The 144,179-nt window shown below is 44.1% G+C and overlaps 2 protein-coding genes and 1 long non-coding RNA gene across 16 annotated transcripts in view; 2 read left to right on the top strand and 1 right to left on the bottom strand.

Annotated features, from left to right (window-relative positions):
• The first annotated feature begins 11,438 nt into the window (after window positions 1–11,438).
• On the top strand, window positions 11,439–96,599 carry LIN54 (lin-54 DREAM MuvB core complex component). Of its 2 annotated transcripts, XM_040324816.1 has the most exons (14): window positions 11,439–11,523; window positions 18,428–19,031; window positions 22,444–22,558; window positions 31,160–31,293; window positions 39,671–39,823; window positions 44,317–44,530; window positions 55,729–55,802; window positions 58,988–59,185; window positions 66,461–66,552; window positions 70,014–70,085; window positions 86,646–86,748; window positions 87,309–87,446; window positions 88,234–88,436; window positions 95,293–96,599. In XM_040324816.1, exons 2-14 carry the CDS (start codon window positions 18,438–18,440, stop codon window positions 95,492–95,494), a joined length of 2,292 nt encoding a protein of 763 aa, XP_040180750.1. In that variant the 5' UTR covers window positions 11,439–11,523; window positions 18,428–18,437; the 3' UTR covers window positions 95,495–96,599. The 2 variants fall into 2 exon arrangements, with proteins under 2 accessions (XP_040180750.1, XP_040180759.1); XM_040324825.1 differs by lacking the exon at window positions 39,671–39,823.
• Window positions 96,600–122,198: 25,599 nt separating this feature from the next.
• LOC120914289 lies at window positions 122,199–137,590 on the bottom strand. 3 transcript variants are annotated; one of them, XR_005743655.1, is made up of 10 exons: window positions 137,485–137,590; window positions 134,023–134,140; window positions 132,376–132,428; window positions 131,647–131,699; window positions 130,385–130,625; window positions 129,331–129,363; window positions 127,476–127,605; window positions 125,998–126,050; window positions 125,229–125,459; window positions 122,199–122,310 (listed from the first exon to the last, which is right to left on the bottom strand). It is a non-coding gene; the product is annotated as an uncharacterized LOC120914289 (long non-coding RNA). The 3 variants fall into 3 exon arrangements; XR_005743656.1 differs by lacking the exon at window positions 137,485–137,590 and adding an exon at window positions 136,710–136,750; XR_005743657.1 differs by lacking the exon at window positions 132,376–132,428.
• A 109-nt stretch (window positions 137,591–137,699) lies between these two features.
• SEC31A (SEC31 homolog A, COPII coat complex component) overlaps window positions 137,700–144,179 on the top strand; it is a 99,844-nt gene continuing 93,364 nt past the window's right edge. For 9 of the 11 annotated variants that reach the window (XM_040324839.1, XM_040324859.1, XM_040324878.1 and 6 more), the window contains exon 1: window positions 137,881–138,098. The gene's annotated coding sequence lies outside the window, so the exon portion shown is untranslated. Of the gene's footprint in view, window positions 137,722–137,880; window positions 138,099–144,179 lie in introns of those variants that run through there. The other 2 variants (XM_040324850.1, XM_040324892.1) reach the window with 2 other exon arrangements.

Below are 144,179 nucleotides of genomic sequence, written 5' to 3' on the forward strand. Positions count from 1 at the left end.
TCACAGACGAACTTCAAACCCTTAAACCAATTGTTCAGCTAGGTCCTTACAGGTCTCGGAAGCATCTTGTGCCTCCAGCTCCTGCAGCAGGAACTTCGCCCTTTCATTAAGAGTCTGTGACACTAGAGACCCAGCCAAGACCGGTCTCAGCGGGGTCCCTAACGGCAGGAGCCCCTTCCACGGACAACGTGGCGGCTTTGCTCCATCTGGACACTGGAGGGTCCACAGGAGAGACCCACCTTCTTACAAAGTCCACCTCAAACGGATAACGGGTCGCAAAGCATTCAGGGACTGCAAAAAAACATTCTGCGGTGTAACAATAAATTGTCCAAATAAGGAACACATTTGTAGTGCGCTGCGGTTTGCGGAACCCAAAAGGGACTGGTACATCTGGTACCTCCGCCAAAAACCTCAAACCGTTTAGTTTCATAGTTGGTATGCAAGGCAGGCAAACTACCACTGAGCTATAAGCTCTATGTGTCACCGCAGAAAATAAGAGCTCCAATAAATTCCGTGTCAGCAGATGACCCTGAAGCAAAGTCATCCTCACCGTCCGCGTGGGTTAAGCCCGCATCCTCTGACACCACAGAACCAGAGCCAGACGCAATAGCCGAGCATGGCCCAGTGTCGGAGGCATCCCCAGAAGCAGGCTCAGGGAGGGGGCACTTTTTTACCCCCCATCCGGGCACTAGCTGCTTCAAACCTGGTGAGAAAAGACTCCCTCAACAGATGTGGCAGGGGGAGGGGCATCAAGGGTTAACTCAGGCATTAGTGGGGAGGATAGTACCTTGTACAGGCTCCATAGTGTCCCACCGCCGTGTCACCCAAACTGCTAAGCAGAAAACCACCCACGGTCACCTCCCGGCCATTTTACCGAGCATGAGGGCCCCCTGGGAACTCACCACCCCGCCTGGTGCAACACGCACTGAGAGGAGCTTGATGGTGTGCTGAGAAGCCGGCCGCGCTGCTGACTGTCCCCACAGAGAGATTCGCGTTCTCTCCGAGCGCTAAAACAGCCACACGAGGCCAAACGAAATTCCAAGATGGCCGCCGTAATGCAAAAAAACGCCAAGGGCCACAAGAAAATGGGCGCCGAGCTATATAAGGCACGACTACGGCAAAATGGCGGCCGTTGCGCATTATTATTATTTTTTTTTTTTTAAAGTACAGACACAGCCAGCAGCTCACAGGAGCACAGTAACACAAGCACACAAAGACCCAGCAGTGAACACATACAGACCTCTGCAGTGAACACACACAGCCCCAGCTAACACACAGGCCCCTGTGTAATAAAGAAACCCCAGAAAAGCCCCCCTCGCAGCCGCTACCCAAAAGGGAAGGAGGGAGAGGAATAAGGGAGAGAGGAAAGCAGGGCAAACCCTCAGTCGACCTCCCCTGGGAAAATTCCAGCCAGACCACTTACCTGAGCAAGGGGCCACTACTTACCCGTCCTGCGACCACCGGCTGGAGGTATCCCAGACAGAACCAACGTCCGCTAAACGGCATGGCTGTTGGCCAGACACACTGTGACAAAGCCATAAAAGACCGGTGCAACGGGGCCTGTCATGGACGTCCCAAAGCTGAGCTGAGAGCCGGCATACACTCAATGGCCGAACATGGGGGGACTACAAGAGTCAAGACCCAGCCTGTCACCCAGTCGGCTGTTGATAGAAGAATTACAGGATTCAAAAAAGCAGGAACAAAATAACAAAAAGTGAAAAAAATTGCAAGAAAAAAACCTCCAGAGTACAGGACTCCAGAAGTGCCTGACCTCTCCTGTCGTTAGGCAGGAAAAAAATGAGGCTGCTAGAGCAGGGTGTGGGTTATAAAGGGGGGGCCACGCCCCCTGGGAGGAGCTGCACTGAGGAATGTGTTGTTAACACTTAAAGTGCTTTTTTCTGCCTAAACTCTCCTAAAGGAAGCGGATATAACCCTACTGTCAAAGAATGCTGTGTCCGTCCATGAACGTAAGAGAAATACATTATATATATATATATATATATATATATATATATATATATATATATATATATATATAACATGTGATTGCACAAAAACAAATCTAAACACATATTTGTCACATGTGCCATTTTAAGACATGGTATATACCAATTACGCTAAAAAATTCATTATAGGCTGTCAGTTTGATATACTTCTTAATATGAACCCTCTTATATTCCTTATGTATTATTTTCAAGGGAAAACCCACAGAGTGCATATTACTAATCGATGCAAAACATAAGAAATTTTTACAAATTACAACATATGACTCTGATCCTAACACATATTAATGTAATCAATCTTCCCCATATTCAAAGTGGGATATTAACCCCATATGTCCTAAACCAAAAATTTGATGGGACACCTCCTCAGAAAAAAGGGGAGGGGGGGGGGGAGATGCTCTAATTAAAAAATTATAAAAATGGAAAAATTATTATGGAATAAATATATATATGGAGAAAATTTACGCTTCTAACTGTTGTCAATATAACAATTAATGTCCCACTCGATGTTTAAGCCCCACAGGCTACAACACTTCATATCATAAATCCATCGGGTCTCTCTGCGGGAAATATGACGTGTGAGGTCACTCCCCCTCCAGTGTGGGATATACTTTTCAATACCTATCACCTTAAGAACGGATGTGTCACGATTATGGTATTTACGAAAGTGTAATGAGACACTGGGCCAGATCCACAAAAACCTGGCGTAACTTAAAAAATCCCATTTAAGTTACACTGCCTTAAAGTTTCTACCTAAGTGCCCGATCCACAAAGCACTTATCTAGAAATTTCAGGCTGTGTAACTAAAATTCCGCCGGCGCAAGGCGTTCCTATTCAAATGGGGCGAGTCCCATTTAAATGAGGCGCGCTCCCGCGCCGGCCATACTGCGCATGCGCGAAGTTACGTTACGCCGAGTTTTGAGGATCGCGACGGCTTAAAAAAGTTGCGTCAGGAAAAAAAAAAAAAAATGACAGCGTCGCTCGGCATGCATTCCTGAGGGAGAACTCCATGCCAATTTTCAAAGAAAAAACCGGCATGGGTTCACCCCCCAGGAGCATACCAGGCCCTTAGGTCTGGTATGGGTTGTAAGGATACCCCCCTACGCCGAAAAATCGACGTAGGGGGTCCCCCTACAATCCATACCAGACCCGTATCCAAAGCACGCTACCCGGCCGGTCAGGAAAGGAGTGGGGACGAGCGAGCGTCCCCCCCCCCTCCTGAGCCGTGCCAGGCCGCATGCCCTCAACATGGGGGGGTTGGGTGCTCTGGGGCAGGGGGGCGCACTGCGGGCCCCCCCACCCCAGAGCACCCTGTCCCCATGTTGATGAGGACAGGACCTCTTCCCGACAACCCTTGCCGTTGGTTGTCGGGGTCTGCGGGCGGGGGCTTATCGGAATCTGGGAGTCCCCTCAAATAAGGGGGCCCCCAGATACCGGCCCCCCACCCTAAGTGAATGGATATGGGGTACATCGTACCCCTATCCATTCACCTGTAGGCAAAAAGTTAAAGTTAGTAAACACACAACACAAGGGTTTTTAAAATAATTTATTATTCTGCTCCGGATGCCCCCCGTCTTCTTTATTAGCTCTATTAGCAGGGGGGGCTTCTTCTTCCACTCTCCGGGGGTCTTCTCCGCTCTCCGGGGGGGGGGGTTTCTTCTTCCGCTCTCCGGGGGGGGGCTTCTCCGGACTTCCATCTTCTCCCCTCTTCCGCTGTTGACTCGGCGAACCCCGGTTCTTCTGCAGATGTCCGGTGCCTTCTTCTTCAGCGCTGGCTGCCTGCTATCTTTGTGTGTTAGCTCAATTTCTAACAGGCAGCCGGCGCGGTCTTCTGTGACGTCAGGGTCTTCTCTTCTGTTCTTCTCCCCTCTTCCGATGTTGACTCGTCGCATCTTGTCGCTGTAATGATGGAAGCGCGCCTTGCATCCCATTTATATAGGCATCACCGTCCCATCATGCTCCCGCAGATACCCACGTGGTGGGTGCACGTGGGTAGGCACCCACCACGTGGGTACCTGCCGGAGCATGATGGGACGGTGATGCCTATATAAATGGGATGCAAGGCGCGCTTCCATCATTACAGCGACAACAGGCGACGAGGCAACATCGGAAGAAGGGAAGAGAAGAACCTGATGTCACAGAAGACCGCGCCGGCTGCCTGTTAGAAATTGAGCTAACACACAAAGATAGCAGGCAGCCAGCGCTGAAGAAGAAGGCACCGGACATCTGCAGAAGAACCGGGGTTCGCCGAGTCAACAGCGGAAGAGGGGAGAAGATGGAAGAAGACCCCCGGAGTCCGGAGAAGCCCCCCCCCCGGAGAGCGGAAGAAGAAACCCCCCCCGGAGAGCGGAGAAGACCCCCGGAGAGTGGAAGAAGAAGCCCCCCCTGCTAATAGAGCTAATAAAGAAGACAGGGGGGGCATCCGGAGCAGAATAATAAATTATTTTAAAAACCCTTGTGTTGTGTGTTTACTAACTTTAACTTTTTGCCTACAGGTGAATGGATAGGGATACGATGTACCCCATATCCATTCACTTAGGGTGGGGGGCCGGTATCTGGGGGCCCCCTTATTTGAGGGGACTCCCAGATTCCGATAAGCCCCCGCCCGCAGACCCCGACAACCAATGGCAAGGGTTGTCGGGAAGAGGTCCTGTCCTCATCAACATGGGGACAGGGTGCTCTGAGGTGGGGGGGCCCGCAGTGCGCCCCCCTGCCCCAGAGCACCCAACCCCCCCATGTTGAGGGCATGCGGCCTGGCACGGCTCAGGAGGGGGGGGCGCTCGCTCGTCCCCACTCCCTTCCTGACCGGCCGGGTAGCGTGCTTTGGATACGGGTCTGGTATGGATTGTAGGGGGACCCCCTACGTCGATTTTTCGGCGTAGGGGGGTCTCCTTACAACCCATACCAGACCTAAGGGCCTGGTATGCTCCTGGGGGGGAACCCATGCCGGTTTTGTTTTTACAAATTGCCGTGGAGTTCTCCCTCGGGAATGCATACCAAATGCCGTCGCTGGAATGGGCTTTTACATGGTGTGACTAGTTTACACTTTGTAACATCAGCCCTAGTTTTACACTTGCAAACTAAAACTTACGGCGAAAAAACGAAGCTGGAAAGCTTTGTGGATCGCCTTAAGTGCTAATTTGCATACTAGAAACGGCATTTCGACTCGAAATGCCCCCAGCGGCGGATGCGGTACTCCATCCTAAGATTCGGCAGTGTAATTCTATTACACATGCCGGATCTTCTGCCTAACTTTGGAAAAAGCCTTTTGAGGATCGTTTCCAAAGTTAGACACAGACTGAACAGCAGTTAAGTCTGCGTATCTCTTTTGAGGATCTGGCCCACTGTGTTTAGTAAAACCACTACGTATCCTAGACAGGTGTTCTCCTAGTCTGATGTTTAGGGCACTGTTTTTTCAGAACCATGGCTTGTGATTCGAAATATTCAAGATGTGAACAGTTGCGCCTCATTCTCAAGAATTGTCCTTTCGGTATTGCTTTCAGCCAATTCGGATGATGTCCGCTGTCTATAGGGATATACCTGTAGCGCCTGTGTACTTTCGTACAGGTGCTATGCTTAAATTTAGTGGGAGGATGAGAGAGTTATGTTACTCTCATTCTTTGATTTGACAAATTTGGCTGTCGCCAAATCTGGATTTGTCTAGTGCAGGGATAAGCAATTAGCGGACCTCCAGATGTTGCCAAACTACAAGTCCCATGAGGCATAGCGAGACTCTGACAGCATCAAGCATGACACCCAGAGGCAGAGGCATGATGGGACTTGTAGTTTGGCAACAGCTGGAGGTCCGCTAATTGCTTATCCCTGGTCTAGTGGGTCAGTCTGTGCCCCAGAGATGCAGTCTCATCTCTGGGCGGCAGGTGGCGCCAGAGGGGTCCAGGCGGAGCCGCTTTTTCCCAGCAGCCAATTGGAGGAGTTTTCCCTCGCGGGGCATGCTGGGGAGGAGTATTTCTGTGGCGGAGGGTGTTGTTCGGGGTTCTTCGCGGGTTCCTGGTTCCAGGTGCGGCACCGAACCCGGAGGCAGGTGATCCAACAGGGCTTGAATGAACCATCGGGGATCTGGGTCACCGGACATTGACAGGTCACATTCAACCTGTCAGTCGGTAACCCCAAAGGAACATACTGGGAGGATTCGCTCTAATGTTCACAATTTCAGCACTAGGCCTGTGGCAGGGGTCTCACCTAACATCCTAATTTAATTAGAGCCAAGTCGGTGGCAGAGGCTTGTTCCTCCCAGAAGCTTTAAGTGGCACTCTGGCTGCCAGGCCTGTGAAAGGGGTCTGTCCAGGGGCACTTCACCCACTCCGAAGGGAGTGGAGACGTACACAAATACCATTGCTAAAGGGCAGGATTGCCTTTACTATCCATGACCTGATACTGTGAAGTTGCTCTTCCTTCACCAACCTATCCTGTCTACCTCAAGTTTACATGTTGGTCGTGTTCGACCGGGAAAATAAAGTATTTGAAAACGCCAACCAACGGTCCTGGACATTCTGTTATTGCTCTCAGCACTACCATCACCCCTAGACACAGTGAAGAGGTAACTTAAACACGCCAATCCCAAATCTAATCAGCTGCTCCTCCGGGGGTAGCGCTACACGTGGGTGCTCTTTCGGGATTCGGCTGTTACCTCTGGCAACGGAAATTGTGAGTAAACGATTTATTGAGAGCAAAGAGTGTCGTGTATTGAAGGGAGTTAAAGGGTCACTAAAGGATTTTTTTTTTTAGCTAAATAGCTTCCTTTACCTTACTGCAGTCCTGGTTTCATGTCCTCATTGTTCGCTTTTTGCTTTGATGTTGCTGTAATTCCTCTCTGTTCTGGACACTTCCTGGTTGTCTGTTTCCTGATCTCCACAGTACTGGGAGATTTCTCACTGTGGTGACTAATCAAGGAGGTATGATTACTGTTTGTAAAACGAAACTGGATTGGTGCTGAGGGGTTTTAGACAAAGTATCACTGCCCTCTATTGGCTCTGTACATCAGAGAACCAGGAAACAACGGCAAAAACTAAACTAAACTGTAGGTACATTATATGATTGTTTTTTATCTATTTTTAATCATTTTTAAAAGGAATCAGTTAACTATTATGTCTCTATACCCTGTAAACAGTAATTTCAGCAAAAATATTTTTTTTCCTTTAGTGACCCTTTAACCTCAAGCAGCTAAAGCCTGGGCGTACGTGCAGCGGAGCACGCGCCTGAAACGTGTCTAGGCAAGTTCTCAAGTGGGAGGAGTCACCCACCCCTGCGTGAGACGTATAGCAGAGTCTTTGCGCCAATTCAGCAGATCAACGCCCACCAGCGAGAAAGAGAGAGACCACGTGCGTGATGTCTGCTGCTTCGCTACCGCGTGCTCTTTCCCAGTGAATGAGACCCCCTGCAACTTCACCGGGAGTCTCCAGCATGCTCGCCTCGCCTGGAGTACCAGTGACGGACACGACATTCGGATGTCCACTGAGGGACAGTTTGTCCTACTGTCAAGTGGAGGATCGGAGACTTTGGCCTTGTCCTGCCCTCGTTGCGAGGAGCTATCAGTACGGATCCTGCCGTTCGCTCGGTGCCATAAATGCCGGGCCTACTTGTTGTTGTGAAATCACCCGCCAGAGCTCCTCGGGAGTACCGGGTGAACTACCTGACCGGAGTCGTCACCGCGGAGGAGGAGGCCATATGGCCAGAGCTCTCACCGTTGGTGGAAATCGTGGAGCCGGAGGTCCAAAATCCAGAGGTCATCTCGGTATCGTCAACCCTCACTCTTCGAACTGCTACCTCGCAATCCCGCTCACCGGAGGTAAGCCCTATCGACGAACCAGACGAAGATGACCCTCCGACCAGTACACAAACTGAGGCCACTACCTCTACCGCGGTCTCTGTGTGGCGTGCCTCCATAGGAGGGCCCTGTTCAAACCTCCCGCAGCCGCGGTCGAGGCCTACCTGCCCAGCGCTCCCTACCGGACTGGCCAAGAGATCCTACAGCCAAGCCCTGCGGCTATCTACCTGCGGAGGAGCTAAACTCCTCTGACTTTGACTCTCTATCCGATGACGGCGACCTCCAGGATCATCTATGTGAGCCGAGATTTCCAGAGCAACAAGGGTTCGGAGGATTCCGTGGCCCCTACACTACCCGGAGGAAGAAACGCTCCGGCCGGATCTCATCGCGTGGGTCCCAAGTTTCGTCCATGGACGTCCCGCAGGTGACCTGGGGAGTCGTTGAGTCTGTCCCTGTTCTTTCTCTCACCACCCCCATGCCCACCCTGAAAAGGGCACTGGACGCTATAGTTCTGCCGGGGCACGGTGACCCACGCACATTGCCTAATTTGGCCAGGCTGCAGTGCCTGGTAATTCAGAAGGTTGCTGCCGGCCATGGGTACGAGTACCCCTACGTGCCACCTTCCCTCTTGCACCAAGTAGACCAAGAACGGGAGACATGGTGCCATGAAGCCATTTGGTCACACCTGAAGGTACCCCGCATCATCAAGGGTGCGGACCTGAATTTGTCCTATCTGAACCCCCGGTTTGAATGCTGTCACCAAGAGTGGAGCTGGGGCCTGCACATTTATAGTGACCGGGTTGTACTGAAGTCCCCTGGGAGAGAAGACCAGGTATTTTCGGTCACCTCTACGACGGTAGATGGTGACATTGTCATTTTGCCAGACCAGCGCTTTTACAAATAAGCTGCATGTCTATTTTATCTGGCTTACTCTCATTTAAGAAGTACTGGACAAGGGTTCTCGCCCCCACTCAAGTTTGTGTTCTTGTTTTTCCCCTTTTCCCCCTGCCTCTTCAGATCCACATTACGGCTCATGTGAAGAACTTCGGGGGGTGGGTTCAGCCAGTTAGAGGGGGTCCCTGCCAACTGAATCGGCGGCTGAAGACGGCGATATCTGAATGATGCCTGTAGCTGCAGGCATCATTCAGATATCACCGCACAAAGTGGAGGACGTCATATGACGTCCTCCCTTTGACAAATAGTTAAATTATAAGTATTGGAATTTCCTTTGAAATGTAGCTGTTAATGAACGTCAAATTTATCTGAAATAACGAATTCCGCAGCTAAACGAATGGAACATAACAAATTAATAATGATAAATTTTTTTTTTTACGTTCCATTCTTTTAGACCCCTTTCACATGGAGGCAGTTACATTTGGGGCTTTTACACTCGGGTGGTGCCTTTGCGGGACGTTCGGAAAAGTCCTGCAAGCAGCATTTTTGGGGCAGTTTGGAAGCGCTCTATGCAACTCTCCCAAAACAGCCCTGTCCATTACAATGAATGGGCAGCACTTCCGAAGTGCCACTACACGGGGGCTTTTAACCCATTTACCGCAAACGGCAGGCGCTTTCAGTGTATAAAGTGGCCTTAGATGCGGCATTCATTATGTCAGATAATTCAGAACTTCGTATTCGTTACGTTCACTAACAGCCAAACTTGAAAGGAAATGCCAATACCCATAATTTAAAAGTTATTATTTCGGATTTTCAGATTGTTCTTTTGAATGTTCATTCTTATTTTTGGAAGAACGTGTTAAATGGGTTTTTGTTAATTCAAATATTTCCGAATTACATCGAAAAGCGAATTTGGAACAAAACAAATTGCACATGTCTAGCAGCAACCTGTAGCAATCTCAGTCTCCAACAACTCCTATAGCATGTGCAGACAGCTCTCCTTAGCATTGAGCATCTGCTCCTTTGTGCAAGGAGGAACAGGATGAGCACTGCCAGAGCCCTACAAAATGACCTCCAGCAGGCCACTGGTGTGAATGTCTTTGACCAAACAATCAGAAACAGTCTTCATGGGGGTGGCCTGAGGTCCTCTAGTGTTCTCACTGCCGGACACTGTGGAGCTCGATTGGCATTTTCTATTGAACACCAGAATTGGCAGGTCCGCCACTGGTGCCCCATGCTTTTCACAGATGAGAGCAGGTTCACCCTGAGCATATGTGACAGACGTGAAAGGGTCTGGAGAAGCCGCAGAGAATTTTATGCTGCGTGTAACCTCTTTCAGCATGACCGGTTTGGTGATGGGTCTTTGATGGTCTTGGGAGGCATATCCATGGAGGGACGCACAGACCTCTACATGCTACACAATTATCTCTCTTATATCACTGATACTGCACTGAGCATTCATTTATTTATTTTTATTTCTATTTTATATTTTGATTTGTATCGTGTTTCACTTTTTTTGTGTTTTAAATTTTGTGTGTCACTGCGATGTGAGATACGTTGCGCAGAATCACTTTCACTATTTTGATTCCTGTTTTTGTGTATGGTAAACACTGCTAGGTTTTGCTGCACTGTATACATTTTGTTTGAGATATTGATTATTAAGGATTCATATTAGCGCGGAAGCACTCGCCACTATATGCTACACAATGGCACCCTGACTGCCATTAGGTATCGGGATAAAATCCTTGAACCCATTGTCAGACCCTACGCTGGTGCAGTGGGTCCTGGGTTCCTCCTGGTGCACGACAATGCCCGGCCTCATGTGGCGAGAGCATGCAGCCAGTTCCTGGAGGATGAAGAAATTGATACCATTGAATGGCCCCCATGCTCACCTGACCTAAATCCAAAAGAACACCTCTGGGACATTGTGTTTCGGTCCATCCGGTGCCGCCAGGTTGCACCTCAGTCTGTTCAGGGGCTCAGTGATGCTCTGGTCCAGATCTGGGAGGAAATACCCCAGGACACTATCCGTCGTTTCATTAGGAGCATGCCCTGATGTTTTCAGGCATGCATACAAGCACTTGGGGGCCATACAAACTACTGAGGACCAATTTGAGTTGTTGCAATGAAATTTCAGCAAAATGGACTGGCTTGCTGCATAGTTTTTTCACTTTGATTTTCGGGGTGTCTTTGAATTCAGCCCTCTGTAGGTGGATAATTTTCATTTCCATCAAATGATGTGCCATGAGATTTTTGCCGTTGAGATCTGATATGTTTTTAAAGTGTTCCTTACATTTTTTTGAGCAGTGTACTAAAACTGGAGCACCCAGAATTTGGTGCAACTCTACATGGTAACCAATCAGCTTCTAACTTCAGCTTGTTCAATTAGGCCTTTCTAATAAAACCTGGAAGCTGATTGGTTCCTGTGCAGCGCTGCTCCAGATTTTGCAGTCTCCAGTTTTAGTAAATCTTAAACCTATAAGTATAACAAGACAATACGAAGCGAAGTTCTTCTAGCAAACTAGAACACATGGCCGGAGAGCTGTCGCTTCCCGCAGAGATCACTGCCGTCCTATACACAGCTCCATAGTACTGATAATAAACTCGCACACCACACATACATATGTCGTTCGGTTCCCCGGACTGCTAGTAGTATTCCCCTCAGTAACCCAAAGCCCGCCTGACGTAACAGCCGCCCTCCCAATTACGGAAACAGCGAAAGTCTCGCGAGAAGAGACTTCTCCTCCAGGAAGTAGAAGGGGAAGGAGGCGGAGCTTGTCGTCCCGTGATCTGAGCAGAGCCCGGGAAGTCTTCAGTCAGCTCGCAGCTGCTCCACAGCAGGTTTGTCCTGCGGGGGGCAATTAGTGAGCGGAGGAGTCGGAATAAAGGGGTAGTAGTGGCAGGGAACATGTTTATGAGGAGAGGGCACAGGCTGGGGGGTAGGTTGGTGATAAGTGGGCAGAGTGTGGCGGGCATGAATGGTATGAGCTTATAGAGTGTAAGTGTATGCATGGAGTGAGAGGGCACGTTACTGAGGTGCATTATGTGAGGGAAACTGTAAGTAGCCATGAATTGTTATGGGGGGGGGGGGGGGTATATGTGCACAGCCTGGCATGCAAAATAACAGGGGGCATGGAAGTTATTAGATGGCATAGACTTTGGGAGAACTAGCATGTTGATGGGGGGCAACTATTCCACTTTTGAACGTAAATGAACCCCTCAATTTTTTTTGTCTGTTTCCAGTGTACTGATCTGTATAAATAAAATCTTTATTAAACTGACAAAAGTGTTCACTCTATGTGAACCAGTGCCTTAGTAAAGCAGGCTGACATAAAGGGGATCTGTTATGAGAACGCCAAGCACAGGCTGCCGTTGCTAACCTCTGGTTTTGAGAATGCTAGTTCCCTGGCTGCCAGTGTGATGTTTTGATTTCAGTACACACAGAGTTACTGACCTCAACAAAGTATACAGATAAGCAGTTTTGTAGATTGGTGACAGTCTTGATGCTCAGCCTGCTATCTATTGAAGTGCAGCCCTAGGGTCACAACAGTCAGGAGTGAGAGCATTGATTTATTTTTTAAGAGACCCGTAATAGTTGTCATGTTCACAAAAGCGTACTCCCATGCAAATGTCATGTTTACCCATGATCTGTGCATCCCTGCGCAGGTGGTCCCATTCACGTCAATTGGGACGTATCAACTGTACTAACACAGCTGCTGCTCCCAATTTGACGTCCAGCGCCGACCGCACACTGAGTTAGCCTTGGTTTACACCAGAGCTCCTTTAAAGTTTTATGCGACTTCAAAGCAAACTTTTAGTGCGATTTCATGTGCGGCTGACATCCTGTGTCACTTCATTCAGCAGATGTTAATGCAAGTCGCACAGAAATGGTACAGGAACTCTTTTCAAAGTTGATGCAACGAGTCCCAACAATTTGAAAGGTTCTTGTGGCGCAAAATGGGGTGCAGCTTGTCATGTGACTTTGAACTGTCAAGTTGCACCGATGCAAGCCAAGGTTTTTGGAGGCCATGCACCTGCATATATGTCAAATGCAGTGCAGCAGCTGTGTCTGTGTAGCCACTGCTTCCCAGTTGACTTCAATGGGATTGCCTGCGCAGGGATACACTAAACACTTCTGCATCTCCTTGCAAGTAAACAGGACTCCTGGCGCAAGCTGTAGTACACTCGTGTGGACAAGGCTTAACAGTTTGTAATAGGTACCTAGTCTCTGACTGTGTTGTGTTTTTTTTTTTTTTTTTTGTCACTGCCAGCAGCCTGGCTTGTATGGGAGCTGTTCACTCAGTGATCGGAGGGGAAGAAAGAGGAGAGCAGCCGCCTGGTTAAGGATGAGCTCCGGCGTGTTTGCAGAGCCCGCCAGGAAGTCGGCGCTGCGCTAATCACAGGCAGTGAGACCTTTCCCAATCTCTGCAGCCGTGCATCGGGACAATGTCTCGCTGCCTGTGATTAGCGCAGCACCGTGCCGACTTCCTGACAGGCTCTACACATGGGGTTTGCGAACACGCCGGAGCTCATCCTTACTGGTTGATCAAAGTGTAGGGAACATAACAGCTTTCATTTCAATACAGGCATACCCCGCTTTAAGTACATTCACTTTACATACACTCGCGAGTAAGGACATACCCGCAGGTGTATGTAAAGTGCCTTACAAGTACTGTACAGACATTTTGCAGCCGCAGTAGAAGGAGCTGAAGCTCCGAGAGCATAGCCCTGCCCTGTTCCAGTGTGCCCCTGACACCCCCACTACAGCCCCTGAGACATCAACTACAGCTCCTGACACCCCCACTACAGCCCATGACCCCCCACTATCCCCTAGAAGTGAAAAAAGGTATTGTTTCACTTTAAGTACATTTTACATACATGCTCTGGTCCCATTGTGTACTTAAAAGTGGGGTATGCCTGTAGCTGTGTGTTCCCCGCCATGCGCTGTCATATACAAGCCCCTCCTCATTGTCCGGGCACTTTGATAGATAACCCGTCCAATCCTGTGACGGCTGATCTGTCTAAGTTCCCCGGACAAGGGGGAGGGGCTGTATATGACTGCGCGCGGCGGGGAACACAGTTTTGAAATGAAGGCTGTTATGTTCCCCACCCTCTGATCAACCAGGCGGCGGCTCTCTCCCTCTGTACTGGCAGACACAGGCTGCATTTGGTGAACACGGGCAGGCTGCATTTTTGGGCACGGATAATAAAGTTGTTTTTAATATTTATTTTTATAACTTTATTTTGCATGAAACATTTAAAGTGGAGTTCCACCTTAAAATTAAAATTAAAATTCACCAAAAACCTACAAAAAAATAGAAAAAAAAATAGTTTTACTTACCAGAAATGGCGGTTGCTATGCGAATGTGCCTAATCTGCCTTTTCCTAGTCCGCGACAGGTCTTCTTCCTCGATTTCCTTGCGGTGTCTTCTGGTAAATGGGGCGCGCTGCCTTCTGGGGACTGTGTGTATCCCACAAAGCAGCCGCCCATTCACAAAAGTGCTGCGAGACTGCAAGCTGCAAGGCTCCACTGCCTGTTTCCCTCAGTAAGGATTGCGCTGCAGGGAGCTGCCGGGATCGGGGGGGCCGACATCGCAGGTGCCTAGGACAGGTAAGTGTCCTTATTAAAGGTCAACAGCTAGTGTTTGTAGCTGCTGACTTTAAAAAATAAAAATTGTGGGTGGAACCCTGCTTTGTGTCATTTCATGAGATAGTTTATGGGGGCGTAATTAGGGGTTGACGGGGTAGGGGTTTGGCGGGGAAACTGGTGGCGACTAACCCTTGAGGCCTGGCTAGTAGCTCAGGACTTGAAATTTTGAGCCCTGTAATAGCAAATTTAAATACACTATAAAATTGAAGCCAAACTCCAGCTTACACTTTATAAGCAGTTAAAGCAAACATATTTTTTTTTTTTCCTTTTGGGATAAAAGTTTTACATAAATAAGAGTGGGTGTACTCGCCCCTATCAGTAGTAAATGATTTGTCTCATCACTGTAAATACTACATTTGCAAGAGCGCTTGTTCTTTTGAAAAATAACAGACTTGCTGAGTAGATTACCAGGTGAAAATAAAGAAAACCAACGCAGCCATCACATCTAAGAAATGATAAGCTGCAATATAATGCAGTAAAACCTTGGATTGCAAGCAAAGCTCATTCCGAAATGTGCTTGTAATCCAAAGCACTTGTATATCGAAGTGAATTTCCCCATTAGAAATAATGCAAACTCAGATGATTTGCGCCACAATCATTTATTCATATAAAAATGATTACAGCAATACAAAATACAGTATAAAGTGTACTGTAGAAATTAAACAAATTAACCTGAACTTCAGGATCTACAGAGTAGAGAAGAGAGGTCGTTTTACACTGCGACGACATGAAAGTCAGCACAACTTTGCCAGGCAATGCCTGGGTAATCTTCCTGTAATTTTGGATCCAAATCACATCGATAAGGATCCCACTCTTGGAGGCAACTTTCATTAAAGGAGTTCTCTGACCTAAAAGTTTTAACCCCCGCTGTGCCCGGGCTGTAAAAAAATAGAAAATAAACTGTCACTTACCTGCCTACGATCCCCCGTTGTTCCGATATCGCCGTCCCGTTCTCCGGTCCCGGGCCCCTTCCGCTTCCTGTGTGTCGGTGACTCATAGTGCGCTCAGCCTATCAGCGGCCGCAGCAATGTCCCGTCGCGGCCACTGATAGGCTGAGCGCACTATGAGTCACCGACACACAGGAAGCGGAAGAGACCGGGACCGGAGAACGGGACGGCGATATCGGAACAACGGGGGATCGTAGGCAGGTAAGTGACAGTTTATTTTCTATTTTTTTACAGCCCGGGCACAGCGGGGGTTAAAACTTTTAGGTCAGAGAACTCCTTTAAAGTCTATGGGCACAAGTCAGAAAGATGTTGCCCTTGAAGTAGTACAGGAACATTTTCTAAAGTTGGATTGATTTCAGTAGTGATAATTAAGACAGCTCTCTTTGACTAAAATGGGATTTCACATGTCGCGCAGCTTGGAGTCTCACAAGTCGGATCCCAAGTCGCGGCAGTGTGAACCAAGCCTTAGCTTTGGTTCACATTGATGCTACTTTGAAATTGCGCTACTTCACTTGAAGCTCTGTGTTGTTTGCAGGCTCTTTAGGCCCATACACATGATTGGATAATCAGACGGGAATTTTGTGATGACAGGCTGTTGTCGGATAATCCGATCGTTTGTACGCTCCATCGGATAAATTGTTGTCGGATTTTCTACCAACAAATGTGTGTTGTCGAATTATCTGAGCATGTGTACACAAGTCCGTCACACAAGGCCACAGTACAAATACACATGATCGGAAGCAATGCTCACCATAACACAACATTAGCAGAAGTAGCCCAAAGGGTGGCGCTAAAGAGCTGAAAAAACATAGTTTTGTGTTTGTTGACCGACAATTCTTTGCCGTTTGTATGCAATACAAGTTCACTGCCAACACCCTTGGGACAAAATCCGAAGTAAGATAGAGAAAGGGTAACCGCTCAAAGAGAACCAGATAATCAAGTTCCTGTGGTCCGAGCCTAGGGTGCAGGCAATGCAATCAGGATGCAGGTTTGAATACAAGAAAGGGCTGGGACAGCCGCACTCCAAAAAAACTTCTCCTTTTATTAAAAATGGATCACAAAATACATGCCACGGCCAAAAACAGAACCAAAAACTGACGCGTTTCGCACTGTATCTCAGTGCTTATTCATAGCACTGAGATACAGTGCGAAACGCGTCAGTTTTTTGTTCTGTTTTTGGCCGTGGCATGTATTTTGTGATCCATTTTTAATAAATGGAGAAGTTTTTTTGGAGTGCGGCTGTCCCAGCCCTTTCTTGTATTCAAACCTGCACCCTTCGGACAAAAGTCTGTGGCTTTGTCTGCAGAAAGTCTGATCGTGTGTAAGAGGCTTTACATAATTGAATAAAAGCTGACTATTCATAGACCCCTGTCCATAGTAAATGGTCAATCTCAACCACCTAACTGCCATGTTTGCTGGAAAGCTTGGTCAGTTAACCGCTTGGGATCCGCGCTATAGTCAAATGACGGCTACAGCGCGGATCCGAAATCCAAGTGGACGTCAATTTACGTCCGCCCCTTTGCGCGTTCACCGCGCACACTCCAGAGCGCGCAGCGGGGAACTGCTGTGCTGCCCGTGTCCCTTGGACACAGCCAATCACAGATCGCCGCAAACGGCCAATCAGAGTGGCCGTTTGCGATGCGATCTGTGCGGCCAATGAGAGATGATCTCATATGTAAACATATGAGATCATCTCATATTGCCGTTTTACAGAGACAGCGTCCTGTCAGGGAGAGAGGAGACCGATCTGTGTCCCTTGTACATAGGGACATAGATCGGTCACCCCCCCCCCAGTCACCCCCCTTCCCCCACAGTTAGAACACTAATTAGGGTACACATTTAACCCCTTCCTCACCCCCTAGTGTTAACCCCTTCCCTGCCAGTCACATTTATACAGTAATTAGTGCATATTTATAGCACTGATCGCAGTATAAATGTGAATGGCGTCAAAAGTGTCCGATGTGTCCGCCATAACGTCGCAGTTCCAATAAAAATCGCAGATCGCCGCCATTTCTAGTAAAAAAATAAATAATAATAAAAAAAATAATTCTGTCCCCTATTTTGTAGGCGCTATAACTTTTGCGCAAACCAGTCGCTTATTGCGATTTTTTTTTTTTACCAAAAATATGTAGAAGAATACGTATCGGCCTAAACTGAGGAAAATTTTTTTTTTTTTTTTTTTTAATTGGGATATTTATTATAGCAACAAGTAAAAAATATTGTATTTTTTTCAAAATTGTTGCTCTTTTTTGTTTATAGCGCAAACAATAAAAACCGCAGAGGCGATCAAATTGGGAGCCACGTCGCACGACCGCGCAATTGTTAGTTAAAGCGACGCAGTGCCGAAAGCTGAAATTTCACCTGGGCAGGAGGGGGGTATATGTGCCCAGTAAGCAAGTGGTTAAAGGAAAATAACAGGCTTACTACTTGGATCACCAGGTGAAAAAAGAAAAAAAAAGGTAACTAATGCAGTCACTACATCCAAGGTTTTGGGTGTAATACCACTTTAAGGCCCCTTTCACACGGGGCGGATCAGTTGATCCCCGCTGAGCCGGCGGATGACAGGGCGGTCTCCCCACACTGTGCAGGGACCGCCCTGTCTTTTCTCCGCTCTCCCCTATGGGGGGAACGGATGAACACGGACCGTATGTCCGTGTTCATTTGATCCGCAGACGGAAGGGGAAAAAAAGGTGTTTTGTTGCATCTGCAAAATCGGATCTTTGCGGAGGCGGACGATTACGGGTGTCAGTGGATGTTTATCCGCTGACACCCGCAATCACATAGGGACCAATGTATGTCCCTTTTTCATCCGCAAACGGATGGATGAAAATGCGGACGTACGGTCCGCATGTATGAAAGGGGCCTTAGTCTGCTGTACAGGAGACTGTGAAAGAAATATATAAACACAAAATAATTTTTATTTGTAACAAATTCAGAACTTGACTGAATATGTATGTCATGCACTTTTTTTTTTTTTTTCTTGAAGCTGACCATTGTAAGTATTCATAATTGCATTAATATGTATTTCACACAACAAATATTGCTGTCTTTTTTTTTTTCCATCTCAAGTGATAAAGTAAAGGAGGGGTGGAGTTTTGTCTGGCCTAAAACTTTGGATACTAATAGAAACCTTTCTTTCTCATCTTAGAAAGTGAGACATGGATGATGACATTGAAGCCATTACAATTTCCTCTCCCATTGCAGAAGAGGTGCCTATGGAAACAGAACTGGAGGAAATAGTAGAAGTAAATAGCAGTGGAGAATGTGTTAGTACGTCTTTTCCTAAGGAAACTGTTCCAACCACTAGTAATCATGCCAGCCATCTGGCCGTAGTAAGCGTTGCTTCAAAACCCAGCCCAGGACCTTCAGCTACAGCTATGAAAACTGTTCTACAAAGTGGCATACATAAACTGGGGACACAATTGTCTGGACAAGTGCTTCTTAATAAGGCTTCTGACATCACCTCTGGTAATAGATTTGTGAAGCAGGAAAAGCTGATCGTAACAACTATAGGGAAGTCAAGCCATCCCATTGTACTGATTCCTCAAAATCAGATGTCGGGTACCCAGAAAGTCACTCCTCTCCAGCATGTAGATGGCAAGGGGGCACCACAGCAGATCAAGTTGGTTACTATTGGAAGCCGTTCTGATATGAAGCCTGTACTGGGCATGTCCTCATTAACGTCTGCTCAACTCATTACTTCCACTTCCAAGTCTTCTGTTCTCCAGACACAACAAGTACAGAATGTACAGGTAAAATATATATAAATAATTTAAAGTATTTCTTTCTCGTTTATTGAGGAACGGAGAAAGTCATACGTTGTCGATTTTATACTGCTGCCTACAGGAGTACAAACATTCTAGGGAAAAATACATTTTTTTTTTTTTTTTTTTTTTTTAGAATTGTCTGAAGTTATTTCTCCTCATTCAAGAATCCATGCTATATTGATGCTTGAGCGGGCCTCTATATGATAGCTTTCTGGATTGGTCTTTCTTCGGGCTAGCTTTAGAGTGTCGTACCTGGACTCTGTTGGACTGGATGTTACAGGGCCAGTCTGGAAGTGACCTGTGAGCTCTGGGTTCCACTATGGGCACTTTTGTTCTGGTAACAAGTTAGCCATGTACTGCTTTTCAGGTTCATAATTACCAACATTACCTCAATGCTTGCCCTGTCTCTGAAGCCTCATTCCCTAAGTAAGCTGGTTAGGCTAAGCACCAGGAGATACCTCAGTCTCTGCACCAATGGACAGCTTTTTAAATTGATTCTACTGCCAGTTTTACTATGAAAGGCGTTTATGTTGAGGCATTGAACACTGACACTATCTGCTAGGTGGAGTGCTGGGCAAGCTCTGTTCTCCCCCCCCCCCCCCCCCCCACACACACACACACTATACATTCACATTAGTCCCTGCCCTCAAGGAAATCGGGGTCCAAGCTTCCTATCTCACATACATACACATACTTAGGCCAATTAAGACTGCAGTTAATTAACCTACTAGCTTGTCTTTGGAATGTGGGATGAAGCCAATGTACCCAGAGGAAACCCATGCAAAGTATGTGCAGATGTTGCCCTAGAAGCCCAGCAGTAGGGCTGACAAAACTTCTGTTGCCTGAGTTCCTGAGTATCAGAGGCCTTGCCTAGACACAGAAGAGATGGTCATGCTACAGTGGCTGATCCCAACCCAAACTCTCCTAATAATTCCAGTGACATGCTCTTGCACCTCTCCTTGCAGAGTCCATGTTTGAGATCCCTGTGGCCCTAGAAGAGGCCCTTGGACTGATCAAAGTGGCCATCTCAGAGCCCCCCCAGTCTCTCTCCTGCTATTAGACCGATTTGGCCCTTGTTAATGCTGTACGTACTACATCTGGAGAATCAGCATGCTGTCTCCAGCCTTGGATATTTCAGAGCTTCTAAAATTGCAAAGACCTTCCCACTTGCTGTTTGAGGTTTAAAGTGTTTAACTCAAAAAATAAATACAAATAAATTGATCCTGTTACCTTAAAGTATGTTTTACAACACAGTGCTTGTGCTGTCATTTGCCCCCCTGTATAACCTGGCTGATCCTGCCATTTTTTACTCTCCCCTCTGCTGACCATGATATATCGGGACACTGCGGTGTTAGATCACTCGGTCTTGGAGGCATCGGGAGATAGATGCAGCATCCAACTAGGGAAGTATGGTTCTGGAAAAAAGTTAACCTCATACTTCTCTTCACACAGGGACAATTTTCAGGTGCTTTTGGGTTAAAAATAGCACCTGAAAAATGCATCCCCTGCAGCCCCAGTGTGAGAGCACGAGTGCTTTCACACTGGGACGGTGCGCTTGCAGGACGTTAGAAAAAGTCCTGCAAGCAGCATCTTTTGGGCGGTGCAGGAGTGGTGTATACAGCGCCCCTGCCATTGAAGTCAATGGGCACAGCTGCCAAAGAGCCTGCAAAGCACTTTCGCAGCAGTGTTTTACTGGCAGTTTTAACCCTTTATTCGGCCGCTAGTTGGGGTTAAAAGTGCCACTGTAACAGCGGTAAAGCGTCACCAGAATTAGCAGCGCTTTATCACTAACGCCCCCCGCCCCAGTATGAAAGTAGTTTTAAAGTGGAGTTCCACCCACATTTGCCACCTTTCAGGGGGAAGGGGGGATGGGGACCACAGCAAAGTACGTTATCAGCTCGGCCCCCCTCCTCCCTCTCCTTCTGCCGGGCCAGTGAGAGAGCTCAGCGTGCTTCGCTCATGCGCAGTAGGGAACCCGGCCGTGAAGCTGAAAGCAATGGTGGGGGCTGCACTCGACCAGCCGATGTATACATCGGCTGTGGTACCGACATCGCTGGACTCGGACAGGTACGTGTCCCAATGTTAAAAGTCAGCAGCTACAGTATGTGTGTAGCGGGATGGGCGGGACTCTTTTTTAAGTAAGACCATCACTACATACCAGAAAAGCTTTGTGTTCTTTGGTCTTTCTACTAAAACCCATATGTAAAAGTGCTAACGGTGATAGGTTTGCATCATTGTGCCCTAAGTGGCCCAAATCTTGCCAGCGATGCCTATAGCTTCACCTAGGATAATCAGCTAGTTTAATTATTTTGCCTTCATAAATAAGTTCCTTTTGCCTTTTTAGGTAATGTCTTAAAAACTGAGGGTGTTAATACAAAATGTATTTGGTTCTGCTTTTGATGTTTGTATATTGTAGGGTTGAGGCATGGATTAAGAGTCAGAACCGCACACAAAAATCTTCTACTAAAAGTTCTTCCCTAAAATCATAGTAATTAAACTTACCTACCCTTCTGGTGGCCAAATGTTGGAAACATTTAATAATTTGTAGTCCTCTTCAGACCAGCTTACCCACGGATATCGACCGCTTTGCTTAAAGTGACACTAAACTCGATTTTTAAAAACAAATATATTTTATTCAAGTATGTAGTCTTAAAGCAAAAAAATACCCTCTATTGTTCTCAGCTCCCTCCAAATCTTCAAACTTATTTTTCTTTTTTCGCTCCTGTGATCTGACTTCCTGTTAGAGGGTGGCTGTGTTCTTTCGTCTCTGGTTTCACTGTACATAAGTGCAAAGATGGCTGTGGACTATGGGATTTGTAGTGTGTGTAATGAACCGTGCACATTATTGCAGCTTATTTGCATTGCTTCTTTCAAACAAAGGGAAGTGAGGGGGAAAAGAAGAGGAGCTCATGGAGGATGTTACAAGGAGGCAGAAAAGTACAGTAAGAAACAATTTCATGATAAATAGATTACAGGGCTATTAAGTAGTGGATGTGTATGTATTATTTTTGAAAAATAAGGATATTGTTTAGTGTCGCTGTTAAATAAAGTACATATCTCAGGAGGCATTGGGAGCACTGCACATCATTCCATTTATTAAAGGAGGAGGGAGTGTGCCTACTGGCATGTCATTGGGAAGCAGTACATAAACCCGGTAGAGCTGGCATCCTCCAGATTATGTCACAGGAGAGAATGGCAGTGCGGGCCTCGAGTGGTGGCTGTAGAGAAATGGATTTCAGCAGGACAATGCTGCATCCGCCGGGTGGGCGAGCATTTGAACCATGCAGAACCTAGCATAAAATAAGCTGGTGGGCTGAATGGGGGGTGAATGGTGAAGTTCCTCCTTAATGTTCAATATCAAATGGGCTCGTATCATAGGCAATTTATTGTTTTTCAGATTGCTAAGAAAGTTCCTGTTTCGTCTTCTGGTGCTGTTATTACCAAACTGATCATTGCAAAACCGTTGAACAGCAAGCCTGGGCAGACTACCCAAGTATCATCTGTGTTTGCAGGTAAAGACCAGTAGCCTTCCCTGCATCTGTTTGTGTTGCATCATCTTGTTTTAAAGGAAATTTAAAAGTATATTTTACAGGGTGGATTTGATATAAATCAAGTCGATTTTTAAATCCTGATTTAAATTGCTAGTAAAAAGGCTTGATTTAAAGCGACTCAATTTAAATCATAATTTTTTAAGAGCAACTGTCATCTCTGACCTGCTGTTGACTTACCAAGAGTCTCATTCCCTTCAATGGGACTGCGGGTGATGCGGCAGTGACACAACAATGTGAGGGATGTGGCGGCAGCAGGTGAGTGAATGCACGCTAACAGGCGCTGCCTTGATGGATCTGAAATGGCAGTGCTCTTTAAGTGTAAGGACTTTTTCTAGCTGGTAGTTAAAATCTTTAACCACTGAAGGACCAAGCCTCTTTCTGAGATTTGGTGTTAAAATCATTTTTTATTTTTTTGCTACCGTAGAAAAGTACTTAGAACCCCCAAACATTATATATATTTTTTTATAACACTAGAGAATACAATGGCGGTTGTTGCATTACTTTCTGTCACACCGTATTTGCGCAACGGTCTTACAAACACAAAAAAATTCAAAATTCGACGCGGGAACGACGGCCATACTTTAACATGGCAAGTCTATCTATACGCCACAAAATAGCAGCTTTAACTATACGCCGGGAAAAGCCGACTAGCGACGACATAAGAGAATGCGACGGCCGCGCGTACCTTCGTGGATCGACGGAAAAAGCGAATTAGCATACCCGACGCGGAAAACGACGCAAACTCCACCCAGCGGGCACCGAAGTATTGCACCTACGATCCGAAGCCGTAGGCCTGTCGGATCAAAGCCAGAAGCCGTCGTATCTTGGTTTGAGGATTCAAACTAAAGATACGACGCGGCAAATTTGAAAGTACGCCGGTGTATCAGTAGATACGCCGGCATACTTCTGTGAATCTGGCCCACTGTTTTTATATGCAGGCGATACTCGCCTATGCATTTGCTTCTGCACGTGAGCTCGGCTGGACAGTGCGCGTTAAAATGTATTTTTTCTTTCCTTATTTATTTTTACACTTTAAAAAAAAAAAAAAAAGAAATTGTGTCTCTTTTATTCCTTTTACAAGTAATGTAAACATCCCTTGTAATAGAAAAAAAGCATGACGGGACCTCTTAAATATGAGATCTGGGGTCAAAAAGACCTCAAATCTCATATTTACACAAAAATGCAATTAAAAAAAAGTTCTTTAAAAAAAAAAATCCCTTTTTAAGAGCTATTGGCGGAAGTGATGTTTTGACGTTGCTTCCGCCCTGCAATAGTATGGAGACGGATGGGGGGCCATCTTCCCCCTCACTCACTCACTCGCTCATCTCCATACCCAACAGGGAGAAGGATCCGATCGCCTCCGCCGCTGCCAGCGGCTCTGGTAAGTGGTGGAGTGCACTGGAGGGGGCCCTGTCCCGCCACCGATAAGTGATCTCGCTGTGAATCTGCCGCAGAGACCACTTTTATCTGAAACCCGACCGCCCGCTCTTGAAGAGGATACTGGGTTATGGTAGCTAGCTGCTACCATAACAGTATTCCTCTTCAAAGTAGTGGCGTATAAAGACAGCAGGAGGTCTGTAAGTGGTTAAAATTTTGCAAACAAAATGAAGGTTTCCTATTTAGAATAATAAGCTGTCAAGTTAGTAAAACGGCGATATCAGAACCGATTCAATCATACAGTTTTTAGTGTACAAAGATTTGCAAAACAATGGGATGGGATAAAAGAATATTCCTAAACTTTGTTTTATCTCATGGTTACTGTGACATTGTGCGACATTGATGCAGTGCATGTCATCTCAACTTGCAGAGCTTGGATTCATTGAATGAGTTTACCAAAAATGTAAATATTGCAGAATATACAGCCTCATGCTACATAGTTACATAGTAGGTCGAGGTTGATAAGTCCATCAAGTCCAACCTATGTTGTATATCCCTGTATATTGTGGTTGTTCATGCTACATAACTAAGCTCCATTTCATGCTGAATAAACAAAATTCTTAATATATTTTAAATAGAAAACTATCTTTAGATAGATTTCCACTCCAAAAGCATTTTATTAAAATAAATGTAATAAAAATCCAAAAAAAAACTAATTTAAATCAAAAAAGCCTTTTTTTTTTATTATTATTATTATTATTATTATTATTATTCCATTTTTTTTTTTTTTAAATCATTGATTTTTTTTTTCCACCCTAGGGAATAAAATGGCAGTTGTTGCCATATTTTATATTACACGGTATTTGCGCAGCGGTCTTTCAAACACATTTTTTTTGAAAAAAAAAAAACTTTTTAATGAATAAAAAAAAAAAAAAAATAAACAGAAAAGTTAGCTAATTTCAATGGGCAGGAGTGGTGGAGGAACGGTATTCACCACTCCAAAGATGCTGCTTGCAGCACTTTTTTTTTAATGTCCTGCCACCGCATCGCCTCAGTGTGAAAGCAACAGGCTTTCACACAGACTGCAGGGGAGCCCCTTTTACATGTGCTATTTTTAGCCCAAAAGCGCCTGGAAAAACTCCCCAGTGGGAAACTGTTATATTTTATGAGATGAGTAGGGAAAAAAATCGGCCTAACATATTGGCCCAAAAAATCTGCATTATATATCTGCCGCCGTGATTTCTAAATATCGGCCAGAGAAAACCCCATATCAGTCGACCTCTAGTTCTAAGTAATTTCCTAGCAAAAAAAAAATGATTTTAACTTTTAGTGTTTTAAGTGGTTAAACTTTCCTCATTTACACACAAATTGTTACAATGTTTAGACTTGGTTCCACTGCTAAAGAATGTTTTGATGGCTGTGGACTTCAGAGCAGAGAGAATTCTCTGCATAGAAAGAATCGGGATCAAGATCGCAACAGGGAAAATAATCGAAATAACGATTTATCATGCAGCTTTTGGATTTCTAGATTAAAGCAGGCCATACACGGTCAAATTTCGAACTAATTTTCTTTTCAAAATCAGAAAGTCATTTATTTTTTATTTATTTTTGTGATCCGATGATGCCACCATTGATTTTCGAAATTCGGCCGACCAAACCTTGATGTTGCTACAGAAAATAATTTTTGTTGCTGGGAATATTCTTTTCTTTCCATGAATATTATTTTCTTGCACATTTTTTTTCTATTACATTTCTCGCACGATTCTCCCATCATTGATCAGAAAATCATTTGTTTTTCAAAACATTTCCAACATGTCTGATTCCTCAAGTTTGTTTGCCGGACAAAAATCGGCTGTTGCTGCAGCCCACTAAAGGTGCGAAATTCGTACGAAAATTCTTTGATACGATTTTCGAAAGAAAATTCTTTCGAAATTTGAACCGTGTGTGGCCGCCTTAACTGAGTCCCACCCGGCCCATTGTCATGTGACAGCCGAGCGGAGGCTCTCCCATCTTAGGTGGATGTCATATGACGTTCTCCCAGGATCACGCCTTGCGAGTGCCCAATGTCACCCGTTGTATCCTGCCGCTATTATGTGATCACTGTGACCAATCGCATGACAATTGTACACAATGAATAGCTTTCATTCATACCACTGTGTTCTATTGTGTTGATCTCTGTGATTGGTCATAGTAATTAGTGTTGTCCCGATACCACTTTTTTAGGACTGAGTACAAGTACCGATACTTCTTTTCAAGTAGTCGCCGATACCGAATACCGATACTTTTTTTAAATGTGTCCCCACATGCAGCCATGTCCCCCCACAAATGCAGCCATGTCCCCCCCATATATGCAGCCATGTCCCCCCCCATATGCAGCAATGTCCTCCCCATACCAGCCATGTCCCCCCCCATATGCAGCAATGTCCTCCCCATACCAGCCATGTCCCCCCCCATGTGCAGCAATGTCCTCCCCATACCAGCCATGTCCCCCCCCATGTGCAGCAATGTCCTCCCCATACCAGCCATGTCCCCCCCCATGTGCAGCAATGTCCTCCCCATACCAGCCATGTCCCCCCCCCCATATGCAGCAATGTCCTCCCCATACCAGCCATGTCCCCCCCCCATATGCAGCAATGTCCTCCCCATACCAGCCATGCCCCCCCCATATGCAGCAATGTCCTCCCCATACCAGCCATGTCCCCCCCCATATGCAGCAATGTCCTCCCCATACCAGCCATGTCCCCCCCCATGTGCAGCAATGTCCTCCCCATACCAGCCATTCCCCCCCCATATGCAGCAATGTCCTCCCCATACCAGCCATGTCCCCCCCCATGTGCAGCAATGTCCTCCCCATACCAGCCATGTCCCCCCCCATGTGCAGCAATGTCCTCCCCATACCAGCCATGTCCCCCCCCATGTGCAGCAATGTCCTCCCCATACCAGCCATGCCCCCCCCATATGCAGCAATGTCCTCCCCATACCAGCCATGTCCCCCCCCATATGCAGCAATGTCCTCCCCATACCAGCCATGTCCCCCCCATATGCAGCAATGTCCTCCCCATACCAGCCATGTCCCCCCCCCATATGCAGCAATGTCCTCCCCATACCAGCCATGTCCCCCCCCCCATGTGCAGCAATGTCCTCCCCATACCAGCCATGTCCCCCCCCCATGTGCAGCAATGTCCTCCCCATACCAGCCATGTCCCCCCCCATGTGCAGCAATGTCCTCCCCATACCAGCCATGTCCCCCCCCCCATGTGCAGCAATGTCCTCCCCATACCAGCCATGTCCCCCCCCCCCATATGCAGCAATGTCCTCCCCATACCAGCCATGTCCCCCCCCCCAAAAAAATCAGCCATGTCCCCCCCTTACCGTACATGCTGCCGCGACATCACAGCTTTGAATAGCTGTAGTCTCTCACGCTGCGTATAGACACTCCCCCTTGCTCGGGATTGGACAGTTCACCCGAGCAAGGGGAGTGTCTCTACGCTGCGCCGCGGGAAAGACTACAGCTATTCAAATGAATGCTGTAATCTTCCCCGCCCATGGTAACCAAGCAGGGATGCGGCGAGATGCGGCTTTAGCGGCGGGATTCGTTCGGCGCTTGCGGCGGGGGGGGGGGGGAAAGTATTCTATTTTGGTGTCGGGGGTATTTGCGGGAGTACGAGTACTCCCGCAAATACTTGGTATCGGTCCCGATACCGATACTAGTATCGGTATCGGGACAACCCTAATAGTAATCATGTGGCGCAGACACAGCCCATCTGTACAGCTGTAGCAAATTTGCTGCTAATCACAATAGTACACACTAAAGAAATGGATTTTGTTTAGAAAAAAAGATTGCTTATAACAGTGATTATCACTGTTATAAGCAAATGTATTGTGAAAAAAAAATCCTGATTACCTCCCCAAAGTAGTATAGTGTTACTATGATAAAACTGTATTGCTCTGGTCACAGTGTGTAAAAAAGAGAAACATGTACTAAAAGATAAATATTAGTATGAAAAAACTATTGTAATTATAATTATCACAGTGTCCCTGATCATTGTCACAACAGTAATGATATATGATGATGCTCTGTTTAAAAAAAAAAAACACGTTCACTCACCATGACTTTCTAAATACCTTGGACTGTCTACTTTCCAAGAGGGGTCATTAGGGGGATATTTGTACTGTACTGTCGTTTTTCGAGCCTCAAGAAATTAGATGAAGTATCAGTACATCAAGATTGATCGATTTTTCAGATATGTATAAACTAGTTTGTGGACTTTGCTACAGACCAATAAACACAGCTTTTGGTTGTTTTCAACAAAGAAATGTAGCAGAATATATTTTGGCCTAAATTTATGAAGAAAGGCTATTTATTTGCAAAAGTGGTGTTTAAATACCACCAAAAGAACAGAACACTATTTGAAAAAAATATATATGAAAATGTCATATGGGTACAGTGTTGCATGGCCGTGCAATTGTCATTCAAACTGTGACGGCGCTGAAAATTGGTCTGGGCAGGAAGGGGGTGAAAGTGTCTGGTATTGAAGTGGTTAAAGACCTCTTTGTCCCTTAATGGATGAAAAAGAAAATCGGATTTTTGCACTCACCATAAAATCCTTTTTCTTAGAGTCCTTTCAGGTAAGCAGGTCCCACCCCTCAGAGTATTTCTATTATGCTCTCGATACTTGTGGGAGGGTTAACTTGCGACACCCTACAATTTTTTTATTTGCCGGTGTTTAACTCTCCTGTATGGGAAAGTAAACCTTAGGCCGTTTGAAAAACACCCTAAGTTCAAAAAAGAACACAAGCTTCTTTGGGGCAGATTACAGGAGTTTTTATGCCTTTTACATTGGTAACCTGAACAAAATCGCTGCAAAAAACACGATAAAAACGCACGACTTTGAAATGCTCAGGTGCAGCCTAAAGGTCAAAGACTTTCTGTGTGCCTCAATGGACTCCTAAAAAGGGATTTTCCGGTAAGTACATAATTGTAGACTATACAGTAGATAGAAATTTAGTTTGGATTGTGACGTTTGCATCAAGTTGATGTCATTCATGTTATCTTAAAACAAAAAATGAAAGGCAATGCCTTAAACTGGGTTCACACTTATGCGAATTGGATGCTGCTTTCCCTGCATCCAATGTGCATGACAGGAGACTGTGACCGTCTCTCAATGGAGCCTGTTCACACGGCTCCGGGACGGCCACGGCCCGCACTGGAAAAGGGTCCTGTGTGTCTTTTGGTTCTGTTTCAGGTCCGAATTCAGGCAAAAATTCTGACCTTTTTCGCAACTGAAATAGAGAACAGAGAACAGGGATCACAGTCGCAGCTAGTGTGAACCCAGCCTCAAGTTCTAGATACTATCCTTTTGCCTGTGTCTTCATACAGTATTAAAGCATAAGTTGGGTACCTCCTTGCCTGCATTTTTTTTCACTCCGGTTTCTCAACAAAAATGCAGCATGGATCCTGCCAAACACGTAAGGGTTGGTTCACACTGGTCCAACATACGCTCTGACTTCAAGAGCACAAGTTGCATGACATTTCAAAATCAATGATTTCCTATGACAGCCGTCTTAACTGGTCCGACTTGTGTCAGTCCACCTTTGAAACAGTTTCCTGCACTACTTTGGTCCGACTTGGAAGCAATTTCAGCCCATTGATTTGAATGTCACATCCAAGTAGGATCATAATCTTAACTGATCCGACTTGTGACATGCAACTTGTGCTCTGAGGATCTTAAAGGGGAACCCTACGGGGGAAAAAAAATGGTGTGGGGGGGCCCCCCTCACCCAAATCCATAGCAAACCCTTATTTGAGCATGCAGCCTGGCAAATCAGGAGGGGCAAACGAGCGAGTGACAAACCTGGGCGGTGGTTGTGGGGGTCTGTGGGCAGGGTGCTTATCGGAATCCGGAAGCCCCCCCCTGCAGAAACTTTTTTTTATCAATTTAACATGAGTTTTCCTCTATAACAGAAGCAAAGTAATTGTTTTGATTGGTCAAAGGACAAGTCGCAATCATCTCAAGGTCAGATCCCATTCATTGAAGTTGCAATGAAGTCACAGGGCAAAGTCAGATCGGCTTTCGTGCGACTTCCGTCGCGGCGCAATGTGAACCCATGTAAAGTGTAAAAATAACCTTTATGCTCAAATAATCTTTGCATGTAATTCACTGACGTCTGTGTCGGTTTTTTACCCTTTATTTAAGAAAAAAAATTAAATGGTTTTGTTACACAGCAGGAATAAGTTTAGTTCAAAACATAATCGAATAGCCATCATTTGGTGTAATAAATAACAACGGAATTCCCAAGTAAATAATATAGTCCAGATAAACAGTATCAAGACATTTTTTGTTTTTAGAAGTATGGCCTCTCCAACAGTAAAGGTGATGCAACCAGTCACCCTACACAGCAAATAACCTCACGGGTGGCCATATGCATCCATCAATGATAAGGATGTTCACATATGTGTCTCTTTAAAATGTCTGAACGGTTATTGACTTTTTTTAGGCCGGATTCACACTGTAGTGGTGTGTTAGCACATGCAAATTAATCCATGTTACTCCGCATTAACTCATGTTGTGCCACTCATAAAAGTGGTTCTAAAGCCTAAAGATTTTTACCTTTAAAGCAAATCCCTGCATTATGGTAAAATTGTTAAGGCAGTAATATCGCCTCCCCCCTTTATACTTACCTGAGCCCTCACTAGATCAAATGTGTTGTACCTGTCTGTAGTAGCTCTCCCTGCTATCAAGGCTTTGCTGAGGAAGTGGGAGCTTTTTGGTCAGCCAAATCCTGTATCAAAGGAGCCGGGGTCAAGCTGCGCTGTCTGTGGACACAGGTAGCCTGGCTCAGGATTGAGCCCCGCAAGCGGTGGCATACTGAGAGGAGGAGTCATGAGCACTGGTGGGGGGCCCCAGAAGATGAGCATCAGGGCTGCTCTTTGCAATGCTATTGCACAGAGCAGGTAAGTATAACAGGTTTATTACTAATAAACTTTAAAGTGTGTTGCAATCTTTTAGTTTGAATGGGGTGCCTAATACATGCAGTATGAGTAATGATTTACTATGTGTTGTGGCACATTGCAACGCATGTGCTTTTTCAAGGTGTGTAGGGGTGCCATTTAGAATGAATTTCACCAATTGCAGCACAACAGTCTGAATATAGCCTTTTAAAGATGTTTACTTTCTTTTATAGGCAAGGTGCTTTCTCATGTTAATTCTGCAACTCAGTCCAAGCAAATTACTATCACTGAAAGTGGAGCAGTCACTGGGACATCCCTAGAGTCCAATAAAATTGCCATATCCCCTCTAAAGTCTCCTACTACCAAGGTAACATTTTTTTTTTCTTTTCTGAAGATTGACTTTTATTCCACTGACTCTGTATACACAGTGTAAATATTTTTTTACTCCTGAAAGGATGATGGGTCTACTTTAAAGCAGACCTGTGCCTTGCCCATGCAAGACAAAGCAACAAGTACATTTTAAAGGCAGCCTGGCTAGCAGCAAATAAATGCCCCCCTCCCCCTACTTTTCAGTTGCTGGGAGCAAATACAGATGATGCATTCTTGCATGTATCAGAGCGTATGATGCTCAGTCCCACAGTACTGGTGCCCAGCAGTTGGCTGCTCATACTCCAACTGGACTAACTTTCTAACTGCTTTCTGCATTCAAGCAAAACTACAGAGGGATAAAGGGAAGGCAAGTATGTGTAGTTGGTGGGTCCAGCATTAAAGTAAAACTGTTCTGTTATTCAGTATTGCATTCTACACGGCTGTCATTCTTCTTCTTACCTACTCTGTGAATCCCTAATCTCAAACAAAGATATGCATATAATGTGTCTGGAGACCTTATATGAACACTAGTTGGTCAAGGAAAGAAAGAATGGCAAGTGGGGAGGGAAGAGCAGGGGAGTGCTTTGCCATCCCTGGTTATAGGGCTGTGTGTTTCTATTGTTGCACACAGTGTAGAGATACACATTACTACCTGCATGCAAGTGTGTTTCCATGGGATGCTGCAAGTAAGAGACGCCCTAAAACCGGAAACCTGGGATGGATTAAAAGTTAAAGAAGCTGCATACTCAGTTAGGCCTCATGCACACTGCAGCTGTCAAATGCCTTTTTCCCCCACCACCTTTAGTGGTGGTAATCTGAATGCACTAAAATTGCATTCAGGAGAGGATCATGTGTATACGTGTCTTGAGCGCTCATTTCAGTGGCCAGAATAATTGAGTATTTGGCCAATGAAATGAATGAACGCTGATCAGGTTCTGTTCCGACAAAAGCCTTACTTCCTCTATATTCCCTTCCGCTTTTACTTTAGCATGAACTTATAACCGAAGGGTCCCCTAGACCCTTCTTACTAATGAATAACTCTGATCAGCAGCTGATGCCCCCTGCTGCTGCTACTGCCAGCCTTCTGTGCTCCCTGTCTGCCACTATCTTCCCCGCTGTGCACTGGCAATCATCTCCTGTCTGTGTCCCCTCAACAATTCGCTGTCTCTTGTATGCCCTCTGATACCTCCCTTCCTTCTTTTGCTGCTTTCCCTCCACCTGTACCAGCAGAGACCAAGGGTTATGGAGGGGACAAGGAAGAGGGCATGTTTACTATCATCTTCTCTTTGTGAATGAACAGGAAAGTGCTCTGTACAGTAGGAAGTGTAGAGGAGGAGATTGAGGAATCTGTGTCATCCATTTCCTTCCCTAATGCAAAAGAGAAAGCTCTTTTATTTCCGTAAAAAATTAAATTAAACAAAATATAGTTAAAGAAAAACAAACCTATAAATACTCGGTTCACTTCTGTGTGATGCACAATAACGTGTGTTGCATCCCATGAAAATGTGCCTCCCTGTTGGTGCACTGTGGTGCCATTTATTATTAATACCACCCCAATGCACCTTGCTAACACACTTCTAGAGCAGCACAACACATGGTGACTTGTTACCATGCATTGTGGTGTGCTGCATTAAAATAAAAAGGTCCATTCACATAAGCGGGTATGATTAATGTTGCACAGAAGGCACGCAAGTGTGTGTTTTTAACAATGTACTGCAGCGCACGTGTAGCACAGTGCAACACATTGAAGTACTTTTATTTTTTAAATTACATTTGTTTAACTATGCACAGCACCACCTTGCAATGTGCTAAATTGTGATAAAATGTATGCCTTGATCTTGTTATTGCTACACACACCAATACAGTACACAAAGACACCGCATAAGTGTGAAGACAACTTCCAGATTTTTTAAGTAAGTTTCTTATTTACAGTTTTGCGTACCTTTTTGATTTTCACTGTGTTGCAAAAATGCACAATTTAAAACTGGTGTATATTTACAATTTATTAAAAACACTGTTTATCTTTTAGATTTAGTTGAAATGTAAGTTATGTTGTGTTTTTTTGTGTTCGAATAATGATTTAAGGTATTTTGCTGTTAATGATATAATATAATATATATATATATATATATATATATATATATATATCAGGGCTCGACAAATCCCAGGCGCCAGGTCGCCATTGCGACTAGAAATTTCACCCTGGTGCCTGGGCTTTGATCAGTGACAGGTGCCTCTGCTACAGGACGGGTTGCGGGGTCTTGGCCGTGAACATGATTAGCGGTGGAAGTGGGGATGGAGCAGGAAGAGAGCAGCACAGCAGCGGCTGACACGGCAGGAGGAACGAGTGGCCAGCAGAGTGAAGTCCAGCTGGGGTTCCTCGGCGATCTGTCATCCCCACTGCTGCTGTCGCCCTGCCCCAAGGTATTGCGGGAAGCGACTCAAGAACATCCGGGACCCGGTTTCGGTGGTTTCCCAGCGCCAGAGGCCCTGCTCCTCTGACTGTCTGAGAGGGGATGAGCACGGGAGAAGAGGGTCAGTGCCGTTGCCAGGAGTTGGGTGTGGGCCGCACCGGGTGACACCTGTGGGCAGCGCTATAGCGGAGCTGACTGAAGCCGCCTCCCTCTCCTCTCTGTTTACGGAGGAGGAGGGGGTCCGAGGGACACACTCCGCTGTGCCTATCCACCGAATCCGGGTCCCGGATGTTCTTGAGTCGCTTCCCACAATACCTTGGGGCAGGGGGACAGCAGCAGCGGGGATGACAGACCGCCGAGGATCCCCAGCTGGACTTCACTCTGCTGGCCACTCGTTCCTCCCGCCGTGTCAGCCGCTGCTGTGCCGCTCTCTTCCTGCTCCATCCCGCGCTGTTCTGAGGTCTGTAAATGTTTTAATGTAGTCCAAATAGACATGTGCTGGGGGGTGCTATGGGAGGTAAGAGGGGGGGTCTGCACTGAGGGGGGGGGGGTGCACTGAGTGGGGTCTGCATTGATGGGGCTCTACATTGTTGGGGGGGGATCTGCACTGAGGGGGGTGTACACTGATTGGGGGGGATCTGCACTGAGGGGGGTGTACACTGATTGAGGGGGGATCTGCACTGATGGGGGGCTGCACTGAGGGGGGTGCACTGATGGGGGTCCTGCACTGATGGAGAGGGTGGTCTGCACTGAGGGCAAGTGCACTGTGGGGGTTCTACATTGATGGGGGGATCTGCACTGAGGGGGGTGTACACTGATTGAGGGGGGGATCTGCAATGATGGGGGGCTGCACTGAGGGGGGTGCACTGATGGGGGTCCTGCACTGATGGAGAGGGGGGTCTGCACTGAGGGCAGGTGCACTGTGAGGGTTCTACATTGATGGGGGGATCTGCACTGAGGGGGGTGTACACTGATGGAGGGGGGTCTGCAATGATGGGAGGCTGCACTGATGGAGGGGGGTCTACACTCATAGATGGGGGTCTGCAATGACGGTGTCTGTACTTAGTGAGGGGGGTCTGTACTGCGGGAGGGGGGTCTGTACTTAGTGAGGGGGATCTATACTGCGGGAGGGGGGTCTGTACTTAGTGAGGGGGGTCTATACTGCGGGAGGGGGGTCTGGACTTAGTGAGGGGGATCTATACTGCGGGAGGGGGGTTTAGACTTAGTGGGGGGGTCTATACTGAGAGAGGGGGGTCTGTAGTTAGTGGAGGGGGGACCATAGTTGGTGGAGGGGGGATGATACCAACCCTAGTGACGTCACCAAACCTGGCGCCTAACTTTTTTAGCTGGCTCCTAGATTCAAAGCAAATTTGTCAAGCCCTGATATATACAGTTGTATTCAAAATTATTCAACCCCCACTGAAATTGATTGTTTTGGCCAGTTTGACATTGATTTTGATCATTCAGTCATCCTGCTTACAATTAAATCAAAGAGGCACGTGTAGGTCAGACAAATATAACATAACATTTATAATGAAATAACCACAAATGTCTTTTCTGTGCTCACATCATTATCAGTTTTATTCAACCCCCAAGTGACATTCAATCTTAGTACTTAGTACAACATCCTTTTACAGTTATAACAGCTTTTAAACGTGAAGCATAGCTTGACACAAGTGTCTTGCAGCGATCTACGAGTATCTTCCCCCATTCGTCATGGGCAAAAGCCTCCAGTTCAGTCACATTCTTAGGCTTGCGCACTGCAACTGCCTTCTTTAAGTCCCACCAGAGGTTCTCAATCGGATTTAAGTCTGGTGACTGCGATGGCCACTCCAAAATGTTCCAGCCTTTAATCTGCAACCATGCTCTAGTGGACTTGAAGGTATGCTTGGGATCATTGTCCTGTTGAAAGGTCCAACGTCTCCCAAGCCTCAGGTTTGTGACGGACTGCATCACATTGTCATCCAATATCTCCTGGTACTGAAGAGAATTCATGGTACCTTGCACACGCTGAAGCTTCCCTGTACCTGCAGAAGCAAAACAGCCCCAAAGCATGATTGACCCCCCCACCATGCTTCACAGTAGGCAAGGTGTTCTTTTCATCATAGGCCTTGTTCTTCCTCCTCCAAACATAGCGTTGATCCATGGGCCCAAACAGTTCTAATTTCTTTCTCGTACATCACGGGACACAGAGCGGCATATTCATTACTATGTGGGTTATATGGAGTACCTTCAGGTGATGGACACTGGCAATCTCAAACAGGAAGTGCCCCTCCCTATATAACCCCCTCCCATAGGAGGAGTACCTCAGTTTTTTCGCCAGTGTCTTAGGTGTTGGTCATGGTTTAGCTTACCTCCACATCCTTGGGATTAAGGTGGGCTAACCGGTTCTGTCCAAAGGCCTCAGTGCTAAAGTGGTCAGCAACCGGACCCCAAACCATTGGGGTATAGCCCATAATGCTTTCTGTTTAGAGAGCTGGGCCCAGAACTTAGAAACCTTTGGGGGCCTAATGTTTCTGTTGCCAGGGTGCTATATGGGCCCAGGACAGTGGCTCCTTCATAGGAACCCAGGGCCTGAAGGTCTAGACGCCACCCACGGAGATGGGGGAAGATTGGACCTCTTGCTGTGCAAAAGTCCTGCGGCATGGAGCAGGTAAGTATTGGGGGAGCTTGCGGAACTTGGTTCTTAGCTGGTTTCCTGCAGGGGGTGCACAGGGGGACATGCCTGGGTATGCTCTGCATTGGCAAGGAATCACTATGTCTATGACAGAGACAGGATAATTCAATCTTTTTCCCCAGTAATATGTGACCTCCCTGGTAAGTATTGCTTAGCTGGGCTGCTGGCGCTAGGTGTGGGATCTCTGTGAGAGGGGAGCCTATTTCCCATGCTAGAAGGAGGTCTGTGACCTACCTAAAGGGCTTACCTGCCTGGGTGCCTGCGCTGCTCCGTCCTCCTCCATGTGTGATGGCCCCCCCGACGGGCGCGCGCGTGCCCGAGATATGAATGATTTTCGCGCCATTTCCGTGGTGGGGGCGCGTCCCTGTGGGCGGCGAATCACAAATAAGGGAAGGGGAGGCCCTTCCATTAGCTGCCAAGAGCTCAGTGTCACCCTGAGCTAGAGGAGAGGAGGACACAGAGCGGAGCACGCCGAGGACACCCGGTGGCGAAAGGAAAGATTGCAGTCTTTTCTAAGGACTGTCAAACCTACAGATAGGTTTTCTTTTCCTTTTTTTCAGCAGATGGCTATTGGCAATACTTAGTGGGAGACAGAGTGGTTTCTTTTTCTCTTCAATCAAAAAAAAAAAATAAAAAAAAAAAGAGAAGAAGGGAAAGAACTGCTGATCTCCCTTCTCAGTTTGGGCGTTAGTCTCTATCGCTCCCAAACCGACAGATCCCCTTAGCTACGTCTGTGGCTGGGTGATAGCAGGTGTACCTCGGTATTGTACCATGGCTTCTGGGTCAAAGGGTACAAAGGGTGGGGATTCCCCCGCAAAATCCGAGGGCTCAGACACGGCTATGCCGCTGCTCTCCCCACAGGACATATCAGGGCATGCCTTGATGGGACCTGGGGGATCTGGTGCTGGGGCTGATCCAGGTCAGTCCAACCCCGGCTTTGTTACTGAGAGGGTTCTTGCTGTTTCTTTAGGTGAACTAGAGAAAAGAATGGCAAAAAGATAGCTAAGGCTATATCGGGTAGAAAGCGGACTAGGTCTCCGTCACCCGAGCAAGAACCCTCAGACACAGAGATCCTTTCCCTAGAGGAATTGGATAGACTTGACGCTCTGGACCAGGGTGGTTCAGAGATCGAGGATCTGGATACTGAGGGGTCTGGTTCAGCCTCCCAAGGGGAAAGTTTATGGGTTCAGGCCTTAACGGACATGGTCCATGAGGCATTTAAGTTACCCATACCAGAACCTCAAATATCTGCAGTTTCAGCTTTAGGCTCATTAAGAACGCCTCAAAGCAACGCAGTTTTTCCGATCCATCCTCTACTCGAGGAGGTCATGTTTCAGGATTGGATTAAGCCAGATAGAGTCTTTTTACCACCTAAAAAATTCTCTGTTTTATATCCTATGGAGGAGAAATTCTCCAAAAGGTGGGCGCCCCCGGCGGTGGACGCAGCCATCTCCTATGTGAACAAATCTTTAACTTGTCCGGTGGAAAACGTACAGGTGTTTAAGGATCCGGTTGATAAACGCTTGGAAACATTACTTAAAGCCTCCTTTACTTCAGCAGGGGCGATAGTTCAGCCCGCTGTGGCTGCTATTGGAGTTACCCAAGCATTATCAGATAAGACTAAGCAAATGCTTAAACTTATCCCTGCCCAGCAGGCAGAGGAATTTTCGGATATACCGAGGGCTATACGCTTTACGGTGGATGCTATCAAGGACTCCATCCAGCAGGCATCACGTTTATCCTTATTTCTAATCCATATGAGAAGGCTCTTATGGTTGAAGAATTGGGAGGCTGAGCCCCCATGCAAAAAACTCCTGGTAGGGTTTCCCTTCAATGGAGGACGACTCTTCGAAGAAGATCTGGATAGATATATTCAGACTATATCAAGCGGCAAAAGGCACTCTCTTGCCAGTCAAGAAGAAAGCCCGAGGGCCCGCGTTTAAGCGCCAGCCCTCCCCGGGACAGGGGCCCTCTAATACCAGACAGTATCGACGGCCTCCTGCAAGATCAGGCTTTAACAATAAGCCACAGGGTAAGCTGTATTAAAAATCCCTTTTTTGTTTCATCAGTCCACAGAACACAATCCCAAAACTTCTGTGGTTTGTCCACATGACTTTTGGCATACTGCAGTCGACTCTTCTTATTCTTTGGAGACAGCAAGGGGGTGCGCCTGGGAGTTCTGGCATGGAGGCCTTCATTACGCAGTGTGCGCCGTATTGTCTGAGCAGAAACTTCAGTACCCACATCTGACAAATCTTTTCTCAGTTCCTCAGCAGTCACATGGGGACTTTTCTCCACTCTACGCTTCAGGTAGCGCACAGCAGTCGAAGTCAGCATCTTCTTTCTGCCACGACCAGGTAGCGTTTCAACAGTGCCCTTTGCCTTGAATTCGCGAATGATGCTTCCTATGGTGTCTTTTGGTATGTTTAACATCTTTGCAATCTTCTTATAGCCATTGCCCTTCCTGTGAAGAGTAATCACCTCTTCTCTTGTCTTCCTGGACCATTCTCTTGACTTCACCATGTTTGTAACCACACCAGTAAATGTCTAGAAGGAGATGAGTATCACAGTCATTTTAAAGCTGCCTAATTGGTGCTTATTAGGCTTTATTGCTGCTCCCTGACATCCACAGGTATATGAAAACACTTCAATGAACCTCTGTTCTTCAGAGTGGTCTTTAAGGGGTTGAATAATTGTGTAAATGAAGAATTCACAAAAGAAACATTTACTACTGTATTACAAAACCAATTGATGTCATTTTAGTTGCATATGGTTCTTTAAGAAGTCCTTGTAGGATTTCATTCTGAATACAATTACAAATGTACACTAAATTCCCTAAAACCCTTTACAGCATTGGGGGGTTGAATAATTTTGAACACAACTGTATTATACTGGTATATATTTTTTGTTGTTTTTTTTTTACGCACTTTTGACATATATCACCAGAACTCTATTGGCATTATATACAGTTTGTTTACATTGAAGGGTCACCTGCAATCTCCCTTTCACACATATACAGCGCACAGGCGGATAGCTCTCTTAGAATTTCAGTACAGTACCTGTTATTGTATATTTAAAATGTCTTATATGAATAACTATTGTGGGATGTACAAAATCAGGAGCACCATCTTTTTATTCTAGCCTTCTGTGCTTTCAAAAAAATGTATGGTTACAAATGAAAAGCATGACCTGGCAGTAAATGGGTTAATGTAAAGATCCCCTTACCCCCCTTTTTTTTTTTTTCCATTTCAGCATTTTTTAATCTATTCTGTAATACTCCTCAGGTCACAGTGGTATCCGTTGCATCCCAGCCCTCCAGCTCTCCTCAGAAGACACTTGGTGTGCCCATAAGTATGGCCCTTGGTCAGCAGATTCTGAGTGTTCAGACATCCACCTCTTCTCCTGCAAAGGCTATTACTAATTGTACAACCGCTCAGGTAATCACTGTGGTTTTACTTCTGCCAGTGGGATAGTCTACATTTTTCTTACTTTTAAATAAAAAAAAATATCATGAGACCAGAAGTACCTGAGTTTGTAATTGGTTCAACATTTTAATTCAATATTTATAAATGAGTTGGTGATTAATACAATAAATTAATGGAAACGGGAAGGCCTGTAATGTTGTGTAGTTGGTACTGGCCCGTACTGTTGGATAATTCCCGTACTGTTGGATAATTCGGCCACCTACAGGAGGATTGAACACTGGCAAACAGAAAAATTGGGGTCCAGCCCACGATAAACACATTTTCTCCCAGCATGTATCATTTTTTTTCTAGTGTCCTAGGAGGATGGACATGTCTGCTCTGCTGAAAAGGGTTCAACTTTTTTGATGGCTACGGTTTTCAAGATTCCTGCCACATTGCTGCTAAGTTTGATGCAGCTATCTGGATCAGCCTTTTCTATGCGCCACTTAAAGTGCAATACCTGGACCCCGCTTCACTGGATGTGGGGGTCTAGCCTGCGTTATGGCTTTTTTCAGCTACCTCAAGACTAGGAACTCATGACCTCCTATTTTTGCCCTCTGCTAGAGTTTGTGCCATCCTGGGAGTCTTCCTTAGCTTGGTCAGACCTGGCTGCCTACTCTGCTTTCTCCACGGAGGATTTCACTGTAGTCATGTAAAATTATTTGCGCTAAATAGTATTGGTGATTGCTGACTATTACAGACGAATGCTTTGGCTTATGTAGCGTCTTCCCCTGCAGGTTCTCTTTGTAGACCTATGTATAAAAGGTACAAGGTAACAATATAACTGCATGTCCTAATTTAATGAGCATTTCCTTAGCTTTGCTCTGAGCCCTCTACAATCTGTCTGTGGCCTTTTTTCTGTGCCAAGGTGCTAACCCCAGTCAGTCTTACTCTGCTTTCAGGGCATCCCTTGTGGGATATCTTGATAACCTTCTGCTGAGGGGGAAAAGTCACCTTTTGGTTCTGGCTGACTCATTTTTGGCTGTGTCTAAAATGTAAAAAATCAGTGCTGGAGACATGACTCATCATTTGGAAAATCTGTGTCTAATCCTGGATACCCCTCAAGTCAAAGATTTATTTTCCCCAGGAGAAACGTCAAACTCTCAACTTGCGATTTCTTCAGGCCAGGAGTTGCCTTATTCTTCACTTCTGCATTAGAGTCCAGGGGCTGATTTGTAGGCTCCTTCAATGCAGTCCCTTTTGCCCAATTCCACTCTAGACCCCTACAACACAACATTTTGTCATTTTGAGACGAGTCTATCCAATTCTTCTGGCACCGAAGACCAGGTTGTCCCTGGCTTGGTGGCTCGGGAGTCTGGCTCCAGATTTGGCGAAGTTGTTCCTTCCCTTCTTTTGGAAGAACCTCATGATGCATGCTAGCCTGTTGGGTCCTGAGAACCCTATCTGTACAGGGACTTGGATGTCAGAGGAATCTCATCTCTCAGTCAACATCCTGGGGTTTTGGGCACTTTTTTTATTCTTGCAACACTGAATCTTACAGTTGGAGGATCATGTGATCCAGATATTTGGATGGTCGGACAACCAACAGGTAGGTATTTCCAGGACAAGAGCGGTAGTACGGATCCTGCCATGAGTAGAATTTCACATTACAGTTTGTTTTGCTTCCTAGGCGTGAACAATTGGTAGAATAAAAAAAGAATAGAATATTGGTAGAATAAAAAAAAAAAAAAAGGTTCCAGTACAAAGGTACAAGTAAAAGTGCAGAAAGGTGTATAGTGCAAGTTACGGCATAACAAAAGCTAGAGCATGGAGGAGACCATGCAGGGTCAAAAAGGGCACATGGCAGATAACAAGGGAGGATAATCCCCCTACAAGGCTACACAAAGGTAGGGTGAAATTCTAGGTGTAAGCAGCTTATTTACAGCCCGGGTAAAAAAAACGAGGGGATGGTGGAATAGGGAGGAGTGCATTTACATAGGTCCCCGAACAATGCCCAAATAACAGAGAAAGCAGTTTGGCACCCCAATAAGGGACTTTATTAAAGAGTCCTGGGAGACTGTACATCAGTGTGGGCAATGGGGGCATGCTAAGGGGTAGGCCTAGCTAGACGCTCAAGTCAGTGGTAGCAAGGCTGCAGGGGGAAGAATTGGAAGCATAGAGATGAAAAGGAAGTGGGAAGGATGGGGGACAAGTGCGTAATAGGAGTAGAAAGGAAGGGAGAGGCTGGGGAAGGGGGAATGTGGGCTAGTGGACCTCCCTAGGGGAGGATGGGAGATAGGGGGCAGACTCGAGGGTAGGGTAAAGAAAGTTAGCTGGAGATGATATGGGAGAAGTAAGGTTTCATCGAAACCGGGGTGTAGGAAATGGGTCACCCAAGAGTTCCAGAGCGTCTCAAGTTTAGGAACTCTATCTAATAGAACAGCTTCCAATTTGGCGTGAATCATTGCTTGGGTAATTCTGTGTTTTTCTGCGAGTATGCAAAAGGAAGTGGATTTCCAGGGTTTAGCTATGGTCTGTTCGGCAGAAGTAGTGACATGGCGCAGAAGTTTAAATTGGCTGTGGGTCAAAGACACAGTTTGTTTTTCAGAAGAGCTACAGTTCAGGTCTTGTGATAAAGATGTGTCAAAAAGTTTACATTGAATTACAAAAATCTCTGACCAGAAAGTTTGTACTATGGTAGACTGTCCTAAGCCGGTAGTGTCTGGATCTTTGAAAGCAAGAGGGGGGGGGGGGGGGTGTTCCCTACATCCAGAGGTGTGTCAGAATCTGTGTCACAGGTGGGGGACACTGCATGTAGACCCCCCCCCCCCCCCCCCGGCCTCCAGTTTTAAAAGAATCTGGACAGGTTTGTCTCAAGGTATAGGAATCTCCTAGCGAAAGCAGTACTGTTTTTGCTCTGTGGGATCAGTACATTCTAATCTATACTTTTCCTCTCCCGATATTACTACTTCGTCAGAGGCAGGATCGAGATGGGGTTTGGGATGGAGGATATTCCTGTTATTTTTTTTATTTTAATAGCTTTGGCATTGCCCAGGCATATGTGATACTCTGACCCGATAAAACTCTTATGCCCCGTACACACGGTCGGAATTTCCGACAAGAAAAGTCAGATGTGAGCTTTTTGTTGGAAATTCTGACCGTGTGTAGGCTCCATCGGACTTTTCCTGTTGGAATTTCTGGCAATAAAAATTTGAGAGCTGGTTCTCCAATTTTCCGACAGAAGAAAATCCAATCTGAAATTCCGATCGTTTGTAGCAATTCCGATGCGCAAAATTTCGACGCATGCTCGGAAGCATTGAACTTTTCTCTGCTCGTTGTAGTGTTGTATGTCACTGCGTTCTTGGCAGTCGAAAGTTCAGAGAACTTTGTGTACGTGGCATAAGCAGATGCTCTGTGGGCTTTTCTAAATCATCTGGATCTGCTGTCTCAAAGACCAATTTACTATCATGGCTTCAATCTTTAACAGCATAGCATGGATTTTGAAACCAAGGTTCTGAATGACAGGGTCCATCCTTGAATAAGTGTTTCCAACATTGTTAACGGTTAGAAAATCTACTTCTAACAATGTTTATCACCTTATGTGGAAGGCATTCTTTACTTGGTAAGAAATGCAGGACCTCAACCTTGGGTGATTCTCCAAGGTTATGGTCTCACGGTCAGGTCACTGCCTTTACTGTCAAGACACACTCTACGCTTACTACTGTGAGTGCTTCTTAAACTATATGGCAGGGATATGCAATTAGCGGACCCCCAGCTGTTGCAAAACTACAAGTCCCATCATGCCTCTGGGTGTTATGCTTGTGGCTGTCAATCTTGCTATGCCTTATGGGACTTGTAGTTTTGCAACAGCTGGAGGTCTGCTAATTGCATATCCCTGCCTTATGGCATCAGGCTACTGTTTCCCAGATTTGCAAGCCTGCCACATGGTCTTTGGTTCACAGGATTTCTAAGTTTTACCAGGTTTGATATTCATGCCTTATCCAATACCAGCTTCTAGCATAAGGTCCTTCAGGCAGCTCTTTTATCTGCAGGCAGTCTTTTTATTTTGTTTAGGCCTCCTGTTGGTATTTGCTTGCTGTTGCCTACCCCTCATTTAACTGCTTTTGAAAGTCCTGAAGGTTAAACTCTTTCTGTGTTGCTCAATGGATGAGAAAGAGAAAACCAGTGTTTTTTGCTCCCCGTAAAATCCTTTTCTTGAAGTCTGTTGGGGTTCACGGGTCACACCCATGTTTGTTTATGATCATACTCTCAGTACTGCTTGGGTACAAAACTGCAGCATGCTAGTTGCTACGAGCTTATCTTGGACTGGCTTACTTTATTTTTTATTTGCCACTGTCCAATCCTGAGCACTGTAAAACCTGAATGTCTTCCTTGTGTCCCTCAGTGGACTCCAAGAAAACAGATTTTACGGCGGGTGCAACCGTTTTCTAAAAATTAAAAAGGTGTGTTCATACTATTGATCTCTAAATTTACATAAATTTTGTCTCCTGTTTTTTTTTTTTCAGACTGTAAAACCAACAGTTCAGACAATAACAGTTGGTGGTGTTAATGCAACACCGCAGTTCAAAACAATTATACCGCTTTCAGCAGCTCCAAATGTACAGCAGATTCAAGTCCCTGGAAGCAAATTTCATTATGTAAGGCTTGTTACTACATCAACAGCAAGCAGCGCTATGTCTGGTCAGAACCCAAGCACCAGCACTCAGCCTCTCCAGCAAGGTATGATTTTTTTTGTATCTAGCTTATATATATGTGGCCAGGTATAATATAATTCATGAGTACTGTGTTGATTTTTTAATTTTTGGACAGTGACCAGGCAGTGTATGTATACGCCTTAACCACTTAAGACCCGGACCATTATGCAGGTTAAGGACCTTGCCCCTTTTTGCGATTCGGCACTGCGTCGCTTTAACTGACAATTGTGCGGTCGTGTGATGTGGCTCCCAAACAGAATTGGCGTCCTTCCCCCCCCCCCCCCAAATAGAGCTTTCTTTTGGTGGTATTTGATCACCTCTGCGGTTTTTATTTTTTGCTCTATAAACAAAAATAGAGCGACAATTTTGAAATTTTTTTAATATTTTTTACTTTTTGCTATAATAAATATCCCCCAAAAATATATATATAAAAAACGTTTTTTTTTCCTCAGTTTAGGCCGATACACATTCTTCTACCTATTTTTGGTAAAACAATTTTGAAATAAACGTTTATCGATTGGTTCGCGCAAAATGTATAGCGTTTACAAATGAGGGGATAGTTTTATTGCATTTTTATTAATAATTTTTTTTACTACTAATGGCGGCGATCAGCGTTTTTTTTTTATTTTTTTTTCATGACTGCGACATTATGGAGGACACATCGGACAATTTTGACCAATTTTTGGGACCATTGTCATTTTCACAGCAAAAAGTGCTATAAAAATGCATTGTTTACTGTGAAAATGACAATTGCAGTTTAGGAGTTAACCACTAGGGGGCGCTGTAGGGGTTAAGTGTGAGGGGTTCTCCAAGCTCTATATCTACACTGGATATTCATGTCTGGTTGATGTGTGCAGCCTAAAATCTCTGTGCCCTCTGCTCCTAGGGTCTAGGTCATCTGAGTTTTTTCCTAGCTTTGTTGCTAATGGTCAACTTATCTACTCTGTCTAGGGAAGTTTATTTGTCAGTCGTGCATGACTTTATGGGCCAAACTACAAAACTGTTTAACGATTCTGAATTCCGAATTCACAGGCGCACTCCTACACATTCCCTTGCAGATTCTGTATCTAAGTTTGCCTGTGGCCTCAAAGCTATCAGCTGCTCAGACTGTCTGATGCTAAATCTGTCAAATTTGACTGAATGAACCTGCGTATGAGTAGTTTGTTATCTTTTACCATCACTCCCAAATATGAGACCACTTGAGCTCTTTTTGATGAGGTGCAAATCACGATACAGCTAGAGGAGTCTTTCGGTTTTACCAGTGTTGTTCCCAGTCTAGGATTCTTTATATTTCTTAAAGGAGTTGTAAAGGGAAAAAAATGTTTTGCTGAAATGACTGTTTACAGGGTATAGAGACATAATAGTTAACTGATTCCTTTTAAAAATGATTAAAATAGATAAAAATCAATCATATAATGTACCTGCAGTTTCTAGTTTCATTTTTGAATGCTGTTTCCTGCTTATGTGATGTACAGAGACTCAGAGCCAATACAGGGCAGTGATGGTTTGGAAAACGAAACTGATTGGTGCTGTGGGGTTTTAGACACACAGTAATCACACCTCCTTGATTAGTGACCACAGAGAGAAAGCTCTAAGTACTGTGGTCATCAGGCAACAGACAACCAGGAAGTGTGGAGATCAGAGAAGAATTACAGCAACTTAAGAGCAAAAACTAACAATGAGGACATGAAAACAGCACTGCATTTAAGGTAAAGGAAGCTATTAAGATAAAAAAAAAATTCCTTTACAAACCCTTTAAGACTGCCAAGACCTTTCTGGTGCACCCACTGTTCCAGGTCTTCCTTTATAAAGACTGGAAATATTTTGACAACATATCTGTACCTCCCAAGCACCTGTTAGCCCTGTGCCGTTTGAGGAGGACTTTGTTAAAAAGTGGTCTTCCCTCTTTGTGGATCTGACAGTGTCCTTTCTTAACAAAGCATCCCTTATCCCGGTGGAGCATGCACCTGTCTTCAAGGACAAGAGTCTAGACGTTTTTTTTTCTAGAACCTTGTCCTTTCTGGGAGGGCTTGCTTTGCATCCTGCTTTGGTTATGACCGTGATCTCTCAAACCTCAACTGACAGGTCTAAGGCTATTTGAAGAGATATTAACACTATGGTTGATCCCTTTGTCTTAGAATGTTTTGGATCAAATGGCTGTAGCTTTAAACTACAGCGTTGATTGGCCGCTAGAGGTTTCCTGTCCTGTTTTACACATAAGTCTCACATCAACTCACATGAAGAATACTTTTTCTTGCTCTGTGTCGTCTGTGAGAAACAACATCTTGAGGTATGTTCTGAGGTATGCTTAGGTACTGATGGTAACAGAACGCACATTCTTCAGCCAAAAAAGCCTATGGCTCAGTTTAGGAATACTTATCCCTCGGAGGTAAAAAAAAAGTATTTTATTACTTTTCAGACTCAAAGGGCCCTTTCACACGTACGGACAAACGGTCTGTTTTTTACAAGCCTGTAAACGGACTTGTAATGCTTCCCTATGGGATTGCAGACGTTAGCGGATGATGCATCCGCTAACATCCGCAAACATCCGCGTCTGCAAAGATCCGCTTTTGCGGACGGAAGAAAACCCTATTTTCTTCCGTCTGGTGGAACGGATCGGATGAATACGGACACACGGTCCGTATTCATCCGATTCCCCATAGGGAAGTGTGCGGGGACCGCCCTGTCCGCCGACAGCTCAGCGGGGATTTACGGATGATCCCCGCTGAGCCGACGGACACACACAGGGCAGATCAATACGAATCTGTTCCGTGTGAAAGGGCCCAAACTCTTAAAATGGAGCTTCAGCCTGTAAACACAAAATTAAATATTTTGTGTTTACAGATACCGTAGCTGTTGACTTTTAAAAAACACACACTTATCTGTCCCAAGATCCAGTGATGTCCTTCCTGACCCGCCTGTTTGCCAGTCTTTGGGTGCAATGGCCGTCATCTTAACTGTGGGTAGCCGACTGTGACTCCTTGTGGCTTCACAGCCAGCTATTCACTGTGCATGCGCGATCTGTATTGTGCTCTGTGACCGGTCCCACTATCTCCTGGGGATCTGTGATGTGTCCCATGAGGCTGTGGGGAAGGCCGATCTCCCGCTCAGAACGACACAGCGATCTGACCGGAAGTGGGAGCAGGTACCTTTCAAAATCGGGTACCTGCTTTAAGTTTAAACACAATCCAAGTTCCGCGACCTCCTGCAAGTCCTGGAACCGCAGGTCGGTCAAACCCTCAGACAAACTCTCTTCAGCATGAAAGTGCTTTTTCCAGAGTGGGGGATGTCTGTTAGTCTTTGTGGGCGTTTGAAGGGGCTCCATCTTAGATAACTTGGGTGCAGGAGGTAGTTTCCATGGACTACAAGCTAGATATTCTCTCCTAGGCCCCTCCTCAGTTTATTAGCTCCAACCTTCTGTCACCTTACATATTAGTAGATCTCTAGGCATCCCTAGCATGTATTATGGAACAGTGTTTCAATGCCCCTGTTCATGTGGCAGAACTGTTTGTTTAAGGTGTTCTACTCCAACATGTTCAGTTTCCAAACAAACAAATGGAGGCATCCATCCATCTTGGATCAAAGGGTATTTGGGCCTAGAAATGTTGCATAGACTCTACCAGTTCTCCCAGCCTTCTTGCATAATAGAGATTTTCTGGTGTCTGTGAACATCAGATGTTTAGCTACATGTCCCCATCTTTTCAGCGGATCATGAATTTTTATACTTTGCTGTGGTTCTTCTGCAATTTCAGTTTGTGGCCCTTACCTCAGTTGCTGGCCTCTGTTCTAGCCTTACTATGCTCTTAAGACCTTCATTGTGGGATGTCTAGTTGAAATAACTACTCGGGAAACATCACAATTTTGATTGTCCAGACCCTGCAGAGGTTTGATTCAAGTTTGAATCTTCAGAAATCAGCACTGTAACTCGTTGCTTTGAATATCTGGGTCTAGCCCTAGTCACCGCTCAAGCAAGAGTTTTTCATCATCATTCACAGTACATAATATCATCAAAAGATTCTGAGAATCATAAGGAACAAGGCCAAAATATGCAATATTGGATGCCCGTGATCTTCTAAGCCTTAGACAGCACTGCATTTAAAAACCGTCATTATTCTGTGATGGACATCACTGCATGGGCTCAGGAGTACTTCCAGAAATCACTGTTTGTGAACACAGTTTGCCATGCCATCCAAAAATGCGAGGTAAAGCTCTATCATGCAAAGAAAAACACATATCTGAACATGATGCAGAAACGCTTCTGGCTTCTTTGGGCCAAAACTCCTTTAAAATGGTCTGTTGCGCAGTGGAAAACTGTTCTGTGGTCAGACAAATAAAAATGTGTAAATCTTCCACTGTATTTCTCAGATAAAACAATCCATCAAAAGTCTGGAGATGAACACGCTTTGCTGCCCTATTCTGATAGGGGAGATCCTTAGAGACTGTAACAAAACGCACAAAGAGGGTGTGTGCACTAGCCATGTGCATTACCATATAACCATTTTATTAAACTGAAATAAATAAAAATATACTCCAATATATAAACAGACACATGGATTATTCAATAATTACAAGTGATGCCTATTCACATAAAGGGAGGCTTTCACGTTTACAAATCGGAACCATCTTCATCAGAGCTAAAAGAGGCACACTGATCTACATGAATATATAGCACTCAATTATCAAATTGAGGACAAAAAACGAGACACCTCCCACTAGCCAAAGCCAGGGGAGGAGCTGAGGTGCAGCGGTTGACCCCTGCCAAGCATCCACCTGTCAGCCACAGCACACTCCATAGCCCCATGGAATATGCCAACAGACCATTACAAAAAATACTTAATAATAATAATGATGTATACATGAATAAATAGTGTGAAAACTCCATGATGGCAAACCTGAGTCTTGGAAATACTAGGTGTATTGACCACATGGAGATAGTATAATAAGATCCAAAATTTTTTGTAAGGCACAGCTGTGGCTTTGTCCAATTGAATTCAGGCTGGGGGAGTTGATGATGTTTGGAAACATTGATTCTTACTGAGACCAGCAACCCTGAACTGACAGAGGGCCTAGAACTAAGAGTGGCATACAAATGTCTATTGTAAAAGGAAACAGCTGCCAGAGACAGAAGCCCCTATAATGGGGACTTCTTGGTTCGAGGGTGTAACTGGATCATCTTGCCCCATGCCATGAGAATGCTCCATTGCAAGGTTTGTGAGTGTAATTGAGCAAATGGAACTGCTTTGAAGATTAATTTCACCAGTCCTCGCATGCAGCTCCGCAGGGGAAGACTGACCTAATGATTGAAGTTGCAGAACCTGACTCTGCACTAGGGTTGTCCCGATACCACTTTTTTAGGACCGAGTACAAGTACCGATACTTTTTTCCAAGTACTCGCCGATACCGAATACCGATACTTTTTTTTAAATGTGTCCCCAAATGCAGCCATGTCCCCCCAAAAATGCAGCCATGTCCCCTGTGACGGTATCGGTATGATATCCCCGTCAAGCATTCCCTCCTCTCCATACAAGAACATCACAGGATCCCCCACACATGAGTCAAGACTGGATGCTGGAACCAAGACACTTTATTGACACAAAAACTCAGCTTATATGTGGTTACAGCCTGTTAGGAACGCCCCCCTCACACAGTGGGGTTTCCCATACAGATTATAGGAGACAAGTCGGAGCCGACCATGCAGACACGTTTCTTTAGATAAAGACATCAGGGGAGTTAATTACTACACTGAAGCAATCAGAATAATTAACATACTACTTCTCTAATCATTTAGCCTGATGATACAATACACATCTTTTAAGGGTAAACACAGATCTTCTTCACACAACACAATAGATCAATTAACCTTTAGAATAGTGAGGGGACATTAGCACGTCAATAACCTGTCAGAGGAATGAATCACACATGAAATTCCTTTCTACCTCTACAGACATGGCTAGCAGGGAGCAGTAAACTGAGACATATAGGCAAATGTATCACAATGGCCCCCCTTTTGCTCCCTGCTCCGGCAAATCCGGTTGGACCTTTCCTGGTCCAGTAGGGTTGACGGGTTTAGAGCTTTTAGTCCGAGGTTAACTCCGTTTGGCGTGACTGACCTCCCTTGGCAACTGCTTCAGACTCAGGTATGTCACCGGGTCGTCAGATCACACGCCGGTCAGTCCCCAAGTCTTTGTGCGATCTGCAAAGTCACCAGAAGTCAGTGTGAAGACAGCGAATGGGTCTGTGCGCCGCCGTCTAGGTGTCCCGCTATGGGAGGGGGCAGGTTATGGCTCTGAAGTGACAATCACAGGAGATTCATAAAAAGAAAAAGTTATATTTGTTGAAATGCTGTAGCACTGGTGCTCAGAGTCCGGGGGGGGGGGACTCAGAGCCCCATAAGGTCAGCCACCCCCTGCTCCCTCCGCAGCCGCCGGTTCTCCTCTTGGAGCTTCTCCAGCTCCATCTCCAGTTCATGGAGCCTGGGGGGGTCAGCCCGCTGTGACCTCAGGTGGTTGTTCTCCTCCTCCATGCGGCTTATGCACTCCTCCAACTCCATGCACTCACGGATCAGCTCCTGCTTGCTCATGTCCTGCAGGCTCTCCACGTGGTCCTTCATCATCAGGAACTGGGTGGTGGTGTAAGGGGCCACCGGTGGGCCCTTGGCGAACATCTCGGCCCGCATCTGGGACGCCCGCTGCGACTTCCTCTCCTCCAGTCGCTTCTTCTCCTCCCAGGTCAGCTTGTTATACGGCTTCCAGGACCTCTTCTTCTTGAAGGGTGGCCGGCGGTGCCTCTTCCTGCCCAGCTCCCTCCAGGGCCCCTCCGGCTCAGGGCTGGAGCCCATGACCAGCTGACAATGGTGTTCCCTGTTATCCGTAATAGCAGATTGTACCATGAGGGCTTCGTAAGGGGTGCCCAATGGTTCTTCCCGACCCAGCTCCTGGGGATCCCAAGCCGAGTCTACACAATGGGCTGCTGCTGGTGGGCGGTACCCAGGTCGAGACCAATTTGACCTGGTGTTGTCATTCAGGGGGCAATTCTGCTTGAAGTGACCCAGCTGTTTGCACCGGAAGCAGCGTTGTTCGTTGTCCTCCTGGCGTGGATAGCGAGGGCTAGATGTCACCGGTCTGTTAGGAGGTTGGTATCTAGCGGCTGGTGGGTGTGAGGGCGCCGTTGGTCGTGGAGGTTGTACCCGTGGTGTGACCTGGTTTGTCTTGCGAGTATCCGCATATTCATCCGCCAACTTCGCGGCCTCTGGTAGAGTCATGGGCCTGCGATCTCTCACCCAGTCTTTGACGTCCGTCTGGATGTGATTGTAAAATTGCTCCAGGAGCATTAGTTGCAAAATGTCCTCTGCGGTGGTGGCCTGGCTGCTGTTAACCCAGTTAGAGGCCGACAGGGACAGCTGGCATGCCCATTCTGCGTAAGAGTCTTTCGTGGTTTTGCGTGAGTCCCTGAACTTCTGTCGGTGGGACTCTGGGGTTACTGCATAACGAGCCAGGAGCGCTTCTTTAACCCTGGCGTAGCTATGGATATCCTGATCTGGCACGGTCCGGAAAGCATCAGAAGCTTTGCCTGACAGTTTGCCTGACAATATTGCAACCCACTCTCTTCTAGCTATTCGGTGCAGGTTACATTGTCGCTCAAAATCCGCCAGGTAGTTATCAATTTCACAGTCCTTTTCATCAAAAGCTTTAAAAGCGCTAAACGGAATCTTCCTTGCGTCTGCTGTGCTGTACTCACTGTTCGGAGAAGGTGCGGCTGCTTGTTGGACTGCTGCCAGTTTTAACTGTAGTTCTGCGTCCCTTATTTGTTTATCCTTCTGTAGTTCTGCGTCCCTTATTTGTTTATCCTTCTGTAGTTCTGCGTCCCTTATTTGTTTAGCCTTCTGTAGTTCTGCGTCTCTTATTTGTTTAGCCTTCTGTAGCTCTGCGTCCCTTATTTGTTTATCCTTCTGTAGCTCTGCGTCTCTTATTTGTTTAGCCTCCTCCGCTAACAGGTCCATCACTTTCAGCACCACATCCGGCGTTGGGTTCGGGCCGAACCACGCTAGCTTCTCTCTCATTAGCTTGTTGGCTGGCGATTCCTCCTCCTGAATCACTGGTGTCTCCATCTCTTGTACTGCTGGCGTTGCTGCAATCCCGTCGTCCTGGTCTAGCTCCATTGATTCTGCTATGATGACCCGCTTGGTTTTGTTGCTAGCAATACTTCCAGTAGTTCTTCCAGTGTCTGCTTGGAATCCGGGTGTGAAGGAGAGTAGAAGGGAAGATCCCGCTGCTGCCAACCAGTTTGTGACGGTATCGGTATGATATCCCCGTCAAGCATTCCCTCCTCTCCATACAAGAACATCACAGGATCCCCCACACATGAGTCAAGACTGGATGCTGGAACCAAGACACTTTATTGACACAAAAACTCAGCTTATATGTGGTTACAGCCTGTTAGGAACGCCCCCCTCACACAGTGGGGTTTCCCATACAGATTATAGGAGACAAGTCGGAGCCGACCATGCAGACACGTTTCTTTAGATAAAGACATCAGGGGAGTTAATTACTACACTGAAGCAATCAGAATAATTAACATACTACTTCTCTAATCATTTAGCCTGATGATACAATACACATCTTTTAAGGGTAAACACAGATCTTCTTCACACAACACAATAGATCAATTAACCTTTAGAATAGTGAGGGGACATTAGCACGTCAATAACCTGTCAGAGGAATGAATCACACATGAAATTCCTTTCTACCTCTACAGACATGGCTAGCAGGGAGCAGTAAACTGAGACATATAGGCAAATGTATCACATCCCCCCACATATGCAGCCATGTCCCCCCATATGCAGCCATGTCCCCACACATATGCAGCCATGTCCCCACACATATGCAGCCATGTCCCCACACATATGCAGCCATGTCCCCACACATATGCAGCCATGTCCCCACACATATGCAGCCATGTCCCCACACATATGCAGCCATGTCCCCCCCCATATGCAGCCATGTCCCCCCCCATATGCAGCCATGTCCCCACACATATGCAGCCATGTCCCCACACACGGCTGAGTATTCTATTTAGGCATCGGCGGGAGTACAAGTACTCCCGCAAATACTCGGTATCGGTATCGATACTAGTATCGGGACAACCCTACTCTGCACCTTCATCAGTATCTTCTGGGGCATGAAGTTTCGGGCCTGAAAAGTAACTAGAAGGCCAGAGTACATTGTGACAATATCACGGATGACTTCTCACCATTCATGATATATCCAATGTCCTCCATGGTCAATAGTGGTGTGATTTAACGAGTCTAGGGCCAGGGAGGTCTGCTTTCGTAGCAACAGATAATCCAAATCAAATATCCAATCACTGGGGTATCTCTAAGACCCTGAACTAGTGAGAAGACCTTTTGTGAACACTCTTGGATTCAAGGCAAGACCAAATTAAAGGGCCACAAACTTAGTGGTGGTTTCTCACAGCCAAGTAAAGAAATCGTTGACCTCGAAAGGTTTGATTATGTAAATATACATTTGTTATTTCGTTGGATGCTAAGAAATCTCTGTAATGATGGGAGAGTTAAAGATGGGTCAAATTTTTCTTTTTTGGTTTTGGAATTATAAACGGGTTTGAATTAAAACCTTTGGGTTTGGGGAACGGGAATGGTAACTGTGGGAGAGTTATCCCTGTAGGACTAAAAAGAGGTCCAGCCAACATTGCTGAGACATGGGAAGAATGAAGGAGGTAAGTAAAAGTGTTTTATAGCTTTTTGATACTACCTTCCTCACCCATGTATCGGCTATTTGTGAGCTTTCCAAATCTTTACAAAAGCCATCAGACACCCTTCCACTTTTGCCAAACTGGTGAGGGCAGTTCATCATGTGGTGGTGGATTTAGATCCCTTGATTTGTCTTGGACGATTAAAATCTCTGAGCTTACAGGGTTAGAAGAAGACTTGTGGGTATGGGAACTGGAACCTAACTTGGAGGAATGTAAAGAATGTTTTGATGCAGGATGGGAAGGTGTCAACCTGTGTCAATCCTTAGCATTGCGTAGCTGGTCATTTAGGGGAGTACAGGTTCACTTTCAAATAGCTCATACTGCCTCAATTAGAAAGGAAACGGTTTCCTTTTGTTTAGGTGAGACAACTGCTGACTAAAATTTGGCTGGTGGGTTCTGCTTTTATAAAAAAAAAAGGAAGGGATTCTGTGCCTGACAACAACCCTTTGAAGGATCCCAGAGGGAAAAAAAAATAGTAAACATCTCTGTGTCAATTTCTGCTGAGGAAAAGTGGCTGTGGATACTTTAGGCCCCTGAAACCAAGGGGAGCAACACATGGCACTGAATCATAAATTCCTACATATCTGTAGAGAATACTTGCACTGTGAGACAAGAAGACAAATGAACACCTGAAGTCAAAGGAGAGGGGTCAGAAATGGCTGCTGGAGTAAGTGGGTCAGACTGGAAGACAGTACTTGTAGTTCATTCATTCATGGATCTCTGTGAGTGAATGACCTGAATGCGCATCCACTTGGCACCACGTTACACCCTAAATATGGATGTAACATGGTGTTAAAGATGGAGTTGGTCTTTAGCCGAAAAGAAGAAACCAGGAGAAGGCAGATACTTGACCTCACCAGAAATGTCAGCAATGTTCCTGGCCAAAAAAGAATGAGAGGTTCTAATTGAATGAGGTTAAGCATGTCATGTCACTTCCCCACCTCTCTACCTCATCGAATCGGTGAATGTTTTGCATTCATTCATAAAATGCAAAGAGTTTTCAGAATGGCGCCTGTTCTGAGGAGCTGATCTCCTGTATTCTCAATGCATCAGCATGGGACCCAGAAGCAAGCAGAGATAACTCAAGTATCAGTGTCTGCTTCAGTGATTTTTCAGCTTTCAGGGAACTCCCCCCAGGTATGGTGAATACATAGTTACATTGGTCCAAGCTGTAAAAATATACTATACCTGGAACTCATAAGGCAATTTTTATCGCAGATGCGGGTCATTGAGGTCAAGAGTCCTTATGGCAGTTGCTGACAGGGGGATCTTAGGTCATTAGTCTATTCAAGAGTTTTGGTAAGATTAATATGGATTGGCAGTGCTTTTTATTGTAGGGTGTTATTAAAAACATGTGGACAACATGTAAAACGGGAATAATTTTAAGTATGTTAGATTTTAGCAAAGCAATACAAGTAATGTGCCTTTTTTTTTTATCCCCCCCCCCCTCAGCTAAACCAATGGTGGTAAATGCTACGCAAGTGCGGATGTCTGTTCCTATAGTTTCAGCACAGACTGTCAAACAAGTAAGTGCAATTTTTCTTGACATTTGAATCTCTAAAGAATAGTTGAGAAATCGATCAACTCACAGGTACCTACACAAAACAGACATAATAGTTGCCTTTACCACTTGCCGACGGTGCTATAGACGAATTGACGGCTGCAGCATGCACGGCTAGTTCTGGGAGGCCATCATATGATGGCCTCCCGCGATCATGCCCGCTGCTACACTGATAATCGGGGCACGGATCATCGGTGTCCTGATTCTCGGTGCAGGCCAATCGGTGCCCACCAGGGCTGACAATAAGTGTCCATCACTGCTCATCAGTGAAGGATAAAAATTACCTGTTTTTCAAGCTCTATTTGTGTGAATAAACATGATAAAAAGGTTGTTTGGGGTGAAATACGGGAGGCGGAGGACTGGATCGCCACCCGCAGGAATACTCGGGAGCGCTTTTCCAGCATCTGGTCAGCCTGGGCAACGTACGTCTCAGATCCGGGATATGTCACTTCCAGTTTGGATGTGGCATTGTTGGAGCTGGCAGACCCTTCCCTTAAGCAAAGACCTTGCGTTCCCTAGATTGGTACAGAGCCCTCGGTTACACTGTTTTGGCCTCATTAGGCAACCAGTGGAGGAGGGGGAGATGAGGCAATTTTCCTTTTCAGTTACTAATATATAGCGAGGTGGTGGAGGCAAGTGGTGTAGGGGAGGAGCTGGACGTCTGACCTCGGGTATGTTCCTACTGATTCTAATCTCTCTCTCTCTCTCTCTCTCTCTCTCTCTCTCTCTCTCTCTCTCTCTCTCTCTCTCTCTCTCTCTCTCTCTCTCTCTCTCTCTCTCTCTCTCTTTCCTTCTTTCCTTCCTTCCTTCCTTCCTTCCTTCCTTCCTTCCTTCCTTCCTTCCTTCCTGTAACCTTTTGATCTTGAGTGACCTGGTTGCTGATACACCGGGAGGGGGGTGAGCATTGGGGGTGCCGGTCGGATGGACTCGGGATCCCGTTGCCGAGGGGCAGCTTGGCCCCCTCCGGGGACAGGCACTTTGCCACCTTGGGGCGAGTATCTCGACCACGGTGGAGGTCGTTGCATGCGGGGAGTTAAGCTGGAGGTCTATGGTGGGCCCCCCTCCCCTTGTGCGCACTCGGCTGGCTTACATTCTAATCTGCGCATTATTTAATGTACCAGTTGACCGGCCGGCTTGACTTCCGGTTCTTGCCCCTCTTCAGCGAGCACCCGTCTTTACCAGTCGATGAGAGGCTCGAAATGTGTCTCCCCCACGCTTTGTTTTTCGGCTAAAGTGTTTTATACGGAGGGGGAGACTTCACCCCCGGCTCGCTGCCTGGTATATAAGTTTAAGTTATGCCCATTAGGATACTGGGTCCCGATGAGTTTTCATGTATCTCTGTTTTCAATGTCCAATTTGTTTTTATGTTATGTTGAATAATGAATGGCTTACTGTCTGCTGCAAATGCTTCAGACAACGTGTGTTGTGATGTACTACTTTGCCGTTCACAAGTAAAGATTTTACAAAAAAAAAAAGTTGTTTGGGTACAGTGGTGCATGACCGCGCTATTGTCATTCAAAGTGCAACAGTGCTGAAGCTGAAAATTGACTGTCAGGAAGGGCCTAAAAGTGCCCAGTAGGCAAGTGGTTAATGCAAGTGTTTAGTAATAATAACTGAAATTCATTTTGGTTAATCTTTCCTCACAGCTGAGGTCTTATTAACTACATCCCGCCCCGCCTATAGCAGAATGACGACTGAGCGGGTGATCGGTTATCCTGACTGGGTGTCAAATGACGTCCAGCAGGATAAGCCGCTTGTGGGCGCCCTCGGGGTGGGCAGAGCGGCATTCGGTGGTGCAGTATGTTGCTGTGACATAGGCGCTTTACCACGACCAATCAAAGCAGTAACCAGGAAGGACCGGCAATCGGCTTTCCTTAGTTCGCGCTGACAAGGGTGCGAGCAGAGGAGAGCCGATCAGTGGCTCTCCTGGCGGGGCGGTCAGCGTTGATTATTGGTGCATTGATTATCAGCACAGACCCCATCAGAGATGTCCACTGCAGATGCCAATCACTGCCCATCACAAATACCAATTGGTGCCCATAGGTGATCAAATACCAAAAGAAAGCTCTATTTGTGAGGAAAAGAAATGATAAAAATTGAATATGAGTACAGAGTAGCATGACCACGCATTTGTCATTCAAAGCGCTGAAAATTGGTCTGGGCAGGAAGGGGGCAAAAGTGCCCAGTATTTGGTATTTAACCATTTTGTGGTTAATTTAATTGCCCTTCTCTGCACTTTCTCCAGTTCCCCAACATTCTGTTTAGCAATATTATATCTCTTTCTCCACTAGTTAAACATTGATATTCCCTATATATTCAGATTATGAATCTGATGTAAGTTTGCACCAACTAATGAGCCTTGTAGAAGTGTGTGAGCAATAAAAAAACAAAACAAAAACATGGTAATTGTCCCTGTTGAGGTGTTTAAAAGGGGGATTTGATCACCTTCTATAAATACACGAACAGTCCATATTTAAAACTTGGTGAGAGGTTCATCACTTTACAGGCTTTGCAAATGACAATGGCATAAAGAGGTTTAACCCCTGCACACGGAAAGGCTTCTTTACATACCTGTTAATATTTAAGATTCCTAGGATGCTTTTTCTTTATTGATCTTTTGCCTTCATTTGAACTGAATGGACCTTTAATCAGCCTGGGATTTGGTTCACACACCTATGCGTTTGGTGCGACCCGTGTTTGCAGCTGGGGGCCTTTGGCACTTTTTATGTGCCCCCCAGGGCCCCTGCAGACACTAATTTGTGTTTTCAGGGGCCTCTGAAGACCTGTTAATAGTAGTGATTTTTAGCAGCCTCCTGAAATTTGTCTCTGTCTCCTGCAGCATGTCCGCAATCTCTCACTATGTCTTGTGTTATGTCCACAGTCTGACCTTTTCCTGTATCACTTCTGCAATCTCTGACCATTGCTTCTATGCCCATAGTTTTCTACCATATTTGTATGTGTCTGCTGTTTCCAATAATGAGTGTTTACTGAATGACATTTTCGACCCTTTTTGGGGTTGAGGCCCCCTGTGTCAAGAAAGTTGACCACTACTGGATCACTTAAACATTTTGACAAAGACTTTGCATCAGTATTTTCCACCTAAATTTATTAGTGGTGTATATGTTCCTGTTAATGTCTTTCTCTTTTTAGGTGGCCCCAAAACCAATAAATGCACCTTCACAGATGGTGACCACCAGTCAACCACAGCAGCGACTTCTCATGCCTGCTACACCATTGGCACAAATTCAGCCCAACCTCACTAATCTTCCTCCAGGTACTGTTCTGACACCTGCTCCAGGAACTGGAAATGTTGGCTATGCCGTCCTACCCGCTCAATATGTGACTCAGGTTAGTTATTAGGAAACAGTCTCTTCAACCTCTCCCAATCTGGGCCACAGCTCATGTCCAGTCCTTAGAAAATACCACATATTCAGGACTATAATGTACTTTTGTTCCCACTGAGTGTCTATATAAAAAACTCTATCTTATTGTGGGATTATTATGTAGAAATAAATAAAACCAACTCTTGGGAGCAACTATAACTGTAATGAAAAAACACTGACGTCTGAAACGCATTTACTGGCTGTCCTGGAGCTGTGTATTTTTGTCCTTTTTACCTGTACATATTTAATCAGTAAAGAAGCCTGTTTTTGCACATTGGAGTGCCTCTACTTCGGTCTTCTATTCTTGTAGGTGAACCCTTTACCTTATAAAAAAACGAAATCTATTCAGTTTAAAATTGAAATGAAAGGCAAAACATCTCTGTGTGTGTATGTGTGTGTATGTGTGTGTGTGTGTGTGTGTGTGTGTGTGTGTGTGTGTGTGTGTGTATATATATATATATATATATATATATATATATATATATATATATATATATACACATACACACAGTATCTCACAAAAGTGAGTACACCCCTCACATTTTTGTTACTATTTTATTATATTTTTTTCAAGTGACAACACTAAAGAAATTACACTTTTCTACAATGTAAAATAGTGAGTGTACAGCTTGTGTAACGGTGTAAATTTGCCGTCCCCTCAAAATAACTCAACACACAGCCAATTTGGAAAATGTCCAAATTGGGCCCAAAGTGTGAATATTTTGTGTGACCACCATTATTTTCCAGCACTGCCTTAACCCTCTTGGGCATGGAGTTTACCAGAGCTTCACAGATTGCCACTGTGACGACATCACATGGCTTGTGCATGTTGGAGACCTTGCGCTCCTCCACCTTCCGTTTGAGGATGCCCCACAGATGTTCAATAGGGTTTAGTTCTGAAGACATGCTTGGCCAGTCCCTCACCTTTACCCTCAGCTTCTTTAGCAAGGCAGTGGACGTCTTGGAGGTGTGTGTTGGGGTCGTTATCATGTTGGCATTCTGCCCTGCGGCCCAGTCTCCGTAGGGAGGAGATCATGTTCTGCTTCAGTATGTCACAATACATGTTGGCATTCATGTTTCCCTCAATGAACTGTAGCTGCCCAGTGCAGGCAGCATTCATGCAGCCCCAGACCATGACACTCCCACCACCATGCTTAACTGTAGGCAAGACACACTTGTCTTTGTACTGCTCATCTGGCTTGACACTATCTGAACCAAATAAGTTTATCTTGGTCTCGTCAGACCACAGGACATGGATCCAGTAATCCATGTCCTTCGTCTGCTTGTCTTCAGCAAACCGTTTGCCGGCTTTCTTGTGTATTATCTTTAGAAGAGGCTTCCTTCTGGGACGACAGCCATGCAGACCAATTTGATGCAGTGTGCAACGTATGGTCTGAGCACTGACAGGCTGACCCCCCCCCCCCCTGCCACCCCTTCAACCTCTGCAGCACTGCTGCCAGAACCCCTGTACATCCATTTCCTAAAGACAACCTCTGGATATGACGCTGAGCAGGTGCACTCGACTTCTTTGGTCGACCATTGCAAGGCCTGTTCTGAGTGGAAACTGTCCTGTTAAACCGATGTATGGTCTTGGCCACCATGCTGCAGCTCTTGGCAATATTCTTGTAGCCCAGGCCATATTTATGTAGAGCAACAATTCATTTTTTAAATATTCTCAGAGAGTTCTTTGCCATGAGGTACCATGTTGAACTTCCAGTGACCAGTATGAGAGAGTGAGAGTGATAACGCCAAATTTAACACACCTGCTCCCCATTCACACCTGCTCCCCATAACACTAACAAGTCACATGACACCAGGGAGGGAAAATGGCTAATTGGGCCCAATTTGGACTTTTTCACTTAGGGCTGTGCTCACTTTTGTTGCCAGGTGGTTTAAACATTAATGGCTGTGTGTTGAGTTATTTTGAGGGGACAGCAAATTTACACTTTTATACAAGCTGTACACGCACTACTTTACATTGTAGCAAAGTGTTGTTTCTTCAGTGTTGTCACATGAAAAGATATAAAATATTTACAAAAATGTGAGGGGTGTACTCACTTCTGTGATTATATATACAGTATGTCCATATATATTTGGATATAGGCACAATTTTTGTGTTCAAGCTATAGTTTTATAATGTATATGGGTGGAAAGTGCACTTTCTCAGGTTTAATTTGAGGGTATGTACATCCAAATCTGAGGAAGGGTTCAGGAATTATAATTCTAGGTGTGGTATGTGCATTTGGAATCTATTGCTGTGAACCTACATCATGCGTTTTAAAGGAGCTGTCCATGCAAGTGAAACGGGCCATTGCAAGGTTTCAAAAATGAAACAAATCCATAAGATAGCAGCAACATTAGGAGTGGCCAAATCAACAGTTTGGTACATTCTAAAGGAAAGAAGAACGCATGGAAGACAACAGTGGTGGATGATCGCAGGATCCTCTCTATAGTAAATGAAATCCCATCCAGACAAGTGAAGGGCACTCTCCAGGAGGTGGACAGATCAATGTCAAAGTCTACAATCAAGAGAAGACTCCACAAGAACAAATACAGAGGGTTCACCACAAGGTGCAAACCATTAATAAGCCTGAAGAATGGAAAAGCCAGATTAGACTTTGCCAAAAAGCCAGACTAGTTCTGGAAAAGCATTCTTTGGACGGATGAAACTAAGATTAATCTGTACCAGAATGAGGGGAAGAGAAAAGCGTGGAGAAGGCTTGGAGCAGCTCATGATCCAAAGCACACAACGTCATCTGTGGTCACATGGTGGAGCTTGCAGTGTGATGGCATAAGCATGCATAGATTCCAGTGGTACTGGGTCGTTGATGATGTGACAGAAGCAGCTGGATGCATTCTGCAGTGTTTAGAGATAAAGTATACTGTCAGCCCAGATTCAGCAAAAATGCAGCAAAGTTGATTGGACGGAACTTCACAGTAGAGATGAACAATTATCCAAAACACACTGCAAAAGCAACCCATGAGCCTTTGAAGGAAATGAAGTGGAATATTCTGCAATGGCCTAATCTCAATCCAATTGGGCATGCATTTCACTTCCTGAAGGGAGAACTAAAGGCAGAAAGACCCATAAACAACCGAAGACAGCTGCAGTTAGAGACTGGCAAAGCATCAGAAAGGAGGAACAGTCATTGCCAGTAAAGCTTTCTCAACAAAACATTTAAAAATTAGCATTTTATTTATGATTATATTATTTTGTCCAATTACATTTGAGCCCCTGAAAATAGGGGGACTGTATATAAAAATGTTTGCAGTTCCTAAAATTTGTTCAACCCCTTATTCAAAATTATGTTCAACCCCTTGAATTAAAGCTGACAGTCTGGTTTTGTTTTCATTTTATTCTGATGGCATACAGAGCCAAAAAGTATGAAAATTGTCCCTGTGTCCAAATGTATATGGACTCAACTGTGTGTGTGTGTGTGTGTGTGTGTGTATGTATATATATAAAATTTTATAAATATACATTTTCTCTCCTTCTTCTTTTTTTTTTGTGATCACATAATCTCTGCTCATCTGCATAAGAGTAAACCATAAAAGCAACAATCAGCGCACAAATAATACAGTTAAACTAAAAATATTGCTAGCTGAACACAAAAAAAGGTAATCACAACCTCAAATGTAGCAAATGAATAAATATGTAAGTGCAGCGCAATAAAAGTCCATATAAAAGTAACTGAAGATGACACCCAGTGATACAGCAAAAACTCTTCAAACAGAATGGAAAGGACGCGGGTGACGTCTCAAAACTCCTCCCCCGTACGCACGTTACGCCCAATTGGACTTCGTCAGCGGTGGGTCACTACTGGATCACTTAAAAATTTTGACAAAGACTTTGCATCAGTATTTTCCACCTAAAGTTATTAGTGGTGTATATGTTCCTGTTAATGTCTCTCTTTTTAGGTGGCTCCAAAACCAATAAATGCACCTTCACAGATGGTGACCACCAGTCAACCACAGCAGCGACCTCTCATGCCTGCTACACCGTACGTACGTTACGTCCGGTGGGTCACCGCTGACGAAGTCCAATCGGACGTAACGTGCGTACGGGGGAGGAGCTTTGAGACGTCACCCGCGTCCTTTCCATTGCCGCTTGCGGCTGTACACCACGGCTACTTGCCATGCTGTTTTATGGTTTTAATCTCATTTGCTATACCAGACGGTAGTCCTCCAGTGGATTTCCCTGTGCCTATTGACCAGTCCATGATTTTTGCTGTATAGTGAACTTTTTTACCCATGGAATAAAATACAAACAGTCTACACTGAGGTCGTGTTTTCTGTTGTTTTTTCATATCTGATCGGATTACTTACCACTCTGCTGGATCCATCCGCATCTTTTCTCCTATGCTGAGACCAAGCTGTTTTGACCAGTTGGTAATGTTAATGGCCCATCCCATCTGATTGGATTACTTACCACTCTGCTGGATCCATCCGTGTCTTCTCTCCTATGGTGAGACCAAGCTGTTTTGACCAGTTGTTAACGCAATGGTCCGGTAAGGAAGCATTTCTCTTGTTGGTGGAGGTTACATCGCTTTCGTTTGAAGAGTTTTTGCTGTATCACTGGGGTCATCTTCAGTTACTTTTATATGGACTTTCATTGCGCTGCACTTACATATTTATTCATCTGCATAAGAGTCTCAAAAGTTGGGGACGCTGAAATAGTAGTACACTGATCTTCCCAGTGAATGAATGTGCAGGGGGCGTATTGCACAAGTCTAATCGTTAAAGGACAGGCAGGCTGTGCTCCCAGCACAGCCATAAAACTTGCCACACTGGGATGGATGTGCTCTCATGCTGGGGTTGTCATTTTGAAATGGGAAAGCAGGGGCACTGGCAGGATCATCAGAGATATTTAATATCAAGGAAGAAATGCAAGGCGAACAGGATACTTTTTAACACGAGTACATGGTACAACATTCACATCAGGAATATGTAATGTTGGGGTAATGTGCTTTAAATTGGCAAATTACAGACAATGTTAGGCTTCATGTACATGGGACGTTTTTACAACCTCTCCTTAACGATTTAACTTGACAGATAAGTAATCAACGTTTAAAACATCTGTTTTGCTGCGTTTTGTGGTTTAGAAACATCTAAAATATATATAAGAAACTACCGCGCTAAGAAAAAAAATAAACAATTCAAGCAGCAGCTCAAAAAGTGAGATATCACACATAAGCAAAATAATAATCGTGCAGAAGCTGCGCTACAAAAAAAAATATGTAGTGTCAAAAAAATGTTGTTATGATTCCAAACATCAAGTTATGCAATAGGAAAAAACGGTCCATAAATCACAAATAAGTGCAATCTTGAGATCGATATTTTCTCCATCACCTCAGACTTGTGCACCACTAGCACATAAAATGCACGCTTACCGGAGGGCAAGCTATATAGGCTTGCGGCTATCAACCCAGCCAGGGCTGCATGTCACACCTCTCGTTGTGAATCTGAGCGGACGGGTGTTCGCAAGCCAGCCGGCTTTTACCTTGATGTTTTTTACTTATGCCACATATACACGACCATTTTTAATGGCCTAGAAAAAACTGTTTTTTCGACGTGATTCTTGTCAAGCCTGCCTTACCTACACACGATTGTGAAAAAAAAATGCTCGAGCAAAGTGCGGTGACGTACAACACGTACGAAGGCACTATAAAGGGGAAGTACCATTCGGATGGCGTCACCCTTTGGGCTGCTTTTGCTGATTTCGTGTTGATAAAAGTTTTTGGTGAGAGACGATTCGCGCTTTTCAGTCTTCGTGCTTTTCAGTCTGTTACAGCGTGACAAATGTGCTATTTCCATTACGAACGCTAGTTTTACCAGAACGAGTGCCCCCGTCTCATAACTTGCTTCTAAACATGCACGTTTTTTTCACGTCGTTAAAGCCTACACACAACCGCTTTCCACGTCGTGAAAATGCCCATTTTTCACTTCATGAAAAATGCTCTGGAGTCTACACACGATCGTTTTAAATGACATTTAAAAAAATATTAATTTTTCACATCATGAAAAACGGTCGTGTGTACGCGGCATTACCTTTTTGTAAGTGTGATTCTTATTTTTATAAAATATTGTTTTATCTGATTTATGCTATGGTGAGTTCCTTTTTGTGTTTGGGTAACACCTGGTCTCTTATCTATGATCACCGAATGACCGAGTCTTTCTGGCCATCTGCTGTGTACCTCTTCTCCATTATATCGAGTATCTTGGAGCTTCTGCCTCAGATCCTTTTGGATAAAGACCCTGGCTGGTTTGATAACCGCAAGCCTATAAGCGCGGTAAGCGTGCATTTTATGTGGTGGTGGTGGAGAAAATATTGATCTCAAGATTGCACTTATTTGTGATTTATGGACTGTTTTTCCTATTATATATCTTGATGTTTGGAATCCTATATACATTTTTTTTTAAATCCAAAAATGAAAAACACCTGTAGCTGAGTTTTGAAATGCCTATAAACTCAGCGCATTTTTTTTGCGTTCCAAAAAAGGCTTCTAAACTCCCTATAAACGACTCTGTACATGATAAGATAACATAGAGGAGAGTTCAGGGGCAGTGGTCACCAGAACAAAATGGAAGGTAGATACAGCAATAAACACCTTGTGGCTGGCGTTGTTCTTCATGTTCACCATGTAAAGTGACACTGCAGTCATACTTTAATATTTAGCATGGTAATACATAAGGGGGGCATAACGTGCTTATTTGTATCCTGTCATTGCTTTATGATACTGGTTCTTTCTTTGTATAAAGCATTCTATTCACCTAAAAGAATCCATAGCCTAACATTTTGTGGCTTAAGGGTTTACAATTCCACCAAACTTTTCATGCAGTCTAATTTAAATAATTGGAGCCCAGCTCTAGCAAAAAAAATGTAATGTTTTCTTGGTTTTGTTCAGAGTGGGGAAGGGTTAGATTTTTTTTTTTTTTGTCCCCATAAGGAATATTCCTCTCACTTCCTGTGTTGTTTACAGGATGTTGAGATTTAGTTCCACAATATCTGCAGAAGTTACAACAACCAGTTGTATGTAATTGGTAAAGTTCCAAAGTTGGGCATTGTATTTGTCATTGCTTCTGTGGTTTCAGTATGGATTTACTATAACAGCCTGTTTGTGTTTTCACTGACAAATGTTTGTATGGCTCAGCCGCATAATTTTCTAATCTGTTAAGTATAGATTTTAAAACTTTTGTTTGTACATATCGGTTAATTTTATTTTATGTTGCCTTTGTACAGTTGCAGCAGTCTTCATATGTTTCTATAGCAAGCAATGCAGGATTATCTGCTACTCAGAGTTCACAGAATCAGCCCCGTGGGCCACTAAATGGGTGAGTATCATTTTTGTTTTATAATTTTCAAGCCGGTAGATTTTGAAGGCATTGGACATTCTATAAGAAAGCTTTTATGATATAAAATAGGTAGCATATACACTTGTATGTTTTTGTGAATGTTTTGCTGTTAATTAAATATTCAAGTAATGCAAAGTGAATAAAAGTGAATCTTTTATCTATGTTAAGGTTGCTAAATTGGTAACCGTTATGTGAAGCACTTGATAGTGCCTGCATGTATGTTTATATACTTTGTAGAGCTCCAAATCCTGAATTGCTTTCGTCTGCAAAAAGCAACTTCAGTAACAGAAGTTTCCTAATAACACCATCTACCGGATAGTGCGTCTTATAGTTTATCGGTATACCCTAATACAGATCTGTGGCATTGTTGTTGGGGCAAGGCCCACGTTAAACACATTTTCTGCTTTCATTCCCATAAGGTAGTGATAAGGTAGTGATCTAAATTATCCCTCACAGTCAGTGGTAATGATGTGGCTTTGGAAGATCTTATGTGAGGGAGTGGACAAATAACAAAAATATGTTTTTCCTCCAGTGTCTAATTATTATTTTATATTCTTGAAGGCTTGGCTGGACGTGTGACGTCAGTGATCGTCATTCCCTATATCAGGAAACAGACGATCACTGACATTGCCACAGAGAAGAACGGGGAAGGTTTGTTTACACTCACCTCTCCCCGTTCTTACGTGGTTAAAGCGGTAAAAAACCACAAAACCAAAAATTTTATATATTGCAGCTTACCAGTCATTAGATGTGGTCGCGGCATCAGTTTTCTTTTTTCCCCCCTCTGTTTGAACCTGGTGATCTGGAGGAATGAGCAGTAAGGATGAGCTCCAGCGTGTTTGCATAGTACACGTGCAGAGCCCGCCGGGAAGTCTTTACGGCGCTGCGCTAATCACAGCCAGGGAGACATTGTCCCGATGCTCGGCGGCAGAGATCGGGAAATGTCTCCCTGGCTATGATTAGTGCAGCGCCGTGCAGACTTCCTGGCGGGCTCTGCACGTGTACTATGCAAACACGCTGGAGCTCATCCTTAATGAGCACACGAAGCAAAGCAGATGGGCAGCATTGTCAGTCTGGGGTGGGTGAGTAGTGTTAGATGTACTAGCAGATTTAGAACCACTAACAAATCGAAGCCAAAACTCCAGCTAACACTTTATAAGCAGTTACAGCAAACAGGTCTTTCCCTTTTTGGTATAAAGATTTTACATGAATAAATCAAAGCTGATCATTTTATTTACCCCTTGCTAGTGTTTAGTAAATTGTCTGATCCATGTAAACTGATACATTCTGTTGGAGAGCTTTTTTGTTAAAAAACAGACTTGCTGGCTGGATCACTAGAGGAAAATGGAAGAAAGCTTAACAAAAGGAAACTAATGCAGCAATCCCATCTTATGCTTCATGTACACAAGCCTACACTGGCAGCTCTTAAACTTGAGTTTAGGAGTTTTTAGTGCTTGCCAAAGCTAACCCTAAACTCAATTCCAAAAAAGCCTATGGGTAGATTCATGTAGAATGGCGTTTCTTTGTGCGGGGCGTAACGTATCCTATTTACGTTACGCCTCCGCAACTTTTACAGGCAAGTGCCGTATTCTTAAAAGAAAGTTGCGGCGGCGTAGCGTAAATAGGCCGGCGTAAGCCCGCCTAATTCAAATTGTGTGTTATGTTAATTAACCCTGACCCGACGTGATTGACGTTTAACACGAACGGCGCATGCGCCATCCGTGGAATTTCCCAGTGTGCATTGCTCCAAAGTACGCCGCAAGGACGTCATTGGTTTCGTGAACGTAAATGACGTCCAGCCCCATTCACGGACGACTTACACAAACAACGTACATTTTTAAAATTTTGACGCGGGAACGACGGCCATACTTAACATTGGTGCGCCGCATATACGCCTCATATAGCAGGGGTAACTTTACGACGGGAAAAGCCTAACGTAAACGGCGTAAATGTACTGCGTCGGACGGGCGTACGTTCGTGAATTCGTGTATCTAGCTGATTTACATATTTTAGGCGTAAATCAGCGTACATGCCCCTAGCGGCCAGCGTAAATATGCAGTTAAGATCCGACGGCGTAAGAGACTTATGCCGGTCGGATCTAATAGAAATCTATGCGTAACTGATTCCACGAATCAGGCGCATAGATACGACCGGCCAGACTCGGAGATACGTCGTCGTATCTCCTCTGTGAATCTACCCCTATGTGTCCATGTAGACTTAGGCTTTTAGCAGAGTTCAGGATCTGCTGCATATAGGTGAGATATGATCTCCCTCTCCTGAAAGAATCGATTTTGCTGCGTTTTTCTTTTTGCCGCAGTAAAAGTAGGCCAGTGTACATAAAGCCTAAAAATTTGTTAAGCTGCAATATAATGTTTACTTTTGGGATTAATACTACTTTAATGAATTTTAGTGCACACAGACCCAATATAATACCCAACCTTTTGGTAAAATATAAAAGACGATGTTCTGCCAAGTAAATGCATACTAAACATGTCGCGCTTAAAAATTGTGCACGCCTGTGGAACAGCATCAAACTACGGTACATTAAATTCTGTAGGCAACACTTTAAAAGCCTTTACAGGTTACCATTTTAGATTTACACAGAAAGCATGGTGCTAGAATTACTAGCTCTAAAGTTGGCGGTGATGCCTCATATGTGTGGTGTGATCATCGGATCGCTGTCTATATATGCGGGCTGGTCTGATGCGTGCGTTTTTACCTTTTGTTATTTAATATTTTAATTTTTACACTGTCTCAAAAAAATATATTATCCACTTGCTATCACAGGGGATGAACAACATTCATGGTTATGATATCATAGGCATTGACAGGTACTCTCTACTGAGAGATCTGGGGTCTATTAGACCCCGAAACCCTCCTTTGTCCCTTTTTAAAAGCATCAGATCAAACCAAGATCGGTTTTATCCAGTGCTTTCTCAGGCTGGTAACGGCTTGCTTACATTAAACCGAAACAGGAAGTGGCAAGATTCTCATCACTTTCAGTTGCTTAGACCCTATAAATGATCAGGGACGTTCCATGCCCCTGGTCATCTCTATTATCAGCCGGCAGAACAGGGAAAAGGGGGGCAGCGGCATTCCATTTTTTTGTAAAGGCAATCCAACAGCTAATGAGACTCTGGGATTACTTTTACATGAAAGAGCAACGCCAGCTGAAAAAAATAAAAATAATAAGCTATCGGAATGGTAAATGTAGTTGCAGGCATCTTCTTGGTATAACCCCTTCAACCTGGTGATGTACTGGAACTTTGCGGAGGCTGAAGTGGTTAACAAATTATATACCACAAATTAGAAAATTGCTTTGATACTGTTTACATTCCCATTGCACAGTGAGGGTTTTGTGGATAAATATATCTTTGCGGTTTAGTTTAAAAGCTGAGAAATTTAAAAGTATATTATTTCTTGTCTTTTCACCTTCGTAGCATAATTTCTTCAGAATCAACAAGTCGCCCAAGAAAGCCATGTAATTGTACGAAGTCATTGTGCCTGAAACTGTAAGTACTTTATTCTTTGTACTCGTTCAGAAGATGCTGATTTTCATATATTGCATATTTATGCAAACAATATATGTATATCATATTTTATAAGAAAACAAAATGCAGGGATCTGTTTATAAGGTAGGCGTATGGCAGTGCTGCGACACCTATACAAGGTGCAGCCTTATGCTTTACAAATGTGCTTAGTCATTTCCTTTAGGATTCCAAAGGAAGCAATGGATAAAAGAATCTGTGAGGAGGAGAGTCAAGTCATGATCTGTCAGTAATGTGACTGGCCTCTCAATCCATCCAATTGCTTTGCAACATACTGCAGAGAACATTTCAGGGGACACTACAGTCTGTAGTTTGTGAATGAGTCATAAATGCAAGTGCGATGTGAGTAAACATTGCAGTGTATTATGGGATTGTGCTGTTATAAATGGACTTCAGAGTATTTACTTATAACTGATGATGCCCCTACTTTAAGTGCTGTAACTGTGTTAAGGCCCAACTTCTGGCACAGTGATTTTTTTTTTTTTTTTTTACATTTTCTACCAGGGTGGATATGATTTAAATCGCTATTAAAAAGGCTTGCTTTAAATCTTAATTTTTAAAGAGCAACTGTCATTTCTGTCCCGCTGCGGCTCCTTCTTGACTAACCGACAGTCCCATTCTCTTTAATGGGATGGCTGGTGATGCGGTAGTCAGGGCAGGACTTAGGGTGGTGGGGGCCCCTGGGCTTGAGTGTTGAAGGGGCCCCCTGGAGCCGAGAATTGGGGGGGGGGGGGCGAATTGAAGTTGTTGGGGGGGGGGGGGGCATTAACGTTTTCTGTGTGGGGAAAGTCCTGCAGAATCCGTGCGTGTTGGGAGGTATGCGCAGGGCCGCCATCAGGAATTTTGGGGCCCCTTACACAGCTTGATGCCGCGTACACATCTTCACTTTATGTGATGAAAAAAAACGACATTTTTAAAAAAGTCACTTTAAATGACCGTGTGTGGGGGAAAACATTGTTTTATGTCTTGTGAAAAACGACAAAAAAATTTGAAGCATGCTTCAATTTTATGTGTCATTTTTCAAAACGTTGTTTTTTACTTCACAGAAATTGACCGTGTGTAGCAAAAAACTTTGTTTAAAACTACGTTTTTAAACCCGCGCATGCCCAGAAGCTACTTATGAAGCAAGCTTCAATGGAAAAACGTGGTGAACGTAACCTCGCTTTGCTAGAACATTGTGAGAAAAACGATGGTGTGTAGGCAAAATTGTCTTTGAAAATAGAAGTTTCAAAAACGTCATTTTTTACTTCACAGAAAATGTCGTTTTTTTTCATCACATAAAGTGATGGTGTGTACGGGGCATAAGGCATGCATGGTCCCCCTGGAGCAGAGAACCGCCTGAAATTGAGAAGCGGGGGGGGGGGGGGGGGGTGGCCTTTACAAAAAATAGAAGAAAAAAAAACTTACGTTAGATCTACCGGTAACGGTATTTCTACGAGCCTTCCAGGACGGCACACCAGAGAGATGAGGGCTCCTCCCCACAGGAAACACAATCAATTGACAGTTTGTTATAAGTCCCCACCCATCCCCTTGCTCCTCAGTATGTATTAAAGTAATCCTGAACTGGTTCACAAGGGACATTGCTCCGTATCGGTACTTACTACCTAGCGTATAGCTTATTTTTCCCCCTCCACATAGGGCGGGTAGTAGGCCTGCCGTCCTGGAAGGCTCGTAGAAATACCGTTACCGGTAGATCTAACGTAAGTTTTCTCCTAACGCCTTCCAGGACGGCACACCAGAGAGGATATTGAAGAAACCCAGGCCTACTTTAGGGTGGGACCCTTGCCTGCAAGGTCTTTCTACTAAATGTCAGAGTCTGACTTTGTTTCACCACCTCCACTACCTAGTGTGTGATGAAGGTATCCTAGCTGGATCATGTAATTGACCTGCAGGTTCGCTCCACCTATGTCCCTGTCTCCTTTTCGGATGCAGGACCTAGGTGGCATGTGCTCTCAAAGAAAAAATCTGAGAGCCTGTGAATTTTTTAAGATAGAAGGATTGGCTGTGCCAATATTCTAGCAATCTTGGTCAATAATGTCTGCCATTGCTGCATAGGACCATCAAAAAGTTTAATCAGAGATTTGTTCTGTGGCACAAGGAACTACTCTGATCGACCAAGAAAAAACATCTGGTTTCAAGCCAGTAGTCTGTTCAGGAGAATGGTTTAGAAAAAAAAAAGGTCTCCTGACGGACAATCCTTGTGGGTCCCCTTCTTGTCCGCCATAGTCATGGTGAAACAAGGAAGTCAACCCACTCAAGGATACTAGATTATGGAAAGCTTATTCCCTGGACTCAAATGACTGGGCAGGTATGTACCCAAGTAGGGCGTTTGGTGTGTTCCTGCACCTTCAAGGAGGGGTGGTTCCCCTTCAGTTCACCTGCCCCCCTCCATTCATCAGAATGCATGTGCCTCTATAGCGAGGACACCTATTGGTCAGTGTCAGGTCCACAGGATGCCTTGGCGTGGCTCACTCATGCGCCCGCCCACTTGTGCGGACCAACCCCCTGTCTCCAACGCACACTGCTAGACAGGTCAAAACGGCTGCTATGCAAGCCTGTTGGCAAGTAAGTCCAATCTTCCCCTGGGCATTCCCAACTTCTGGTTCTCTTCCCATCTGAATGCTGACATGTCAGATGTGAATCTGTTCTATATCCCCCAGCTCCTTATAGTCCTGCTGGCAGATGCGTTAAACTATGCATGAAGGAGCCTGGTAAGAACTGCGAGTAACCACTGCATTTTTTGGCATATAAAACAAAGGTATCAGGGGAAGAAACTCTCTACAGCACCCCTGTGTATAACACGCAGGCACAATTTGCCCTATATTCTCAGGGCAAATTACGTGAGTGCCACACGCTAACAAAATACAATATTTTGTAAATACACAGTGTTTGAGTGCATAATCTACTCCAGGCACCAAAGAGTGCCAAGTTAAGCAGATCCCTACCATAAGTGATTAATTCTATAGTAGGAGTAAGAAACGAATATTGGTTAGTCACCTCTAGTTCGTCCAATGGGGTGACCTGAAGGATACATACCGAGCTGTAAATTTATCGGATTGGGTGAACTAGTCAGATAAGCTCTGATGTTGTATCCTCAAGCAACCAATTCCTAAAAGCGTAACCCCTTTTTTTTTTTTTAAAACATGATAGGTGATTTTTATGACCTTCTTCCAGTGTCCTATAACCCTACTGGGTTCCGGTCTAGGGCATGTCTCTGGCATGCCTAGATGTAAAGGACTGAGTCTTTTGCCATCAGAAATCCTATTCCTTCCATGTGCATGGAAAATGAGGTCTGAAATAAAGTGACAGATATATAATTAATATCACAGATATACAGGTCATAAATCTTGAATTTCTGAAGGGTAGCAAGCTTAGGTTTAATATGGAACATTAAAACAGGTAGACACACCCAGCCTTCACTGTTATATTTTCTGATATACAGTCACCTGTAGGACATAGAAGACACAAATCAAACTTAAAAATGTTGTGTATTTCTAATATGTAATAAGATACCATGTAACCTAAGCAAAGGGAAAGGACAGAGGCTCCAAATGTGTGCTTCTGATGCTTAATAGGTTAGGGTCCTTCATCCAACTGAAAGGACAATAGCAATTATGGTGTTTTTCTGAGTAATTAAACACAGAAGACACGGGCACCTTCCAATGCTGTGTTTTTCTGATGTACAGCAAACTAAGGTAATAGGTTCAAAAACAGGAGGACAAGGACAGCTTCAGTGTTGTGTATTCCTGATACCGACCGCAGTACGGTCCTATAACCAACAGAAAAAATACTAACACCTCTTGCGTATTTTTGATGATCACGAAAATGCAGTCGCATAGCCAGTATGACAACAAAAAAGACATATGTGACCCCAACTGTGTATTGCTGGTGCTAGACTACCTGCAGTCATAACCAGAGAGTGGCACCAACACACTTCAAATAATTAACAGGGTATAGGACATAAGACAGAAATGTTACCAACAATAACATTGTGCATTTCTGTTTAACAACACAACCCTGTCATATACACGGCAGAAATGTCACTAGTAAAAACTCAATGCTGTGCGTTTCTGCCAGTAATGCTGTGCATTTTTTGATTAGAGAACCTGCACAGCTATACCACAGAATGTTGTCGGCAACTCAACAGAAAAGTCACTAGCCAAAAGCTCAACGCTGTGCGTTTCTGAAAAGCAACAGTATACCGTTACTGAACCCACAGAAGTGTCATTCCCAGCAATACAATGTTATGTATATTTTTTGATTAGAAACTTGTACAGTTATATGACCAACAGAATGTTGCTGACCATTTAATGTATTACTTAATGCAACCTTGTAGGGTCATCTAATCAACAGAAATGTCACTAGCAACTGAAAGCTTAATTCAGTGCATATCTGAATAGCCACCGTGTACGGTCACTTAACCTACATAAATATCCAATACAATATTGTGCGTTTCTGATTAGCAAAATTGTACAGTCATATAACCAGCAGAAATGTCGCTATCAGTCACAAAGACATGTGTTTCTGATAAGCAGTAGTGTAACCTTACACAGTCAATATTATGCATTTCTGATGAACCATAGGATATTTATATAACAGAAAAGACACAAGATAAACTTCCAATGTTGTGCGTTTCTGACTAGCAACCTTGTAAAGTCGCATTACCCACAGAAATATTACTATCAGTAAACTATGTTGAGCATTTCTGAATAGCAATAGTGTATGGTTATATAATAGAAGTGTTACCAAAATCAACATTATGCACTTCTAGTGAGCCATAGGATTGCATTTCTGATGCGGTTAGGCCAGTGTTTCTCAATTCCAGTCCTCAGGCCCCCCCAACAGGTCAGGTTTTCAGGATTTCCCTCAGATGAAAAGGCTGTGGTGATTACTAAGGCAGTGAAACTGATCAAATCACCTGTGCAAAATAATGGAAATCCTGAAAACCTGACCTGTTGGGGGGGCCTGAGGACTGGAATTGAGAAACACTGGGTTAGGCCAACAATCTATCCTAGGCAAAGCCTGAACTCCAGATACTAATCCTTCCCTCAGTGGAGGAATATGGTAGTTCCAATAATGGAAGTCTGAGGTGTGCGATCCTACCACAATAGTGATAGTAACAATGGGTGATCTATAGAATGCGCCCTAAAAAGTCGCCCACCGTTGCGCCTATGGAGGAGTGGATGATGCCTAGCTGCTGTTTAGAAGATAATAAGTGAACAAAAAGAATGTAAGATGATGAAACTCTCTAAGGAGTGTCAACAAATTAAAACAGCGCTATCAAATAACTGTGCATATTTGACTATATAAAATACATTACTACAACCCATATGTAATGATATACAGTGATAATAAACAAAATATATCCAGTTTAAGAAATAAACACTAAACTGTGACTGTAATAATAAACACCCGTGATTGACTTAAACGTGAAGTGAACGCACTGAAAGTGCAAGAGACAGTCTTTAAAAATAATTTAGAACGTGGCCAAACAAAGCAAAGTTCATGTGTATAAGGATCCTGCGATCTTCAAATTTTTTCAAAAACTTCCACCACACCCGACAGTGCTCAGTGACTCCTCCCCCATCAAATGGACACTCACCGGATAGGTATGCCTCACACTCTCGTGTTTTGGCACAAAAAACCTTATCAGATGTAGTTGTTCCCGTCAATAAAGATGTAATCCAAATATGACATCCAATCAGTTCCACATATATGTCAGAGAGAGACAAAAGAAGTGCAAATAGTGTGATACCATCAAAGGTTTAATAGCACACCAAAATAAAACTTCAAACAGTGCACTCACAAACAAAATCTTGTAAAACAGCAGAATATCACATCAAGAAACTCCTTCAAACGTCAAAATGGTGAGAAGCGGTCACGGCGGACCCCCGATCAGCGAGAAAAAGTGAAACCAATTCTCCTACTCACGGTGCCATGGACTTCTGTCAGAAGCGGCTGCACATCCACTTAAATAAAAAACTTCAAACGCACTCTGCATCCAAAAACGCAGCACTCACTAGTAAAATTAGACTGTATGGCAATACCCCGACATGTTTCGTTATAAAAACTTATTCATGGGACTAACCACACAGTCATAAATGGTTACCTTATATCTGATGTAGTCAGATCAATCAGCCTATCAGTCCTGGGCGTTTTCCCACTTCCTCCAAAACTGTGGGCGGAAGTAAACGATAATCCCAAACTGCTGTGGGCTGACAGCATCATCCACCACCACTGGCTGGTGTATAAATCAATCAGCCAGTGCGATAGGCGTGGCGCCAGTCCCCAGATACCAATAGGTGAGAGAGTATGTTAATCACATCCCCCAACAGCAGCAGTCTGAGCCAATCACGTGCTGCACAGCGCATCCCGCTCCGCCTACAACGATGGGCGGGCCTAGAACGCTTATGCAGCCAAAGCTAGGAGGAAGTCAGCGCCTCCTCCATTGGCTGGCTGTCTTACCCAGCAGCCACAGCGGTAAGCCGACCTGATAGTGGTAGCTGCTATTCTACCATTGCATAAGTCTGAGTAGGTGTAGCTGATCCATACACACAGGTGGGAACGAGTCCAGGCCTTTAAGGTCTTAACGAGCACAGACCCAGCGATCAATTAGATCTCTCATGCAGAGGTGATCACAAACTTAGGCTGGAGGCAATCAGACACCTGTAGGGCTTCATACTAAATACAGGCTAATTTTCATAGCTTTAGCATAGAGGTTTGCAGAGAAAAAACTCTCAATTAAGGGTTTCAGGCTCACATTTTCTGCTTCTCATACAGCCCTTAGTGGTTTTGTTGCCTAAGCCACAAGAGGTTTTTGATTAACTCTTATACACTGATAGATATAGTAGCAGTGTAAGGAGGAGATGATAAGGAACTTGGGAAGATGTTGCCACTAATAAGCAACCCCCCTCAAGGGTAATATATATACATTAAGATGTCCCCTATGAGTGCCCTGTCCACCCCCCTTTAAGAGTTTAGGAGGTAGGTTTTTGCGGGGCTAAAAACCTCTAACAGCACCATTGTAAGCTGTCAGGTTCATGGCAGTTGGCTCTAATCCTTTAGGGATTAATGGAGTGGAAAAAAACCCCACCCTGGATTGAGCCTTGCTCAGGCCCTTATATGAAATTATTCTAGGGACTTCTATAAGGTCCTCAGAGGCCGATTTTCCCTGCAGAAGTCCCCCCAGATCCACTAGGGTGAATGGGGCGTCCTATTCTGCTCGGCTCCCCCTTATCCTCCCTGTCTTCCTTAGTTTCCTTTACTGGACTAGAGGGAATGACTGTGAAAGCGGGGGCAGGGCACTAGATCCCATTCAGACAAGGCCTTCCTGGGAGGATGTGTCCTCTCTAGGGATAAGCTCCTCTATGTCAGACCTTAAGTTACTGGCTGCCTGGTGGCTTCACGGAAAGTTTTGACTGTTGCTGGCCTTTCCGTCTGCATAGGTGAGATATACCTTATTATTGCAGGAGCCCCCTCTTCTAAGTTATTAATGTATTCTTAGCAAAAGGGTTTTGAGTGGGAATTTATCCTTACAGTACCCACACATTTTTAGAGGAGCTATGCCCTGTAGCGGCAGGAGATTGTTTATTTGGGTCTCCTGGGCTCCGCTGGGGAGATTAAAGACAAGAGATATACACTTTACTTTGTCCTCCCCTAGGACTGCAGGTTTGTACTGGGGGGGGAAAGGGTGTTGAGAAGTGAACTCCAGCCTGTTCTGGCTGGCTCCGGGATCCCAGACCCCTGAAAGCCAGGAGCTCTCACTCCCTTTCCTCCTCCCTTTCCAAGGGGGATTAGTACTCACCACACCCCGACCTGGATCTGCCTGCAGTCACATTGGCCTTCCACTCCTCCTGTTTCATGAGGAGGTTGGCTGGGTCCTTGGCTTGCCGGTACCTGTGTTAGGGTTTATCCGCCGCCGACCCCCACCGCTCCACGCTGCTCTCCACGACGATGCGTCACTTCCGGGTTGCCCTGTAAGGAAACGCCCACGCTCCGGTGGCGCGGTTCCCGTTTCTCTCAGAGAGAGGCTTGGAGCGCAATGCTCCTTAGTGGCAACCCCCCCAGGAAGGAGAGAGCAGTAACGTGGCGGCTTTTTTGCAGAGGGACGATGGCTTTTTCACCACAGCTCAGAGCGCCCATGCATATCTTTGTGGCGACCTGTGAGCGACCGAAGCCAACAGGTTAGTTCAGCTCTCCCCAGCCTCCCTGAACCTGCCTCAACAGGGGTACCTTTCGACCTCACCGTCTCCAGGTTTAACAAAAAAACAAACATGTCGCTGTGTTCGGGAGAAACACAATCAATACTGAGGAGCAAGGGGATGGGTGGGGACTTATAACAAACTGTCAATTGATTGTGTTTCCTGTGGGGAGGAGCCCTCATCTCTCTGGTGTGCCGTCCTGGAAGGCGTTAGGAGAAAAGGGGGGTAGCCATCCGGGGACCTCTGGGCCCTTCCTTTAATAAAAAGAAAAAATAAACCTCTGGGCCCTTTTAATAAAAAAATAAACATTTATAAAAAATACATAAAAAAAAGGGAGGTTGCCTTTAAAGGTGGGCCCTTTAATAATAATAATAATAATAATAATAATAATAAATATATATATAAAAACATTTTTTTTTAATAAAAAATAAATAAAAAAAGGGGGGGTTGCCGTCCTGGGCCCTTTAATAATAATAATAATAATAATAATAATAATAATAATAATATATATATATATATATATATACATACATACATACATACATACATACATACATACATACATACATACATTTTTTTTTTTATATAAAAAATAAATAAAAAAAGGGGGGGTTGCCGTCCGGGGCCCTGGGGGCCCCTGGGAACCTCCGGACCCCCCCCTAAAAAAAAAAAGGGGGGGCCCATGGGCTTGAGCCCAGTCAAGCCCAATGGTAAGTCCGGCTCTGGCGGTAGTGACAGAGCGAGGTGAGGGACGTGGCGGCAGCAGGTGAGTGGATGTCCGCTAACAGGCGCTGCCATGATTGATCTGAAATGCAGGGGCGTACCTAGAGCATTTGGCACCCGGGGCGGATCCTACATCTGGCACCCCCCCCCCCCAACGTTTACCTGGAAAAACACCCACAATTTTTTTTCATGTTTTCAAGAACATGTATTGCACGAATTTGTAAACTTTACATCAACTTAAAAAAAAACAAAAAAAAAAAAAAACATAGGTTTAAGTAAGTTAATAACTTATTTTCCAATTTCAATTATTTATAACATTTACTCAACAGATAATACTGCTTTTTTTTTTTTTTAACAAAACCATAGCATAGCAAACGCCTGGATTCTGCACACTGTAAATCGCACGTGTCTACATTCTGCACACTGTAAATCGCATATGCCTTCATTCTGCAACCCTCCCAATCAGGTCAGCTACAGTGTTACACTATACACATGGCAGGGGGTGGCGGGCACAGTAATCACCCCCCCCCCCCCAAATCAGGGCCGTCTTAATAGCATCATGGGCCCCTGGGCAAAGCAATGCTCTGGGGCCCCTACAATGGAGACAGTGCAGGTAAACAGACATCAAGTAGGTAGGAGGTAGGGGATATCTAGGGTGTAGAGGGGTCAGAGTGCTGGAGGGATATCTGGGATGTAGAGGGGCAGCCCGGGGCCCAAGGAACAGCTGCTTTGGGGAAAGAGCAGGGGCCCCCATGCAACTGGGGCCCCTGGGCAGTGCTCAGTGTGCCCTCTCATTAAGACAGCCCTGGGGCAGCTACATACAGTGCTAGTACACATGGCAGGGGGTGGTGGACACAGTAATCACCCCCCCCCCCCCCCAAATCAGGTCAGCTACATACTGTGCTAGTACACATGGCAGGGGGTGACGGACACAGCAATCACCCCCCCAAATTAGGTCAGCTACATACAGTGCTAGTACACATGGCAGGGGGTGGTGGACACAGTAATCACCCCCCCAAATTAGGTCAGCTACATACAGTGCTAGTACACATGGCAGGGGGTGGCGGACACAGCAATCACCCCCCCAAATCAGGTCAGCTACATACTGTGCTAGTACACATGGCAGGGGGTGATGGACACAGCAATCACCCCCCCAAATCAGGTCAGCTACATACTGTGCTAGTACACATGGCAGGGGGTGACGGACACAGCAATCACCCCCCCCAAATCAGGTCAGCTACATACAGTGCTAGTACACATGGCAGGGGGTGGTGGACACAGCAATCACCCCCCCCCCCCAAATCAGGTCAGCTACATACTGTGCTAGTACACATGGCAGGGGGTGGCAGACACAGTAATCACCCCCCCAAATCAGGTCAGCTACATACTGTGCTAGTACACATGGCAGACACAGTAATCACCCCACCCCAACCCCCCCCCCCCCAAATCAGGTCAGCTACATACTGTGCTAGTACACATGGCAGGGGGTGGCAGACACAGCAATCACCCCCCCAAATCAGGTCAGCTACATACTGTGCTAGTACACATGGCAGACACAGTAATCACCCCACCCCAACCCCCCCCCCCCAAATCAGGTCAGCTACATACTGTGCTAGTACACATGGCAGGGGGTGGCAGACACAGCAATCACCCCCCCAAATCAGGTCAGCTACATACTGTGCTAGTACACATGGCAGACACAGTAATCCCCCCACCCCAACCCCCCCCCCCCCAAATCAGGTCAGCTACATACTGTGCTAGTACACATGGCAGGGGGTGGCGGACACAGCAATCACCCCCCCCCCCCCCAATCAGGTCAGCTACATACAGTGCTAGTACACATGGCAGGGGGTGGCAGACACAGCAATCACCCCCCCCCCCCCAATCAGGTCAGCTACATACAGTGCTAGTACACATGGCAGGGGGTGGCAGACACAGCAATCACCCCCCCCCCCCCAAATCAGGTCAGCTACATACTGTGATTGTACACATGGCAGGGGGTGGCGGACACATCAATCACCCCCCTAAATCAAGTCAGCTACTACATACAGTGCTAGTTGTGCACATGGCAGGGGGGTCCCCCTCCCCCCAAATCAGGTCAGCACACACAGGGTGGCAGAGCAGGCAGACACACTCCTCCAGGCTCTTCTTCATGCAACCCCCCCCCCCCCCCCCCCCCCCCCTCACCACTGTTGTCCAGCCTCAGGCTCTCAGACTCAGCCTCTGCTAGGGAGTAACTTGGGAGGTCCAGATGGATTCGATTCCTGATCCTGCCTCACTGCCTGTGTCTGTATGTGAAAGCAGCAGCCGAGCCGCCCCAGCGGAGAGAGATGACAGACACAGGCTGAGGCCGCAGTGGTGGGTGGAGGCGGAGCTAGCAGGAGGGAATTCAGTGAATAAAACGAGTGGACAATCTGGACTAGTCCATTGCGGCCGCGGCGATGGGGGTGTTCTAAAAAACACCTAAAGGGAAATGGAGCAGCCAGACCCAGCAGGGATGCCTTGGGATGATTAGACAGTATCACCCGACTTGGGTATGGAGTGCACCCCACATAGCGAAGTCACTCGGCCACTGACACCCCTTCAATGTGTGGTACCTGGGGCGGACCGCCCCCGCCGCCACCCTATTGGTACGCCCCTGCTGAAATGACAGGTGCCCTTTAAATGTAAGAACTCATTCTTGCTGGTAGTTAGAACCTTTAATATTTGCGAACATTTTTTTTTTAAATAATAAGCTGTCAGGTTAGGAAAACGGCGATATCGGAACCAATTCAATTATACAGTTTGTAGTGTACATAGATTTGCAAAACAATGGGATAAAAGAATATTCATGAACTTTGTTTTATCTCATGGTTACTGTGATATTGTGTGAATGCATCAATGCACTGCATGTCATCTCAACTTGCAGAGCTTGGATTCATTAAATGAGTTTATCAAAAATGTAATTATTGCAGGATATAGAGCAGGGATATGCAATTAGCGGGCCTCCAGCTGTTGCAAAACTACAAGTCCCATCACGCCTCTGCCTCTGGGTGTCATGCTTGTGGCTAGCAGGGTCTTGCTATGCCTCATGGGACTTGTAGTTCTGCAACAGTTGGAGGTCCGATAATTGCATATCCCTGATATAGAGCCTCATGCTACATAACTAAGCTCCATTTCATGCTGAATAAATAAAATTATTAAAAAATAAGTAAACCCTAATGGTTTTTACTTCCTTTTTTTTTTTTTTTCTGCAAAGTAACAGCATAATGGGCTAGTATTCATCGCATGATGGGTCCCCTGTGTTGCTTCTTCTTCTTTTGTTATATGTCTATGAATGACACAGGATTTCTGAATGGGGGATGGGCAGAAGAATAATAGCTTTGCCTCCCCCATTCATAGAATCTGTGCTACGGCTTGTATGAATGGCAGGAAAGGGCAGACATTTATAGTCAAGCTCTCTTGATAAATGCTCTGTTTTAACCCTCACTAGACCTGAATATTATGGGAGTGGGGTAGGACAGAGGAAGAATTCTACAGGAAGAAGAATCAACACAAGAGACGCATTAACTGTAAATTATGTCTCCTGTGCTGATTTTCATGTGTGATTTTTTTTTTTTAGCTATTGTATAAAACATTTGTTTTGTAGATGTGATGAATGTGACAAATTACTATACTACTACTATTATGTGTGGTTCCTATACCATCATCGCCATCTAGTGGCCACAAAATGATTTTGTTTCCTGATTGATGAATTTCTGAGGGAAAAAAGCATTATGGCCACTAGGCGGTGCTGATGATATTGGAACTACAAATGATTCAGAAAATAGGGCAAATTTGTGTGAATGTTTGTCATATGACTCAGCGAACATTTTATACATGAACCCCTAGGTCTTTTTTCCATGTGGACTTCTTGCCTTCTTTCTTGCAATATGCTTTAGAATGTACACCAAGCTAAACATGCAAAATAGATTTTCTTACTCGTACATCACAGGACACAAGGCACTTCATTATTGTGAGCACTTGGGTTGGGCTGCTGCTTTCAGGTGATTGGACACTAGCCAAACAAGGCAGGAATTCCCAACCCAAGCATAACCCCTCCCAGATTAGCTAAACCAAATTTTTTAGCTTGTGTCCTTAGGTGATGTATTTGTCTACAGATGAACTAGGACGGCCTGTAATGTTGTCGGTTGTCATTGGGTCCTATGAGAACCATCTCCAGGGTAAAGTCTGCCATGTGACTCTGTTGTCGGGGTGCAGGTTTGTAGCAGTGAACCCCCTGAGGGGAAGTCGAGTTCATAAAGGAAATTAAAGGCTCACCTGTCATTGGGTAAAGATCGGCTGTCTGGCACTGCAGCTGGACTAGATTTCTATGAGAAGCACTACACTGCAGTAGCGATGTTCAAATGGGACGGATCGGCATGGTGCATGTGCGTAATGATGTCACACATGGTGACATCATTACACACATGCACTATGCTGACACCATTTTGCCTGCTTTCCACAAGCAGCTACATTTTAAGCCTTAGATTTCACGTCTGTACAGTACAGTTTCAGAGGTTCAACTCCCCTCAGCCTCATGTCCAGCCCAATTGCAGCAGGCTATAGCACAATCGGCGCTAGGGCACAGCAAGTATTGTCACTCCTGTCCGCTAAAAGTTACCTAGTTTGAGTCCTGGTAGCCACCAAAACAACCCGAATCCTTCCCAGTGCACCCTCACTTGCAGGAATTAACGTATGCCGATTTGGCCAACCTGGGGAGACAGGGGAAGCAATGTACTCACAAATACCTGATGGAGGAGGCATTATACAAGAGACAGGGTCACATGGTTGTTAACCTGGCTACTTCCCACTTGGGGAAAAAAAGGCCCTGATGGTCCCGATGGATGAGGTCCCTTCTTTAAGGTGTGCTCTCTGGTAGGAGTGGCTCTGCAGCCTGCAGTGGATGCAATGGAAGTGTGCCAAGCCCTCAAAGCATATGCTTTGTTCCAGAGAATTCAATCCAGGGGCTCTTGCTGTATGGTAGTTCCTGGAAGATTTTTCTAGAGCATTGAATTTCTTAGTAAATGCCTTTAAAAATTCCAGAAGGCAGCTTTCTTGGTGGGTACCATGTCTGTTCACATAAGCAGTATTGTATGGCTCAAATGTCTGTCAGCGGTACTTCTCTGCAGGAAGCACATTGCTTTTCTTTTGAGGGCAAACATACTTGGATGCTTGTTGGGAAAAGCATTCTCTTCACACTGAAGAATGTGGTGAAGGTGACAGAAACTGGTGATGCCTTCAGAATCCAAGAAGAGTTCCTTTTGTAAGCAGCAAGCCTCAGACAGAGTTTCCCTGCTTTCCTCCTCCACACGTACACTCTCAAGGGCATATGTGGGACCACAAAATTTTTTTTTTTTTTTTTTTTTTTTTTTTTTTTTTAAACTCTGGAAAGGCTGATGTCTTATGGCTTCTATTCCAGCTTGTTTACAGTTCCCAGGCCAAACAAAGATATCTGGCCTATCGGGCCTCAAAAGTCACAACAATTCCTTGAAAGCACAAAATTCAGGATGGAATCGGCCAGTTGGTGCTTGGTTCGACTCATCAGGGGGAATTTACTGGTATCGGTGGATATCAAGGTTGCCTCTGTACACAACCTGATTTTCCAGCCTTGCCAAGGGTTTTTTTGCAATTCGCAGTGGAGGATGCCACTATCTGCTTGTGGTGTTGCCTTTCAGCCTATCAACACACCCCCAGAATGTGGTATTGGCTCTGGTTCTGGGGATGGTGAGCAACTGAATATTCCCCTTGCGGGTTATCTGGATGACCTGCTTTAAAGCAATTGACTCAGAAGCTGATGTCAAATATCCAGTAGATGGTATAGATCCTGGAAAGGTTCAATTTAGTGTTTGGTTCCCACACAACGTCTGGAGTTTTTAGGCTTGGTTCTCAAAATTAGTGTTTTATCCCTGTATGGAGATACTGGTAGAAAGATGGTAATCACCTTTTGATTCCATCCATTATTCACAGTTTTACTCCAAAGCTCTTCAACTGTGTATCTGTCGGTATAGGATGAACATCAGGAGTCCTTGGACTTGCTCATACTCTCAGGAGCAGGTCAGCTCTGGAATGATGAATATGCATACAGATGCTGGATACAGGAAAGTCTTTATTTCCAATGAGTTGGAAGGTCTTGGTGATAGATGCCAGCCTGTTGGCTTGGGGAGGTGTTTCAGAAAACCTCTGTTTGGGCAGCGTGGTTGTTAGAGGGGTGGAATTTACCAGTCAACATTCTGGAACTTTGGGTAAATCTGTGGACTCTTCTACCACTGGTCTGTCTACCCTCTGGTCTCCCTGTCAGGGTGCAGTTAGACAATGCCACGACACAGTGGGGATTATTTGCTAAAGCTAGAGAGTGCAAAATCCAATCTCACTTCTGCAGAGAAACCAGTCAGCTTCTAACCTCAGCTTGTTCAATTGAGCTTTGGTAATAAAACCTTTAAGCTGATTGATTTTGATGCTGAAGTGAGACTGATTTTGCACTCTCCAGCTTTAGTAAATTAACCCCATTGCTCGGGAAGAAACAGACCTGCTCTTTTCTTGGGGGAAAAACATGTTCCATTCCTCAGGCCTATGGTATTAAGGGCAAGATTCCCCCTTTTTCCTATTGAGGCCCATTCCACCAGGAGTGTCAGTGCTTTCTTATGCCTAGTACACACGAGAGGATTTATCCGCGGATACGGTCCTCCGGACCGTTTCCGCGGATAAATCCTCTGAGGATTTTGATCCGATGGAGTGTACACACCATCGGATCGAAATCCGCTCCGAATTCCCATCGCGATGACGTGTCGCGCCGTCGCCGCGATGATGACGCGGCGACGTGCGCGACGCTGTCATATAAGGAATTCCACGCATGCGTCGAAATCATTATGATGCATGGAGGGATGGGTTCGGACGGATCGATCCGGTGAGTCTATACAGACCACCGGATCGATCCGCTGGAGCCGATTCCAGCGCATAGATTTCTTGGCATGCTAAGAAATTATTATCCGCTGGAAATCGGTCGGCCCGAAATATATCCGCGGATAAATATCCGCTGGATCGTACACACCAGCGGATCTATCCGCTGAAACCGATCCGCGGATCAATTTCAGCGGATCGATCCTCTCGTGTGTACGGGGCCTTAGAAATCCAGCATCAAGTTTCTTTTGCTCAAGTTTAGAAAGCTGCTACCCGGCATTCCCTTCACACATTTACAAGTTCTGACAGATTGATGTTCATGTCTGTGCAGATGCCAGTTTTGAACGAAAGGTCTTGTAAGCAGTTTTGTAGTGGCATTCTCCCCTATTCTGTTTTGGGCATGTTGGCCTTGTTGTAATATTGCTCACCCCTCATGTTCAGTGCTTTGGGACATCCAAGTAGTCATGAATATATGAAGCATCCTTTGTCCTGTGATGCACAATTAAAAAGTTAGGATTTTTGGTAACTAACACGATGACCAATCACTTAACATGTGTACTGCATCAAACAATCGCCAAAATTGTGTTATTTTATCAGCATGCATGGCAAGTTATGTAATCGTTTGGGATAAAGTGCAATTGAATTGGACTTGGATTTTTTAATTAATATTTATATATTTTAGCTATTGCGACTGCTTTGCGAATGGAGAGTTTTGCAACAACTGCAACTGTACAAATTGCTACAATAACTTAGAACATGAAAATGAAAGACAAAAAGCAATCAAGGTGAGAAAAGTGGAATTTGTTAGTAATTGGATTTTAAATGTATAGATAATCCTTTTGTATGCATCGATTTTAATAACTGCCCATTTCCTCCCTATGTATATTTATGTTAAACAAAAAGAAGCATGGAGTAAGGGCTCTTTCACACGTGCAGACCGTTCAGGTCCACCTGACAGTTTTTTAGGCTGACCTGAGTGGGCGCTCTGTGCTCCTCTATGGAGCCACGGATGTCAGCGGTGACATGCCCGCTGACTTCCGACCCGCTCTGATCCGCCAAAGTGTGACGGAGGATAACCCTACTTTTTCCATCCATCTGGCGGATCAGATCGGGTGACAACTGACTTTACGGTCAATGGAGCGATCCCTGCTGAGCAAAGCGGAGCCCGCACATGGACACTGACTGTGTAAAAGAGCCCTTACTTTAATTGGGGCAGCAGCATTGCTGATGAATGTTTCAATATTTTTGATTTATTTCACCCTCTTATGTGTTTTTTTTTTTTTTTATATATAAATATTTATTCCTTGTGCCTACAGCCTCTTTACATTTTCTAATCTGCTTCTAGGCTTGTCTAGATAGAAATCCTGAAGCTTTCAAACCAAAAATTGGTAAAGGAAAAGAAGGAGAGTCTGATAGAAGACACAGCAAAGGATGCAACTGTAAACGTTCTGGATGTTTAAAAAACTACTGTGAATGTTACGAGGTAAGGTTGATTTCCTGAGGTATAGGGATTAATCTGAACAAACCGTACTGCTTTGAAGGTCTAGTTTAGGTCTAAAATATGCAAACTGTATTTATTATTGCATTGTGTGGGTTTCCTTCTATTGGTATGTAGGGACTGACCGCGAGATTCCAACCATTTTATGGGCATTCTGATTGTACCCAAGTTGATTGATTGATTGATCAACTTGGTTACAACCAACATGTTGGATTTTTAATGTGAATAATCCAGAGGTTATAGCCACTAGCAATGATCACTGGGGTGAACAGCTCACTTCCGGTTTCCCTTCATTAAGATGCTGGTGCCTAGACCCAAAGCCCATTGAATAATCGGCTTGGGTGAGGACAGCGCTGGATCCCTGGACAGGTAAGTGTCCTTATATTAAAAGTCGGCAGCTACAGTATTTGTAGCTGCTGACTTGAAATTTTTTGAGGGGGAGACTTGAGCTCCTGAGGGTCAGCGTGATAGCCAGGCAACTTTTATTTGAGAAATGAGAAGTCTGCATTGACAACCTCCATGTTTCTCTCGAGAAAGGTTTAGATTAATTGTTGTTGCAACCATGCTGTTTTAGTAAAATTTGTTAACGTTCAAGATTGTAGAAGTTAATAGATCTACACTTCCCTTCTGTTGTTGGAAAGTTCTTTCCCAATTGCATTTTTTAAATTTCAATAACATGATTTTAATACTTCAGTAATTCAATGACTGATTTCATTGCTGTTTGCTTGATTTCTCTCCACTTATGATATCTGTTCGTTTTTTTTCCCCACAGGCTAAAATCATGTGTTCCTCAATATGTAAGTGCATAGGTTGCAAAAATTTTGAAGAGAGCCCAGAACGTAAGACATTAATGCATCTGGCAGATGCAGCGGAAGTGAGAGTGCAGCAGCAAACTGCAGCCAAAACTAAGCTCTCCTCACAGATCTCAGATTTGCTCACAAGGCCAGCACCATCACTGACAAGTGGTGGGGGAAAGTAAGTGGTTTATTTTACAATTTATATCTTTTTGACTTTCAAGATGGTCACATATAAAATAAAATCACAACGGTTTAAAAGTCCGTTGCTCGTGCAGTGGCATGTATCGTCCATAGATTCTTGTAAACTGTTCTAAAGTTTTGGATGAAATGTGCACAAGAATGAGATCAGTGATTTTTTTTTCCCCCTGATCTCATGCTTTCCAGCCTGGAGGACAGATGTGAGGTCTTATTGACCCCGCATCTCTACAAAAAGAGGACCTGTCGCACACTATTCCTATTACAAGGGATGTTTACATTCCTTGTAATAGGAATAAAAGTAATAAAAAAATAAAAATTTAATTAAAACGCCCCTGTCCCCGGTAGCTCGCGCTGACAAGTGAACACATATGTAAGTCCCGTCCACATATGTGAACGCCATTCAAACCCCACATGTGAGGTATCGCCGCGTGCGTTAGAGCATGTGCAACAATTCTAGCAGTAGACCTCCTCTGTAACTTGAAAATAGTAACCTGTAAAAAATTTTTAAGGCGTCACCTATGGAGAATTTTAAGTACCGAAGTTTGGCGCCATTCCATGAGTGTGCGCAATTTTAAAGCGTGACATGTTGGGTATCTATTTATTCAGCATAACATCATCTTTCACATTATACATATTCGGCTAACTTTACTGTTTTGTTATTTTTAAATTCATGAAACCGTTCCCCCCCCCAAAAAAAAGGCGTTGAAAAATTATTGTGCTAATACCGTGCGAGATAAAAAGTTGCAATGACCGCCATTTTAGTTCCTAGGGTGTCTGCTAAAAAAATATATATATATAAAATGTTTGGGGGTTCTGACTAATTTTCTAGCAAAAAAATTAGGATTTTTACATGAAGTAGAGAAGTGCCAGAATAGGCCCGGTGCTGAAGTGGTTAAGCATATGGTCTCAAGGATCAGGTTCCACCCTTTCCTGTTAAGGTGGAATTTTAAGCACTTTTTGGGTATTTTGGCATTAAGCAACTGTTTTCCAGAATTGCAAGTTTGCCACCTGTCCAAGTTCAACCAGGTAGGTGTTTCAGCCCCATCTGATGCCAGCTTCAGGGGTGACGTCCTTTAGGTGGCTCTCTGAGCTGTAGGCTGTCCCCAGTGACCTGTTAACATTTGATTGCTGTATTGCCCATCTCCCAGTTGGACTGCTTTCGGATGTGCTGTAGGTTAAAAAAAAATCCTGACCCACAGTGAACAAGAGAAAATAGGGTTTTTGTACTTACGGTAAAATCCTGTACTTGGAGTCCATGGAGGTCCCACCTGTCTGTGTTTTTGATCATGCTCTTGGTACTCCTTCACAACAAAACTGAGGTATTCTGGTAGTAGGAGGAATTATCCTAGGCTGACTTACAGTTTCTGCTCCTGTAAGCATCAGTAAAATCCAAAGTTTAAAGACTTCCTATGTCCCTCAACGGACTCCAAACAAAAGGATATTACGATGAGTACAAAACTCCTTATTTTTTCTATTGTTCAATTAACCACTTAAGGACGCGCTCACGACTATATATGTCCTGTTTTTTTAAGGATGGATATCTCGGTAACAGCAGCAGCTGCTGCCACAACCGATATATCCATCTTTTCCTTGAGCGGTCCTGTTAACGATAACGGTGGTCTCCGTGGCGGATTCACCACGAGATCACTGTTATCGGCGGGGGGAGAGGGGCCCCCCTCCCGTCGCTCTTCTGCGCCCTCCGCCGCTTACCGGAGCAGTCGGCAGCGGCGGAGGCGATCGGGTCATCTCTCCTGCTTGCTGTGGATGCGAGTTAGGGCAAGATGGCCCCCACCCATCCCCATAGCATAGCAGGGCGGAAGTGACGTCAAAACGTCACTTTCGTCCATGCTTCTTAAAGCAATATTTTCTTGTTGTCATTTTTTCAAATGACAATTTTATTTTTATTTTTTTTGCATTTAAGTCTAAATATGAGATCTGAGGTCTTTTTGACCCCAGATCTCATATTTAAGAGGACCTGTCATGCTTTTTTTCTATTACAAGGGATGTTTACATTCCTTGTAATAGGAATAAAAGTGATCCTTTTTTATTTATTTTTTTAGTGTAAAAATTAATAAAACAAAAAAAACATTTTTTTTTTTAAACCACACCGTCCCGACGAGTTTGCACGCCCGCATATGAAAACGGCGTTCAAACCACACAAGTGAGGTATCGCTGCGATCGTTAGAGCGAGAGCAATAATTCTAGCCTCCTAGACCTCCTCTGTAGCTCAAAAGATGCAACATATAGAATTTTTTTAAACGTCGCCTATGGAGATTTTTAAGGGTAAAAGTTTGACGCCATTCCACGAGAGGGCGCAATTTTAAAGCGTGACATGTTGGGTATCATTTTACTCGGGGTAACATTATCTTTCACAATATATAAAAAAAATTGGGCTAACTTTACTGTTTTCTTATTTTTTAATACAAAAAAGTGAATTTTTTCCAAAAAAAGTGCGCTTGTAAGACTGCTGCGCAAATACGGTGTGACAAAAAGTATTGCAATGACCGCCATTTTATTCTCTAGGGTGTTAGAAAAAAATATATATAATGTTTGGGGGTTTTAATTAATTTTCTAGCACAAAAAAAACAGTTTTAGTCTTGTAAACGCCAAATCTGAAAAACAGCCAAGGTCCTTAACTGGTTAAGGACACAGCTGTTTATCAGACATTTGGCTTCATAACACAGTCTGCAGGAGTAGAAAGCTAGAAGATTTTAAAAAAGCAACCATAGCGGCCAGCACTATTTGATGGTTAATTCCCACCAACTAGCAGTGTCCATGACGAAAAGACAGTCCCCTACCTAGCAACTTTCTTCATGGGTTCTAACTTTTTTTTAAATTGTGGACAATGAAAGTCAGCCAAGCTCACTGAAAAGTAAGGATGAGCTCCGGCGTGTTTGCACAGTCCACATGCAGAGCCCACCAGGAAGTCGGCACAGAGCCGCGCTAATTACAGGCAGGGAGACATTTTCTGATCTCTGCAGCCGAGCATCAGGACAATGTCTCCCTGCCTGTGATTAGCGCAGCGTTGTGCCGACTTCCTGGCAGGCTCTGCACGTTGACTGTGCGAACACGCTGGTGCTCATCCTTACTGAAAAGTTTTGTTCTGTGTAGGGATGCACCAATATATCAGCTACTGAAAATCATTTTACCAATGCAAAAAATAAAAAAGTTGCTGATAAATGACATGCTGTGTCCCATGGACTTCAATGCCAAATCACATCCTATTGGTTTCATAGCAATAATACCCCCTATTGACTTCAATGAAAAATTGCAGTCCATTGACTTTAATGCAAAAATGCCAGCCACATTATTTAAATAATAATAAAAAAAATATTAAACTGTCCGTTTCGGTTTTTGACCAAGTGTATCCTGAATTTTCGGTTTTAGGTTTGGCACCGAAATTTGCATTTCGGTGCACCATTAATTCTGCGTGAAGATTTCTCCTGTCTGCATCATCCTTGTTAATTTTGGCACTTAGGTCTGTGAGGTGGTTGCTACAGGCTACAAGTTTGAGCTTGAGCTTTTTCCTTTAGAACATCTTTTTCCCTGGAATCTTTCTGAGACCATGCAAAGATTGACAGATCTATGGTTGCAAGTATGGGTCTCCTGTCGCAGGGTGTAATCATACCAATTCCTTCTATAGAGGGATTCAGAAGGCTTTATTTTAAAGCTGAAGGTTAGCTAAAAAATATCACTTGTATCAGCCTGTAATTAAGGAAGACTCAGATTGTACAGGCAGCTGGATGATTGAGAAATCTTCAGTGCCTGTTCTCTTCCTGCCTCTGAACTTCTGGTGCTGCAGTGGTTAGGGGCTTTGTGTCCTCAGACAGAACAGCAGTACAGATGGTCCAATGATTCATTGATTACACACCTTGTAACATGATCTATGAATGGGGGGTGTCTGATCAGGCACAGGGTTCTCTCCTCATTCATAGATTGCTCTCACTACAGTGTTTTTGGTGCCATTTCATGTGTGGCGCTATGTGTTCATACAAGTGCATGCCCTAAGCGTACATTTGCATTTGTTTGTATGCATGTAGCGACCGGGGTTCTTTCAAAATCTCCCATTATTTTGATTTATATTATTGTTTAATGTACTGCATTTATTAATTGTGTTTACTAGGGGAATAATAAGCCCCCTATTTTATAGCATGGTGCAGTTGACTGGTCCTCCTAATGGAGACATCATGGGGTCTATTGGACCCCTGATATCACCTCTGTTGCAGCTAATTAAGGAACCCAAAGTGATGAAATGCTCATCACCTCCACCTTCATTAATTGCAGAGGTGGTCAGGGAATGGATGTTCCTCAGTTTCCTTATGCTCGTCATCATGAGGTAGTTTACCACCTTCCTTGGCTCCCCGGAGGAACCCAGAAACCATGGCAGGTGGTACTTTCTTATGATCCAGATCTTATTTTAATGACAGCAGATCACCAGCTGGAAGTCCTGAGCTTGTGTTAATCAGTTGAATGCTAGGATGTGTATAAACGTACCATGGCAGACAAGGGGTTGTAAAGTGTTTTTTTTTTTTTTTAAATAAGGCTGGGTTCACACTACGGTTTTCCCGTCCGTCAGCCGCATACGATTTATATGAAAAACCGTATGCGGCTGAAACGGACGGGAACGTATGGAACCGCACATATGTGCGTTTTCCATTGACGTTAATGTTAAAGGAAAACGTATGCGTTTGCCATACTAGGAAAAAGAAAAAATCGCGCCAATCTATAAAAATTATTCAAACCTATGTGACAACACAATTAGTGTAGTGAATAAATGTCCAAAAAAGAAAAAGAAATAATGTCCCTATAGCATGTGAAATATACCACACTAGCATGTGTGGGAAACATTCAAATCCTTATTGGAATAACCATAATAGTGAGTTATATTAAAAGTCCAAATAGCTGTGAAGTTTCTTGGGACAAACAACACCCGGTGCACAAATGATTGAGTGAGCCACCACCACATGGACTGGGGCTTACCAGAACACATATAAATAACAGCGTTATTTAAAGATTGCAGCAGGGGTCTCCAAGGGGTCTGGTCACAACACAGGATCAATGGATGTACAGCATATATCTTTCACTGGTATCTCCACGGAGGGATAAGATAAACTCGTACTGACAGACTCTCGGACCGTAGCAGGAAACAATGGCATGTAATGCAGAGAGAAAGCCGCACATAGCGTAATACGTCCAAAAAATACTTTTATTAAAAGTGTAAAAACCTACTTACATCAATTGAATGAAATATAGGCACATAAAAACAGTTTGCCGGCCGGCATAGATGGGAGCCCTTCCTCCTTGTATAAACGCGGTGACGTCACTGCACGCCTACGACCCAGACGCGTTTCGTTATAGGATAACGTTTTCAATGAAAACGTTATCCTATAACGAAACGCGTCTGGGTCGTAGGCGTGCAGTGACGTCACCGCGTTTATACAAGGAGGAAGGGCTCCCATCTATGCCGGCCGGCAAACTGTTTTTATGTGCCTATATTTCATTCAATTGATGTAAGTAGGTTTTTATACTTTTAATAAAAGTATTTTTTGGACGTATTACGCTATGTGCGGCTTTCTCTCTGCATGACATGCCATTGTTTCCTGCTACGGTCCGAGAGTCTGTCAGTACGAGTTTATCTTATCCCTCCGTGGAGATACCAGTGAAAGATATATGCTGTACATCCATTGATCCTGTGTTGTGACCAGACCCCTTGGAGACCCCTGCTGCAATCTTTAAATAACGCTGTTATTTATATGTGTTCTGGTAAGCCCCAGTCCATGTGGTGGTGGCTCACTCAATCATTTGTGCACCGGGTGTTGTTTGTCCCAAGAAACTTCACAGCTATTTGGACTTTTAATATAACTCACTATTATGGTTATTCCAATAAGGATTTGAATGTTTCCCACACATGCTAGTGTGGTATATTTCACATGCTATAGGGACATTATTTATTTTTCTTTTTTGGACATTTATTCACTACACTAATTGTGTTGTCACATAGGTTTGAATAATTTTTATAGATTGGCGCGATTTTTTCTTTTTCCTATATTGTTTGTGTTATGACACGTTATTGCTGCCTTTTTTTTATATTCATTTATTTAATCACGTTGTTTTGGTTAGCGCAATTTTTCTTTTAAAAAAAAAAAAAAAAAAAAAAAGCGTTTGCCATACTGTTTTAAAAACGGCCGCAAAACCGTGGTTGAACACAGTATTGCGTACGTTTAAAAAACGTTTTGCCAGCAAATCGTACGCACCCGGATGCATCTGAGTGCATACGATTTGCAATGCATTGTCTATCTATACGTTTTCCCGTCCGGGCCCGTACGTTTTCAATACTGAAATCGTATGCGGCTGACGGACGGGAAAACCGTAGTGTGAACCCAGCCTAACAAACATGGTATACTTGCTCCCAAGTCCTGCTGCTGCTTCCATTGACACAGACGGCAGGATTCGCCCCTGGCTCCTGTGTCACTAGATTTGATTGACAGCAGTGGGAGCCAATGGCTGCTGCTTCTATCAATTTATCCAATGAGGACCCAAGACACCGGCTGGAGCTGCTGTGCTCGTTCTCGTCGCTGAAGAAGTAAAAAGGGGACTCTGGGGGGGTGCTCCACTACAGAAGGTTTTTCACCGTAATGCATAGAATTTTTAAGGCTCGTAACCTGGAAATCTAACCGGTTTATGAGAGCTCCATTTGAGAATAAGGGCAAGATTCCCCTACAGACTTTGTCACAGAAAGTATATATATTGAATACATTTTTCCGCTAGATGGATTTTATTTTGTTTTTAATGTTGTAAAATATCTGACTTTATGTGATATTAATAATTTTTTAAAGGCTGCCGTTTACATTTGTCACGCGAGAAGTTGCTGAAGCCACGTGTGAATGCCTTCTTGCCCAGGCTGAGCAGGGAGAGAAGCTCTCCAAATCCCAAGCTGCCACAGAGAGGATGATTCTAGAAGAGTTTGGACGTTGCCTCATGAGGGTCATCAATTCTGCAGGAAAAGCAAAAAACGACCCTTGTACGATGACTTGTTAAGTGTGGCTGACTGTGAGACTAGCATGAGTGATCAAAAATTATGACTGCATGGGAGAGAGGTCTATAAGATAATGTACAAAGAATACACTGCCACACAATTCTGAAGTCTTCACTTACCATCCATATATGTGCCAGAATTCTTGTGTGTTTTGTATGTGGCAATTTTCAATGTGTTTCGCAACAAAAGTGAGATTTTATGGTAAACCATTTGTTTTAAATCTTGCACCCATTTCCCACCCCTAAATTATTGACGACACCCAGTGGTGAATCCTTTTTAGTGTAATTGACAAACTCGTGTACCAATTCTAGTTTGAACAAGTGATTTTTTTTTTGTTTTTTTGTTTTTGTTTTTTATTGGAATGTGTGTACCTGGAAGCAGGTTTTGGTCTGATGAGATAGAAATGTGAAGTGGATTGCTGTGATCTTTGTAATCAATGGATAATCTCTGTAATACACATCAGGTCGTAGAATACATTATGAAGGTAGGTGGAAAGCGTCAGAAATTATGTCTGATTAGGTAGAGAATAGCATGGATGTAGATGGCTGTACCAGGTGCTGTTTGCATTTGAAGTGTACCAAGGTGGCACTGTACAGAGAAGTGGATATAACTGTCTCATCCCAATCTAGTGTTCTCTAAATCTGGTGCCAGGCGCAATAGAATACTATCCTGCAGAATATATGGTTTTTGAAATGTATGCATTGTGCCTTCTGCACTCTTAATATTACATAATGCTTGTTATATTTTCATATTTATATTTGGATTATGTAAACTATAATACATTATGGGAGCATGATTTAGGCTGGTGTTTTTTAGTTAGTTTTATAGTCTTACATGACTTAAAGTTGTAGTCCCCAATTATTTTCCTGTATCATTTGAGTAGAAATCCATCTAAACCCATTTGCATTAACCCAAGAATACTTTTTCATTTCCATGATAACATATCTTAGACAGTGTTTAAGGCTGATTTGACATATTATCACTATTTTTGGTACCCCAAGTATAAGCTTTAGAAAGCAGCTAGGTAAAGGCATATTGTTGTTGATTTACTTAAAGTGGAGAGTGCAAAATCTGGTGCTGCTTTGCATTGTAGCCAATGAGCTTCTAATGTTAGCTTGTTCAATTAAGCTATGACAAAAAACCTGGAAGCTGATTGGTTGCACAGCTGCACTAGAATTTGCACTCTCCACTTTTAGTAAATCAACCCCATTGTGTTTAAACCCCAATGGTTTACCCTGGTGGTGAGACTGATTGTTTTAAAGCTAAGATGGGGCTTTTCTATTGGAAGCATTCATCCAGTGGTGATTTGGGTTTAGTCATAGATATAACATAAACATTTACCCAATTCAAAAGTTCTTGGACAGCCATTGCAAATCTGAAGGGGTCCCTTACCCACCACAGATTACATCCCCACAATTGCTACTATTACAAAAAAAGCTGTATGATTAGAAATGTACAGACTGGTAGCTCTTCCTCTGTTCTATGCAGAGATCCCAAATAGTTGGGTAGACCGCTGATATATGCATGCTTGTTTCCTATATCTATGTTTGGGGGGGGTAATTACATTTTTGAGATTGGATCCTATCGTAACATCCAAATGTGATCTCCTCCCTCTATAAAGCTACCTTTATTTTGTTTTCCTCCCTGAATTTATTTTAAGACTGAGATTATCACATATACATACTGTGTGTTAAAATGGTATCCATTTTACCCCAACATCACAGTTCTATTATGTCTACACTGTTTTGGAGGGATTATCATGTTATCTTTTACAATGGGATGGTCTGCACTGAGACTGGATATCTTGATAAAGCAGCCATCTGTTCGATATGTCTTTAGGTTTTAAGTCTTTTGACTCTAAATTTAACAGGCCCTTTGCTTCAGATTATTTTGAAATAGTAACACAGGTTTTTTTACCGAAGGTTATCCATTTAGTTCAATAGTGCTATAGCACTACCATACTATTTGAGTTAAAAGAAAAGTATGGGGTTAACTAAAACCACTTCTGCTGTGAGAACTGAGCAATCAAACGCTGCTGATCACTAAGTTCTCCCCTCCGCTCTGAGCAGAGAGCTATCAGTTACTGGCTCTCTGTTCTTCCCCTCCAGCGCTCACTAGAGTGCTGGGCTAGGGAAGGGAGGGAGTGGTGGAGCTGGGAGACTAAGCCAGCTGCCGGTCCAGATGGATCCCGACTGTAATGTTGGGATCTTTCCCCAGCCTGGACTGGCAAAGTGACATTAGATGACAGTGGGTTTCAGCGAAAACAGGTCACATGTGTGGAACAAAATGCCCTTCTGTGATCCAAAGGAGAAGTAGGAACGAAAAAGCTGTGGCCCTACTTCCTCTTTATTATCCTTAGTTTTAAAGTTAATGTAAACCTTTTATTGTTGGCCTGATCAAGAAACTACATGTAGTAGTCTTTAGGTGTAACTCCATCTAAAATTTATTTTCTTTACGTTAGTTTAGGATAGAGTAGGAGTGAAGGTTAGAACCCATGTATAGGTTTTTATTGCTGTATGGTTCCATGTAGAGATTTCCTAGTGACAGCAGTTAGTAGGATTATCTTTCCAGTGGAGAAACAACCAGAAGTAGAAATTTTGACAGAGATCCTAACTTTTAACCATTTCCATATGTGCCCCTATTAGAGAGATCTCCTTTTAGGTTTGTTTTTGGTAACCACTGCCTTTGTGTTTATATTGGGGTAGAACTTGCCTCACTTTCTGAACAAAAGAGCAAAAAAAAAAAAAAAAAATGCCCTATCCACACCCACCTTTTTCCATCAAAAATAAAAAATGTTTTTTTTTTTATTTAAAGTTGAATTTTTATTATTGTATCTAGTTTAAGAGTAAGTTCACTTTACTTTACTTTACTTCATTCCAGCAATGCAATGTCCGCAAGCCTGCTTATAACTGCAGACATATTCGCCTGATCTTCTGTTTTGCTATCTTCAGCCACCTTGATTGATTATCCTGGCATGACATAACTCCTGTGCATGCACACCGGGATTAATTCAACAAGCCACTAAAGAATGCTGTGACTGTGCACAGTGAGCTACACATGCAAGGCTCAGTATACAATATTGCAGGCAGGTAGGAGGATTTTAATGCAGGAGACATATACAAAGTCTCTTCTGCAATAATAAAAAAAAGGCTTTGCTGGTAGCATTTTTGTAAGGTAAAGTACCCTTCTTCACTATCCTTACACGAACATGTACACTAAAGGTTTTGTGTACATTTTTATGACAATTGAAAAAAAAAAACAAGTAAAACAAAGAAAAACCATTAAAGGATAAGTTAACTTTAAAAAAAAAAAAAAAAAATGCAAATTTTTGCCAGGTAAAAAAAAAATTAGCATTTTATTATAAAAACAAACAAACATTTTTTATTTTTTTTTGGAGCCTCTAAAGCATTACTTATCACTGGTGCCCTGCAGGTCTGCTCCCGACCTGTCAGTGTATCTGTGTGCCCATACATCCCATACGAGCAAGCAGATACACTAACGGGAAGATTTAATGAACTGCCATAGCGCTTCCACAATGCTGTGGTAGTTCATTAAGAACTACAAGCCGACAGCCACAAAGGATGTCAGGACTTGTAGTTCTTTCATACACAGAGCTCTGTGTATGAATGATGGGCTGTGTGGGCGAAGCGGTCAGTTTCAAAAACTGACAGCTAGTACGGGGAACTTCTCCCCGTACTGCTATCATGGGGGGCGGGCAGCGGCTGCAGCTGCAGCATTAGGAACATGTTACATGTTCCTCCCTAAAAACAGTGAACCCAAAGATGAACCTATCCTTTTAAAGCCCAACTGAACCTTCAGTTTAAATCAGATAAATACTTTCCAAGTGCATCAAAACAAAAGTTGCTCAGTCTCTTACAGTTCATTTCCTTTCCAAAGCAGCCACAGTCTTAGTAGAAAAGCCTGTCCTCTGCTAGCAACTGTAGAGGGGGATTCTGCTCTAAAAGCAGCGAGCTCATTGCAGAGGTCCAAATGCCCACTGAAGTCACACCTTTAGCTCTTCAATCGGCAAAGCTTATGCTCCAGTATTAGTACAAGTCTAAATGACACCTTACACTACCCATGACCTAATACTCTGAATTGAGAATTTCTGGTGCATTTTGAAGTGGAAGCAGCTTGCTTACCGATCTATCCTATAATTTTAGTGATGTCCTAATGATAAACCTGTTTTCATTGTATTACAATGTGAAGTATGACTGCAATGATTTACTCCCCCCCCCCCCCCCCCAATCTTTTAGGTATATCTCAGCTGACTTATCGCAAATTTTTTACATTTCAAATAATAAATATTCACATTGATATTAATGATCATGCAACAGTAATTTTTGTTTACAATTGAAATGTAGATCAAAAATTATGAGGAAAACCTGTGCTGGAGTATATAGATTCTAAATAAGCAGCTGCTTAAGCAATTGTGACACCAACATCAAAAGTATAATATAAAGAAGCAGCGCTAAATCAATAAACAAGTGATTCAATCTTAAACCAATGTTTAAAAATATTAAAAGAACTAAAATATACAATGTATAATATGTGTTTTAAAGTGACACCAAACAATTTTGTGACAAAAAATATTCAGTTCATAGGAGCCCATCAGCGAGGGCATTTAAGCGATGTCCAAAAAAATATAATACTCAATCCGCATCCAATTGTCATATGGGTGTCCCCACACAATATTCAGTTCTTCCACCACCGAGTGACGCCAGATAAATGAGCCTCTAACCGGACCCAGTGGACCATATAAATGGTCAAATCCCCTTATTAAATCCCTATCAGCATAATGAAAAAATAAAAATATATGCTCCCATAATGGAATCCGTAAAACTTGTTTGTTTAAAAAGCATAACAACAAGCAAAACAACTTGTAAACGGAGCCACACTACACAATTAATGGCTGCGATGCTACGTCATTACGCATGCTCGCCAACCGGCGTGTGGAGTCCAGGGCGGCCACACAGCTTGCTGCTTGTGGGAAAGCATTTTATTTGTTTATACCGCTGTGTGCAGAATTTTAGAACTTTCCTCCCATTAATTGTGTAGTGTGGTTCCGTTTACAAGTTGTATTGCTTGTCATCATGCTTTTTAAATAAACACATTTTACAGATTACACTATGGGAGCATATATTTTATTTTTCATTATGCTGATGAGTAACCCTGACTGAACATGTATCTGGTGTTTGGAACTATCCTGTGTAAATGGATTTAATAAGTGCATCTAAACATTTATATCATGGTCCACTGGATCCCTTAAGAGGCTCATTTATCTGGTGTCTTTTTTTTGTTTAATCACATTTTATTAGATATCATTTATCTGCTGTCACTCAGTGGTGAAAGCACTGAATATTGGCAGTGTAGGGACACCCATATGACTTTTGGATTGCGGATTATTATTTTTGTTTTAAATACATTTCTTTAATGCCCTCACTGATGGGCTCTTATGGACTTTTGGTGTCACTTTAAACACACATATATTGTATATCATATATTTTAGTTGTTTTAATATTTTTAAACATTGGTTTAAACTTGTTTTATTGATTTAGCACTGCTTTTTTATGTTATTAAAATTTTTAATGTAGAGCCTTCGTTTTGTTTGTACTGTTTTGGGTTTTTTTCTTAACCTATTTTTGCCAAAAAAAAAGGATATTTTTTTGTTCAACAAAATTCATCATCTCTGTTCTTGCTTCTAATCTCAAAACAAACTTTATGAGAAGAAAAAGGGAACCGATCAGTGGAAGTGAATGATCTCTCTGTCTGTGAAATAACTATGTGTGCATAGCATTAACTCTGTGACTGTCCACATTTGGTCAAGTAACTATGTATAAATGTAAATTAGGTTGTGTAGATTGCAAAAGATTTCACGATTTGTGTATGTGTTTTGTAGAGCAAAAGCTGTTAGTGTTGTAAATAGTGTAGTGCTGAAACCCAGTATGGCTCCTTTTTGTGATGTGTATTTATACGTGTAATAAAATGTGAATTTTAAATGACACTTGTAGATTATGTATAAAGAGTCTTTTACCTATAAATATAAGGTGTAAACAATCCTAATATTAGTTTTACTATGTCAGTGTTTTATAGAGTGGAACTAAATGCAGCAGATTGAAGATTTTGGCTATAGGCTTTATCATCACTCTGATGACTATAGTATTATAGTGGGTACAAGACAAAGGGGGTGATTTACTTAAAACTGAAGAGTGCAAAATCTTGTGCAGCAATGCATGGTAGCCAATCGGCTTCTAACTTCAGCTTTGACAACAAAGGTGGAAGCTGATTGGTCCCTATGCAGAGCTGCACAAGATTTTGCACACTCCAGTTTTAGTAAATCAACCCCAGTGTATGGGACTACTTAGTCTTCACAAGAGTTGGCTGCATATGGCAAATCTGTCAAATGTAGATGTTGGGCACCCAGAGAACTTTAGTAAGGATACACAGCGATTTGGTGTTTTAACTTCTATACACAAGATGGTCACCAACTTTGGGTCTAACTGGCCTATTTTGGACAATAATTGGCTAGAATATAGTTAGGTTTACTCCTAATGGCACCCCCACTCACACACTGAAAAACGCAATGCAGTTTTCTGCATACAGAAATGCATGGTGCAAAAGCACCAATGCGATTTCCATGTGGCTACATTTTAAGAAAAGGTGCAGGGGCCCTGTGAAAACACTGCTCGCAGAGCCGCATAGATGTGAACCTAGCCTATGTGCTGCAGGATAAGCTAAAATCCCCTGTATCGGCAGCACACTGGAGATTCCAACCCCTTCTTTCACACAGAGCACAGCAATCTGGATCTCCAGCAGCCACCATCTATGCCGCTGCCCATTGCTCCAATTGGCAACGCTCATGATCCCTGAGCAAAAATTTGAACTCTGGCAATTATGCGTTCAATTGGGCTTTAGGATCAAAATAGTAAAGAACACGTTTCAATATTATATCGTTCATCGTCTTGTATGGTGTCTGTCCAACCAAACCAATATTTCACTTAGAATAAACTGGGGTTTTAGACTACCTAATGGTCTCTTTTTCCCTCTGGTATTCTGGTGGTGAGATCTTGGGTTTCCATGTGTACACACCTACCATGGCCATTGTGGTGGTTGAGGGCCTACTTTCCAGCCTGAATTTCTAACTTGTATACTTAAAAAATAATCATATTTTGGAGAATGTAATGGGAGGAATGGTATTCTAAAGCAAGCCATGGTTTGAATCTCGTCTGGTTCAGCATAAACTGTCTGAGATTTGAACCGTGTGTGGGCATGCTGAATGTACCAAGTTGATCCATCGATCAACCTGGATACAACCAGCCTACCAGATTTGCTTGTGATTATCACTAGTGGCTGCTATAGCCGATGGTAGTAATCATCAGTGTCTTCTCCTGTGAGGAAGGAGGCATTCCCCTCTCAGCACTGACTGTGCTGATAGGGGAATCGTGCAAGTTTCTTTCCTGAAAGAAATTTCTTTCCAGGAAAGAAATTGGCACCATCTATGGCCTGCCTGAAGTTACATAGTTAGGTTGAAAAAAGACACAAGTCCATCCAGTTCAACCACAAAAAAAAATAAACCAACAAAAATAAAAAACACAGTACAATCCCATACACCCAACTCCATACCCAGAGTTGATCCAGAGGAAGGCAAAAAACCCCAGCAGAGCATGAGATCCAATTTGCTACAGCAGGGGAAAAAAAATCCTTCCTGATCCCCCGAGAGGCAATCAGTAAGGTAGACTATGAGAGGCAGAAGTTGTACAGTTAAAATAAATCCAGTAGAAGTAGACTTAAATTACTTGTGGGTGATCTATTCTTCAAAATGCAATCTTGTGTTTGCATCTAGTTCCACTTTAATTCTGTACTCAGGACATTGTTCCCAAAGGTATAGTTTAAAATCTGCAAGGGGAGTATAAAGTCAGTGATGTGTGATCCAATCAAATTATCTGCAGTCACAACCTCTAGAGTAGTGCATCCTATGTTCATGAGATCATCAGATATGAGCTGTAAGTCTGATTGGTTTCTGAAATTACATATTCACATGTAATGGCTGTATGTCACTGATTTCCTTAATAGTTAGAAATTGAATAATCGAAAAACGATTGTTTTATGAGGAGTCGAGTGTAAAGTGGTAAGATATGGTGGTGACTGGGCAACAGTTCCACCTTTCTAATTTTTCATAAATTGCCCCCTAAACATTGCAGAATGATGGATTTTGAAGTTGTTAAACTTGATCACTGTAAAATAAACCTTTTTGTACCCTTATCTAAAAACTTCTGAACAAATTGGATGGCAATGTGTATTCTGCTTATATTTAACGACCCCCTTGTCTTTTTCTAGTTCTGTGTACATCTGAAGGTAGAATAACCAACAAAGTTTATATTTACTAGGACTATTCAAAAAAAATACTTTCTATATTGTACAAAGAAATCACAGAAAAATAAACATTTATACTATTCTGTATTACTTTTCTTGGTGTCAGTATGTGTCTTTACTACTGCTTCATTTACAGTGCATCTGGAAAGTATGCACAACGCTTCACTTTTTCAACATTCTGTTGTGTTGCAGCCTTATTCCAAAATCGATTTAACTTAAATCTTTGCATTTTATTTTATTTTTTTTAAATAATGTTAAATACATATTTGTGAAAAAAAAAGTGAAGTGTGTGTGCGTATACACACACACACAGTATCTCACAAAAGTGCAAAGTAGTGAGTGTACAGCTTGTATAGCAGTGTAAATTTGCTGTCCCCTCAAAATAACTCAACACACAGCCATTAATGTCTAAACCTCTGGCAACAAAAGTGAGTACACCCCTAAGTGAAAATTTCCAAATTTGGCCCAATATTGTCAATATATTGTGTGGCCACCATTATTTTCCAGCACTGTTTTAACCCTCTTGGGCATGGAATTCACCAGAGCGTCACAGGTTGCCACTGGAGTCCTCTATGATGAAATCACAGAGCTGGTGGACGTTGGAGACCTTGCGCTCCTTCTTCCGTTTGAGCATGCCCAATAGGGTTTAGGTCTGGAGACATGATTGGCCAGTCCATCACCTTTACCCTCAGCTTCTTTAGCAAGGCAGTGGTTGTCTTGGAGGTGTGTTTGGGGTCGTTATCATGTTGGAATACTGCCCTGCGGCCCAGTCTCTGAAGGGAGGAGATCATGCTCTGCTTCAGTATGTCACAATACATATTGGCATTCATGGTTCCCTCAATGAACTGTAGCTCCCCAGTGCCGGTATGCAGCCCCACACCATGACACTCTCACCACCATGCTTGACTGTAAGCAAGACACACTTGTCTTTATACTCCTCACCTGGTTACCGCCACACATGCTTGACCCCATCTAAACCAAATAGGATTTATGTTGCTCACATCAAACCAAAGGACATTCCAGTAATGCATGTCCTTAGCCTGCTTGTCTTCAGCAAACTGTTTGCAGGCTTTCTTGTGCATCATTTTTAGAAGAGGCTTCCTTTTGGGATGACAGCCATGCAGATTAATTTGATGCAGTGTGCGGTGTATGGACTGAGCACTGAATGCATGTGCACTCAACTTCTTTGGTCGACCATGACGAGGCCTGTTCTGTTAAACCTCTGTATGGTCTTGGCCACCATGCTGAAGCTCAGTTTCAGGGTCTTGGCAATCTTCTTATAGCCTCTTTATGTAGAGCAACTTTTTTTGTTTTTTCCAGATCCTCAGAGTTCTTTGCCATGAGGTGTCATGTTGAACTTCCAGTGACCAGTATGGGAGAGTCAGAGCGATAACACCAAATTTAACAAACCTGCTCCCCATTCACAGCTGAGACCTTGTAACACTAACGAGTTACATGACATCGGGGAGGGAAAATGGCTAATTGGGCACAATTTGGACATTTTTCACTTAGGGGTATACGCACTTTTGTTGCCAGCAATTTAGACATTAATGGCTGTGTGTTGAGTTATTTTGAGGGGACAGGAAATTTACACTGTTAATACAAGCTGTACACTCACTGTGAGGGGTGTACTCACTTTTGTGAGATACTGTATGTAAAACTTTAAAATCCAGTAACACACTGTCTCACCCTGCTCTGCACATGCTCAGCTTCTCGCTCTTTTTTAGGCACTGTGCCAAATTTATAGCGGTTGGTCTGCTAGCAGCCTTAAAGCAAAATTTGATGGATTGACAGTTTGGTTGAGGACACAAGCAAATGTGACCGTTCGCAAACCTGGCATTGAAGGACTGTAGCTGTTTTTTGAAAACTGTTAAATCAATGGGTCAAGTTCCACTTTATATTTTCTTGCTGTTTAGGGGTTCTGGGCTTCAGCAAAATGTCAGCCTCCAGCAAGAAGAAACATTTTTACAGCTCACACTAACTTTGGTATCATAATTCTTAAAGGGGTTTTAAAGGTAAAAAAAATCTCTAAATAGCTTCCTTTATCTTAGTGCAGTCCTCCTTCACTTACCGTACCTCATCCTTCGATTTTGCTTTTTCCTTATTTCTTCTGAGAAATGCTCACTTCCTGTTCTTCTGTCTGTAACTACACACAGTAATGCAAGGCTTTCTCCCTGGTGTGGAGAAAGCCTCTTGAGGGGGAGGGGGCGAGCAGGAGTGTCAGGACGCCCACTAACACACAGCTCTTTTCTCTATCTGCAAAGTAGAGGGTGTCCTGACACTGCTGCTCGCCCCCTCAAGAGGCTTTCTCCACACCAGGCAGAAATCCTCACATTACTGTGTGTAGTTACAGACAGAAGAACAGGAAGTGAGGATTTGAGGTAAGTGAAGGAGGACTGTTTTAAGGTAAGGAAGCTATTTAGGGAAAAAAAATGTTTACCTTTACAACCCCTTTAAGGTGGAATGTATGTATGTATGTATGTTCTTGTTAAAAAACAATGATAAAAAAAACTTGATAATTAAAGTTATGGGTAAAGTTCCAATTTATGGTCAACTTTGGATGCCATCATCAAGGGTGCCACTTTGGGTAGGAGTACTCGCCTTCTAAAGTGGAAGAAGATTGAGGAGCATGCTTGCAAGTCTTCTCCACCTGCTACTTCTCAGAAGACTCCCTTTTCTCTTCCGTTCATGGATGGACACAGCAGCAATTGACCTTAGGGTATTATACTTCCTTTTAGGAGATTGACTGGCAGAAATCAGCACTTTAAGTGTTAAAACACTTCCACAGCACAGTACCTCCCAGGGGGCGGGTCCCCCGGGTACATCCTCCTCTCTGCCCCACACAGCCCCAGTTTTTTTCTGCCTAGTGTCAGGAAATGACATGGCTCTTCTGGGCCCATGTGCTCTAGAGGTTTTTTTGCGTTTTTTTTTTGCTTTTATTACATTTTTTCCTGCATTTTTGGATCTTGGGATCTACAATCAACTGCCGACTGGGTGACAGGCTGGATCCTCGATCCTTGTAGTCCCCCCATCGAGCGTGTGCCGGCCTTTAGCTATGCGCTGGGCCGTCCACGACATGCCCCGTTGCTCCAGGGGTGGCCGGTGAGCTATACGCTCCAGTCACACATATGACCGGTCTCTTTGGCCATGTCACAGTGTGCCGGGCCGACAGCCATGCCGTAACTGCGCGGACAATGGTTCTGTCTGGAATGCCTCCAGCCGGTGGTGGCAGGATGGGTAAGTAGCATTCCCCTTGTTGTGGCATGGTGGTTCGGCTGGTGCATTCCTGGGGAGGTCGATCGGGGGTCCGCCCTACTTTCCTCTCTCTCCTTCCCCACATTTTGGGTGGTCGGCCGTGAGGTGGAGGGTCCGCCTGGGGGGCTCCGTCCGGGGGCTGCGGCTGCTGTCGGGGGTGCTGTGTGTTTTTTTTTTATTGCTGCCGTGTGTGCGGGGGGGGGGGGGGACCTACAGGGGTCCTGCATGTTGGCTGTTTTTTACTGTGTTTGGCGCCGTTTGTGTTTTACAATGTGCTCGGCCGCCATTTTGCATGTGACTGCTGCTATTTAAAAACGATCGCGGGTCATTTTCTTGTAGCCCGCATGCTCATTTTTGCATGTCGGAGGCCATTTTGGATGAGAGTTTTGCCTCTAGTGACCAGAATAACGGCACGAACGGCTGCAGCACACTTCCTTAGGGACGGCACAGCACGGACAGCGCTCTGGGCAGTCACAGCAGCATACAGGCCTGGCCGGGTGGTGAGTCCTCTGGGAGGTTCCCTGCTCTCTGTTGCGGCCGGGAGGGTGGCCTGTGGGTCTTGCCTTGCAGTACAAGGGTGGCAGTGGGTCAGCATGGTGTCCGAACCGGAGGCTTCCTCCCCAGACATGCCGGATTTAACCCTTGGTGCCCCTGTTCCTGCGGCCTCCATGGATGCTTTGACGGCAGTCCTTGAGGCGTTTGTTGCCAGGATTGAAGCGGCGAGTGGCCAGAAGGGGGGTAAAAAGCGCCCTCTCCCTCCGCCTTCTTCTGGGGATGTTTCTGACACGGAATCGGGCCCTGCTACTGCGTCCAGCCCTGGTTCCGTTATGTCAGAAGATGCAGGCCTAGCCCACACGGACAGTGAGGATGACTCTGCATCAAGGTCAGCGCATGATAAGGCGTTTGTTGGAGCTCTTATCACTGCGGTGTGGGATACTTAAAAACTTGAGGATTCGGCGAAGACATCAGAGACGCCGGTCCCTTTTGGGTTCCGCAAGCCGCCCCGCGAAAGTGTTTCCTTGTGTTCCTTATCTGGACAAAATATTGTACAAGGAATGGGATCGGCCGCAGAAAGTTTTTTCTGTCCCAAAATTCTTTGCGGTCCGTTACCCGTTTGAGGAGGATTTCCTAAAAAAGTGGATCTCTCCTCCGTCTGTGGACCCCCCTGTGTCCAGACTGAACAAGGCTACCACGTTGCCGGTGGAAGGGGCTCCCGCTTTTAAGGACCCCGCAGATAGGAGAGCTGAGACTGTGGCCCGCTCCATGTTCACAGTGGTGGGGTCGGCGGTGAGACCGGTCTTAGCCGGGGCTCTAGTGTCGCAGACACTTACCGAACGAGCAAAGTCGCTGCTGCAGGAGCTGGAGGCGCAGAATGCTTCGGAGCTCTGTGTGGACTTGGCCGACCAGTTGGTGCAGGGCCTCAAATGTGTCTGTGAGTCGGCTCTGGACACGCTTCCCCTGCTTTCCAGGGCCTCCGCGGTGGTGTTACGCCGCCTTGTGTGGCTGAAGTGTTGGTCTGCAGACCAGTCCTCTAAAAAGGCCTTGGTGGACTTACCCTTTAAGGGTGAACGGCTTTTTGGGGCATCTCTGGATGACATCATAAAGGATGCCACGGGAGGTAAGAGTACTCTGCTCCCACAGTCGGGTAAAGGTAAGGAGCCTCGCCGTAAGCAGGGGCCCTCCTTTACTGCTCCCAAGCGTTTTTTTCGCCCGCCCGGTGCGGCAAGAAAACATTTCCAGGGTGCCAAGGCGCCCGCTGAAGGGCAGAAGTGCCCCTGGTACCGCAAGCCCAACAAGCCTGCACATAAGCCTGCTTTCGCATGAAGGTCTGCCCCCGCCCGTATCTCGGGTGGGGGGCCGACTTTGCGGCTCGGTGGAGGTCCTCTTTCCGACAGATGGGTTTATGAAGTAGTTTCCTCGGGGTACAAGATAGTTTCTCTCTTGTCCACCAAACAGATTTTTTCCCTCCAGCTTTCTCCGGGAGGTCCTGTCAGGGACTGTGCAGGATCTGCTGGTCAGGGGAAAGATTGTGCCGGTTCCCTCAATGGAATGGTTTCAGGGGTTTTACTCCAATCTGTTTGTAGTACCCAAGAAGGAAGGGGTCCAATCCTGGACCTCAAGGCCCTCAACTTTTTTGTCAAGGTGCAAAAGTTCAAGATGGGGTCGGTTCGCTCTGTAGTTGCGGCACTCCGTCAGGGGGATTTTCTGGCGTCCTTGGATATCAAGGACGCGTACCTGCATATCCCCATATGCGCAAGACACCAAAGATTTCTGCGCTTTGGGATCGGAGAGGACCGCTTTCAATTTGTGGCCCTCCCTTTCGGCACCACAGGTTTTCACCAAGGTGCTCCCCCCGATTCTGGCCCTGCTGAGGCAGCGCGGAATCGCTATTGTAGGATACCTGGACGATCTTCTTCTGAGAGCTTCCTCAAGCTCAGAGTTAGAGGAGGATGTGTCTATCACCTGCCAGACCCTACGGGAATTCGGTTGGCTACTGAATGTCCAGAAGTCGGTGTTGGTACCGTCTGAACGGCTGGAGTATCTGGGGATGGTCTTGGATTCCTCGGAGGCGAGAGTTTTCCTCCCAACGGAAAAACTACAGACACAGCAATCTGCGGTGCAGCGGTTGGCGACCCAGAAGTGGTCGTCACTTCGCTTTTGCATGAGGGTTCTGGGTCTGATGGTGGCCTCTTTCGAGGCGGTTCCGTATGCTTAATTCCACACTTGAGTGTTACAGAAAAAGATTCTGTCACGTTGGGACAAGCTCCCTTTGTCTCTGGATTACCAGGCCCGGGTGAGCCGTCTGGTCAGGTCCTCCCTAGTGTGGTGGCTGACATCTCCGGTACTTCGGACCGGGAAATTGTTTCTGCCGTGCCATTGGACTGTGGTCATGACGGATGCCAGCCTCTCCCGCTGGGGGTGTCCAGTCAGCCCAAGGGTGCTGGACTCAGGAGGAGTCCTGCCTATCAATCAATGTCCTGGAGCTCCGGTCGATCAAGCTGTGCCTCTCCAAGTGGTCTCTGGGTCTGCAGGACCCAGTCCGACAACGCCACGGCAGTGGCGTATGTCAATCATCAAGGGGGTACACGGAGCTCAGCTGCAGCGACGGAAGTCGCGTACATCCTCCGGTGGGCCGAAAGGTACGTTCCGGCTCTGTCGTTCGTGTACATCCCGGGGGTGCAGAACTGGCAGGCCGACTACCTAAGTTGCCAAACGCTAAACTGGTCGCTACACCCGGAAGTGTTCCAGAGTCTGTGCCAAAAATGGGGCACTCCGGACGTGGATCTTCTGGCGTACCGTCTCAATCGGAAGGTGTCACGGTTCGTGGCCAGGTCAAGAGACCCGTAGGCAGACGCGTTGGTGGCGTCACTATCGTCTAATCTACGCCTTCCCTCCTCTGAAGCTTCTTCCCGCCTGCTGCGCAGAGTGGAAGAAGAGGGGATACCAACAATCCTGATCGCCCCGGATTGGCCGCGCCATCCCTGGTACGTCTGGTGGCAGACGTCCCTTGGCGTCTACCTCTGAGAGTAGATCTTCTGTCGCAGGGTCCTATCTTTCACCCTGCTTTACAGTCGATGGCTTTAATGGCGTGGCTGTTGAGAGCCAGGTGCTAAAGGACCGAGGTCTGTCGGACTCTGTGATTTTTACCATGCTACGAGCACGGAAGTCTACTTCACGGAGGATTTACCATCGTACGTGGAAGGCTTACATCTCTATGTGTGAGGAGATGAATTGGCACCCCCGTACATACGTGATGTCCCAGATTCTGCTGTTCTTACAGTGTGGAGTGGATCAGGCTCTCGCCTTAAGTACAGTTAAGGGTCAGATTTCGGCCTTGGCTGTTTATTTTAGCGACCATTGGCGGCGCACTCCCTGGTGCGTACGTTTGTACAGGGGGTTCGGCATGTGGCCCCTCCTGTGCGTCCTCCACTGCCTCCATGGGACTTGAACTTAGTCCGCTCGGTGCTTCAAGAGTCTTCGTTGAGGACATTCAAAAGATTCCCTTGTTGACTCTGTCCCAGAAGGTGTTTTTTCTGGTGGCAATTACTTCGGTCAGACGGGTTTCTGAACTGGCGGCCTTGTCTTGCAAGGCTCCTTTCTTGGTCATCCACAAAGACAAGGTGGTGCTGCGGCCGCAGCCGTCATTCCTTCCAAAGGTTGTTTCGGCTTTTCACATTAATGAGGACATTGTTTTGCCATCCTTATGTCCTCGGCCGAAGAACCCGAAGGAGGCCACGTTGCATTCCTTGGACGTGGTTCGAGCCCTACGGGTGTACTTGTCTGCTACGGCTCCGTTTCGGAAGTCGGATTCACTGTTCGTGTCGGTGACTGGTCCTAAGAAGGGTCTGGCGGTCTCGTCGGCCATCATTTCTAGGTGGATCCGACAGGTCGTGCTTCAGGCCTATGCCCTAAAGGGTCAGGCGCCTCTCTTTCTGGTTACGGCACATTCGACCAGGGCGATGGGTGCCTCTTGGGCTTTCCGCCATCAAGCGTCTGTTTTACAGGCGTGTAAGGCAGCGACCTGATCGTCAATCCACACCTTCTCAAAGTTTTACAAGGTGGATGTGAGTGCATCTAAGGATGTCTCCTTTGGCCGCAAGGTTTTACAGGCGGCTGTTTAAGGTTGAAGTTCCTCCGTTGAGGAACTCTGGTTTGTTTGGGGTGAAGTTTGGTTTGCTGTGTTTTTCCCACCCCTCGAAAAAAAATTGACACTGCTTGGGGACGTCCCTAAGGTCAATTCTTGCTGTGTCCGTCCATGAACGTAAGAGAAAATAGGATTTTTGTACTCACCGTAAAATCCAATTCTCTGAGTTCATGGATGGACACAGCACCCTCCCCTCCTTTGTTTGTACTGCTTGTTACGAACTGGGGCTGCATGAGGCAGAGAGAGGGATGTACCCGTGGATCTGCCCCCTGGGAAGTACTTTGGAAGTGTTTTAACACTTAGGCCACGTACACACCGCCGGATCTCCGCTGGAAACGATCCGCCGGATCTCCGCTGGAAACGATCCGCCGGATCGTTTCCAGCAGAGATTCCTCCTCCGGATTTGGATCCGATGGCGTGTACACGGCATCGGATCCAAATCAGTGCGGAATTCATCCGTAGTGACGTGTCGCGCCATCGCCGCTGGAAGGTAAGTACTTCTACGCATGCGTCAAATCATTACGACGCATGCGAGGGAGGGGAGCGGACGGATTGATCCGGTGAGTCTGTACAGACCACCGGATCAATCCGCTGGAGCCTATTCAAGCGGATAGATTTCTTAGCATGCTAAGAAATTTATATCTGCTTGAAATCGATCGGCCCGAGGAATCTCCGCGGATAAATATCCGCTAGGCCGTACAGACAACCGGATTTGTCCGCTGGAACTGATCCGCGGATCAATCCCAGCGGATAGATCCGGTCGTGTGTACAAGGCCTTAAAGTGCTGATTTCTGCCTAGTCAATCTCCTAAAAGGAAGGAAGGATAATACCCTAAAGTCAATTGCTGCTGTGTCCGTCCATGAACTCAGAGAAATGGATTTTACGGTGAGTACAAAAATCCTAATTTTCTTCAGTATGCCTTTGACTTCCACTTTGAGACCCTCCAAGCTGGATCCTACTTCCACCTCCAAGACCTGGCATTCCAAGTCTGCCATATCCACCAAAAAGTCCCTCCTTGACACTTTCCAGAATGGGGAAATGTCCGACAGTCTTTGGAGATCTTGCATACTTAAGGCTAGGCTCACTTATGTGGTGCAGGAAACGCTGAAGTACGTGTGCATTTCATGCACTGCATAAAAATCACACTGCCCTTGCTATCTGCTGAGGGTGTGTATACAATGTTAACCACTTGCCAACAGCCGCTGCAGTTTTATGGCGGCAGCATGGCACGGCTGGGCGAAACAACGTTCTATTACTTTGCCCTGTAGCCACTAGGGGTGTGCGCGCCCCTGGAGGCACATGCTCGCCCCGGAGCCGATGCTAGTCCCCGGCGGGCACGATGACGATCATCTTGTCCCAGTTCTCTCGGGAGAAATGATTGATCGTCTATTCATACAAAGTATGAACAGCAATCTGTAATTTCCCCTAGTAACTCACATCCCCCCTTCAGTTAGAACACAGTTAACCCCTACCCTGCCAGTGACATTTTTACAGTAATGGGTGCATTTTTTATAGCACTGATCGCTGTAAAATTGTCAATGGTCCCAAAAATGTGTCAAGTGTCCGATCTGTCCACCATAATGTCGCAGTCCTGATCAAAATCGCAAATTGCTGCCATTACTAGTAAAAAAAAAAAAAGCCATAATTCTATCCCCTTATTTTGTAGACGCTATAACTTTTGTGCAAACCAATCAATATACGTTTAATTGGATTTTTTTTTTTTACCAAAAATATGTAGAATCCATATTGGCCTAAAATTAGGAAAAAAGTCCCCCCCCCCCCCCCCAAAAAAAAAAAATTGGGATATTTATTATAGCAAAATGTAAAAGATATTGTATTTTTTCACATGTGGTTCATAGTGTGAACCAAGTCTTAAAGGATGAGCATGTTCCCTGCTCTCTCTCTCTAGCTGGCTGGCTGATCTTCATCATGTATTATTTCCATAGTCCCTGCTGCAAATTGTTTTCAGGAGTTTTTCTCTAAGGCTGCATTCACATCTAGACGGACGAAATCGCGGCGTTTTGTCGCCGCAAATCGCGGTAAAAATAGCGGCGTTTTGTACCGCGATTTGCGGCGACAAAACGCGGGTATTGTCCGCCTAGATGTGTCCCAAGATGACCCCCTCTATGGAGATGATTGCCATCTCCTAGCCGAACGCTCGAAGACGCCTGAAAAAAAGGTCCGGGACCTTTTTTCACGCCGCAGGCGACAGGCGTCCGGCGTGGAGATGTGAACCATCTCCATAGAGGGACATGTATTTCCAGCCCTCTGGCGGCAGAGGCGTAGCGCTACAGGCGTAAAAACGCCTAGATGTGAATGGGGTCTAACATGTTCAGGGTTGTCAAAACCTATTGCTTTTGCATCAAAGGGACTTCTTGGCCTCAGTGGACATAAACAACATTGTAGCATATTTGGGTTGAAAAAAAAAAAAAAAAAAAAAAAAATAAAGGACAAATTCAATAGAAAAATCTCTATAAACCGAACCCTATATCCATAGGAAAGTGAAAATAAATTCCTTCCTAATCCTTAAAGCAGTGTTCCGGCTACAAATACTGCAGCTGCTGGCTTTTAATAAATGGACACTTACCTGTCCTGGAGTCCAGCGATGTCGGCACCCGCAGCTGATGTTTCCGTCAGCTATCAGGTGCTGCCTCCGCATGCGCGAGACCCTCCTTCTCTCTCCTATTGGCATGGCAGCCGGGGGAGGAGGGAACCCCACGATAACATCATGGGCCATGGCACAGACTCCCGGAAGTGGGAAAGGATACCTGTCAAAGACAGGTATCCTATCCCCCCCTCAAAAGGTGCCAATTGTGGCACCGGAGGAAGCAGATGAGCGGAAGTTTCACTTTTGAGTGGAATACCCCTTTAAAAGTGTATTTACACTATGAGCTAAATTAGGGTGACACCGTCTTTGAACTTGTTGCATTTTCTAATTCACCCAGCATAAAATAACTTTTAAAAATTTCAGTTTCGTTTTTTATTTTATGTACTGTTCTGAAAATTTCAGCCCTGTGAAATTCTACATGCACTTCTTATTTGAGGGGCCTAAGCAGCTGTGTTTTGCATAACTAACCCTGTCTGTACTATGCAGGTAGTTTTAAAAAAAATATATTTAATATGTTATTAGTTGTAAACAGCTGTGGCAAAAAGGTTTGAGAATGACACAAATATTAATTTAAACAAAGTCTACTGCCTCAGTTTTTATTATGGCAATTTGCAATTCACAGATCACTCTTCATAACATTCTGGAGTAAATGCAAAGTCCATCTATTCCATGAAAATTAATCGGGGCCAGTTGATACCATAGAAACGCAGTCTGGATGCATTCCAGATGCTTTTCTGTATGTGCATTTTTGATGTGTTGCAGTGAATTTTTCCCCCCTTATTTTTTTCTTAAAGCGGGGGGTTCACCTGAATTTTTTTTTTTAAAGTCAGCAGCTACAAATACAGCAGCTGCTGACTTTAAAAAAACTAATACTTACCTGTCCAAGTCGCCCGCCGAAGCCAAATGTGACACCGGAGGGGGGAGGGTTACGAAAAGCGGAGGTTCACTTTTGGGTGAACCTCTGCTTTAACCTTAAATAAGAACATGTGTGCTCCAGTGTGTTTTTGCAGCCTATCAATCCTTAAAGGAGTTGTAAAGGAAAAATGTTTTTTTTTTTTTTTTTTGCTGTAATGACTGTTTACAGGGTATAGAGACATAATAGTTAACTGATTCCTTTTAAAAATGATTAAAAATAGATAAAAAAACAATCATATAATGTACCTGCAGTTTCATTTGTGCATGCTGTTTCCTGCTTATTGTGATGTACAGAGACACAGAGCCAATACAGGGCAGTGATGGTTTGTAAAACTAAACTGATTGGTGTTGAGGGGTTTTAGACACACAGTAATCACACCTCCTTGATTAGTGACCACAGAGAGAAAGCTCCCATGACTTTTTTCATCAGGAAACAGACTGTTCAGAACAGAGAAGGATTACAGCAACATCAGAGCAAAAACAAACAATGAGGACATGAAACCAGGACTGCAGTAAGGTAAAGGAAGCTATTTAGATAAAAAAAAAAAAAAAAAATCCTTTAGTGACCCTTTAAATGTGACTGCATTAAGTTTTCTTTTTTCAAAGTCCTAAAACTTTATTTACAATTAAAAGCATTACTATACCTAAAAACAAAAAAATATATATATATTTTATTATTTGTAAATATATTGCAGTTTACCAGTCATTTTAGCCTTTTCTCACCTGTTGATCCAGTCAGTAACACACACACTTCCTGTCTTGAAGTGTCTCCACTCTGGATGGAGGAGCAATAGACACCCCTTGCGATAGCAGTGTGCTCTAGCAGATTTAGCCCCAGTTCATACCGAATGCAGCCTTGAGATCATGCTACTTCAAAGCCGCCGACATCTGTGCGACTTCATGCACAGATGTCAATGCAAGTCACACATGAAACTGCCAAAAATTGTGCAGGAACCTTTTCAAGGTTGATGTCATATCTATCTGAACAGTTCCATAGCCATAAAACGGGTGCGACTTTGATCTGACAAATCACACTCGGTGTAAATGAGGGCTTAGGCTCCGTTCACACTAGTGCAGGCTCTGCATCCCACATTTACTTGGGCACGGCCACCCAGTAATTTGAATGGGTTGCTGTGATACATTAACCAGAAAAAAAAAATGTGCATTCACCTTTTTAAAAATCGCGGCCACAGGGAAACTGGACTTTTTGATCATGCGGGTTCCTACACCCGCTCTTGTGCTGTGAGCTGAGATGCGTGGGGGTGCCATTCAGAATGGACCACACTGAGTGCCACTCCTGTCAGCTAAGAACAGGAAACTGAGGCTATATGTACAGGCTCAAAAAAAAAATGAAAAATATTGCCTGGTCTGATGAGTCTTGATTTCAGCTGTGACATTCAGATGGTAGGGTCAGAATTTGGCATAAACAACATGAAAGCATTGATCCATCCTGCCTGCCTGTACAGTTGATCAGGGTGGTGGTGCAATGGTGTGGGGGATAATTTCTTGGCACACTTTGGGCCCCTTAGCCCCAATTGAGCATCGTTTAATTTCCACAGCCAACCAGAGTATTGTTGCTGACATGTCCATCCCTTTATGACTACAATGTACCCATCTTCTGATGGCTACTTCCAGCAGGATAATGTCACAAAGCTCAAAATCATCTCAAACTGTTTTTTTTTTTTAACATGACAAGGAGTTCACTGTACTCCAATAGCCTCCACAGTCACCAGATCTCAATCCAATAAAGCACCGTTGGGATGTGGTGGAATGGGAGATTCACATCATGGATACACAGCCTACAAATCTTCAGCAACTGCGTGATGCTATCGTGTATAATTAAGGCAGTTCTGAAGGCAAAAGGGGGTCCAACCAGGTACTAGCAAGGTGTACCTAATAAAGTGGCCAGTGAATGTACAGGTAAAACTTGAAAAATTTGAATATCTTGCAAAAGTTCACTTATTTTACTAATGCAACTTAAAAGCTAAAACTAATATATGAGATAGACTCATTACATGCAACGCAAGATAGTTCAAGGTGCGATTTGTCATAATTGTGATGATTACGGCTTACAGCTCATGAAAACCCCAAATCCACAATCTCAGAAAATTTGAATATTGTGAAAAGGGGCAATATTCTAGGCTCAAAGTGTCCCACTCTAATCAGCTAATGAAGCCATAACACCTGCAAAGGGTTCCTGAGCCTTTAAATCAGGGATATGCAATTAGCAGACCTCCAGCTGTTGCCAAACTACAAGTCCCATGAGGCATAGCGAGACTCCGACAGCATCAAGTATGACACACAGAGGCATAATGGGACTTGTAGTTTGGCAACAGCTGGAGGTCCGCTAATTGCTTATCCCTGCTTTAAATGGTCTCTGAGTCTAGTTCAGTAGGAATCACAATCATGGGAAAGACTGCTGACTTGACAGTTGTGCAGAAAACCATCATCGACACCCTCCATAAGGAGGGAAAGCCTCAAACGGTAATTGCAAAAGTTGGATGTTCCCAAAGTGCTGTATTAAAGGGGTTGTAAAGGAAAGAAATTTGTCATAATAAGCATCCTTTACCTGCAGACATTCCTCTTTTCACTTCCTCATTGTTCGTTTTTGCTCAGAAGTTCTCTGTTCACCTTCTGCTTGTTACTCACCACCGTCAAGGGAGGCTTTACTGCGGTGGTCAGTAACGTGCTCGCCCCCTCCTGGGAACTACATCTGTGTGGAAGGACGCTCGTGTGAATTACTGGGCGTGCCGCAATTCATACTGGGAAATGTAGTTCTTACATGAACGAGCGATGCAAACCAGGAAGTGAATGAGAGAACAGAAACTAGAACGCCGGAGGTGATATAGATGAAGGAATTTAATAGGTTTTTACTTGTTTTTTTTTTTTTAACAGAATCATTACACTATTCTTTCTACCTTGCAGACATTAATTTTAGGCAAAACATTTTTTTCCTTTAATAGAAAATTATGTAGAAGGGAAAAATGTGGAAGAAAAAAGGTGCACAAGCAGCAGGGATGACCGCAGCCTGGAGAGGATTGTCAGGAAAGGGTCATTCAAAAGTGTTGGGGACTTTCACAAGCAGTGGACAGAGGCTGAAGTCAGTGCATCAAGAGCCACCACACACAGACGGGTCCTGGACATGGGCTTCAAATGTCGTATTCCTCTTGTCAAGCCACTACTGAACAACAAACAACGTCAGAAGCGTCTTACCTGGGCTAAAGAAAAACAGATCTGGTCTGTTGCTCAGCAGTCCAAATTTTGCAACTCATTTAGAAACCAAAGAGCCAGAGTATGGAGGAAGAATGGAGATTCACACAGTGCAAGATACTTGAAGTCCAGTGTGAAGTTTCCACAGTCTGTTTATTTGCAGAGCCATGTCATCTGCTGGGGTTTGGTCCACTGTGCTTCATTAAGTCCAGGGTCACCGCAGCCGTCTACCAGGAGATTGTGGAGTACTTCATGCTTCCTATCCGCAGATGAGCTGCCCACACCTGGTTCAATGACCATGGGATTACTGTGCTTGATTGGCCAGCAAACTTGCCTGACCTGAACCCCATAGAGAATCTATGGGGCATTGCCAAGAGAAAGATGAGACCGAACAATGCAGAAGAACTGAAAGCCGCTATTGAAGCATCCTGGTCTTCCATACCACCTCAGCAGTGCCACACCGCATTGAGGCAGTAATTGCTGCAAAAGGGGCCCAAACTGAGTACATATACATGCTTATACTTTTCAGAGGTCTGATATTGATCCAAGTACAATCCTTGTTTTTTTTGATTGCATGCAATATTCAAATTTTCATGAGCTGTTCACAATTATGACAAATCACGTCTTGAACTATCTTGCTTTGCATGTAATGAGTTTCATATATTCATTTCACCTTTTAAGTTGCATTAGTGAAATAAATGAACTTTTGCACAATATTCTAAGTTTACAAGCTTCACCTGTATTTGTGCCATTCAGGCTGGTAACTAGGATTACATCATTAATGCTAATCTAACAACTGTATTTCTACCATATGATAGTATGTATTCAAAACATTATTGCTTGACAATTACTTTTTCCTCTTTACCAAGATCCATTATAACACACTGTAAATGCATTTTTCCCCCTCTTATTTTTTTTTTTTAAACACCAGGTCCTATGGTAAATTTTCACTGGAAGAAGCCTACCTGGCTTTCAAAACATAGGAAAGGGCGCCAGAAATCTATCCTTTAAAATGCTAAATCTAGTGGCTGAAAAGGATGGGGCTTATGACAGGAGGCCTGGATGAGTCAAGAGTGTCCATGGGTCATCCATCACCATATTTACATGGTCTAAATACCATGTTCTCCTGGGCCAAACTCCAGATCAGAATCACTGACGCAGAAGAAACTGAACTGATGCCATATATCAGGATTGTTCTCATGGTGTCACTAAGGCATCTATCACAAGAGCCTGTGGGTTCCCTTGTTTTGGAAATAAAACTGTCTAGCATTGCATTGAACCTGGGCGATAGAAGATCCATGTGTGGTGAGCCCCATCACTGACAAAGTGCCATGAATACTGCTGAAGCTCATAAGAGGAAAGTTGTCTCTAGTGGGGGGGGGGGGGGGGTTGACCGATTTGCTACCGCGACCCACCCAGATGCGTGTTCTCACAAAACTTGTAAACACACCACGCTATATTATGCCAAGTTGGCTTAAAAGAATGATTTTTTTCCCCACAATCACACTTGATTAGGTGGATACAGCATCTGTCCCCTGCCATCTCTGCACTGAGAACCGCCATCGAACACTGATGGCTCGGTTCTCTTAGCTCTACAAACAGAGCTGCTGACTGTCAATCAGCAGCTCTGCTCCTCTGTGCTCACTGAAGCGCTGAGTTGTGGAGGGGCAGGGAGCCACTGCCTTGCCGAGTTGGCCATCAGCCGATTCTAGTGACATCAGACTGCTCTCTGCTGAAAACGGGTCACATGAGCGAAAAATGAATTTCACTCCATTGACCCTTTAGAAGCCCAGCCTACCGAGCTCAGGCTGGACTTCTTTAAAGGGGTTGCAAAGAATCATTTTTTATTTTTAAACACTTTGCAGCTCATTTTGCAGAGTGGCCCCAAACCTGGTCTTCTGGGGCCTCTCAGGCAGTCTCAGCTACTCCCCACAAGAACCAACCCCCTTCATGGGAGCTGTCTCCCATGGGGGCGAGTTCTTGCGGGCACGCTCCATGATGCGGCCATAGCTGCTCCCTGTATCACTTGGCCCAGCGTCATTGGATTTGATTGACAGCAGCGCGAACCAATGGCTGCACTTCAATCCATCCATTCTAACCAATCACCGGGCAGACTGAGCAGAGAAGAGGACGTTTGGGGCGAGCGCAGCAGGTGAATGAGCTCAGGAAAGTAAACCGGGGGAGGGGTGCTTCTTAGAGTCATTCTTTTAGCCTACATTTCATCTGATTATACCATGCCTTGGAAAAGTATTTGTACCCCTCGAAATTTTCCACATTTTGTCATGTTACAAGCAAAACGTAAATGTATTTAATGTGATAGACCAGTGGTCTCCAAACTGTGGCCCTTTGCTTGCTTTTACCTGGCCGATTGGGCCCAATTACTTCCTCTGTCAGGACTTTTTGTACTCCCGATGGTCACAGTCTGCAGGATAGTAAACTGGCCCTTTGTTTAGAAAGTTTGGAGACCCCTGTGATAGACCAACAAAGTAGCACAGAATTGTCAAGTAGAAGGAAAATGATTTTCAATTTTTTTAATCAATTATATACAATAGTGTGGTGTGCATCTGTATTGAACAGTGCTCCGTGAGATTTTCAAAGTAAGGGATATTTTTTTTTTTATAACCTGACCCCCCTTTAAACTTAAAAGGAGAAGTCCAGCCAAAGCTCATTTGGCTGTACTTGTATGGATCACAGGAGTGCAATTAGTTTTGCACTGCGGTGACCTGTTTTCAGCAGCCCTCTAAGCTGTCAGAACCGAGTGATCAGTAGTGTTCGACCGCTGTGTCGAAGCACCGGAGAACAAATAAAGCATCGGACCGATGCTGCATCCACCTAGGCAAGTATAATACTGGAGAAAGCCCAACCCCATACTTCTCTTAACCACAACTTTATCCCTGACCTGTCTGGCATTTTACTTGGCCTTCATGATGCCGTTTGTTCACCAAGGTTCTCTACCAAAACCTTTGAGGGCTTCACAGAACAGCTGTAATTATACTGAGATTAAAATTACACACAGGTGGACACCATTTACCAATTAGGTGACTTCTGAAGGCAATTGGTTCTATTAGATTTTAGTTAGGGGTATCAAGAGGAAAGAAGGCTGAATACAAATGCATGCCACACTTTTCAGATTTGTAAAAAAAAAAAAAAAAAAAAAAAAAAATCTTTCCTTCTACTTGACAATTGTGTCGCTTTGTACTGATCCATCACATAAAATTAAAATTGTTGGTTGCAACTGACAAAATGCAGAAATGTTCTAAAACACTGTAGGTACAAACTCAAAGGGCAGAAAAGTTGCTGGCTAAATTTGACAAGGTGTGGGCAAGGAGCTGGAAAGGTGGGGGGATTGCGTACCTCAAGATAATCATTGACTGGGCCTAGATGAGAATATAATTGGGATCCATCACCGGTTGAGTAATGGTAGAAGGCTCAATATGGAGATTTTAACTTGATATTGTAATTACGCAATATTTGATTGTCGGAAGCCGACTGTATTGCAATACCGATTTGTTCAATACATTTTATTTTTTTTAGAAAAGGCAGAAAAGTTCTTGTACGATGCTGCCCCATTGATACTTTAAACTCCAGCCCTGCAAGCAGATCATAGTCTCAGCCTGTACAAATAAAACTTCAATCCCATTGAGAACATGTGATATAGTAGTGTATATTAGTGCATCACAAAGGACTATTAAAAGACAAGTTAACAGCTTATATATCATTTATTAAAAAAACATATTCAATGTGTGCAAATATGCTTGTCAATTTATACCATCATATTGGCTGGATTCTTTAAAAGTCGATAACATATCCATCTGTAAAAAGATAAGTACAATTATTTAGAAGTCCTAAAACTTCATTACAGATACATCTAAAAGCATTACTAAGCCCAAAAATCATATTGCAGTTTAACCTATCCTTAAATGAGACGACTTCATTAATCTCTCCCCCTATTTTAACCCTACGATATGGCCAGTAACACTTGTCTTAGGGCATCTCCACTCTGAAAGGAACAGCAACAGAGCCACCTTTGAATTGTCAGTCTGTGGAGAGGTTCGTGTTCAATGCACTAGCAGATTTGGATAACGAATTATAAAAAAATATGTTTTCACCATGTCACAAAATAGTGGCTTGTCGCCACATCCTTATTGCGTAGAAGAAAAAAAAAGGAAAACCCCCTTGGTGGGATTTTAAAGGCAGCACTAGCATAGAATAAAAAGACGTTTATTAAGGATATAAAATTAGATCATTTCGCACATGAAATGATCAGTTAAAAAAAAGCATAAAAAAAATAAACACACCACATGGCATAAACATGTAGCAAGTACAAATACAATTGAAACTTGGTACTCTGACACGTTTCTGTTTATAAACCCTTCATCAGGGGTATTGGACAGGAGAATATGTATACATTTATCAAAAAAATTACTTTGGTACAGTATATACACTGCAATATGCAGGCAGGATTAACCACAGAACACTGCGGAGGACAGCACTAGATGGAGGCCCCTGACACTACCCTCCAAGGTCACAAGGCGAAGTGTCTTGCGAGAACTCTCCACTTAATAATTGGAGAAATATATATATATATATATATATATATATATATATATATATATATATATATATATATATATATATATATATATATAAAAAAAATATCTAATATTTTAGGACGATATGCAGATTGGCATCGGGGTGGATGGATAAGCATTTGTTCAATGCGATGACTATCAATGGTATCCTGGCCTTACTATGGCCCTTCTTGGTCAATTGGAAATATGATAATACAAAGAATGACCTAACCACCTCTACCTGCATATGAATCCTTTGTGTGAGCGCTGTCCTCCCTGGCAGTGCCAAGTGGTTAATCCTGCCTGTATAGCACAGTATATACTGTACCAACTTCACTTACTCTTGATACATACTATATATTCTTTTGTCCAATACCCCTGACGAAGGGTTTATGACCAGAAACGCGTCGGTTACTGGAATCCTAGTGGAGCCTGGAGAGTACTACATTTCAAATTGTATTTGTGTACTTGCTACATATTCACAAGGTTGTGTTGTTTTTTGTCTTATGCTTTTTAACTGATCATTTCATATGCAAAATTATCCAAATTTATATTAAACATCTTATTTTCCCTGACTAACAAATTAAAAGTGATACTTCAGTCTTTTGTTAAAAACATGCGATACTTACCTGCTCTGTGCAGTGCCAGGAGCGCCAAATGAAATCCGAGAAGAGGATCAGGGATGCTCTGAGCAGGCCGGATCCTCCTCTCGGCCCCACCCCCTTCAGCGCTTTTGGCTCTCTCTCCCTCCCGTTATTTACCCCCACGGCAAGCGGCCTGCTATGCGCCACCCGAGCCGCAGCTCTGTGTGTCCATTCAGACACAGAGCCATGGCCCGGCCCCCTCTTCATTGGCTCACTGACTGACAGCAGTCGCTTCGTGCTGGATCGCAATATGGCTTATATAAGTATTAGGGGGCTGCTGAACACAGTAGGCTTTTTATCTTAACACACAGAATGCATCAAGATAAACCTGCCTTTACAATTTTTTAAAAGCGGAAGCCCAGCTAACACTTTAGGCCCCTTTCACACTGCCGCGACTTCAGTCAAAGCCTGTGTAAACTTAGTCTATGGATCTTAACTTGCATCAAAGTCGGACCAAAGTAGTACAGGGAACAAGTCACACAGGTATGAATGTTCTCATGGGGTAAGACTTGACATGCAACTGATGTCCAAATTCACAGGAAAAGTCACACAAGTGCCACGGATATCAGCGGTGACATGCCCGTTGACCTCCAACCCGCCAAAGTGTGACGGATGAAAACCCCATTTTCCATCCGACTGGCGGATCGGCCGACAACGGATCTACGGTACGTCGTCATCCGATCCACCATACGGGAGAGCGGCACCGACAGGTCGGTCCCTGCACAGTGTGCAGAGACCGACCTGTCATCTGCCTGCTCAGCAGGGGGGGGGGGGGGGGGGGGGATCGACCCCAGCTGAGCAAAGCTGAGCCCGAAAACGGTCCGCCCCTTGTGAGCTTTTAGACTTTGAAGATCAAATTACACCATGAAAAGCAAGCAAAGATAGTTTAAATATAGAAATAAATGTAGCAAATGTTATTAGAATACATGCTTAATTTACTAGATAATATTGATTAAACATGACTTGGTTATCTAGAAATGTACATTTCAACTGATCCTACAGGAAAAAAAATTAAAATGTAAGGAAAAGTTGGAAAACCTGCAAAGCCAATGTGTATATAATTGTGTCCTCATCCAAGTTATTGGTAATCACAGGCCATCATGATGTGAACAGCAATAAGTGTTTAATCATTGGACACATAGGATCTCAGTGAAAATGCATTTTCCATGCACCTAGTACAAGTACCTGAATTTCTTTGAACAAAAAAAAAAAAAAAAACAATTGGACAGGCAGAAGGGAACATAAACAGAGGGAGCTTGTCGATTAAAAACAGGCATACTAGACTGCAGTTCCACTGGTAGGGAACAGAACACGCCAACACAAAGTTCATGTTTTTTAACAAACAGGAGATGCTTTCACCACACCGTATGGAAAGGAAAAAGGCATGCTCAGCCCAGCAGATAGCACTGAGCCCCACAGCTTTAAACCCTTCCACGGCACAACCTGAGGGAGTGGCAAATAAATGTGCCAAGAGATGCAACGGGTAACTCCCAGTACTTTGCTCAGCCAGCTTACCGAATCTTTAGAGAGCAAATGCTGAGGTAATGCCAACAGCTTTGGATCTGTAAAGTGCTTCACAGAATGGTGTCTGGAAAACATCTTATGTAGAACCCAGTATTCAAAAGTCGCTTTCAGGCCATCCCCACAAGATACAGACCGTTTGTCAAAAGCCAGGCTGAAAACAACTCCACTGGAAAGCTGCACAATCCAAGAGGTGTAGTTCCAACAGCGATGTAGAGAACGGTCCTGGTTGACAAAAGAAAAGAAAAAAGGTGTTAGCAAAAAAACAAACAAAAAAAAAAAGACACTGGTGTACAAATGTCCTTGCACTGGTACTCTAACCTCTGGCTAAAGGCACCGTCTTAGACCAGCGAGGGCAAACCTTGACACCCCAGATGTTTTGGAGCTACATTTCCCATGATGCTCAACTACACCGCAGAGTGCATGAGCATCATGGGAAATGTAGTTCCCAAACATCTGGGGTGCAAAGGTTCTCAATCACAAATCTAGACTTCCATACTGTGGGGAATTGAAGCGGAAAGGTCAAATCCAGTTTATTGCATTATATAACATTTATAGGTTTTAGATTTTAAGGCTTAATGTGTTTATCAGACCTCAGCTATGCACATATAAAAATATAAAAACAGTTGAGTCTTGGACTCCTGAACCACTCAGAAACAGCCTCTAATTTTCAACATCTGCTGTACATCAGAAGGCAAGATCATCATTGCTCAGGTAGAACCAAAACTTTGATTAAATGATTAACACAACAATGCTTCCTTACCAGTTTAACTACTGGAGTCTTCCCCTTCTGGCATGCAGATTACATATAGCCACCTGATAAAAGAAAAATAAATGCAAAACTTGTTAATGCTGGTTTAACACCACTGCGTTCCATCAATGCACATTACATGCTTTGGTGCACTGTACAGCCAATAACCACACTATAGCTGAAAGACTGCTACAAAGCGGTCATCCAGTTCTGGGAGTGTCCATGGATGTTCTCAGAACCCCTGCCTGCCCCCTGGAGCACGTTCTGATCGCAGTGTCCTTTGGACAATCACAGGGGCCTTTTACCATGTGATCAGTCCTGTCCAATCACAGCTGATCACATGTAAACAGGTTTGCCGGTTATTGTCAGTGAGGAAAAGAGCCGATAACCAGCCAGCATGTCAGCATTTATACCGATCATCAGTGCCCCGATCAGTGCCATCCCATCAATGCACATTAGTGAAGAAAATCACTTTTTTGCAAAATTGTATAACAGGAAAGAAGAACATTGGCCTGGGCAGGAAAGGGGTGAAAGCGTCAGTATTGAAGTGGTTAACTTGGTCTGTTTGAGACAATAAAACACAGTGGGCAAAATAGGAGGTTGCGAAACTCCCAGTCTTCAAAAAAAATAAAAGTTTAGCCCTTGGATTTATTTTACATCTCAAAAGATCGCTATGCAGACAGCTCTTGAGATTTCTGAGCAGAGGATGTAATCACTGCAGCAAGCTGTTGCTTCCAGAGAGTCTAGCTTCTCCACCCCCTTACACCTACCGCCAATGAGGTATTCCATGATCATGCTCCATTCACACCTGAGCGTAGCCGATTTACGTTTTTTTTTTTTTAAAGCTTTTTTTTGCAGATGAATCTATGTGCATATTTTTGTTATACAGGTCTCTTTACTTACAAAAGTTTAATACATTATGCACCCAGATTGTAAAGTATTCTGAGTCATCTAAACAAAAATGATATATGAACAGGTCCTAAAATAGAATTTGTACTGGTGAGCATGTCTTCAGCCACTTTGTTGCTAATCACAGTTCAGTCATGATGTGAACAGCAGTAAATGCTACCACCACAGGACATTCAATGCAATGCACTGCAGCTTCCCAGTCCTTATACGTGGTGGCTGTATTTGTTTCTCTTTTCAGGCTAAACATTTTTTTAGAAAGCAATGAACAATACCCTTTGACTTTGCCAAAATCTGCATGGTCCTTTTCTGTGAGCTAAATAGATAAAACATGTTCAATGACCAGTCTGGGGGACAACAAAGGTTGCCTCCATTGATACATTGAAGGAATGGACTTAGCCTCCCATATAGAGGAAGTGTGTCATTTGTAGGAACACTAAATAAAAAGGGGGAAATAAGCTATAAAAATAAAAGTAGGCAACCCATTCTAAGGACTGGTAATGTGCGATATTTTACATTTATGTTCATAGGTTTAGATACTTTATAAACAAGTAGAAAAGCCTGCTTATGTCTTTGTGACCTACCTGCTTATCCTGCTTCTACCAACGAGCAGATTACATTCAGATCCATCATGGAGGCTTGCGTCTTTCGAGCAACTTCCTTCCAAAAAATAAATGCATTATGCAAGTAGACTGTATAACATTCTAGATATATCTGTAAAAAAAAAAAAAAAAATAAAGTGTTACACCATTATGTTTATAAAGAAAACGTTTTTAAGTATAGGTTCCAACATCCTCATATCAAAATAGTTATAATCACAGCACTCATAATGTGAACAGCAGTGATGAGTTTTAATCATTGGATGTGGAATTTTAGAAACCAAAAAGGACTTGGCCAGCCACTTTCAATATTAATTAAATCACAGAATGGAGAATCTCAAACTCTAGGTGCCCAGATTTTTTTTTTTTTTACCAATTTGGGAGCAACAATGTGGGCCACACACACAATCAATGTTGCGCAATATTTTTCTGCAAGCTGTTGTACTGAGCCATGTATTTCAATGCACTTCGTACACTATACTCCGTTGACCCTCAAGTATAGCCAACTTATTTTTTTAAATCTTAGTGTATTCTTGTGGCTTGAGACAGTAAAAATAGGCCATTAGGTTGCGTTTTTACTGACCCCTTAGGCCTCATGCACACAGGACATTTTGTAAACTATCCTATAAGCCTTTCCTCCAGGTAGCACCGTTTTAGAAGAAAAAAAAAAAAAACTTCAAGTCTACCACGATTCATGTCACCTACTGGACTTATAACCAACTTACCACGCTTTCACACAGAAAGCTCCGCTTGTTGGCCACTAAAAGGGCACTTGTACCCCCCCCCCCCCAAAATGGGTTAAACTCCTGGGGTGCAGCGCTTCAGAAGCACTGCCCATTCATTACAACGGGTAAAGGCGTTTTGGGAGAGCTGTACAAGATGCTGCATGGAGGACTTCCTGAATGTTCCACAAGCGCAGTGCCCAAGCGTGAAAGCACCCATTTCAGAGAATGGGAGGCAGTTTTCAGGCACCATTACTAGTGCTAAAACGCTTGAAAACTGCCTCAGTGTGAAAGGGGTCTTACGCCTCAAGCAGGACCACCAGGGTGTGCACTAAAAGGCTGCAAAAATAGGCATCCCTCCTAATTCTCTATAACCAATAAAGCCTTGTGGCACACTTTAGCTCCAAAATGCCTGTTTTACAAGCGTTTGACTTTTGCTGTTAAATGCTCCTTCATGTTAATCAAGGCATCCATGCGCAAATAGGTGTTTAGAGGAAGACAAAATACAATCACAATGCACATTCTGAAGTCGAACGCTTGTGCTGGAGAAAAAAAAAATGCATGTTAATGCATTGAGGGCGCATTTATTACACTTTCGCATAGCGGGAACACGCATTGCCCCTCGTGACATTGTTGGAGAGATATCGCCGTGATCATTAGCTCAAGAGCAGTAATTTTAGACCTCCTCTGCAACTCAAACATGCAACTTGTAGAATTTTTTTTAAACATCGCCTGAGATTAGGGGAAAAAGTTTGTCGCCATTTCACGAGTGGGCACAACTTTGAAACGTGACATTTTGGGTATTTACTCCACGTAACATCTTTCACCAAAAATAGGGCAAACTTTAGTTTTCTTTAATTAAAAAAAAAAGTAAATTTCCAAAAAGGTGGGCTTGCAAGACTGCTGCGCAAATACGGTGTGACAAGTATTGCAACGACCACCATTTTATTCTCTAGGGTGTTAGGAAAAAATACACATAGTTTGGGGGTTCCAAGTAATTTTCTATCAAAAAAATAAATTAGCATGTAAACGCCAAATCTCAGAAAGAGGCTCGGTCCTTAAGTGGTTAATTTAGAATACACATGTCATTTACTAGATATTAATTTAACTAATATTACCTGGTCATCTAGAAATGTCCATTTCAACTGATCCTACGGAACAAAAAATATATATATATATAAATAAATTTAAAGGAAAAGTTGGGAAACCTGCAAAGCCAATGTGTATATAATTTGTGTCCTCATCCAAGTTATTAGTAATCACAGGCCATCATGATGTGAACAGCAATAAGTGTTTAATCATTGGACACAAATAAGATCTTTGGAGAAATGCATTTTCAATGCACCTAGTACAAGAAACTGAATTTCGTTCAACACCAGCCCTACTGTAATCCCTATTCAGAAATACAGGCCGATGGAAAATATGGATGATTGGAGGGGGGGGGGGGGGGGGGGGGGAAGGCACATTATTCAAATATGTCTACTCATATACAGCCTGCTGTCTTTGGGAAAGCAGTGAACTGGGTTTAGGTTAAAAAAAAAAAAAAAAAAAAAAACACACTGCTCCCAGGATAGAACACACACTGACAAAAAACCTGCACAATGACGTCACTTGGCTCAGTAAATGTTTATTCAGTCATACAAGCAATACCAAGCCCGAAGGCTGCTGCACAGCTTCTGCCAGCGCAGCTTGGACAGGGTCCTTAGACCAACAGCCAAATCGGCTTTGTAATGGTGGAGGCTTGGAGCAGAGACTCCTGCATAACTCACTAGGATAGAAATAGGGGGTTAGAACACTCAGTAGCCTCAAACATGAAATTGGGGGGGGGGGGGGGGGGGGGGGGGGGGGGGGAGTGAGGTTCCATCTATTAAAAAGTGAAATACTAGACTGCAGTTGCACTGGTAGGGCTCAGGGAGAAAGGCAGGGCCTCAAGCACTCATGAAACCTGAACTGTTAGCAAGGGTTGGATAATGGGAGACAACTAAAGTGACTAGGGCAGGCAACAGGAGATGCTTTCTCCACACCATATGGCAGGAAAAAAGCACACCACACACTACCCAGCAGATATCAGCCCCACAGATTTAAACCCTTCTATGGCACAATCTGAAGGAGTGGCAAATAAATGTGCCAAGAGATGCAACACCCAGTACTTTGCTCAGCCAGCCTACTTACCGAATCTTTAGCGACAGAGCAAGTACTGAGGCAATGCCAACAGCTTTGGATCAGTATGGATCAGTAAAGTGCTTCACAGAATGGTGTCTGGAAAGCATCTTATGTAGAACCCAGTATTCAAAGGTCACTTTCAGGCCATCCCAAGATACGGACACAGTTTGTCAAAAGCCAGGCCGAGGACAACTCCACTGGAAAGCTGCAATCCAAGAGGTGTAGTTCTAACAGCGATGCACAGAACAGGCTGACAAAAAAAAAACAAAAAACGAACAAGTGTTAGCCCCATTTTCAGAGATGTAGGAGACACTATCAAACAAAGGCATGCTGCCAATGGGAGGAATTATCCCTAGATAGCCAAAATGTTTGTTTGCCATTGTCCAATACTCCTGCAGACAGCAGTATAAAGCAAACGTTTAAGACTTCCTGTGTCCCTCAGTGGATGAGGAAAAAAATTAAAAATAAATTTAAAAAAAAGTTAGTCTTGTTTGGAATTTCCATGAATCTTTCAGGAAAAAAAACATTCTTAGTTTATTTTGTGCTCAATTTGGCTTCCCCTTGTGTACCTTAGATGACAGTTCTTATATTACACCAAGGATTAGAACATTTTAAAGTGAAACGAAATCCTCCTATCCTTAGGAAGGCAAAAGAAGCTGCCATCTTAGCGTCTCATCTGCAGAGGACACCAGCCATTTAATGTTCGGTTGAAAGCACAAACAAATGTGACAGTTACTATTCACAGCATGTTAAAATTTATATATATATATATAAATAAATAAATAAAAACACTGGTGTACAAGCGTCCTTTCACTGGTACTCTAACCTCTGGCTAAAGGCACCTAGACCAGTGAGGGCAAACCTTGACACCCCAGATGTTTTGGAGCTACATTTCCCCATGATGCTCAACTACACGTGCATGAGCATCATGGGAAATGTAGTTCCCAAACATCTGGGGTGCAAAGGTTCTCAATCACAAATCTAGACTTCCATACTTTGGGGAATTGAAGCGAAAAGGCAGGGTCAAGTCCAGTTTATTGCATTATACACAAACATTTATAGGTTTTAGATTTTAAGGCTTAATGCGTCCAATTATCAGATCTTAGCTATGCACATATAAAAATATAAAAACAGTTGAGTCTTGGATTCCTGAACCACTCAGAAACAGCCTCTAATTTTCAACATCTGCTGTACATCAGAAGGCAAGATCATCATTGCTCAGGTAGAACCAAAACTTTGATTAAATGATTAACAAAACAATGCTTCCTTACCAGTTTAACTACTGGAGTCTTCCCCTTCTGGCATGCAGATTACATATAGCCACCTGATAAAAGAAAGAAATGCAAAACTTGTTAATGCTGGTTTAACACCACAGCGTTCCATCAATGCACATTACATGCTTTGGTGCACTGCTTACACCATTTTGAATTTGGTTTCCTATTGGATAACCAATCATCTCTTGGGTAGCTGTCCTTGAATATTCATAAAATACTGTTACTTTCAAAAACTCTGAAATGAAAAGAAACTGGTGTGCAAGCGTCCTTGCACTGGTACTCAGTAACCTCTGGCAACCCCTGGCTAAAAGAACCTAGACAAGTGATGGCAAACCTTGGCACCCCAGATTTTTTGGAACCACATTTTGCATTATGCTCAACTATACCCCAGAGTGCATGAGCATCATGGGAAATGTAGTTGCAAAACATCTGGGGTGCCAAGGTTTGCCATCACTGACCTACACACACTTTTGGGAATTGGAATTGAAGCGGAAAGGCATGGTCAAATCAGTTTATTGTATTATACACAAACTTTTGTAGAAGGCTTAATGTCCAATTATCAGATTTCAGCTATGCACATATAAAAACAATTAGTCTTGGACTCCTGAACCACTCAGAAACAGCCTCTAATTTTCAACATCTGCTGTACATCAGAAGGCAAGATCATCATTGCTCAGGTAGAAACAAAACTTTGATTAAATGATTAACACAACAATGCTTACTTACCCATTTAACTACTGGAGTCTTCCCCTTCTGGCATGCAGATTACATATAGCCACCTGATAAAAAAAAAAAATGCAAAACTTGTTAAATTCTGGCTTAACACCACAGCGTTCCATCAATGCACATTACATGCTTTGGTGCACTGTACAGCCAATAACCACACTATAGCTGAAAGACTGCTACAAAGCGGTCATCCAGTTCTGGGAGGGTGTCCATGGATGTTCTCAGAACCCCTGCCTGCCCCCTGGAGCACGTTCTGATCGCAGTGTCCTTTGGACAATCACAGGGGCCTTTTACCATGTGATCAGTCGTGTCCAATCACAGCTGATCACATGTAAACAGGTTTGCCGGTTATTGTCAGTGAGGAAAGGAGAGCCAATAACCAGCAAGCATGTCAGCATATTATTTATACTGATCATCAGTGCAGAAAATGACTTATTTGCAAAATTATATAACAGGGAAGAAGAAAATTGGCCTGGGCAGGAAAGAGGTGAAAGTGTCTGGCATTAAAGCGGTTAATGTGGTCTGTTTTGAGACAATGGGACACAGTGGGCAAAACAACTAATAGGAGGTTGTGACACTCCCATAACCTTACCGAAGAAGAAAAAAAAAAAAAAAAGTTTAGCCTTTGGTTTTACTTTATGTCCCAAAGGTCACTATGCAGACAGCTCCTGAGATTTCTCAGCAGAGGATGTAATTGCTGCAGCAAGCTGTCACTTCCTGAGAGTTGAGCTTCTCCACCCCCTTACACCTACCGCCAATGATGTATTCCATCAGGCTCCATTCACACCTGAGCGCAGCCGATCTTTTAAAGTGTTTTTGCATCTTTTTACGAGAGTTTTTAAAGCATTTTAGAAGTATGTTACAAGCATTTTACATATTCAGGCACTTGTTTAGCCAATAGAAAGCACTAGGGAGAGGAAAATAGGGGTGAAAAACTGCTGTTTGAGCAAAAAAAACGAACAAAACACTTATAAAATGCTCAAGCCAGGATTCTCTATTGAAGTCTATGGGGCCAAAAATGCTTGTAATGTGCCAAAAAGCAGCTCGTAGTTTGACAGGCGTTTTGCTTCAGGGAACAGAACACTTGTGTGAACAGGGGCCATTGAAATTATTTGAATGGGATATGGCTTGTTGAGCGTTTTAGAGCTACAAGCAGAAAATCACTAGGCTTTGAAACGACTTAAAAAAAAAAGTCTGTGTTTTGCTGTCCAGAACATCCTAGCATTACAGTAGATGGGAATTAGAGCTGCCGAAGGTACGTGCATATTTTCATATGTAGCTTCCCAGTCCTTATGTGGTGGCTGCATTTGTTTCTCTTTTCAGGATAAAAACATTTTCAGAACGCACTGAAAAACACACTTTGATCTTGCCAAAAAATGCATGGGCCTTTTCTGTGAGCTAAACAGATAAACATGTTCAATGTCCAGTCTGGGGGGACAACAAAAGTTGCCTCCATAGATACATGTGAATGTACTACTACATTACAGGAATGGACATAGCCACCCAGGGAGGTGAAGTGTTTTATTCAAAGTACAAAATAAAGGGGAAAGGAGGAAAAAAACATGCAAATGTCCCAGTCTATGGACTGGTAATGTGCGATATTTTAAATTTATGTTCATTTTTAAACAAGGAGAAAAGCCTGTGTACCTGCTTCTAAAAACGGGATTGCATTCAGATCCATCATGGAGGCTTGTGGTGTTCAAACAACTTTCTTCCAAAAAATAAATGCATTATGCAAGTAGACTGTATAACATTCTAGATATATCTGTAAAAAAAAAAAGAAAAAAAAAAAAAAAAGAAGTGTTACACCATTATGTTTATAAAGAACACGTTTTCAAATACAAGTTCCAACATCCTCATATCAAAAAAAGGTTCTAATCACAGCACTCATAATGTGAACAGCAGTGATGAGTTTTAATCATTGGATGTGGAGTTTTAGCAGAAGCTAAAATTATGACAGATACCATAGCCATTCGAGAATATTCGCCAGCACACCGCGGATCGTACAAAACGTCCAAAAGTTTAATGCAGTGAAAACATCACAAGGATTGCAATGTTTCGAGGCCGCGCAGGACCTCTTCGTTAGGCAAGTGATGATCGAAATGTTGCAATCCTTGTGATGTTTTGACTGCATTAAACCTTTGGACGTTTTGTACGATCCGCTGGCGAATATGTTCGTATGATTGTTGTTCCAGTTCCCAGCTTGTGATCGCTTCAGCACCCATTTTTGCATTTATTAGCCGTTTTTCCAGGAAGGTGTGCGATTGGAATATTGACTAAGACAGATACCATAGGCAGCCACTTGCAATATTAAAATCATAGAACGGAGAATCAAACTCTAGGTGGCCAGAATTCCCTTTTACTAATTTGGAAGTACCAATGTTGAATACACACCAACGTAGCATAATATTTTTCTGCAAGCTGTGTGTACTGAGCCAAGAATTTCAACTTTGTAGATTGATTCCCTGTTGACCCTCAAGTATATTTAAACTTTTGTTTATGCTTGTGGTTTGAGACAGTAAAAATAGGCCATTGGGTTGAGTTTTTACTGCCCCCTTCGGCCTCATGCACACAGGACATTTTGCAAACTATCCTAGAAGCCTTTCCTCCAAGTAGCAGTGTTTTAGCAGAAAAAAAAGCATGACACTTGTAAAAGTGTCCAAATCTTTTACAGGCATCAAGCTCTGGAACGTCAATTAATTTAACCCCCCCCATGGAGACATTCTTAAGCTGTGAGAAAAAAAAAAAAAAAAAAATCTGGCCCTGCAAAAAACAGGAGAAACGCCCTGTGCGCATGAGACCTTAAAAGGTAAACGCCAGGAATTCAACCATTTTGATAAAGAAGCTGAATACAATGAGTATAAAGCAGTATTAAAAACACAATATGCTGTGGCTTATCAAATGTGCTGGCTGCATTAGCTGGGGCTAAAAAAACAAAAAAAAATTCCTCCGTTTTCACTTGGTGAGCTGCCCAGTAACATCTTTATTATAGTGCTCCCACTCTGGATGATGGAGCACACTTGGACAACAGCATTGTCAGTCTGGGAGAAGGGGAGTGTTAGATGGACTAGAAGATTTAGATACACTAACAAAATTGAAGCGGAACTCCAGCTCGCACTTTTAAAAGTAGTTACCGCAAATGTTATCTTTTTTTGATAAAGGCTTTTAAATAAATAACTGATTGTAAGCAGATCTTGTTCTTTTGAAACAAAAAAATAATTCTGTGGAGCGATGTGTATACCGCTCCTCCCATTGAAATGGGGCACAGCGGCTATACCGCCGGCAAAGGGCCGCAAAATTGACGGTAAGGCGCCGCTAAAAATAGCAGCGATTTACCACCAACGCCACGTGAAAGGGGCCTAAACCTTTTTCTGGGAATTGTTTCTTAGGCCCCTTTCACATGTGCGGACCATATGTCCGCATTTTCATCCATCTGTTTGCGGATGAAAATGGGACATACATTGGTCCCTATGTGATTGCGAGCATCAGCGGATAAACATCCGCTGACACGTAATCACCTGCCTCTGCAATGCTCCGATTTCGCAGACGGAAGAAAATCCTATTTTTTCCTTCCGTCTGCAGATCGGATGAACACGGACACACGGTCCGTGTTCATTTGATCCCCCCATAGGGGAGAGCGGAGAAAAGACAAGGTGGTCCCTGCACAGTGTGCGGGGACTGCCCTGTCAGCCGACGGCTCAGCTGGGATTTTACGGAGGATCCCCGCTGAGCTGACGGACACACGGAGGCGGATCATTACTGATCCGCCCCGTGTGAAAGGGCCCTTATTAAGTTAAAAATGAAAATGTTTTGCTAGAAAAATTTGGAACCCCCATATTTTTAGCAGAGACCCTACAGAATAAAATGGCGATTGTTGCAATATTTTATGTCACACTGCATTTGCACAATTGTCTTGCAAACAATTTTTGGGGGAAAAAATACACTTCAAGAAATAAAAAAATAATACATTTTTATATGAAGGATGACATTACGACATGGGAATCGTGATCTTCTAAGAAAAAAAAAACACGTAAATCGCACATCTCTAGTCACAAGGATAGAAGCTCCCGCACCTTTTCAATGACAAGCTTCACCTGTTTTTTAGAGATGCAGAAGAGACCAGAATCACATTTGCCATGCCATTAAAGAATAGGGCCCAGCGGGTGCATCTCAGGGCGACTCCACCCAAGATTCCAAATCGCAGAGCGTGAACGGAGCCCAAGGGCCAGTTTAAATTAAAATGGAGGTTCACCCTAAAAACTAATTTTTAACATTAGAGCCAGCATACTAAGTACATTTACTTTTGGCAGGTCTTTTTTTTTCTCTTTACATACCTTTAGATCCTGATTTTGTCCAGGGCTTTCGCGTTCTGATGACTCCGGGACTAAGCGTTCCTATCCTTCGGTTCGATGATTGACGGCTTGTGAAACAGGTCCCCTGTCACACAACACGCGTCACCAGATTCCCGGAGATAGCTGAGCTGCGAGTCGGCACTATACCGTGCCTGCCGTGTAGAGCTGACTGCGCAGGCGCCATATAGTGCCGACTCGCAGCTCGGCTATTTCCAGGAATCTGTTGACGCACGTTGTGCGACAGGGGACCCATTTCACAAGCCGTCAATCATCGAACCGAAGGATAGGAACGCCCAGTGCCGCAGTCATCGGAACCCGGAAGCCCTGGACAAAATAAGGATATAAAAAAGGTATGTACAGAGAGAAAAAAAAAAAAAAAAAACCTCCCGAAATTAAATGTCCTTAGTATCATTAATTTCTAGATCTAATTTTAAAAATGTTTGTTTTTGGGTGAACCCCCCGCTTTAATATTCTGGCCAAAAGAACGCATTAACGCCAAACATGCATGGGGGAAGAAAAAAGAAAAAAAAAAGCTTTTATTGCTTTTTTTTTTTTTGCTGCATTTCTCAGCAAAAGAATCCAGTGTGCATGTGGCCTAAAACTAGACTTCTTCCTTTCATACGGATTATTCTTTCCATGCACAAGCGGCAAATTAAAGGTTTGGAGTCAGAAGGTTAAGTGTAGAAATGTTGCCCCAGAATATCTCCTAATAATAGTGTAATAATCCCTAACAGAAGACAGCACGAGCTCCACTCACCTCCGCACGCTGCCACTCTCCCAGCACAAATGGCCGAACCCTCCTTGTGCGCGCACACGAGTTTCTACGATCCGGCAAGCGTGCTGACGTCCCGTTCTGACGTCCCGTGCGTCCCATTTCTAACAGGAAGCAGGAAATACGAATGAGGAAGCGGAATCGTTGCAGTGATAGCCATTTCCGGAGGAACCATATAAGTTCGTTGGTTTGGTGTTCGTTCTGATGCATATTTACTTTGGTGTACGTAAATAAAATGTATTAATAAGGATGGTGTGCTGTTATCACGAGTAAATATACATGAAGAGCCGGGGGACACGTTGGATATGGGAATAGTGTACGGGGGGATAGGCAGCATCAGGCCGGTGTGGGCGGGGTTTGGGTTGCCACGTTTGAGTTGGACGTGGATAGGAGGAGTCAGGGAGGGCACAGGAGCCGGGCAGGGAAAGAGGCCGAGAGCCCCAGACTATCCTATACATCACAGGGCTGTACCGGAGGAGGACAGTGACTGTACGCTGTGTTATCATTGCTGCTTGTTTTCTGAGCTCACACTCGAATCCTCCTCACTCTCCATTCATAACGTTATACTGATCTCTGTGCTGCTGCCTAATCCAGGAAAGGTGAGTGCTTGGGGGGGACATGGGGATCTGTAGCAGGGCCCCCACCTTCTTCTACTGACTGTCACTAGCACAGATCAGCTGTGTGGGCTCATGTGCATGTCAGAGACAGCTGATCTGCCATGAACATAGAGATATGGCTCATCTGCAGAAGTATTGGGTGCCAGCTGGTGCAGTGTGATTTCTAATGTAGAGGGGTGGTACTGATCAGGCAGCCTGGGTGATCACACATGTTCTGATGACTGCTCTGTGCCAACATGCAGATGTGACAGCAAGAATGGCTCCATAGCAGTGACACCTACATTGTCCCTTCTCTCCTGCTCCATTCATTTCCATCAGAGCTGTCTTCAGTCACTCCATCTCAGAGCTGGCCTGTCACTTGGGAACTCTGACCTTTTCTAGTTGGCTGTGACTCAAAGAATAATCTGTGACTCAAAGAATAGACTCTGCAATTATATCACTGTTTTCTCTGAACATAACTGACCTGATCTGACACAGACAGGCCTACTTCTGCTTTGTTTGAAAGTACTTTAGAATGTGGGAGATACATTTCTAATGATGAAACGGTATGCAGGCTGCTTTTGAAAATACCATTTCCCTGGCAATCATGCTGCTCTTATGGCTACTTACACGATTTCTAAGTCACTAGCCTGCCACAAGCTTGTAGGTGAGGTGTTCTGACTCTAAGGCTGCATTCACACCTGAGCGTTTTGTAGCCTGAAGTTAGAAAACTCTAGAGGGGAAAAAAATACATTATTCTCTATGGAGATGGGTCATATCTCCACTCCAGAACGCCTGAAGCTCAAACAAGTTCTGGACTGTTTTTTGTCGCGCGAATCGGGCTGATTTGGGCGTTTTTGAACGTTTTTATTCCCATAGAAACTAATGGAAACGCTCGAGCGTCTAGTGCGACAATGAGCGTTTCTACGGGCGTTTTGTCGCTTTAATCTGTTCTGTGAAATAGAATATTCACCCAGGAAGAAGATATCAAAAATCTACCAACATAGCAACAAACGATGAAAGATAAGCATTTTTCCTATTGGCTAAAATAAAAAACGACGAAGTTCAAAAACGTCGGACAACACTGTATGCAAATGTGCGAATACGTGTTAATACGTGTGACAAAACGGTGGAAAAAACGACCGAAAACGCTACGCTCAGGTGTGAATGCGGCCTAAGGGTTAGTTCACCTTTACAAAAATAAATAAATAAAGGTGAGCACCACCCTCCCCATCCTCCTGGTCCCCGCTGTCAGTGCCCTGGCAGCCAGCCCAGTGATCTGGGATTTGAAATCCCCACTGTTCTCCCTCTTTATGTAGCACTTCTGAGATGGACCAGATTGATTCACTGTGCTTTATTTTCTAAAGCTGGAGAGGAGAAAACCGGGCTCACTTCTGCATAGAAACCAATCAGCTTCCAGGTTTTATTGCAAAGCTTCTGGTGTAGCTGCAGGCATCATTCAGATATCCCTGCTCAAGGACGTCGTATGACAGCCGACGGGCCGGAAGTGGTTAACAAGCTGAGGTTAGAAGCGAGCCTGATTTTGCACTCCAGCTTTACTAAATAAACCCCACTGTGATGGTGCTGACCAATCAGAATGGATTTGGTCCATCCTGGAACTGCTTCACAGAGAAGAGCAAGGATTTCAAATCCCAGATCACTGGACTGGCTGCATGGGTGCTTACAGCTCAGCAACCCCAAAGGTAAGTACAATGGGGGCCGAGGGAATTGGATTACCTTTAAATTATTTCTGTAAAGGTGAACTGATGCTTTAAAGTGTATTTAAAGCCAAAAAATTTACTTTAGTTCTGTATATAATGGTTAGAACCACTCTTGGGGTTCTATTGTTGATGCCTGTATTCCATAAATGACATGCAATCTCTCCATTTGTCCTGGTGGCACTCCTTTAAGGACTGAATGTGGATAATAAACTGAAATTTTGAGCTGTTAGAGGGCTAATCATCCAATGGGGACACTTCTTTCTGTGACAGCTGTCCAAGAGGGGATGAAACTTACATTGGAAAGATATCCTCCCATATCCCGTCGTGTCTACAGGGCAAAAAGTACAGAGAAATCTGCCCAATTTGTGTGAAAAAAAATCTCGCTGGGGTTTTCCTATTCTGATCAAAAGGGGGAAAAAAAGTTTGTCTTTATATTTTAAAGCAGATCTAAACTCTGAAATATACTCCCTCAACCTTCCAGAGTTGTGTTCCTTGCCAGCTGCTGTCATCTTTTCCCTGGGTGCTGGGTTTTCAGCTTCTTGATTGGCCGGTGCTCAGCTCAGTGTATTATTGCAAAAGAGACATATCATCTCTATTGTCTCTTCTGCATTAAGGAGCTGCCTGCTGACACTTTTCTACACGATGGGTTTAGTTCTATTGCTGCTTTTGTCCCTGTTTGGACTAAATTGTGCTTTAAACCAGAACGTCACAAAAAATAAAAACCAAACGAGCCAATATAAAGAGGAACTAAACACACTCATTTTGATCTCTTGTTAAAAAAAAAAACGCACTAATTTAAAATGGAACTAAAGTTCGAGATACTTGGGTAAGCTCCAACTTGGGATGCCCGCAAGTAAGGCCCCATACACACGATAGAATCCATCCGCAGATAAATCCCAGCAAATGGGTTTCTGCGGATAGATCCTATGGTGTGTACACGCCAGCGGATCTGTTTCCACGGAGAAATCTCCTCTGGGATGGATTCCAGCAGATCGGATATTTGCTGACATGCACAACAAATCCATCTGCTGGAATCCATTCCAACGGATGGATCCGCTCGTCTGTACAGACTTACCGGATCCATCCGTCCAAAGGGATTCCCCGCACGCGTCGTAATGATTTGACGCATGCATGGAATTCCTTATATGACAGCGTCGCGCCGTCGCCGCGTCACGTCATCGCCAGAGGATTTCCGCGCGGATTTCAATGCGATGGTGTGTACACTCCATCGCATAGAAATCTGCGGAAATCTTTGAGAGGATTTATCCGTGGAAACGGTCCGCTGGACCGTATCCGCGGATAAATTCTCTCGTGTGTATGGGGCCTTAGGGTGGGCTCCGGCATGTTCGCAGCTCCACATGCCTCATCCTGCCAGGAAGCTTATACTGCGCAGCGCTAATCACAGGCAGTGAGACATTTCCCGATCTGCGGCTGCACAGATCGGGAAATGTCTCACTGCCTGTGATTAGCGCTGCGCAGTATAAGCTTCCTGGCGGGATCGGGCATGTGGAGCTGCGAACACACCGGAGCCCACCCTTTCTCGCAAGGTCCCTCACTGGCATCTTCTACCCAGCTTCTTCTAGGCGATGGTTTTTGGCCATCTTCATTGGCCAGCGTGGCATAGTGTAACTTTTGCAGGGGTTTGGTCATCCCAGCGCACATGCACAGTGCTGGAATGTATACTGAGCTCAGTGTACATTCTAAACTAGACAAAGACAAGCAAGACGTTTACATTTTTTGAGAAAATTACAATTGCATGGTCAGAAACGAAAGAACATCTCGTACGAGATTTTTTGGATGGTGAGTAACCTCTTCACTTTTGACATGAGACTAGCATGCAACAAAAAAATAGGATGAAAATCTGATCATGTGTACTGGCTTTACCAGCATTCCTTGGAATGTGGGAGGAAACGGGAGTATTCAGAGGAAACCCACAAAGACACAGGCAGAACATGCAAACACCAGGCAGGTAATGCTGTGGTTTCTTTGCATCAAAGCTGCTTTTCTTACCATACAAGTCAGCGTGATTGAAACAGCAGCTTAAAGGAATTCAGAATTCTAAACACAAGCTGAGTGCCCCTGAAAGTATGCTGTATTTGCACAGCTAGACAAGCAGTAAGGAGGTCTGTAGTGGGAGTCTACAAATATCCTCTCTGCAAATCTTCCTCTAATTACATTCTACCCCTCCATGAAATTGCAGGAAAAATGTTGCAAGATAAACATGGAGATGGCCATTGCTGATCTCTCGTTCTAGTTTGACCCTCTTGGTGCAGAACTTTGACTTGGAATTATCATGCAAATAATGAATACGGCTCATGATCTGTTTACCTGTTCAGGGTCAGTGACTCAGAAATGATCTAAAGTGGAACTGAACCTACAGAGTTAAGAGTTTTCCAAAACAGTTACATTCAAGGCATGCTGTGAATAATAAGTGTCACAGCTGCTTGTGCTCTCAAATGAACTGTCAACACATTAAAGGGCTGGTGTCAAAACTGATCACATCACCATGGCAACTGTAGATCAAACCGAGGCTAAAATGGCAGCTTTGTTGGCTGTAAAGGATAGGAGGGTTTAGTTCCTCTTTAAGTCAGAGTATTAGTAGGGCTGGGGAAAAAATCGATTTGAATCGAGTTGCGAGGCCAAATCGATTCAGATTTTGACCAAATCTTCTTTTTTTTTTTTTCAATTTTTTTATTTATTTTTTTCATAGGACCAGCGTTTCGCAGACTAGGCCAAAGCCGTGGCCTCACCTAAAAATCCTGCCCGCAGCTCGCCATGATCTTGGAAAAAGGCTGCGAGGCCGCACCTTTTTCCAGGATCGTGGCGAGCTGCGGGCAGGATCTTTTAGGCGAGGCCGTGGCCTAGTTTGCGGCCTTTTCCCAGGATCGCGGCGGACTAAGCCGAAGCTGCGGCCTCGCCTAAAAACGTAGGACCAGTGCGGTGTCCATCAGGAAAAAAAAACTCGATTTGAATCGTGAATCAGGTTATTTTGTTTAAAAATCACAGATTTTTTGGGGGGGCCAAAATCACCCAGCTCAATGTATTAGTATGACAACCAGGCAACATGAATCCTTAGAAGAATGCCAGCAAGGGCAGCCTCCAAATTTGAGGGCATGGTAGGTTTACTTTAACACCTGATTGAACTTTGAGCCTAAACCCTGGTTCACACCGATGCGGCTATGAAATTGCACTCCTTCAGTGCTATATCGAAGCCGCGCGTCAGTGCGATTTTCACTGCCGATTTAATTGCAGCTTGCAACTTCATTTAACAGAAGTCTATGCAAGTCGCAATGAAATCGGTAAAAATTATTGCAATGACCTTTTCCATAATCACTGTATTAACGGTTTCATTGCCAGCAATAGGATGCGATTTGTCATGTCATTTGGAACTTTCAAAATGCATTGAAAAGTTCCACTATTGCAACCTGAAAGTCGCACGATTTTTCTGCAGATTTTTTTGACGCAATTTTACTGTGACTTGAAGCAATGCCTGTGTATTCTTGAGGTCCGAGGATCTCAAGTCCCATCAAAGTAGTACCAAAGTAGTGAAGGGACTGCTTTGAAGTCGCCGCGACTTGAAGTCACACAAATATGAAAGGCACTCATTGAAAATCATGGTGTACGACTTGTCATGCGACTTTGGGTCACAGGAGCTGAAGAACGGGGAGAGGTGTGTGTAAACACACCTTCCCCGTTCTTCTGTGTGACAGTGATCGTCTGTGATCACTCCCTTAGGGCACACTTAACCCATTAGCGCCACCTAGTGGCTAACCCCTTCACTGCCATTGTAATTTTCACAGTAATCCGTGCCTTTTTATAGCACTTTTCGCTGTGAAAATGACTGGTGTCAAAAGTGTCCGCCATAATGTCGCAGTCACGAAAAAAAATCGCTGATCGCCGCCATTACTAGTAAAAAAAAAAAGAAAAATTATTAATAAAAATGCCATAATACTATCCCCTATTTTGTAAACGCTATAACTTTTTTTCAAAAATAGGTAGAAGAATACGTATCGGCCTAAGCTGAGGGAATTTTTTTATATATATATATATATATATATATATATATATATATATATATATATATATATATATATATTTTTGGGGGATATTTATTATAACAAAAAGTAAAAAATATAGATTTTTTTTCAAAATTGTCGCTCTATTTTTGTTTATAGCGCAAAAAATAAAAATCACAGAGGTGATCAAATACCACCAAAAGAAAGCTCTATTTGTGGGAAAAAAAGGACGCCAATTTTGTTTAGGAGCCACGTGACAGGACCGCGCAATTGTCAGTTAAATAGACGCAGTGCCGAATCGCAAAAAGGGGCAAGGTCCTTAACCTGCATAATGGTCCGGGTCTTAA

Source organism: Rana temporaria, chromosome 1 (genome assembly GCF_905171775.1).
Source record: "Rana temporaria chromosome 1, aRanTem1.1, whole genome shotgun sequence".
Taxonomy (NCBI): Eukaryota; Metazoa; Chordata; class Amphibia; order Anura; family Ranidae; genus Rana; species Rana temporaria.

Coding starts and splice junctions, on each gene's coding strand:
- LIN54 (XM_040324816.1), top strand. CDS start 18,438: ATGGATGATGACATTGAAGCCATTACAATTTCCTCTCCCATTGCAGAA. Junction 70,086..86,645: donor AAGTCATTGTGCCTGAAACT/GTAAGTACTTTA, acceptor TATATATTTTAG/CTATTGCGACTGCTTTGCGA. Junction 87,447..88,233: donor ACTACTGTGAATGTTACGAG/GTAAGGTTGATT, acceptor TTTTCCCCACAG/GCTAAAATCATGTGTTCCTC.